At 36.6% G+C, this 120836-nt stretch overlaps 1 protein-coding gene and 1 pseudogene across 3 annotated transcripts; one reads left to right on the top strand and one right to left on the bottom strand.

Annotated features, from left to right (window-relative positions):
• The first annotated feature begins 16756 nt into the window (after positions 1-16756).
• RPRD1A (regulation of nuclear pre-mRNA domain containing 1A) lies at positions 16757-120393 on the top strand. 3 transcript variants are annotated; one of them, XM_036755169.1, is made up of 7 exons: positions 16757-17026; positions 55334-55463; positions 56939-57045; positions 57136-57233; positions 59436-59562; positions 59660-59835; positions 117027-120393. In XM_036755169.1, exons 1-7 carry the CDS (start codon positions 16876-16878, stop codon positions 117174-117176), a joined length of 939 nt encoding a protein of 312 aa, XP_036611064.1. In that variant the 5' UTR covers positions 16757-16875; the 3' UTR covers positions 117177-120393. The 3 variants fall into 3 exon arrangements, with proteins under 3 accessions (XP_036611064.1, XP_036611082.1, XP_036611074.1); XM_036755187.1 differs by lacking the exon at positions 117027-120393 and adding an exon at positions 61458-61540; XM_036755179.1 differs by lacking the exon at positions 117027-120393 and adding an exon at positions 60570-61528.
• On the bottom strand, positions 55874-56241 carry LOC118846532 (annotated as a pseudogene).
• Positions 120394-120836: the final 443 nt, after the last annotated feature.

Raw genomic sequence — 120836 nt, 5'->3', positions numbered from 1 at the left:
ATATTCTTGATTTCTGTTCTTCCAAATGAATATTGTTTTGTTTTAGGCAATCAGAGTTAAATGACTTACGTGGGTGGGGTCACACAGCTCATAAATGTCTGAGGCCAGATTTTTGATCTCAGGTCCTCCTGACTCCAGGACTGGTGCTTTTTACACTGCACCACCTAGCTGCCCCCCTGAATTAATTTTCTTATGTTTTTTCTAATTCAGTAAAATAGTTTTTGGTAATTTTAGTAATTTGATAAATGACAAATATTGGAAGGGATATGGAAAAATTGGGACACTAATTCGTTGTTGGTGGAATTGTGAAATGATCCAACCATTTTTGAGAGCTATCTAGAATTATTCCCAAAGAGTTATTAAATTGCCTATCTCCTTTGACCCAGCAATACCACTATTAGGTCTGTCTCCCAAGATGATAATGGAAAAAGGAGAAGAACCTATATGTTCTAAAATATTTATAGCAACTCTTTTTTTTTTTTTGTGGTGGCAAAGAACTGGAAATTGTGGAGATGCCCATCAACTGGGAAATGGCTGAACAAGTGGCATACGATTGTGATGGAATACTTTTGTGTTATAAGAAATTAAGAGCTCAATGATCTTAAAACTCATGGATAGACGTATGAAATAATGAAGAGAGAAATGAGCAGAACCAAGAGAATATCGCATATAGTAATAGCAATATTGTTTTAAAAACACTTTCGAGTGACTAAGTCATTTTAACTATTATAAATACCCAAATTAACTATAAAGGACATAGGGAGGAAGATGCTATCTGTATCCAAAGAAAGAACTGATAAATACAAGTGTGAATAGAATGGGCAAATGCTTGTTTTGTTTCTTAAGTTCAGAATTAAATAAAAAATACAATCCCCTCAAGCTATGTTCCTTCATCTCTCCTCCCTTCATCAGTCAAACTTTTAGAAAAGCTGACTGCCTCTCTTTCCTCTAAACTCATTCCTTGACCCTTGGCAATCTGGCTTCCCACTTCATCACTCAACTGAAACTACTCTCTTCAAAGTTACCAATGATCCCTTCATTGCCAGATCTGATGGTGTTTTTTAGCCCCCATCCCTCTTGGCCTATCTGCTCCATTTTACGATGAGGATCACCCAAGTCCTGCTGGTTATTATCTCCTCTCTAAGTTTTCATGACAATATTCTGTCCTGGTTTTCCTGTTTGAATGCTGCTCCTGAGTCTCCAAACTCCCTTTTATTTATCAACTTTGTATTAATTTCTATTAACTATATATTCATGGACTTTTTGTCTTTACCATTGGAATGAAAAATTCAAATTCTTTTTGCTTGATAGAAGATACAGTAACTGTAAGAAAGGGATTGAAATCACCTCTACTCCACTTAACCCTGATACATTTATCAAGTGATAACGCATTTTGATTATTCACTGGAAGTCTGTTAGCTGAGGGTAGGGTTGGCTGATTGCAGCTTGTGTCACACCAGTAAGCTAACTAAAAATGGGGAATTGGAATGAACGCTAAGCAGAGAAAAGCATTCCAGCTAACACCTGAGAAGGAACTTCAGGGGAAGGGAAAAGGGAAGAGAATTCCTTGGCTTCAGCCTCTGTCTGTCATCTCCCACACATAAAAATACACGAGAGAAGACATCATGAATTTTGAAGGATCAGAGTATTTAGACTTTTATTGATATCTTAGCAACATTCCTGGGACAGTAGTGACCAGCAGCAGTGCCTACGTGCAAGAGCCACTTGGCCAAGGATACATTTGATGTGATAAGGAACAAAAAGACTCAAGACTCTACATACAAACAGCCCAACTGAGAAAGTGTACCCTATCTAATTGGAACATCTTGAGAACGCTAGAAAAAAAGGATTTCTCCAAACTATGACTTTGTTCCATGTGTTCTATAAACTGGAGCTGTTTTTCCTTGGATTCTACATGTAAAATATGTGACTCTATATGTTAAGATAGAGTGTCACAGACTTTTGGGAAGATGTTTTGTATCAGTTATATTATCTTAGCAAATACCCCTTTCTAAAACCTAATTATAATTTAGCTTACTAATTAACATCAAATAATAACTTGATGAGAAGCCCATCTTGGGAGTAGATGAGCTTCAGTATTAGGAAAACTCCCAATGCCTCAGGGATAATCCCAGAGCCCAGGGTGCATTTAATAGCCATTGGAACTCTAGACTTGAACTTCTGATGGCTACTAGGTCTCTTCAGAGCTCTAGGGTTCTCCCTGAGGGATTGGGAGTTTTCCTAATACTGGAGTTGAATGGTGATTGGGATGGTAGCCTCAGTGCCTGTAATAATCATATGAACTACTATACAGAATCTTAGTGCTAGAAGGTACCTTAAGTGATCATATAATCCAATTTAATAGATGAGGATTCTTAGACCAGGATCTATGAAAGGAGATCACTTCACAGAAGCGATTTCAGTCATTTCGTAGATAGGGACAGGTGGGTAGCTCAGTGGATAGAAGATGTGAGTTCCAATTTGGCCTCAGACACTAGCTTTGTGACCCTGTGCAAGTCACTTAATTTGTGTTTGCCTCAGTTTTCTCATCTACAAAATAGGACTAATAAAAGCAACTATTTCCCAGAGTTGTTGTGAGGATCAAGTGAGGTAATAGTTGTGAAATGCTTAGCACAATGCCTGGCACACAGTATAAATACTAGCTACTATTATTTGCCAAAGGTCACACAGGCAATCTAGACTAGTTGCTGTTCAGTCATTTTCCAAGTCCAGACAGAACTCCTTGCACCATGTTATGTAAGCAGAGATGGCTTTTGAATGATTCAGATGCTGGTGATTCCAAAATCTACCTACTCTGCACCAGCCTGTCTGCTGATCTCCCATCTCCAACTACCTTTTAGATATATCAAACTGGGAGTCCAGTAGACATCTTAAACTCAATATGTCCTGGAAGAGAATTATGATTTTCATATTAATCAATATGATAAGTGTAATGAACATACTAATAATTTAGATTTTTCAGAATTGCCTCTTCTGTCTTGCAAGTCAGAAGCTAACAATGCAGCCTGAAATGATTAATCAAACCCTTGACAATGCTCTCAAAATTACTGCATTCTTGTGCTTGTTTACCTTAAGTGAAGCGAATCAAAGATTGTAGAACCTGTTCCAGTCACAGAACTCTGTTCCTATGACTCACCAAGTAAAGACCACCAAAGACCTGAAACAATACTGTTCCCACAGAACTCCAGAACATCTGTGTTTTGGACTTGTGGGCTTGTTGTGGGAAACTGCTCGGGCCCTGAGAAACAATTGTTTGTAATCCACCTTCCCTACTCCTTTCCCACTTGTGATTTATGTATATAATCTCTGTCTTCACTACAGCAAGGTGGAATTCTGAATCTGTTCCTCATAATGAAACTAATTAACTAAACCACTGCTTCATTACTGGCACTTTGTCTCTGGCCTGCTGTTTCATCATACCAAGGTTAGAGACTGGCTCAGTAAAATACTGTTAACAGTCCCAAAACTGAACTTTTCCCCAACATCTCCTTCCCCTCAACTTCCCTATTACTGTTGAAGGCAACACCATCCTCACAGTCCCTCAGGTTCACAAGCTAGGTATCATCCTGGACTTCTCACTATTTCTTACCCCACCCCCCATTTTCAATCTGTTGCCAAGCCTGTCAATTTCACCTTTGTAATGTCTCTTGAATATGCCCCCTTCTCTCCTCTGACACAGCCACCATCCTACCTTTGCAGTCTTCTTACCCTTTACTCCCCAACATATTCTCTTTGATCTAGTGACACTGGCCTCCTGGCTGTTCCTGAACAAAATACTCTATCTCTCAGCTCTGGTCATTTTCTCTGGCTACCCCCATGTTCGGAATGTTCTTCCTCATCTCTGGCTTTCCTGGCTTCCTTCAAGGCCCATAGGAAGCCTTTCCCAACCCTTCCTAATTCTAGTGCCTCTCTCCTGTTAATCATTTCCTTTTTATTCTGTATATAGCTTGTTTGTGTATATTTGTTTGCTGTCTTCCCCATTAGACTGTGTTAATTTGCCCTTTTTGTATCCCCAGTGCTTAGCACAGTGCCTGGCACTTAGTAGGCACTTAAAAAGTGTTTATTGATTGATGAGATGGTCAAGGAAGGTCTCCTAGAAGAGGTAGCATTTAATTTGGGCTTTGAGCAAAGGCAGAATTCGGATAGATGGGATCAGGGAAGATGGATGTAAGGGGTGAAAGACATTCCAGGTAGAGGGAATAGTGTAAACAAAGAAATGCAGAGAGATAAGAAGTTGTATTCAAGGAGCTATGTTTAGAAAAGGGGTGGGGAACCTTTAGCCTGGAGTCCACAAGTGGCCCACTTGGTTCTCAGATGTGGTCCTTTGACTGAATCCAAAGTTCCTAAAATTTGTTCTGTGAAGTTTGGATTCAGTCAAAGGGCCACACTTGAGGACCTAGAGGGCTAAATGTAGCCTCTAGGCTGCAGGTTCCCCATCCCTGGCTTAGAATATTTTAATTGGAGTGAAGAGTTTTTATAGCAGAGTTGTGGGAAATGAGGCTGGAAACCTGGGATGGGACAGATGGATAGAGAGTCTTGAACATTGTGAAGTTTGACTGGATCCTGTGAGTCATTGGGAAACTACAGAAATTTTTAGAGGAGGAAAGTACTAAGAAGAAAAATACAGAAGATGAGATCTGGTTCTAGGTGGAAGGCAATGAATTGTTAGCATGCCAGAGCATGAATCCTGCGTGCCCTTAGGCAGACTTAACCTCTCTAATCCTTAGAATCTTTATCTGTTAAATGAGGGAGTTGAACTGGGTGATCCCTGAAGTTCTCTCAAACTCTACATACAGGATCCATTTTAGAAGTTTGAATTGAGATAAAGGTGGAAAGATCCAACAGAGACTGTTGGAAAGGGAGCTAGAGCTAAGAAGAAAGGTCAAGGTTGGGAATCATTCATGCATGTGATATATAAAAAGTTCAAGGGACAGTTTGTGGGTAATTAATCATTTTATTAATCATGTTAATGGATTAATAAAAGAGGTCAGTGGTGTTCCTGAATGCCAAAGACCCCTCATGAAACCCATTCAATGCTTATATGCCCTTGGAAGAGTGGGTATTTCTGAGGGTGGCAATCAACTCTGATTGATTAGCAATTAATGAGAAGAATGAATATTATAATGAGAGGTGAAGCCATTCTACTGAGGACTGAGGGAAATGTGACTTTGAAAACTCTTGCTCCCAGACCACCCCCCACAGGCAATCTAGACTAGTGCTTCTTAAACTGTGGGTCATGACCCCATATGGGGTTGCAAAAAAATTGGCAAGAGTAAAAGGTTTTTGAATGCACCATGACCAAAAAACTAATTAAAAATCAAACACATAATGAATCTGAGATGTTTCTGGCAGCACTTGCCCATGTTTCATTGAGCAACTTCACTGCAACCTTAGTTCTGAACACAAAGCATGTGCACTTTGCACCAAACATGCCCTCGGGCCATGCAATAGCAACAAACTGCCTAACCACAAAAAGAGGTAGCAAGTGGAAGTTTAAGAAGCTCTGATCTAGACAAAGGATCTAACCACCCCCACCCCCCCCCCCACCCCAAGCCTGAGTAGAACATGGTGGGTTAGAATTTACCTTAAACTTCCTTGTAAGGCTCTCTGGTTGAGTGGGGTCTCCCACCCAGGTTGAAAAGTTCATACCCCAGGGGATTTGGGCAATCTCATCCATCAACAATGTCCTTCAGAGACTGAACAACCTACAGGTTTCTGAAAAAAATTCTGGTCCTAATTTAAGAATTGATTAAAAATATAAGAGAGAAATGTTTCTCTCATATGGAGATGATATTTGAAGCCATAGGAACAGATATTTCTGAAGAAGTGTGTCGAAACCATTCAACTGGCATACAACTATGGAATTGTAGTGTGATTATTTATCAGTCTCCATGTTGACAGTAAAGCTATTGTCCTGAGAAGTTATCTGTCTTGTGGGTGGGAGAAATTAAGAAAATTTCTGGTTTTTTTTAAAGCTAATATGGGAAGTTAGTAGCAAAATTAATCATATAAAATGTGGATGCCACAGAATGAAATAAAATAATTGGCAGGTAGGTCCCAGGGAGAGAGGAACCAGAAAAGGTAGCCAAGGTTCATTTTGCTGGGCAATAGAATAGAAAAAAAAACTTTAGGGGGTTTTATTTGTTTAAGGCATTTGGTACTCTGCAATAAGCAGGAATTTATAAAATATATAGATGAAGTTTTTTATTGATAAAAATTCATATTTTCTACTCTTTTGAAATCTTCCCTTCAATGAAGATTTGTCTTGATGATTGATCCCTGACTTCCTTTAATATTATGTAATTTAATATTGTGTAATTTTTTTTCCCATATGAATACAGTCACATCCAGATACTCTTTCTGACAACCTTTACTTAAGCATCCCTTGGCATTTAGAGTGTTAGGAATTGTGGGGATGTGGGAATTGAGTGAACCACACTGACTTCATCTTCTGACTCAATTCTGGATCTAGCTCAGTTCCCTTTCTATTCAATTATGGGTCTAATTTCTATCTTGTGAGAAAACTTAATTGCATTGTTTGAACTTAGCCCTGCATGGCTGGGAAGCTGGACTACCTCTATCAGAAACCCAGTCAGATCTGAAGATTGATGCAAGGAGTTGAAAGAAATTATTATTAATAACCAATTACTTGGGAAGGTTCTGATTTTCCCCTTTGCATGATCCTCGTGTCAATGATGAGGGCACAGTCTCTGGGAACCCCTTGAACCCTTGAACTCTCCTTGAATCTTGCCACTCGACCTGGCCTTGGCCTGAGGCTATAACCATTAAGCCCAAATGCCTACCTTGCCCAGTCCTCTATTGTCCAGCTGTTTCCCACCCTTAATCCTGTTTCCCATCCTTAATCCTGATCAAAATATCTATACCCTAGCTCTGTTACCCTAGCCCTTGATGGGTTGTCATTTCCATATAGCCTTCAGCTATTTTCCCCCACCCTGCAGTCTGACCTCATCCTTAAGTCCCTCCCTAGACCCCTCTTCTGGTCACCCCAGACCACCCCTCAATCCCTCCCACAACCTTTGTGTATATAATCTCCATCTTGCCTCCATGAGGTGGGTCAGAACCAATCTAGCTCAGATGGGTCTGGCCCTTTTTCCTTACAGGTGTCGCAAGGGGTGGGATCTCTCGGGGCAGGCTTATTTGGCTAACTCTTAATAAACTTTATCCCTTCCCTTGGCTGAGAAGGCTTGAGTCGAATTCTTTCGGCAGGACCCGGCGTGTCGGTACTTTGGGGTGTCGAGCACCTCTCACCCCAAACCCTCATCATCAAGACCTCAGTCTCTGAAGGTTGAGCTTCTCCTCTATCTAGACCCAGGTGGAGCAGCCAGTGTTCTGATTAGGCTTGGGTTCAGCATAAATTCTTTGAATAAATTGCCCAAGATTAGGGGTAAGAACTAAATGATATAATCAAAGTTCAGGTCCAGCCCCTCATTGTAATACTCATTTTCTCATTAATTTTTAACAAATCAGGGTAAGTTGTCACCCTAAGGCACACCTACTGTTCCAAGGGCATAAAAACTCTGAAGTCTACATGATTGTCTTTAGTCTAAGAGAGATAGAGAGAGAAAAATGACCATCCTTTTATTAAAATGTTGGCATTATTAGTAAAATGATTAAATTACCCAGAAAGTATGTCTGTCAAACCTTTTTAAACACCTTAAAGGTTTCTCACAATTAATCATTTTAGGGAACCCATGTCTTAATCTGAAAATTGGCCCTGTAATAGTCAATTAGATACTGTTTCCTTCTTCCTTTTCTTGAATACACCACTTAGGGGGAAGTGGGACACCTTTTTTTCTGATTTCAGAGAATTGCGCCTGTTTGTTCTCTCGCTCCCAACTCAGAAAGCCCTTAATCTTTCCTCCATCTAGAAATCAGATTACCTAATCTTGCATCTTGATTTATGTCCTGTTAATTTCTTTTTTAACGCATAAAGAGCTGTCCACAGGGGTCTATTGCCAAGCTGAGGAGGTCTGCTCCTGATTTGTTATGCAATTGGCACTCATTGCTTAATATATTGATATGCCCAGAAGGTCAAACCTTTATTTCCTCAAGTTATTTTGGATTTAACCTGTCCAAATGTTGTGGTTCTACTGTTGTCACTGATGAGAATAGTTCACTATCTCATCACTAGCAAATCCATTTCATTTTATTTCTGTTTGATGTCCACTTTTCAATTTTGTCTACAAATGTCCTTGGAAGGATCTGGGTTAGCTGTCTTACAAACTCTCTGCAGGCTCATTTTGCCTTCAACTGCCTTTCTTTCTTTTGTGAGATTGTATTATTTATAATATTTTGCCTCCCTCCCTGATGTTTTTTAAATGACCTTGGACTTTAAAACAGTGTTGCCTTTAGCAGCCACATCTCTAGCTTAGCTCAGAAATCAAGAATTTATTGGCTAAAGTATATTTTAGGGGCAGCTAGGTGGTGCAGTGAGTAAAGCACTTGCCCTGGAAAAAGGAGAACCTGAGTTCAAATCCAGCCCCAGACCCTTGACACACTAGCTGTGTGACCTTGGGCAAGTCACTTAACCTTGATTGCTTTGCCTTCCCCCCTCAAAAAAATTAATGTGTATTTTGGGTTCTTTTGGTATTTTCGTTGTAGTTATTGTCATAGATAGGTGACAATTCCCTGTGTGTGATTAAGTGTATGTGGTTTGGTAAAATGCTTGTGTGCTTTATTAAGTTTAAAACTGCAGTAAGATTTTTGGGACACCTTGTATATGTGTCAGCAAATGTAACAGACATGCATAAATAGTTGTTTAGGGTGTTGTAAGGCTTGGGAAGATATACTGGGAGAAAGAATAAGAGCATATTTGAATAGGTCATTTTTTAAGGTTTATTTATTATTATATTTCTTTTTAAAATAGTACTACAAATAAAATGTCCATGCTACCTTAACTTTGGCTAAAAATTAGTGTGATATATTCAAATCCATATTTATAAAAATTAGGGAATGTCAATTTTGGCAAAACTCAGGTTAATTTTTGTGTTTTTTGTTTCATTAATTTCCTTACAATAAATAGATGTGATATCTGTGAATTTATCTGTGAATGAGCTGATTTGACAAATGTCAGCATGCTTTATAATAGCTCCTATTTTGTGTAACTAGTGCATTTTTATATCTTTAATTTTTAGGTTTTAGATTTAATAAATCTGAATTATTTATATATTTGATTAAATATAGACTTAAATTACATACATTAAAAGTAGTTTTAAAGTTAATGTTACTTTAAAAAAAGTTATTTTAAAGAAACATGACATACTTCTGTGAACATTTTGAGGGCTATTAATGGATCTTATTGATGCCTTCTCTTTTCCCCATCAGAGTCAATTCTGGATATAATGTCCTCTCCATTTATACTTCATTACCTTCCAAAACAGAATCCTCCCCAGCAACAAAGAAAAACAAGCAATTAAAACAAGTGCATCTGACAACAAATGCAACACTCTACTCCTATACTCCTATACCTCTCTTTTGATTGGAAGGAGGTGTGTTTTATTATCTGTTCTTCCAGTATCAAGATTTGTTTCACAGTTAGAAAAATTGATCTACAGCTAGAAAGGTCTTCAGGAGATATTTGCTCATATTCCTGCTTTTTAAAGCTGAGGTAATTGAGGTTCAAGGAGCTTGCCCAAGACCACACAGGTGGTAAGCAGTGGAAGCAGAACTACGCAGGACCACTGACTCCAGAACGAGAGCTCTTTTCACTGTACCTCTGGAGTAAATTGATTCCTTTAATCAGAGTTTGGGTTCCTTTTAGTATATTATCATAGTCACTGAGATTAAGAGTACAGGATCTTCAGGGCCCTCTGTAACATCTCAGGACTTCTGAGCTCCTGGGTTTCTGGATTGTACAGATCCAAGTGTTGCCTCAGAGCTCTGGTCACTGCTGCTTTCTTGGGCTTCTAAGGTCCTCATGCTGGGGATTTCTGACCACCCTTGATCTTTCTAGGAGAGACCTCTGATCTTTTTGCCTCCTTATACAGAGCCTTGTAGGCTACTACAAGGGGTGGCATCAATAAAAGTCCGTAACAGCCCCCCCAAGTGTATGTCTCTAGCCCCTCCCTGCTTGCATCGGGAGGCAGAGATTCTTTGATATCCTTTGTGGTGGTTTACTGGTGGCCTTTTTTCCTAATGCCCGCAGGTTTTGGCTGTTTTTGCAGTTCCAGAGTGGATATGTCACTGTAGTTTGTCATTAGATTTCTTAATAGTCTGGATCAAATTTCAGGTTTTTGCCAGAATTTGTATGTGGGAACTGAGTGGTCTGCCTTCTCAAGCAGCCATCTTGCTTTGGTCATGGCCTATCCCTATCTTTCAAAGAAACCTTGATTCTTCCTGGTATCTTGAATTCCTCCATGCCTTTTACCTTCTCATCTAGAATAGAGCTCACCCTGCACTTTCTGTGTATAAACTGTTACTTGATCTTGGCAGAAATAAAAACGGCACAGCTTGTGCAAGTTATTGCAAAATTCTCCTGCCCTTTATCCTTGACAAAGCATTGTCATTCTTTTTGGAAGCTCCCACAGCTAACCTTGACAATCTAGTTGATAAACCCATTCCTCTAGGGCTCAGGCTTAATTCATTATGGCAGCCTTCTAATCTTTTCTCCCAGTATGAAGATGCTATCTGCTCAAATGCTTTTCAGGGGCAATTAGTACATTCCTGTCAAGCTCTAACACAAATAACAGTTGCTTCAGGTGTCTTTGGAAGATCAGCCATAGCCAATTACGTAATTACTCCAATTACCTACAATTAACAGGAAGGGTAATTCTAACTCTTCTAATTACCTACTTCTCTCTGCTCTTCTCTCTGGAGAGAACTCTGCTTTTCTTGGCTGTTTTGTTCACAAAGCAGACTCGGTAGCTTTTGATATTCCTGTCTCTATTTTTCCATATGAATTTTATTATTATTTTACTTAATTCTACAAACTACCCCATTGGTATTGTTTAAAATATTATATATACATTAATTTGGGAAATATTGATATTTCCTTTTTATTAGCTACGCTGTACAGATAGCAAAACCACCTCCAATTACTTAGTTCTTCCCTTTTGACAAAATTATTTTATAGTTGTTTTTATAACAAAAATAACTACTAACATTTACGTAGTGCCTAATTTGAACCAGGCACTGTGCTAAGCACTTTACAAATTTTATCTCATTAGAGCCTCACAACAATCCTGGGAGGTAGGTGCTGTTATTATCCCCACTTTTACAGATGTGGAAACAGGCAAACAGCCTAAGTGACTTGTCCGGCTAATAAGCCACTAGCTAGACAGCTGGTAAGTGTCTAATGCCAGGTTTGAACTCCAGTCTTTTCTACTTCAGGCCAAAAGCTCTATCCAATTGCACCACCTAGGTAACTTTAGCTACATTTCATATGTATTTTGTTAGGCTAAACTTCGTTACAATGATAAGTAAAGGCATTTCTTCTATAAACTTAGCCCAGAAGGCTCCTTGGAGGCAGGTATTACCTTTTTTACTTTTTTTTTTATCCTCAGCACTTAACAAACTTGCACTTATCAGCACTTGCCGCATAGTAATCTCTTAATGCATGTTTGTTGACTGATTGGTATATGAAAATGTTTATTTGGGGAAATTAATCTCAAATCCTATCTTCTTAATAGTCATTAATAACTCAATATTTTTTTTCATGTTTCTTGGCTTCTCTAAATGTTCTAGTATTTCATTTACAGAGAAATGTTATTCTTTAAAAAATTTTTTTCATCAGTGCTAATTCTCTTACCTTTTTTCTTTTAAAAAATCTTTTGTTGGGGCAGCTGGGTGGCTCAGTGAATAGAGCACTGGTCCTGGAATCAGGAGGACCTGAGTTTAAATCCGTCCTCAGACACTTGACACTTACTAGCTGTGTGATCCTGGGCAAGTCACTTAACCCCAATTGCCTTGCCTTCTCCCTTCAAAAACAAAAACAAAAAAAAACCAAAATAAAAAAAATCCTTTGTTAAAAAACATCTTTTGTTGACAGTATTTTCTTTTCGCATCATTGTTACTTCCGAAATAGAATCCTGCCTTGCAATGAAAATTAACAATGAACCCTTAACCTCCAAATCTAAAGGCACTATTGGGCACCCTCTTTTCCATGATATTTTCTATTCTCTCTAGGTTTTTTGTACTGAATCTCCTTCTGCTTGTTTGACTACTCCTTTTATGCTCTCTTTGCTGGCACTTTAGACAGGTTACTGTGCTTGTCATTGACCAGTAGATGCCAGTTACCTAGAAAGCTGGAAGCAGTGCAGTATAATGCATAAAGTACTGAACCTGGAGTCAGGAAAATTTGGATTTAAATCATGCATCTGATACTAAATAGCTATGTGACCTTGAGCAAGTCACATAACATCTCTAAGTTTTAGTAACATGAAGGGATTGGACTAGATGGCTTTAACCTCTAAATTTAAAAAGAGCAGATTCTATTGATAGGATAGGGTAGCAGCACCAGGAGAGCAGGGAAAGTTTATAGCAGAGATAGCCTATTTTCCAAATAAGTAGGTTCCTTTCACAAAAATGTGAAGGGAATGGGAAAAAAGTGACCATCTTTCTCCCCCAGAACAGGGACCTAGGTGCCTTATTCTTAGAATCATTGATTGCCCTCAGAACTCTTTATTTACTTTCAGTGGGTAAATGCTACTAAATGCAGAGAATTTTATTGGGAAAAAGAGATCAGAAATGAAATGTCCTGGTGCCAAAAGGAACCAACAGTAACTTAGGAATAATAAATTGACTAAAACAATGCTCTAAAAACAAAACAAACCTCCCCCTGTTATTGTTATTGAGATGTAATCATAAAGACACAACTAAACAAACAAGACCTATTTTTCAAAAGAGGTAATTAAAAATTTTTTTCCCCACTATTACCTAGTGAAATAAATACCTGGATAGATTCTAAAAAAATAAATTGGGACACCAATGCACTGTTTGTGGAGTTGTGAACTGATACAACCATTCTGGAGAGCAACGTGGAACTATACCCACAGGGCAACCAAACTGTGCATATCTTTTAATCCAGCAATACCACTAACTAGGTATGTATCCCAAAGTGATCATAAGAAAGGGAAAAGGACCTACATGTCCAAGAATATTTATAGCAGCCCTTTTTGTGCTGGCAAAATATTGGAAATTGAAGAGATGCCTATCAATTGGGGAGTGGCTGAACAAGTTGTGGTATATGAAAGTAAAAGAATACTATTGTAACAATAAGAAATGATGAGCAGGCAGGTTTCAGAAAAACTTGGAAAGACTTGTATGAACTGATACAAAGTGAAATGAGCAGAACCAGGAAAACATTGTTTACAGTAACAGCAACATTGTGTGATGATCAACTATGAATGACTTAGCTCTTCTCAGCAATACAATGATCCAAGACAATTACAAAGGACTCATGAGGGAAAGTGCTATTCACATCTAGATTGTTGTTGTTTGTCTTTAGGGAGATGATGCCATGACATGCAAGTGAATTGGATGTAAGTGAAGGAGGGCTGTGCAAAGTCACCAGCCTCACTTTCTCCTCTGGAGCCATGTGGTCCAGCAGCGAGATAAGATCAGGATGACTGTAGATGGCCCTGGATGCAGTGAGAGACCTCAGCCTTTTTAAACTAAGGTCTTTAGCAAGCTTTAACAGACTGTGACAATACCTATTCAGTGATTAAGGCTGGATAAGAAAGGAAGCAGAGAATGGCCTCTTTACCAAGTCAAAAAAAAAATCAATCTTGGGTGAAAAGACACTCAAGGTTTCTGGCCAAGAGAGAAACAATTGCTATTTACATTCACTCTGAGCCAATCAGGGCCCAAACAATGACCAAGTGGAGTTTGGCCTGGGACCTATTGTTGGCCAACCAATGACAGCCAGAGTGATTTGGGTTTAAAGCATGGTCCTTGAGAAAAAACAAAGGTTTCACTGATCAAAATTCATTTTCTTTGGTCAGAATCCCACAGGTAAGGGTATGATACCCCATGACATCCAGATAAAGGAATGATGGACCCTAAATGCAGAGTGAAGCATACTTTTTTCACTTTTTTGTGTTTTTTTTCCCCCTTTTGGTCGGTTTCTTCTTTCAGAACTGTGACTAATATGGAAAGATGTTTTACATGATTGCACACGTATAACCTATACTTGCCATTTTAGGAAGAAGGGAGGGGAGAGAGGGAGGGAGAAAAATTTGGAATTCAAATTGTTGTAAAAATGAATGCTAAAAATTGTCTTTACATATAATTGAGAAGAAAATACTATTAAAAAAAGATTCTGAAAAAAAAATTCCAAAAGTTATGTCACTGCTTCACATAGTACCAACCCTTAAAACTCCATGGATAAAATGAATTGTTTTGAAGAATAATTTGGGAGTACTTCCATTGGAATCATCTGAGAACTAGTTTTACTGGGGATCTGAGACAGTTCTTAAAGGTCAACCTTAGCAGAGTAACAAGCCTCACCAAACTAGAAAGTTTTTGATCATGAATGACCCTGTGGTGCTCAGAGCATCTTCACTGGGAAGTAGTAACCATACCCAAGAAATATTTTAAGAATTCTTTAAATAAAGTGTTATTGATGTAATATATAAATTTTTATTGATTATTGACAGCACCAAAATTTCTCCAGCTATAAGTACTTTGGTGTATTTCTACTTTTAATGGGGCTAAACTTATCCATACTAATTGACTCAAAGATTCCACTTCTAGGCTTACATTTCAAACCTTGATCATAACTTAAGTATTTAAGAAACATGATGATGAGGGCACAGTCTCTGGGAACCCCTTGACCCAGTCCTCTATTGTTCAGCTGTTTCCCACCCTTAATCCTGTTTCCCATCCTTAATCCTGATCAAAATATCTATACCCTAGCTCTGTTACCCCAGCCCTTTATGTTCTGTCATTTCCATATAGCCTTCAGCTATTTCCCCCATCCTGGAGTCTGACCTCATCCCAGTCCCTTCAAGCTCCTCCTTAGACTCCTCCTTAGGTCCCTTCCTAGACCCCTCCTCTGGTCACCCCAGACCACCCCTCAATCCCTCCCACAACCTTTGTGTATATAATCTCCATCTTGCCTCCATGAAGGTGGTCAGGTCCAATCTAGCTCAGATTGATCTGGCCCTCTTTCCTTACAGGCATCATAAGGGGTGGGATGTCTTGGGGCAGGCCTATTTGGCTAACTCTTAAAGTTTATTTATCTTTTCCCTTGGCTGAGAAAGCTTGAGTCGAATTCTTTCGGCAGAACCCGGTGTGTCGGTACTTTGGGGTGTCGAGCACCTCTCACCCCAAACCCTCATCATTTATGTGGTTCCCTGACCGGAAAACCTCACCCGGCCCGGACATGGAAAGGATTGACAGATTGATAGCTCTTTCTCGATTCTGTGGGTGGTGGTGCACGGCCATTCTTAGTTGGTAGAGCGATTTGTCTGGTTAATTCCGATAACGAACGAGACTCTGGCATGCTAACTAGTTACGCGACCCTCGAGTGGTCGGTGTCCCAACTTCTTAGAGGGACAAGTGGCGTTCAGCCACCCAAGATTGAGCAATAACAGGTCTGTGATGCCCTTAGATGTCCGGGGCTGCACGTGCGCTACACTGACTGGCTCAGCGTGTGCCTACCCTACGCCTGGTAACCCGTTGAACCCCATTTGTGATGGGGATCGGGGACTGCAATTTTCGAAGACGATCAGGTACCATCATAGTTCCGACTGACCATAAACGATGCCGACTAGCGATCTGGTGGCGTTATTCCCATGACCTGCCGGGCAGCTTCCGGGAAACCAAAGTCTTTGGGTTCTGGGGGGAGTATGGTTGCAAAGCTGAAGGCTATATGGAAATGACAGACCATAAAGGGCTAGGGTAACAGAGCTAGGGTACAGATATTTTGATCAGGATTAAGGATGGGAAACAGGATTAAGGGTGGGAAACAGCTGGACAAGAGAGGACTGGGCAAGGTAGGCATTTGGGCTTAATGGTTATAGCCTCAGGCCAAGGCCAGGTCCAGTGGGAAGATTCAAGGAGAGTTCAAGGGTTTAAGGGGTTTCCAGAGACTGTGCCCTCATCAATGAGACAGCAGTTCGGTTTTTTTTTTTTGGTAGGGCAATTGGGGTTAAGTGACTTGCCCAAGGTCACACAGCTAGTACTTGTCAAGTGTCTGAGGTTGAATTTGAACTCAGGTCCTCCTGACTTCATGGCAGATGCTTTACTCACTGTACCACCTAGCTGCCCCATCAGACACCATTTCATTCATATTTCATTGAAAGCTATACCATTCTGGTGGCCTTGTCAAATCGCTCACTAATTTTCCAGATTGTGTTAAAAAAAATTCAGAGCTCAGTCTTCTGTAAACTTTAGGTGCTTAATGGATGTGTGGTATCGAAGGGCTTACAAAATTTGGTCCCAGCCTACACCAATCCTAACTGTCTTGAAAATTTCCAGGGTTACAGCCTCACGCCAGGTTCAGCCACTGGAGTTGTACCCTCACGTACCGCCCACCTCGCCGCCTGGGGGAGTTTAGGCAGCGCCACGTGCTTCCCAGCTTTGCGCTCCGCGCACGCGCGCCCGCTGGTCCGGCCTTTTGGAGGGAGCACAGCCCCGCCCCTTCCGAGGGCCCCAGTGCATGCTGGGAAGAGGGTGGCCGCGACCCGCCCGCCTATGTCACTGCCGGTTGGGGCGCCATCTTGCTCTTGCTTGCGTCTGTGGTGGGGTTGGATGGGACTGTGGCGGCGGCGGCGGCGGTGGCGGTAAGGGGGCGGCGCGCTGGTGCCCGGGCCTGGCGAGCCCCTCCTCCCCGCGGGCTCCGCGGCGTGTTGGGCGCCGGACGCTGGGCGGCGGGGGCGCCGGGCTGGGGGGATGTCCGCCTTCTCGGAGGCGGCGCTGGAGAAGAAGCTGTCGGAGCTGAGCAACTCGCAGCAGAGCGTGCAGACGTTGTCGCTGTGGCTGATCCACCACCGCAAGCACTCGCGGCCCATCGTCACCGTTTGGGAGAGGGAGCTGCGCAAGGGTGAGTGAGGTCCAGCCGCCGGCCGGCCGCGACCAGGCCTTCTCCTCCTCCTCCCCCTTGCTTCGTTCCTTCTCTCTCCTCCTTCCTCTCCTTTTCCTCACTCCTCCTCTCCTCACTCCATCTCCTCCTCCTTTTCCTCTTCCTCCTCCCCTTTTTTCCTCCTTCTCCTCTCCCTTCCCTCTTTCCTTCTCTCTCTTCCTCCTTCCTCTAGCCTTTTCCCTCATCTTCCTCCCCATTTTCTTCATCCTTCCCCTCCTCCCTCTTCCCTTCTCTTCCTTTCTTTTTCCTCCTCCTCTTTATTCTTTTCCTCCTTCGCCTCCCCCCCCCCCCCTTCACCTTCGGCTGCTGTTGCCGCCGCCACCTCCTCCTTTCATCTTCCCTCCCTTCCCTGGCTCCTCCCGGGGTTCCTCGGGGTCCCCCAGAGAACTTGGAAAGTGTCCCCCTGACGCCTTCTGCCCGAGGATCCGGGAGCAGCGAAACCCCGAGGCCCTGAGGACCCGGTGTGGAGGAGCTGCCCATTGCACCGTCTTGCTCAGGCCCTTGTAAAATTGGGGCCGGTCGGATTAAATACTCGTGTGAGAAGCATCCCCAGCGTGCGGTTCTGGAAGCCGCATCCCGCCATGGGCGCTAGGACTTAGGCTGGATGAGGTCTGTTTTCCCGCAGCCCTCCTTCAGGGGAGAGGTCAAGCGAAGCTGGACTATAAGGTCTAAAAGGGAGAGAAGGTAGGGGGGCCAGTGCTGGAGTGGAGAAGGCTTGCGGTGCTCAGTTGTTTACATTGTATTTCCAGTTCTTTTAACATCACACTCAGCCTCATCTAGAGCTGGACAGGTATTTAGTCCAGCTCTCCTGTTTTACAAAACTGGTCCTAAAACGCTTTAGGTAAAGCAGCGGGGGTTTCTGTGGTCAGCACAAGGGTCAAAAGCTATGTTAGCTTTACAGAACGAAACTACCTCAATAGAATTAGTTGTGTATTCATTAAAGTATTCAAAGTTATCCCAGTATGATATTATTTTGGACCCTTATTCTTTATAGCTTTTTGTGTAGAGGAGTATGTTATGTCCTAAGGTTAAATTGGTTTCAGTAATTGTTTATTTCTGATAGACATTGACCAAAATGATGGCTACTTATTTCTTAACTCTAGAGTTTTAAGGGAACTTAGAGTCCGTTTGGTCCTGCCCCTCTCATTTTACAGATGAGGAAACTGAGGCCATATAGATTAATTTTCCACTTCACTTTAATAAATATTAAATACCTACTATGTGTCATGCAATGTATCAAGCAGTGGGGATACACAAAGTCCCTGCCCTCAAGGAGCTTACAGTCTAATGAGGGAGACAACAAGCAAACAAATATATACAAAGCAAAAATTAAGTGACTCCTCTAATGTCACACAATTAACAAGTTCCAGTCAGGACTTGGCCCTATCCTTTTCTGGTTTCCAAACCCCATGCGTGCTCTTTTCCACTGTACTATGCTGTCTTTAAGGTTAGAAGAAGCATCCTTTTAAAATTTGTTTTAAAAATTTGTTAAACTTTTAATAAAACTGATGAATTGAAATGAATGTTCATTTACTTACATGGAAGTTACATGATTTTATTATAATTATTACTTGACCTAAGATGGTCACAATGTACTAGGTGCCATGTGTGAGCTAAATAAGCTGTTTTGTTTCAAAACATTGTGCATTTTTCTTCTGTATTTGTTTCATACTTGGTTTTGATTGAAAAATAGGTGCATACACACACACACACACACACACACACGTCTGTTCCATACATTTGCATCCCTGGCTTTACCTATTTCACTGTGGATAATTTTGTTTTTGTATACTTTGGTTTATATTTTGTCTGGTGAGAATACATTTTTTTCATGCTTATGACTTGTAACCCTCAAAAGTTGCTTACGTTTATGCATAAAATATTCCAGGACTGTGGTTTTGCCTCAGAGATGTGTTTATTAATGAAATTAGACTAATTTTGAGACAGTGGAAATACAACACAGAATGCCAATATTTGCTTAGACCATATGCTAGAGAAATATGCTTGTCTGTGTAACTTTTCTTAATCGCTTTGGAATTTTCAGGTAAATGAGGGTTTGTTACTTGTTAGCTTCTTTTTCCCCCAGCAGAAACATATGTTACGTAATAGCAATACTAATAGGACCAGACTTAGGAAACAATCTAATGATAGTCAGACAAGTAGGTGTATTACAAAGGATAGAGTGCTGGATCTGAAGTTAGCAAGACCCAAGTTCAAATGTGGCCACAGACTACATTTTAATAGCTGTGTGACCCAGGGCAAATCTCCCTGGTATTCCTCAGTTTCCTCATCTGTTAGATGGAGATAATATAGCACCTACCTTCAGGGTTGTTGAGAGGTTCCAGTGAGATAGTATTTGTAAAATGCTTTGCAAAACTTAAAGTGGTGTATAAAATGCTAGCTTTTATTGATGATGATGTTCTGTTTGACATTTATAAAATTCTGTACATATTTCTCATTTGAACCTTAACAGCCCTCTAGGTTTCCTCAACAGATGAGGAAATAGAGGGAGACAGGGGTTAAGTAACTTGCCTACCTCGTGTCAGAGATGGCACTTAAAGTGAGGTTTTCCTGATCCAGCGCTCTTGTCTACTATACCATGCCGTCTTAGAGATTGGAGCTGTATAACTTGGTGAATTGGAGGAGGTCAGGAGGTTTGGCTTCCTCAGAGTTTGCTGTGTTCCCATATTGCCATACAGGTATTTTTTGTGTTTGTCCCTTCATTTTCAAAGAGGGGAAATGATGACATGACTTGCAACTGACTTTGATTTGAGTGAGGGAGGGCTGTGCGAGGTCACCAGCCTCACTTTCACCTCCTGAGCCACTTGGATCCAGTGACCATCAGGATGAATGGAGATGACCCAGGATGCAGTGGGAGACCCTAGCCCTTTTAGGCTAAGACCTCTTCATCTACTCACTTGAGTGAGGCCCATTCAGTGAATAGGCCTCTTTAAGAAGTGAGTCTAGGGATGGACCCGCAACCCTGAGGGTCTTCCCCCCCAGATAGGTAGTAGGCATTCAGTAAATGGACACTGAAAATGATCTTATTTGACCTTGTGTTACTGGGACCTGAAAGCACTAGTTTCACCATTTGTATTGGTAACTTGAATAATAGGATTACTTTTTTATTTGTTTTAGTCTGGTCTGTTAGTTACTGTAAAGCTATGACCTTAGTGAAATACAATTAAATTTCAATTATCTTTGTGTAGATTTTCCATATTAGAGGCAGATTATGCAACCAGAAACACTTTTGCCCCTATAATGGGGGAGTTTCTTGTTACCCACCTAAATTGGGACTCCTTTGGGTCCCTTGAGTTCCAATTTATTAGCAGTATGATCTCATAACCTGATGTAACAGCCTCAGTTTGCCATTTGTTAGATTAACATAATGGTTCCTGTTAATAAAGGGAAAAGACAATTTTAGTAACCTTTGCTTCTTTCCTCCTTTTAGAGCAGATTATCTCAAATTTAAAGGAAGATGCCTTCTGGGGGTTTGCAGCTCTTCTTGGTGTTTTGTCATCACATAGTTTACCTAGAGTACAGATAACAACTAAAATGGAAGCTGGAATTTCCTGAGAAATAAAGGTGGAAGTGTTTATTGGAGTTTCTGGGCAGACTGTGACTGTAGGGGATGGTAATTCATTTACATATTGCTTTAAGATTTTACAAGATGCATTCAAAATTACAAAATGGACTCATTTTGAATTGCATGACTAATTTACTGTATAATTTGTACACCTTCTTGGATTCTTCTGCTTGGTTCAATAAGCACATTATTGGGTTTATCTTTGGCTACTTTATCATTTTCATTTGTGCTCTGGTTAGTTTTTCAGCCTTGAAGTCATTCAGTTCAACAGGTTTCCATACCACCATCCCAGTGGAGAGCTCTCTGTTCCTCCAACCCCTGTTGAGTTTAATTGGCCCTCAAGTATTCCAACTAATGAACTTGGAATTGGATTTACTCTAAGAGAAAAAACTTTACCTAGGATGACCACTGCAGTAAGAATAATAAATTTTTTCATTTGAATCAAGTTACAGGGAAACTGGTGGCTTCTTGAGCAAAAGAGAAGATAAATTGGTATTGGTTTTTGTAGAGGAGAAAACCTTTTTATACAGCTTCTCTAATAGTGTAATATATGTGATATTTTAACTGAAACCTTGTCTTTAAGAGACAGTCATATCTACTGCTGCAGCTTTCTACCTGTACTTTCATCAACTGAAGATGGCAGTGAACTCCTTTCTGCATAACATTTAATATGTTGTTTCCTTGGAAATTGGGAAGGTTTCTTGAAATTCAAGTTTCACCACTTAAATTTTGTATGTTTTTGATTCGTTCTACCTCGTTATATCAATAGGCCTGTGATCTATGTGATGTGAATATTCATTCTGTGGGTATGGATCACAGTCTGTCTATACTTTATCTTTTGCAATTATTTCCCATATTCTTTCATAGGTTTTCAACAATGGATTCATCTGTTGTAGGCCTTCTAAAGATGATTTCCAGTATTTCAGCATTTAGTGATAGAAATAACTATTACCATTGTTTGGTGCTCTGAAGGAATGTCATTTTTGACATTAATGTAAAAGTTTATCTTCAGCCTTAACTTGGGAGTCACACTTATAAAAATATCTTGAGAGTTTTCACTAAAACCTTAAAACCAACTACTTTCGAAGTTTGTAATATTTTTCTTACATGTAAGTTTACAAAACTGCCTTATTCAGTTCAACAAACATTAAATATCTGCTTTGTATGAGGCACTGTTTTATGAAGTGAAGAAAAAAACTTTCCTATTCTGAAGGAATTCATATTTCCTCTGGGGGATTTGATATGTACACAGTTAAGTATAACAAAAAGTAGGAGGTAAAGAGGGAAAAGGAGAGGTCAGCATACTCTTGGAATGTTTGAGGAGGCTAGTGGAATAGCTGTGAAAGGACTTGTGGAAGTTAGATATATTTTATTTTAAGTGTTATTTGGTGAGGTTGACTATAGCAGGGAAGGCTGCAATGTAGATTCCTGTGTGGAAATTAGATGAGACAGGGCACTGGATACTGTAACAGCAATGTCTACTTCAGACATCCAAAGAAGCAGAAGTTGGGGCCATAACCATAACCTGTCTTAAGAAAAAATAATAGTAATTAACAAAAGCCTATTTTTTTCTCCTGCCTTACCCACATTGTGAGGGAGAACAACCAAAATGAAACAGATTTGTGTAATCAAGTTTCTTGCATTGGCCATTTCTAAAAATGTTGGCCATTTCTGCATCTTCTGTGATACTCTTTTAGGAGGTGGGGTAGTATGCTTCAGTCATCAGTTGTCTGCAATTCTGGTTGTTTATTGCATTGATCAGAATTGATCAGCTTGTCATTACTGATCTTTTTCATTGTAATAGATAAACAAAAGCATATTGCAAGATATTATACCAGTATATGGCTTGGTTAAAATGTACAAGATATGTCTTAAAGATTCTAAAAAATGACATCATTGTAGAGCAGTATGTTAGGTAGAGGGTATACAAAGTTTAGCTAAGGTGGGGAGGTCTCTACCCTCGTGGAACTTTTATTGAAAGATAAGATCTATCCACAAAAAAACTATAACATATAGTAATTTAGTAATATGTGTTAAGTACATCAGGAAGGTAGAAAACAGACTGTTGTGTGGAGGTGGAATGGAAGTAACATTTGCATTGGGAATTTTAAGGTTGGGAAAGATATTCAGCAGGCAAAGTGGGAAAAAAAGAGCATGCCAGGCATAGAAGTTATTGTGTGCAAAGGCATGAATGGAGTCAGGGAAATCCATCCTCCATTTAGTTGTCAGATCGAATTTCCTAAAGTAGAGCTGACCTTGTTACTTAACCTCAATCTATTCAATAAACTCCAGTGACTCCTTTATTACCCCCAGGACCAAATATAAATCCTTTTTGGCTTTTAAATCACTTCATACCTTTCCAGTCTTCTTATACCTTCCTCTCCATATTCTATAATCCTGTGTCACTTGGTCTCTTTTATTCCTTGAAAAAGACACTTTGTCTTCTGACTTTATGCATTTTGAGTGGCTCTCCCCCATGCCTGGGATTTTCTTGATCCTCATGTCTGCTTCTTGACTCCCCTTCTAGTCTCAACTAAAATCATGCCTCTGCAAGAACCTTTCTTGGCTCCCAGTAATGATAGTGCTTTCTTCTTGAGGGTACTTCCTGTTTATCTCATATATCTATGTCTGTCAGTCTGTCTATCTACATATCTTGTTTGTACATAATTGTTTTCATGTTGACTCCTCCATCACCTCCTTGAGAGCAGCTGTTCTTTGTGTTACTTGTGACTGACACATAGTCACTTAATAAACCCTGGTTGATTTGACTTGGAATTGCATCTTCTTTATAGATTCAGTTTTTTAATGCTGTTTTGTGAAAACATGGATTTTAAAAATTATTTTTGTATGTGTCTATCCCACTGAAAAATCTTAATCCATAACAGCATCATTCATAACAGGGAAGCTGTGACTTTAAAAAGTGTTTTTTGAAATTACACACTATAGACTTTTAAATCTAATATTTTGGTATAGATGGTTATAGGTAGAACTGGTTTAACATGTTGAATGTGTGTCAACTAATTTTCTATAACTTTAGGAATCACGAATTACCGTTTTAAATATTTTTATGTCTTTTGTTTAATCAAGTTGGTCCCCTATTGAACTTTCTTATAACAAAGAAAAACTGTCTTTCTCATGCTATCTTAATGATCTTATTAATTTTAATTAAAAGTTGATGGCCAGAGTGTAATAGAAATCAGTTATCTTGCAGGTTGCTTCTTTTGTTAGATTACTCAAATTAGTTTCTTTGAAAGTTTGGAAAGTTGCTTTTTCCTTTCCTAACTCAAATACTCCAGTGGATTTTTATTGCATCAAAATAATACAATAAACTCCTCTGTTTGAAATTTAAAGCCCTTCACAGTCTTACTCCAGCTTGCTTTTCCAGCCTTATTATATATACATCATTCCCCTAGATGTACTCTACCTCCAGGCAAACTGGCCTACTTTGCTGTTTCTTGTTTGTGCCATTCTATGTTTCACTTTTATGCTTTTTCATCCAGCCCAATCTGTACTTGGAATGCATTCTACTCACATCTGCCTCTTAAAATCCCTAACTTTCTTCAGATCTCATCTCAAATACTGTTTCTGCTTGCTACATGATAGAGGAGATCTTTTGGAGATCACTCTAGCTCAGGGCTGACCAAAATGCAGCCTGCCATTTATGTGGCCCCACCTACAAGCATAGAAATTTACATAAATGCAGAGCTCTCACTAAAATGGCAAATCAAATTATATTGTCTGTTGTTTCAGTAAAAACCTAAGGTTTATCAGCCCTGCTCTAGCTGATAGTGTCTTCTCTCCCCACCCCCACTTCCATATTTAAAGAAATTACCTTGCATTTGCTTTAAATATATTTACTTTTTATGTATACATGATCTCAGTAGAATGAAAGTCCTTGAGGTCCGGGCTGGATCTTTATCTAGGTCACTCCCACCTACAGGACTGCCCTGGGCCCTGTTCTTTTCTCCATCTGTATGGTTTCCCTTGGTGACCTCATGAACTCTTATAGATAAAATTATTGTCTCTGTGATGGTGATTCTCAAATATACTTACTTCTCCTTGCTGACCTCCACTCTAGAATCTGTAGCTGCGTGTTGGACATTTTGAATTCAGTGTCATGATCTTAAACTCAACATGTCCAAAAACTAAACTTGCCCTTCCCCCAAATCTTCACGTTTTCCTAAACTTTCTATTACTGTTGAGGACCCTGCCATTCTCCCAGTATCTCAGGCTTATACTCTTAAGTGTTATCCTTGACTTTTGTGTCCCTCTCCCCCTCTCTATACATCTTTCTCCTCCTCTCCTTGAATCCTTCTTCCCCTTTCCCTGCATCCTTCTCCCCCTCTCCTTGTCCCCCCTTTACTTTTATCCCTCCCCTTCCTCTCCCTTCCTCACATCCAATCTATTGCTAATGCTTGTTGATTTTACTTTTTTTTTTTTTTTGACAGTTTTTATTTTTAGTTTACAGCACTTGGTTCTACATAATTTTGAGTTCCAGGTTTTCTTCCCTGCCCCCCCCCCCCCCAATCCCTCCCCAAGATGGCATGGAATCCAACATATCTTCTATGTATTGATTTTACCTTTGTAACATCTCTCCATTGTGTGGCTTTGTCTCCTAGCACTGCCACTGCTGGTGCAGGCCTTCATTACCTCGTGGTAAATTATTGTAACAGCCTACTGGTTAGTCAGCCTGCTACAAGACTCCTTAATTCAGTTGGTCCTCCACTCACCTGTCAGAGTGACCTTCCTGACCATGTCATTCCCCTGCTGGATAATGCTATGTAGCTATTATTAATAAACTCTAGTGGCTCTATCACCCCTAGGATCAAATATAAAATCCTGTGTTTCATGTTCAAAGGGGAGAGTCTTCATAACCTGGCATACTTTTCCTTTCATGTTACCTTATACCCACCTTAATGTACTTTGATCCAGTGACACTGGCCTCCTTGCTTTTCTTCAGGCAAGACAATCCATGTCGTGACTTCAGGAACTTTTGCTAGCTTTTCCTGTACGTGGGATACTCTCCTTTTTCATCTCTGTCTCCTGTCTTCCATGACTTCCTTCAAGTCTCAGCTTAAATTACCATCTACAGGAAGCCTTTCCTAATCCCTCCTAATTTTAGTGCCACAGTCTATTGATTTTTTTCCCCCAATTTATCTTGTATATAATCTGTCTGCGTATAGTTACTTGCATGTTGTGGGCTCCTTGAGAACAGATGCTTTTTACCTATTTTTTTACCTTTTTTGTGTGTGCTCGTGCTTAGCACAGTGCCTGACACATATAATAATATTTTATTATCTGACCATCTCTTCAAACTGTCACGCTATAGATCTCTTTTCCATTTTATAGCCGAATTCCTAGGAAAACCTTTCTTTAAAAAAAAAAGAAAAAACCATCTATGCTGATTGCCTTCATTTCCCTCCCTTCTTACTTTTCAAGCCCCTTGGTGTCTGCACTCTGACCTCGTAATTTAGCTAAAACTGCTCTCTCCAAAGTTACAGTGATCTTTTAACTGTCAGATCCATTGGGTTTTTTGATCTGTGCAGCATTTGACACTTGACTGCCCTCTCTACTCCTAGATACTCTCACTTCTATGACTCCTAACTGTGGTTGTACACCAAGGGTCTGTTATAGCTACTCTTCTCTCTATGTGATTTCATTGGCTCCTATGGGTTCAGTTAACAAACTGAAAGGGACCTTATACGTTATCTAGTTTATCTTTATCTTTTTTAATAGATAGGAAAACAAATTTAGGGAAGTTATGACTTGTACAAGGTCACACAGATTCATTGAAACAGGCCCGGGATTAGACCTTGGGCAACAATAAAGTCAGAAGCATTTATTAAGTGTTTACTGCGTCCAGCACTGTGTTAAGCACTGGGGCTACAAATACAAGCAAAAAAGAAAGACTGTCTTTCCCCTTAAAGAACTTTTATATCCTAAGGGTGTGTGTAACATAAACACACAAAAGGGAGCTGAAAAGCAGTGGGGGTTGGGGATAATTTGTAGTCTGGAAAATCTTGGTGGGATAATTGAAAATTGGCTGGCCTGGGCACTTCCTCCAGTCGGTTTAAAACCAATTTCCTAACTCAGTTCTTTTCACTAAGCCTTTATTTACAAAGTAATGTGTGTAGCCAATTGGCTCTCATTTAGGCTTTTGGCCAATTGCTTTGGTCATTCTGTTCAACAGATATTTTATTAAGGGCCTACTATGCATTGCTGACATAAAGCCCTAAACAAATACAATCCTTTCCCTCAAGAATTTTCATTTTGTTTGGAGGACACAACATGATAATACATACATATATATACTGTATATGATAATTTGTAGAGGGAAAGAACACCAGCACCTGAGGAGGTTTTAAAAGGGTACATCAGGGAGATGTGTCCTGTGAGCTAGTCTTGAATGAAGTTAAGTGTGTATTTAAGAGGTACATTTCAAGAATGAGGAATAGCCTGTGCAAAGGCACAGTTAGAAGATGAAATGTTCAGTTTGGGAGCAGAAAGCACACCAATGTGACTGAAATATAAGTGTATATGATGGGGTGGGTGGTGGTTGTCTAGAATTTTTTTCTTGAGCTCTTTTGTAATTGCTACAACTGAGAAAATAAAGAAAGCCCTACTTCTTACTGGGCAGCTAGGTGGTACAGTAGGTAAGAGTGCTGGGCCTGGAATTCCAGGAAGTCTTCTTGAGTTTAAATCTGGCCTCAGACCTCCACCAACTGTGTGCCAGTGACTTAACTGTGTTTGTCTCAGATTCCTCATCTGTAAAATGAGCTGGAGAAGGACATGGTAATCTACTCCAGTATCTTTGCAAAGAAAATCCCAAAGGGTCTGGAAGAGTCAGACACTACTGAAAAATGACTAAATAACAACTACTTTTCACTAAAAGTGTTTTTAAAATGTAGAGTTTCTAGGGGTGGGGAACTTACGACCTCAAGGCCGCATGTGGCCCTCTCAGTCCTTAAGTGTGACCCTTTGACTGAATCCAAACTTCACAGAACAAATCCCGTTAATAAAAGGATTTGTTCTGTAAAACATGAACTCACTCAAAAGACTGTGCCTAAGGACCTAAGAAGGCCACGTGTGGCCTTGAGGCCGCAGATTCCCCACTCCTGCTTAGATCTTTAAGTCTTCATTATATATAGGCATACTTCGGAGAAATTGCAGATTTGGTTCCAGACCACTGCAGTAAAGCAAATATTACAATAGTGAGCCACACAAATTTTTGTTTCCCAGTGCATATATGTTATGCTTATACTATGCTATACTATACTGTAGTCTATTAAGTGTGTCATAGTATCCTGTCTTAAAAAGTGTGCATGTTAGTTTAAAAATGCTTTATTTGCCAAAAAAAAGTGCTAATCATCTGAGCCTTCAATTAGTCCTCTTTTTGCTGGTCAAGGTCTTGCCTCAATGTTGATGGCTGCTGATTGATCCAGGTTGATGGTTGCTGAAGGTTGTGGCAATTTCTTAAAATAAGATAGCAATGAAGTTTGCCACATATATTGACTCTTCCTTTCACTTGAACACTTAGAGGCTATGGTAGGGTTATTAATTGGCCTAATTTCAATATTGTTATGTCTTGTGGAATAGGGAGGCCTGCAGAAAGGGAGAGAGACCAGGAAAGCAGGTTCAATGGAGCAGTCAGACACACTTATAAGGGCCCCAAAACAATTATACAATAGTAACATCAGAGATCACTTATCACAGATATAAGATAACATAACATATATATAATATATATATAATATATATATAAAAAGATAACTATAACAGATATAAGTAAGAGTTTGAAATATTGTGAGAATTAGCTAAAATGTGATACAGACATGCTGTGAGCACATGCTATTGGAAAAATGGTGCGCATAGACTTGCAGGGTTGCCACAAATCTTCAATTTGTAAAAATTTGTAATTCAATTTGTAAAAAATGCAATATCTTCAAAGCTCAATGAAATGAAACACTATAAAACTCCTGTATATATATATATGTGGAATATGTATACACATATTAATATATCTGACATATTTGTGCATACATACAAAATTTTTTAAATGTCTTTTCCTGAAAAAATGTTTAAATGATCCTCAGTAACTAAAATGAGTCTAAGCATATCTGTAAAAACTCTGTTTCATCAACATGAATTACCAACTGTGTTGCTGAAATTAAGAGTGTTCCTCAGACTCAGTTGTGAGGGTTAAAAGTTTTTTTGTTTGACTTGGAACACATTTTGCTACTTATATTTGACTCTAGGGTCTGTCCTTCTGGGAAATCAGAGTACTTGAATAACGAACCCACATTATAAAAGTATGACTTTTAAAACAAAAGTTCTCCAACCGACTTCCCTGTTTTTGATACTTTGCTGGAAGTGAACTGTATCATTCCTTAGATAGACTGAAGACAACTGGCCTTTCTGTTTGCTGAGTGATGCCTAAGTTAGAAGCAGGATCAGAGTAATTATTTTGTTTTTAAAAATGCCTTGTTACAGATCTTGCTAGGCTGCACTAAACAACAGTCTTACTCATTTCATTAAACAGAATAAATTTTTTAAAAGCCAGGAATTGTGAAACCAAGATTTTCATAGGAGGTACCCACAAAGTATACATTTCTGTCAACTATTATGTAGTTTTATATTTGCAAATTAAGCAGCATGTGTTTACTGATATAATAGGCAGAATGAGTTTGTGCTATCAGTGATCTAATATTGAAAACAAGAAAAACATATAATGTGTATATTCTTAAGTATAAATTTCACATTTGGACTGTTTGCTTTAAAATGATGTGCTCCTGCCCTACCTTTCCAGTCATTTTTCACCATATTACTTACTCTGTGTATACTTGATGATCCTGTGACACTGGCTTTCTTGCTGTTCCTCCAAAATGGTACTTCATGCATTTTCACTGGCTATTCCTTGTATCTAGAATTCTCTCTGTCTTCAAGTCTCAGCTAAAATACTGCCTGCTACAGGAAGCCCTGCAACCCCCTTGATACCAGTGCCTTTCCCCTGAGATTATCTCCAATTTATCCTGTATGTCTTTTTTTAAATAGTTGTTCTAATGTTGTCTCCTCCATTAGATTATGAGGTTCTTGAGGGACTGTTTTTGCCTTTCTTTGTATCACTTGTGCTTAACACAATGACTGACATGTAGTCGACACTTGGAATGAAGAAAAGTGGTATAGTCAGCCTACAACTTACAAACAGAATGTGTTAGAAAAGTTTATAAACAGTTACTGATATCTTGTTGATATATATATATGTATGTGTATGTGAAAGCATATTTAAAATCACATTTTTAGTAAAACTTAAAATATTAACAAATATTTTCCTCCAAAGCCCTTTTTCAGACTTACAGGGAAAAGGCACTTTGGAAAGGTGGATGAATGATAGGTTAGAGATAAAAAGACTTTTCTTAGGGAATTGGGTTAAAGATGATCTTTAACCTTTTAATAAAGATTAACTCATCTTCTTAACTTCACTGCTTCCCTTGTCTTGAAAACAGTTAACTTTAGAACTTATCCAAGGGATAATATGCCCTCTATTTTGTTGAAAAGGAGGCACCCTTACAGCCTTATATCTATCTACAAAAGACTCTCCATGTTGATCTTCTTTGATCCCTCAACAGTAATGGTCTAGGAGGGAATGAATTGGGACTTGCTTACAGTTTTGGAATGTTAACTCAAGATTGTATTTTTACATACTGCAATTTTCTTCAGTGATTCCTATAAATATTACCTGAAATCATCTTGGGGCAGAGAGTCCTGTAGGAGTGCATGAGAGACTGTGCTAGTTTGAGCATCTCTCTCCAAGATAGAAATCCTTGGATCCTATATTAATGTTAAATCAAATAAAGTTGTTTCTGACAAACTTGACCTTAAGATGCAACACAATAGTAGTGCTTTTGTTCAAATAGATTTCCAAGTCAGTCCATAAATGCCTGCTTAATCCATAATATAATTTAATTATTGTATTAATTGAACTGATTTCTGTGGTCCCTTTCATCTCTACAGGCATAATGACAGCATTTTTAACAATGTTATGCTTTGATTTGTGGTAACAAAAGACCAGGATAATTTTGTGTGTAGTAATTGGGAAATTTATATAAATTTAATGGAACTCTTTCCGGGATATGACCTCTAAGGTCTGTTCCAGTCCTCAATTTATGATCTTGTAAGTGATGAGTATAAACAGTTCAAAGAAACATGGGAAGACTTATGAAGTGATGGAGAGTGAAAGAAACATAGCTAAAAGAGCAATATAGCAGTATAAAGGAGAAAAACATTAAGAGGCCACAGTAGTTGGGTTGATGGTGGTACTCTACCTTCAAGTTTAAGTATATGCATCCGTCCTTTCTGTCAGAAATGGGTAAACTTCAAAAGGGCAAGTGGAATTTTCTGCTAGTCTCAATAATATTTTGCTGTCTAGGGGACCAAATCATCGTTTTATAATATTTTTGTAGGAACACATGAATGGGAACACTGCCTCCTAACCCCCACCTGTCAGACATGTAATGAACAAAGAATACTACTTATTAACACTGTGTTTCAGACCATAAATTGAGCACTTACTGAGGCATGTAAATATATTGGTTCTGGCTCTACTTAAATAATGGAAATTTTATTTCCTTCTGTTTACCTGTGTTAGATACAAGTTCAGTAAGATGATACAGTATTGTCACTTCATATTTTTATTGTGTTTTGCATTTGAATGATTAAAGTGATAAATCCCTAAGTTAGTAACTGAGAAAACTTAAGTACTCTTGACATTAAACTTGATAATTGTCTATATAATATTATTCCTGATCTTTTATTTTTAACATTCTATGTTTAATTTTCTCCTCTTTCCAGGAAGAAGACATTTCCTCAGCTTTTTTACATCACAAATAACTTCTACAGCAACAGCAAGTGACAGCATTAGCTTGGGAGGGGAGAAAATGTTCAAACTTTCCAGTAGCAAGCTAATTTGGCTGTGAGGGTGGAAACTAATTTAGCAGGGAAAAGCAAGCCAAACTTTCAACAAGAACGTATGAAAAAACAGTGTGTTTTGATTTTTCAGCCCAATTTTAGGGCAGAAGCTACCCACAAATTAATGCATAGGGTTTTGAAGCACAGAAGCAGAAAAAAAAAAATTGGGGACAAATTAGAGGGGTCCTTTAACTGTCAGCAGAAGTGAGTATGTTTTCCCCTCTAACTCTATGTTGGAGGAGTACTGTGCTTTTTCTCTAGGTGTCCTTTGTGTGTAGTCAAGTGTTCAATTTTAGTTTCTCTCTTCCTGTAGCATCAATCTGCAGGCTAATTTGCCACTATTGCAGGAAGCAGCATCTATGCCATAGAAGGCATTTATGCCTGAAGGTATAGATTAGATAAAGATTGTAAAAACTATCAAAGTAATGAATTGAAAGTAGGATTTAATTATTTTATTTCATTTTTATCATGCATCCCATTTGGATGCATTGGAACATTATTTCTTATTTTTAGTTGCGAAATGGTTATATGAACTTGGAAACTAGAGACCACCCAGCAGATGTTGTTTAATCATCATATGTAGTGGTCATTTTTCCTATCCACATTATTTAACTGTATTTGGTAAAATTTAAACTAACTGGTCTATAATTATGATATTCCTTACCCTTTCTTGACAACAACTTGCAGTGTTTTTTGGTGGAAAACAACCTAAACCTCTTTACAGTAAACCTTCTCCACAGTAAAATTACCTAATTTCAAATAGCTGTAGCATCATTTCCCATCACTAGAATTAAAATCTGTATTTTCAGATTTACATTTAACCAGACAGTTTGACTTTACTCTTAATTCCTGAATCTTTAAGCCTTCTTGGCATCTGTATTCATTTAAGCCTCAAATACGGAGGAACACTTACGGTCATTGTAATTTTTAACGTGATATATTTGGAATTTGCGGCCCTTAAATGAGTAGAAAGAAATAATGACCTGCCATTCCCTAGGGTTTAGAGGGGAAAAGATTGTACCATGTAGATGATAGTTTGAAGGTAAACCTGAGTTTAACAGTGATTATTTCTGATTATAATGTTTCTTAATATGAGTTTATAAGCTAAGTTTATTAGCTATCATATCCTGCCTTCAGTATGTTTTGTCATGAGAATCTTAATCATGATTTTTTTTCATACCCTTAGGTAATATATGGTCTATTTTATTGCATAACCGCTTCCAGAATTGCATGGAAATCTATTAAGCATTTTTAAATGTTATGGTTGCCATAACATGTAACTGGGGATTGTGTGAGTAGAGCAAACAAGAACTGACTGGAATCCAAAGAGAAAACCACTAACCCCCAGATAGCCTAGGGAGGATTACTCTTTCATGAGAAGGGATTTGATTGAGTTAAGGAAGGGAGATCACTCAGGGCTAGTTGGCAGAGCCTTTTTCATTAAAAGAGAAAAAACTCCTGTTTCACAAAGAACAAGGAACTGAAGTGCCACCCACAGATACCTCCATCCTACATGCAACACCTGGCCTATATAGGATAATTCTGAGGAGGGATTTAAGAATAGGTGGCATGGTAGGGAAGTGTATTAGGATCAAGAAGGAAGAATAGCAGCTTGGAGTCTTTATAAGTTAGAAACCCAGAGAAAAGGGTGTGTGTAATTATTGAATACTATGGTACTACAAAATGCTTTGGCTACAATAGAAATTTAACTTTCTCTCACACTAATAAATATTTTTAAAGCTGCCAATATATGGTGGTATGGTTGTATTAACACTTATGAACAACAAAAAATAAAAAGTTATGACAACTGGATCATAGCAAAATACAGACAACCTTATTTAATAAATGGAATTCTGTAGAAGATTCTATCACATGCCCTGTCATACAGATTTTAGTTCTAGTAATGAGAAATAATGCTACAGCTATTTGAAATTAGGTAATTTTACTGTGGAGAAAGCTGTAAAGAGGTTTAGGTTGTTTTCCACCAAGAAAACGCTGCAAGTTGTTGTCAAGAAAGAGTAAGGAGTATCATAGTTACAGACCAGATTTGGTGAGAATAGGTTCCCCTCATAGTTCCCCTCAACCCAGTGACCTCTTTAATAGGATAAACTTGAGCATGTGTTGGATAGAAACAAAATCTTTCCTGCTTTATTCTGTAATAAGCTGTTCCGGGTATCTCCTCAAATCCTGTGGCATATCTCTTGATCAAGTAAATCAAGGAAGTTAACTCTTAGTTAACTGAAAGATCTGATTAATGAATCTGTTCTATGTAATCAGAATTGTGCATACCCTGGTCCAGTCATGGACTTTAACCTTGTCCAAAGCTACAAGAGACATTTTCTTTGCTCTATTTTTCTTTAAGACTTTCGCATCAATATTCATTAATGAAATTGGTCTATAATTTTCTTTCTCTGTTTTTGCTGTTCCTGGTTTAGCTATCAACCCCATATTTGTTTCATAAAAGGAGTTTGGTAGGATTTGTTTACCTATTATTCCAAATAATTTATTTAATATTAGAATTAGCTGAATGTAAATGTTCAGTAGAATTCACTTGTAAGTCCATCTAGTCCTGATGCTTTTTTTTTTACCTTAGGAAGCTCATTTCTGGCCTGTTTGATTTCTTTTTTCTAAAATAGGTTTACTTACATATTCTATTTCCTCTTCTGTTAATCTGGGGCAGTTTATGTTTTTGTAAGCATTCTTCCTTTTCATTTAAGTTGTTAAATTTCTTGCCATATAATTGGGCACAATAGCTCCTAGTAATTGCTTTAATTTCATCTTCATTGGTAGTGTATCCACTTTTTTTTTTAATACTAGTGATTTGGTTTTCTTCTCTCTTTTTAAATCATATTAACCAATTGTTTATATTTTTTTATTATTATTATTGTGTGTGTGTGTGTGTGTGTGTATGTGTATGTGTGTGTGTTTTATAATAAAACTGGCTCCTAGTTTTATTTATTAACTACGTGGTTTTCTTACATTCAATTTTATTAATCACCTTTAATTTTCATAATATCTAATTTCTAAGTTTCAGGATACTGGGGATTTTTATTTTATTCTTTTTCTAGTTTTTTTTTAGTTGCAAACCTAGTTCATTGATACGCCTTTTCTCTGTTTTATTAATGTAAGCATTTAGAGATATAAATTTTTCTTTGATTACTGCTTTGGTCTGCATTCTATAAGTTTTCATATGTTGTCTCATTTTATCATTCTCTTTAATAAAATTTATTGTTTCTATGATTTGTTCTTTGACATATTCTTTAAGATTAGGTTATTTAGTCTCTAATTTATTTCAATCTGTTTTCATGGTCCCTTATTGGATGTAATTTTTATTGTATTATGATCTGAAAAGAATACGTTTACTAGTTATGTTTTTATGCGTTTGACTATAAGATTTTTATGCCCTAATATGTGGTCAGTTTTTGTAAAGGTGCCATATACCACTGAGAAAAGGTGTATTCCTTTCTGTTCCCATTCAGTTCCCTCCTGATGTCTATATCTAGCTTATCTTAGTTTCTATTTGTCTCTGTGACTTCTTTCTTATTTATTTTTTTGGTTAGATTTATCTAATTCTGAAAAGGGAACATTGAAGTCCCCGACTATTATACTTTTGCGATTTCCACATGTAATTTATTTACCTTTTCTTTTGTAAATTTGAATGCTATAGCATTTGGTGCATATATGTTTACTACTGATATTACTTCATTATATATGGTAACTTTTAACCAAATGTAGTTTACCTGCTTTTAAAATTAAATGTTTTAGCTTTAGCTTTATCTGAGATCATGATTGCTGCCTCTGTTTTATTTACATCAACTGAAACATAATAAATTCTACTCCAGCCCTTTATTTTTACTCTGTGTGTCTATCATTTTTAAAAATGTGTTTTTTGTAAACAACATTTTATTGGGTTCTGATTTTTAATCCATTCTGCTATCTTTACATTTTTTGAGTGAGTTCATCCCCTTTACATTCAAAATTTTAATTACTAGTTGTGTATTTCCTTCCTTCTTATTTTCCCCCCCACTGTTTATCCTTCTCTCTCTTTTTACCCTATCCCTCCTTAGAAGCCTTAATTTACTTCTGACCACTGCCTTCCTAATTGGCATACCCTTCTAGGAGTCCATTTCTTATCCTAACCCCTTGCCCCCCTCTTTCTTTGCAAGTTAAGACTTTTATACCCAAGTGGATGTTTATGTTATTTCTTTAAATTCTGATGAGAATAAGATTCTGACGCTGTCTTTCCCCTCCACTGTAATGGTCCCTCGGGCTTCTTTTGTTTCAGATAATTTGCTCCATTTTACCTTACCCCACCCAGTTTTATTTTTTAGGATCATTCTATCATAATCAACTCAGACTCAAGGCCCCTATCTATTTATACTCTTTCCAACTACCCTAACAGTGATAACATTTTTAGGCATTACAAACATCATTTTCCCATATAACATAGAAAAAGTTGAACCTTATTAAATCCCTTATGATTAACCTTTCATGTTACCCTGATGTTTCTCCTGATTTTTGTATTTGAAAATCAAATTTGCTCTTCAGTTCTGTGGTCAGTTATGGTCAAGAATGCCTGAAAGTCCTTTAGTAGTTCAGTAAACAAATTTGTTTATGATGTGAACTTTTATGTCTAGGCATGTATCAATTTTGAGTTTATTTTCAGTATGTGGTGTGCTTGAACTACACTTTAATCCCTTGTCAATCTAAAGCACTTACATCATCTCAAGAGTTGGAAGGGATTAATAAAATGATATTGCTATTTGAAAGGGAAAGTTTATTAAAAAAATTATGGTGAGAAAGAGTTTCTAAAAACTTAAATTTAATTATTAGAAATTCTAATATCACAGAAGTTTTATACGATCAACAAAATTATTTAAAATGGAATATTATACCTGATCTAAGTTGATAGGTACAATTTTCAGTCTCCCTTAGTGTAACCCTTTGCATCTAGGTTTTCTTTATCCATGCTCATCTCCTTTGGGCCTATTTTTTCTCTTTGTAAAATGAAGTCATAATAGATAATCTCTAAAAATTGACCCTGCTTCAAAAATTATCATCTACACCACAGAAGAAATCTTCTGGACATGTGAAAAAAGAGGGTAGTCTCTGAATTTTTCTTGTTCCTGAAATAGAAAATACAAAAGTAAGCATGTAGTGCTACTGGCCTCTTACTTTGTAAAACAGCTAGGCAGGTTCTCCAGAATAACTTATATAGCAATGGTTAAATTGAATAATGAATAGAAGGGAATGGACAAACAGTTTGAATTATGTTCAGAATTATAAATATCTTTGCAAATATATTTTTGTAGTTTGGTTTAAGATTTTATTGGTCCTCCTAAGGTTGCAGATGCTTCATCTTTTTTGTTCTTTTATGTATCATTATTAACATAATTTTCTTATCTATTGAAGAGAGGGAAGAAATTCATATCTAGAAAAACAGGTTGGGATGGTATGGGTCACTGTTCAATTGTTTATATTTCTGATTGAAGTTGACAACATAGCTGACCTTATCGTTTGCACTCTGTAAAATCATTATATATCTGATCTACAAATGCTGAAATCCAGGTGTTTGTGGGATTTTTAACAATCCTATTTATGACAGATTCAGCAGTTACACTTTTTTTGCATTTTATAACCAAGCCTTTGACTTTTTCTAATTTGAAGACTATGTACTTTAAGCCTAAGCTAGTTATGGATAAACTTCCAAATTACAATAAATTCAGAAATACTTCCTTTCCGAAAACTATTTATTGAAATTCAGAACCTTTTGGCATCTTCTTCCCACCCCCCTCCACTTTATAAATGGGATCTAGTGATTTTTATATTTATTAATTACTAATTACTTTATGCTTATAGGAAGACTCAGAATTATAATGTAGCTATTTTAATTTGATTCTGGGGAGAGAGATTATACATTTTGGACAAATATATACTTAACTAGTATCTAATTGATTCTGACTTTGAAATTCTATTACCATCCTGTTTTTTAGCAATCAAGGGTAGTTAATTTTTATAATCTTATTTAAAACAGTCATTTATAGTTAGTTACTAACTTCAGAAATTTTATTTTGTTTTTTGACACTGTCATCCTTCCTACTGCTATGTACACTAGGTACTGTATATAAATTCTGTAGGGGTAAATAAGGGACAGTGAGTGAGATGGTTTGTGTGCAGTATTATCACAGTGAGAAAAAGTCTGGGTGTATTTTACGAAGGTGTTTTTTGGAAGGATGGTAATATAGAATGCAAGGATGGAAGGGTAGGAGTGTTTTGAACTTGATATTTAGAGAAATGTGAGGATGAATAGATTAGCAAAGTTAGTGCATCAAAAATAATCCACTTCTTTTGTCGTTTTAAGCTTTTCACAGCCTGATTCCTTCTTATGTATTTTTTAGAAACACAGTATTCTCTTCCATTAAATCTTATTGGTGGTATAATTGCTATTCTTCACATCTCGCATGTCTGCCTTTTCATCTTTACTTCTTGGAATCCCTGGTTTCCTTTAAGACTCATTTCACATACCACCTAATACATGTAGCTTTTCTGGAGTCCCCCCTGTGTAGTGCCTCCCTCCCAAAATTACTTTGTATTCCTTTTGTCAGTATTCCAAATGTCAATATATATGTATGTGTGTATGCACACATACACATCTCCCCATAAGAATGTGAACTCCTTGAGAGCAGGCACTTTCATTTTTGTTGCTTAGCATAGTGCGTACATATAGCAGATGCTTTATAAAGCTTGTTGATTATCACAATAGGTAATTTATTCAATGGCCAAGAAATATTTATCGAGGGCCTTTTTATATAGGGCACTTTCTAGGTTCTTTGTACTGTAGCAGCTATATTGTATTTAGTAAGTGCTGGATTTGGAGTCAAGACAGCATGTGTTCAATTCCTGTTTCTGACATTTGTGGCTATATGATTATAGGCAAGTTACTTACTCTTTCTGTGCCTCATTTTTGGATCTGTAAAATGGGGATCATAATAACAAATGAAAGATCATGAAATAAAGGTCATAGGAAGAAGATAAAAATAGTGGTAATTGGTGATTCTTTGTTGAGTACTTAGGTAGATATTTGTGGACATTATAAAAGTGTTAGAGAAGTCTGTTGTCCTTTTTGTCAATCATGTATCCAAGACATGACAGAAATTGAGATTTAGCAAAAATAGATAACTACCATTTTTGGCATTTTCATGTGGGTATAAATGACACTTTTAGAAGGAATCTTAAATATTGCTTATTATGAAATTTGGGACAAGAAATTGATTGATCTTAGGGGCACATTTCTGTGTTCAGAGTTGCCCATTGAAGGAAAGGGATGTACAAAAAAAAATAACTTGGAAAGTGAATAGCTCTGGCTAAGATGGGGATTTTGATTTCTGGACCGTGGCTTACAATTTAGGGATGACATTTCTTGGCCAGAGATGGAGTACCCCTAACAAATCTTGGAAGGTGTGTATTTGCCAGGTATTATGCAAAGCTAACCTAATGGGCTGTAAAAAGGATGGAGAAGAGAAAAGATGAGGAGGCGGCCTAAATATATCTCCCAGATCAGACCACCCAGAGCAGGGGTTCTTTACCATGGACCACCAAGGAAATCTGTGAACCTGAAAGGGGAGAAAAAATTACATCTTTATTTTTCACTCTTATAACTGAAAATTAGCATTTCTGTCAGTTACGACTGTAGGCAACATCAGCCTTCATGAACACTGATATGTCTTTAAAAAATAAAGTTTAACTTTAACTGTCTATATTTTGAATGAATTGTCTTATTTAGTGGGTTAATAAAGAAGCACATGTTACTATATCATTTTAAAAACATTTTGATAACTATTTTGATATAATTGGTTTTCTTTGTAATCCTGTGTATTATGTTTTATGTATTTAAAACTGTGTTTATTTTATGTATTTTAAAAAAAAACCTTTCTGAGAAGGGGCCTATATAGGCTTATTAACCAGACTACTAAAGGGGCTCCATTACACACAAAATGGTTAAGAACCTCTGCTCTAGGGAGCAGCAGTGAAGGAGAAAAATATCAGCTGAGATACCTGGAAATTCACAGGAGACAAAATTCCGGGAAGAAGCTAGTAGCAAAATCCCAGACTTCAGGTGTTTATACAGATGCTCTAAGTTAGTCAACAACCAAGAGGAACTAGAGGTCCTAATGCAAGGGGCAAATTTCACCTCTTAATCACTGTGACTTGATGAGGTGATGTACACAGCAGGTCCCTATCTCTGACCTTATTCAAAAGAAAGTAAGTAGATAAAAGGGGAAGGGTTAGGAAATTTGGGGGAAAGTGGAATATCTGGGTGATGATCAAAGGAGGGAGAAATAAGTAATTATGCCATTGAAGTATACTACAAACCACCTGGACCGAAAGAAGAAATAGATGAGTTTGAGAAATAGGTTACAAGCCTGGTTAGAAGAGGAACTTATTCAGACATCCGTTGGAACTCTCCTGCCAAAAGCTATCCACTAATTTGCTTGATGATAACTAGCATTTATGTAACACTTATTGGCTTGCAAAGCATTTTACCTAAATTCTCTCATTTGATCCTAACAGCATTTCTTTGAAGTAGGTGCTGTTACCTTAATTTTACATTTGACTTGACTTAGTGATAACTTCCTCCTTAAAAATGTAAAGGAAATAAAAAGGGGAAATACTACTTTAGATCTGATTATCATTAATAGAGAAGGGGAGGAACAGGTTGGGTGGAAATCATGGGAACTTTACGTTGAAGTGATTACCCCATCCTAGAGTTTGAGATTGAGGAGTGAAAATCTGGGTGTAGTCTGGTACAAATTGTAGATTTTGGGAAAGTAGATTTCAAAGGGATCAGAGGGTCAGGGGAAATATGTTTATTTTTTACCCTAAAATTTTAGCAAAGCTTTTTGATGAAGTATCTCATACTAAATTGGGGTAGTAAAGAGAAGTGGTCTCAACAATATTGCAGTCACTTAGATTCAGATGTTGGATAGACTTCAGAAATAGGATGTCTACAGTGAAGTACTCTAGGGATGTATAGTTCCATGCTATTTAATGTTTTCATTAGTGACTTGGATAAAGGCATTGAAGGTGTACTCATCAAATTTGCAGACAACACAAAGTTGGGAGAAATCTCAACAATGGATGACAGAATCCAGAAGAATCTTAGGCTCTTGGACCTAATTAGTTTTGGGCACCGGTAGTTTAAGAAGGACACTGATAATCAGACGACTGTTCAAAGGAGGTAGGATGGTGAAGGGCCTTAATTACATGTTATATAGAAGGATTTGTTGAGGAAAGTTGGAAGAGAAGAGAAGACAGGAAACAACTTGATATCTGCCTTCAAGTATGCCCTCTGAAGGGAGAGAAATTAGATTTGTTCACTTTGGACCTGAGGGCAGAATCAGGAGAAATAATGGGTACAGATTGCTGAGAGATGAATTTAGGTTTAATGTCAAGAAAAACTTAAAACAAAGCTGTCCGAAAGGGGAATGGGCTGTGTCCAGTTCTTAAATGTGATTCTCTGAGCACACCTTACAAGGCTGTTATGAACCTTAAATGAGATAAAAAGTGCTGAGTACTTGGTAAACTATAATGTGTATTGTAGATATCATTGTAGTGGATAAGTGCTGCACTTAGACCATAGACAAGTCACTTAGTTGCCTCATCTCTGTAATAAAAGAGTTGAATTAGATGGGCTCTCAAATTCCTTCTGTGAATAACTGTGATTCTGTGAACCTGGGTTCAAATCTCATCTGACATTTCCTAGCTAGTGATTATAGTCAAGTTACTTTATTTCTCTGAACTTCTGTTGTCTCTAAAACATGATATAATAATGCCTGTTCCGTGGGCTTATTTTGAAGTTTAGATGAGATAATGTTTGTAGCATACTTTGTAAATTTGTAAGTGCTATGTCAGTTGTTATGAATAAGAGGGGGCAGTTGTGGGTATATCATCAGTCAGTTGTGGGAGCTGCTGAGCACCTAAGTTTATGAATCCGCAAATGCTAAGCTTCTGGGAGCAGGAAGCTGGATAACATTCAAGTGTTAATTCCACTGGGAGGAGGGCAGGTGTCAAGAAACTTGACCTGAGAGAAGATAGAATGGGGAGGCTTTAGTAGTGGTGTGGGTTTTTGTGACTTAGGTTGGACAGCCCTGATCTAGATAAAAGTAAGTCACAAAGGTTATCTTAGAGCCACATTAAAATAAATAATTATTTGAGGGCCGCACCCATAATAAAACATACAGTAAGCTAGAGTGGGGGAACAAAAGCAAACACAAAACAACAAAGCAATATAACTGTATAAAGGTAGGTGCATACTGACTAATCTGCATCCTACAGATAGAAGGCATCCCACCGATTGATTGAAAATTCAGTGTGGTATGTTCTGTCTGTAATACTGCCTAAAAACACCAAAGAAAATTAACATCAACAAGATTATTTATTAGTGATGGAATTAAAAAATCTAATACACATTCCATGCAAATTATTATTTGCCGGCAGGCTGCATTTTGTACAGCCCTAGAGAGCAAAGGAAGCGCCATGCTTGATTTGTTCAAGGAAATAAATTGCTAAAATGTAGCTAATCTTTGGATGTACACTTTATTGGGGCTCCAATTGTGGTTCTTATTCTCTGTAACATACAAATTACTACCTTTAATAAGGTAGTAAAGGAAGAAATAATATATTTTACTAGTTAAGAGGAAAAGAAACACCTTTCTAAGATTGCATAGGTGACAGTTCATTTCTGGGAATGAATGAAAGAACTGAGCATAGGGGAGGATCAGGGCAGTTACATGAGTTTTTCATTCATTTTATTTCAAACTATGATTGCGGTTACCAAAATACAACTTTCCATCTCCATTTTAATACATATTGCACTATCCAGATTGAAAATCCAAATACTCTGAAGATGTTTCTATGCCTTTCCTCTTCATGGAAGGAAAGTGTGGTGGACTTTATGAGCAATCTTGTGGCATGCTTATAATTCTAAAGTGATTTAACACTTGATTTTTCTGTTAGAAGGGCTGGAGAATTGCCTCTTGATATAAGCTAATATCCAAGATTGCTTGGGGCTGGGAAGAGTCTAGTGATTGAGATTATGCTGTGTAGCTGATTGGAAGAGGAAAGGTCAAAAAAAAATTGGGCTTTTTTAGACATTTTGATTGTATGTGTCACATTCTGAAATACCTTCCATTGTGATTTCAGAGTCTTTTGCCCAGGACTTTATTTAAAGTAGGTAATTCCTTTTATTGTATTGTAGTTACTGTACTTTTTGGCACTACGTAATCTTTTTTGTATTGTTTAATTATTACATTTTGTATATATATCTTAATTCTCTGACTAGATTTCTTGAGTACAGGGACCTTCGTAGCATCTGCTACAAGAAATATTTTAGTTGCTGACTGTATTGGTATGTTGAATTCAACAGACATTTTATTAAATTAAATCACTGCCAAGGGCAAGGCATTGAAAGCATCCATCATCATTGTATCAAGATATGGCAGCTTAATAACAAAAAATTGTATTGCTTATTCTGGGTTTTAGTGAACATCTTATTTTATGAATAACTTAAAGTAGTTTTCTTTGCATGCTAATAATAGATTGGTTATCAAAGTTCTACTTCTATATACAGGGAGGGTTGTGTTTTTAAAATGTACTTTTGAGTTGATAACTTGTAACTCGGAATTCATTTCCTTATAGAAAGACATTGGGATTTAACATAGTCAAAATTATCCATTTTGCATTTTGTAACACTGTCTCTTGTTGGATCATGAATTCATCCCTTTCCCATAAATCTGACAGGTAATCTATTCCTTGATTTTCCAAATTGCTTGTAGTATAAGCCTTTATTCCTAAATCATGAACCCATTTTGACTTATATTGGTCTGTGTCCAGTTTCTGCCATACCATTTTCCAATTTTCCCAGTAGTTTTTGTGAAACAGTGAATTCTTAACCCAGAAGCTGGATTCTTTGGGTTTATCAAAGAGTAGATTACTGTAGTTGTTGACTATTGCATCTTGGGTACCTAACCTATTCCACTGATCCACCACTCTGTTTCTTAGCCAGTACCAAGTAGTTTTGATGACTTCTGCTTTATAGTACAGTTTAATATCTGATATGGCTAGGACACCTTCCCTAGCATTTATTTTCATAATAAGCCCAATCTATCACGGCAGGGTAGAATTCAATACACATTATTACAGCCGAGAACCACTCCATCCCATAACCTTTCCAACCCCACTGCTGGGGTCTTGCCACCAACAATCACTCACAGCACAACACACGTTTGTTCTTTCCCTCAGTTCCTTTTCTTTCTTTCTAATTTTAATTTAATTTATTTAATATATTTCGTTTTCAACATTGATCTTCACAGGAGTTTGAACTACGAATTCTCTCTCCACCCCCCCCCCCCACCCCCTGCCCACTCCAAGATGGCATACATTATGGCTGCCCCGCTCCCCAGTCAGCCCTCCCCTCCGTCACTCCACCCCCCCCCCTCCACCCTACTGCCCCCCCCCCCCAATCCACCTTTCCCTTCTTCTCTTGTAGGGCAAGATAAATTTCTATGCCCCATTGCCTGTGCATCCCACCTCCCAGTTGCATGCAAAAACATTTTTTTTGTTTTTGAACGTCTGTTTTTAAAATTTGAGTTCCAAACTCTCTCCCCTCCTCCTTCCCCACCCACCCTCCCCAAGAAGGCAAGCAATTCAACATAGGCCACATGCGCATCACCATGTAAAACTTTCTACAATACTCATGTTGTGAAAGACTAACTGTGTTTTGCTCCTTCCTAGTTCATCCCCCTTTATTGAATTTTCTTCCTTGACCCTGACCCTTTTCGAAAGTGTTTGTTCTTGATTACCTACTCCTCTTGTCTGCCCCCTCCATTGTCCCCCCTTTTTTATCTTCCTCCTTCTTTCCTGTGGGGCAAGATACCCAATTGAGTGTGTATGGTATTCCCTCCTCAGGTCAAATCTGATGAGAACGAGATTCACTCATTCCCACCTGCCTTCTCTTCTCTTCCTACAGAACTGCTTTTTCTTATCACTTCTATGTGAGATAATTTACCTCATTCTATCTCTCCCTTTCTCCCTCTCTCAATATATTCCTCTCTTATCCCTTAACTTGATTTTATTTTAGATATCATCCCTTCATATTCAACTCACCCTGTGCCCTCTGTCTGTCTATATATACCTACATATATACATGCGTACACACCCGTGTGTGTGTGTGTGTATACATATATATATACATATATATATGCATATTCTTTTCAGCTACTTTGATACTGAGGTCTCATGAATCATACACATCATCTTTCCATGTAGGAATGTAAACAAAACAGTTCAACTTTAAAGTCCCTTATGATTTCTCTTTCTTGTTTACCTTTTCATGCTTCTCTTGATTCTTGTGTTTGAAATTCAAATTTTCTATTCAGCTCTGGTCTTTTCACTGAGAAAACTTGAAAGTCCTCTATTTTATTGAAAGTCTATATTTTGCCTTGGGGCATGATACTCAGTTTTGCTGGGTAGGTGATTCTTGGTTTTAATCCTAGCTCCATTGACCTCTGGAATATCATATTCCAAGCCCTTTGATCCCTTAATGTGGAAGCTGCTAGATCCTGTGTTATCCTGATTGTTTTTCCACAATCCTCAAATTGTTTCTTTCTGGCTGCTTGCAGTATTTTCTCCTTGACCTGGGAGCTCTGGAATTTGGTGACAATATTCCTAGGTGTTTTCTTTTTGGGATCTTTTCGAAGAGGCAATCTGTGGATTCTTTCAATTTCTATTTTACCCTCTGGCTCTAGAATATCAGGGCAGTTCTCCTTGATAATTTCTTGAAAGATGATACCTAGGCTCTTTTTTTTTGATCCTGGCTTTCAGGTAGTCCAATAATTTTTAAATTACCTCTCCTGGATCTGTTTTCGAGGTCAGTGGTTTTTCCAATCAGATATCCAATCAGTCTTCCAGTTTTTCATTCCTTTGGTTCTGCTTTATAATCTCTTGATTTCTCATCAAGTCACTAGCTTCCACTTGCTCCAATCTGATTTTTAAGGGAGTATTTTCTTCAGTGGTCTTTTGGACCTCCTTTTCCATTTGACTAATGCATTCTTCTCATTGGCCTTTTGGAGCTCTTTTGCCATTTGAGTTAGTCTATTTTTTAAGGTGTTGTTTTCTTCAATATTTTTTTCAGTATTTTGGGGGGTCTCCTTTAGCAAGTCATTGACTTGTTTTTCATGGTTTTCTTGCGTCATTCTCATTTCTTTTCCCAATTTTTCCTCTACTTCTCTAACTTTCTTTTGAAATCCTTTTTGAGCTCTTCCATGGCCTGAGACCAGTTCATGTTTTTATTGGAGGCTTTTGATGTAGGCTCTTTGACTTTGTTGACTTCTTTTGGCTCTATGTTTTGGTCCTCCTTGTTGCCAAAGAAAGATTCCAAAGTCTGAGACTGAATCTGAGTGAGTTTTCACTGCCTGGCCATGTCCCAGCCAACTTACTTGACCCTTCAGTTTTTCAGCGGGGTATGACTGCTTGTAGAGTAAAAAGAGTACTTTGTTCCGAGCTTGAGGGGATGTGCTGTTGTTTTCAGAGCTATTTCTATACAGCCAGCTCTGCCACACCAGCACTCCTCCTTCCCCAAGAACCACCAGCCTGGACCTGACTCAGATCTTAAGCTGGCTCTGCACTCCTGCTCTCATCCGCCACTTAATTCCTCCCACCAGGTTGGCCTGGGGCCAGAAGCAACTGTAGCTGTAGTTCTGTAGCTGCTACTGTCCCAGTGGCGATGGCTGAACCATGAACTCTTTTCATTCTGTCCCTCGCAGCTTTTCCCACTAACCTTGTCTGTTGTCTTTGGTGTTTGTGGGTTGAGAAGTCTGGTAACTGCCACAGCTCACTGATTCAGGGCGCTACAGCCTGTTCCTCCTGGCTTCTGGTCTGGTTAGTCCTGCTGTTGCCCATGCTGGGCTCTGTTCACTCTGCTCCCAGCTCCGTGCACGATAGACCTCATCCAGCGACCATCCAGTCTCTCCTGGGCTGGATCCCTGCTTCCCTCTGCTATTTTGTGGGTTCTGCAGTTCTAGGATTTGTTCAGAGCCATTTTTTTTAGGTTTTTGGAGGGACCTGGCGGGGAGCTCACCCAAGTCCCTGCTTTCCAGCCGCCATCTTGCCTTTCCCTCAGTTCTAACTGGTTGGACCTTTTATTCTTTCAGATGAATTTTATTGTTATTTTATCCAGCTCTGTAAAATAAATTTTTGGTAGTTTGATTGATATGGCACTGAATAACTAAATAATTTAGGTAAAATTGTCATTTTTATTATATTAACTTGGCCTAACCATGAGCAGTTGATGTTTTTCCATTTATTTAGATCTGACTTTATTTGTGTGAAAAGCGTTTTGTAATTGTGTTTATATAGGCCCTGGGTTTGTCTTGGCAAGTAGACTCCCAAATATTTTATAGTGTCTGCAGTAACTTTAAATGGAACAAAGATTAGGAGAGAAGCAGATAATTGGGAGAAAATCTTTACAACCAGTGTCTCTGATAAGGGCTTCATATCTAAAATATACAGGGAACTGAACGAAATTTATAGGAATACAAGCCATTCCCCAGTTGAGAAATGGTCAAAGGATATGAACAGGCAGTTTTCAGAGGAAGAAATTAAAGATATCTGTAGTCTATATCATTAAGGCAAAATTCATGACCTCAAAGAGGACTGTGAGCATGCCTGAGTGATTCAGAATAGCAGAGTATAATGAATTCTCTAGGTCGAAGGCAGAGGAAGTATAACATTTATTTAGACTCCAAAGGATCAGACCCAAGAACCAATTCCCCCAATTTGATATCGTGGCAACAACATTCCAAAACCAGTAAGCCCACCTCACTATAGTAACAAGGAGGTTACAACAAAATGTTATAGCAGCAAGCCAGACCGTACTTGTGCTTCCCCTCAATGCTAGGGCCCTCCTATAAGAAGATCACTCACAAATCCTAACTCCCTGCTCAGTGCCCTGTCTCCTTCAGCTCCACTGACTCCAAGTTCTGAAACTCCCTCTTGTGTTCAGCACTCTCTGTTCTTCACACTCTGAAAGCTGGCCCTCAGCTCCTGAATCCTGTTGCTCTCTGTTTCTCAGTTTCTTCAGCTTCTCATTTCTAGTCCTCTGTTTCTCAGTTTCTGCTGTTTCCATGCTCTGTTCTTTCATTTTATATAGTCCTTAGACATCATCTGATTGACTAGAAAGGCATCTGATTGATCAGAACCCTTAGCAACTCTCCTTAGGGCCCTGAGGGCTGCCTCTCTCCAACTAGAGAACTAGTTTGCTAACCAGCCTGAGGCCTCACATCTAATTAGTGAAAGGGTGTGGGCCTCTCTCTAATCAGATCTCCCTTTGTTGGCCCTACCTGTAGCCTTTTCACTTACTGTAGATCTTTTCACTTACTGATTGGCTTTACAAGTCATATGAAAAAGTGCTCTAAGTCACTATTGATGAGAGAAATGCAAATCAAAACAACTCTTAGGTACCACATCTGTCCGGTCTGACTAACAAGACAAAACAGGAAAATGATAAATGCTGGAGAGGATGTGGGAAAATTATGTTTCTGGTGGAGTTGTGAACCGATCCAGCCATTTTTGAGTGCAATTTGGAACTATGCCCAAAGGGCCATAAAAATGTGCATAGCCTTTGACCCATCAATACCACTTCTGTCATACAAGTGGGAAATGGACCAGTATGTACAAAAATATTTATAGCAGCTCTTATTGTAGTGGCAAAGAATTGGAAATCAGGGGGATGCCCATCAATTGGGGAATGGCTAAACAAGTTGTGGTATATGAATGTAATGGAATACTATTGTGCTATAAGAAATGAGCAGATGGACTTCATTATAACCTGGAATGACTTATATGAAATAATGCTGTGTCAGAGGAGCAGAACCAGGACATCATTATACACACACAGTGTCTGTAAGGACTAACTTCGGTAGACTTGACTCCTCTCATCAATGCAAAGTTCAAAGACAGTTCCAAAAGACTTATGATGGAAGAAGAATTATGGAGTCTGGATTGGGATTGAGGCAAACTTTTTGTCTCTTTTTTCCCCCTTTTCTCATGATTTATTCCATTGGTTATAATTCTTCTTTACAATTGTTCTGTTATGTAAATAAGTTCAATGTGAAGGTATGTGTAGAACCTACACTGGATTACATGCAGTCTTGAGGGGGAGGGAGGAGGACAGGAAGGGGGAGAAAATTTGGAACCCAAAAACCTGTGGAACTGAGTGTTGTAAACTAAAAATAAAAATTTATTATTTAAGAATAAAATAAAATATAATTAAAAAAAGAAAGACAATGGGAAGAAATAGCAAGGAAACAGGTTTTAGCTCATTTACAAAGGAAGACATTTCTTAGTAATAACAGCTGTCCAGAATATACATTTGTCCTTGTCAGAGATTGGACAGTCATTTATGGGGAAGTTGTAGGGGAGATTAGATTTGTGCTTTAGGTAGTTATGGACAGTTTAGTGACTTTTCTTCTATAATTCCAAATTGTTATCCTATCACTTTGTTAAGCCATTTAATAGTGGTTGCATGAACTTTCTTTTGGGGGTCTTAAGTAGCCCAGGCTGTGGGTTAATTCTTAGGGTGATATCTGAGGGCATTTGGCTAGAAGCATTGCTATTCCCAGTGCTCTTGGATTTTTAGGATCCTGGACTTTCCTCATCAGAGTCCAAAGGGGGATAGTGGTCAAGGTTGGTAATGGTGGTCTGACATGTCTGGCACTTGCTACCTCTTCTCTCTCCCTTGTGGTGCTTTGCTCTTTCAGCTATGCTGGTTTGCCTGCCCTGTGCAAGGCATTCATGACTCCTTCTCCTTAGGAGTTGCTTCCCTGTGTTGTCTAATGACTCTTAGGACTGGACTAAAAGCAGGAGTGGTGGGGGTGAGGGGACGTGCTACTATTTCTGGGTCTTGCCTTTCTTGTTTAATTCCATTAATCTGCTTTTCTAGTTTTTAACCAATGCCTAACACTTTTTATGATTACTGCTTTATAATGTAGTTTGAGAATGGAAAATATTATTCCTCCTTCCTTCCTACTTTTTTTCATCATTTGCCTTAAGACACTAGAACTTTTGTTCCTCCTAGTGAATTTTATTGTTGTATAGTTGGTTGTCCCTGTCAGAAAATTCACATATATCATTTAGCACTTCTAGTCCAACATCTCACTACTAATGGCTTTATCTTTGAATTGACCAGTTTTTATTTTAAAACCTTTCAAATTTATTTTCCTCTGTATTACTACAGTCATATAAATTGTTCCTCTGTTACTTGTGCCGTTCTGTATTAGTTTTTGCTTCTCTGAATCTGTCATTTGTTACTTTGTGTGATATTTGTATATCATAATCCAGCTATTCCCCAATTTAGTGGGTACCTCTTTGTTTCTAGTTCTTTGTTCGAAAAAATGCACTTGTACTTTTTCAGGGGTGGTGGTGGTACTTTCTGTCTGTGACCTCTCTATAGTTCCAAAAACATTTTTTTGAATAGTTAAACCAATTTGCATCTCCAGCAGTACAGTAGCGTACTTACCCTCCCTACAGCCCAAGAAACTGTTCTCGTTTTCTTCGTTGTCTTTTCCTGTTTTGATTGCTGTGAGGTGAACTCTTAAAGTTGTCTTAATTTGTGTTTCTCTTACTATTAATGATTTGAAGTATTTTTTTCATTTAGAAGATGTAGCTTGTATTTCTTCTTTTGAAAAAACCTCTTCCTATCCTTTGACCAAATATTTATTTCTTATTTGTACTTTTAAAATTTATTATTTATATTACAATAATATAAGTAATTCATTTACTCTCATCACTTTCCCCTCTTTACTACTCATAAATAGAATCTCACACTATTTTACAATTTTACTATTTTACTATTTTACTTTGTTTTACAAAAAATTTTACAATTTACTATTTTACTATTTTACTTTGTTTTACAAAAAAAATTCCTAAAGTTTTCCCTTTTAGTATCTATTCTCTTTCTTATTCATAAAATGGAAAGATTTGAACTATACTTTGATACTTCTCCCCTGCAAAGTGCAGAGATTTGCATTTGATAGGAAAGTGTTTACATTTATGGTTTTCTTTCTTTTCTGATGTTGGGTTTGCTGTCTGGGAAAGAGAAGTCATTCTGGTGTTCCAGGCATAACTCGTTTTGAAGAGGTCCCCTTAAGATTTGAGAGAGATTTTTAGGGACTTTTCCCACCAGAGGAGAAATAATAGGTCCACAGCTAAGGAGGTCTGTATTTGGAATACTCTCTGGGCAAAAAGGGATTGGTAAATGGGAGTTGAAGTTCTTTTAAATGCAGATAATGGAGTTTTAGTAAATGTCTCTGGGGAGATTCGATTACAAGAGAAAGGGAAGGTACTTGTAGTTAAGGTACCATGCAAGTTAATTATTCTTTTTAAGGAGAATTGGAAAAAGGTAAGGACAAAATTTGTATGGAGCCTAGGGTCTTACACTGCTGTGCTTGCTGGATGTGTTATGCCTGGTAGTACCCTGAAGAGTAGCCTAGATGACTTTCACTTAATAAAGAATACTTTAAAAATAAAAAGCCTCTGGGAACGTTAATTAAGCTTTGTGAATTAGTGTGAATTTGACATCTTCCTCTTATCTAGCCAAGATCCTGGGTGGTGACTAGAATGAAAGAGGCTGGGAGACTGGAGGAAGTGATGATGAAAGTAATTGTGAATATTTTCCTGGGGAGGGCACATTTGGTGGGATGCTCCAGGTTGGATTTTAGGGCATAATAAAAGCCTGGGGGAGCCTAGGATGTATAAGGGGATTACCAAAAAGGATATGGGAGGCAAAAGCAGGCTGGCTGCTTTATAATTTTGTCTGGGACCTAATCTTCTCTCCAAGGGAAATGACTTTCTTCACATGTCCCTGCTCCTTAGGACCCCTCCAACTCCAGCTCATATTCTAGTTTAGGGACATTTTAGTTTAAATAGTCTTTTGTGGATTATTCCAGGAATTCAGCCAGTTGACATCAGCTTTTAGAACATGATAGATCTGTGATGTTCAGTGTGACTCTTTGTTCTACTCTCTAGATAACAGCCCCTTTCTTCTTGGTCTTTGTAATTCTTATTCATAAATACTGCATATTCAGCATGCTGCTACTGGTCTCATTTATGGTGAAGTGGGGAGGAGGCATCCTGTGCCAATTAGGCACAGTTTCAGTGGTAATGGTGGCAACCTGCTTATAGTCTCTACCATGCATACTAAACTTGCCTTTGGGATTGGTAATTTTAGTGCAGCAGCCACTGTTGTATTCTATAATTTGCAGCTGTATAGCACCAGCAGTAGAATGTTGGATTAGAGGCAGGCTTTTTCATTTGGAATTGTTGAAAGCACCTTGCAGTTTCTCGTTTCTCAAGTGCAATCCAGTCTATCCTATTTCTCTCTTCTATGCTGAACTGTATCTCTTTTATCTTTATCATTTGCTCAGTATGTACCAACTTGGTTCACTAGCCATTCATAGCTACAGGTGCTTTTTTGTCTTTTTTTCTTTTTCCAGGGAGGATTAGTTCAGTGTTAAAAATCACCATGGATTTCATTGATGAGGCTTAGCTGGGGATGGTTTTTTTTCTCTTGAGTTTTATCCCCAGTGAACAGAGTGCCTTACTTAACAAATATATGCTTAACATGTGATTGTTGATTTGATTTGATGCAGTTAGTGTAATGTTATCTGTTAATTTAGAGAACCCAGCTACCACAAAGATAACTTTTTGTTTGATTCTTTTAAAAAAAATTTTTTTTTTGGCAGCAGATCTATGACACAAGGGGATAATGCCTTGGTGAGCATCATCTCTTTGTTTAAAAATATAACAAAACAAAACATGTCAACACTTAGTGGATTGTTGAACAGAGTCATTTCTGTAGTCATGGCAATTGTCTAGTCTCATACAATTTTGAAGTACTTGTGAGAGTGACATTTGAGAAGATATAAAATTTTATTTTGCTTTATTCATTTATATGTTTTCTTAAAATTTATAAAAATATGCACAGTGGATTCTTAGCTTTGGCTGTCAGCATGCTGAAAGACTTGTGGTTATTTAGCCTGGAGATTCTTAATGGTTGCCTATGCCTAAAAAAGGGTTTGGGTTTTTTGCTAAAAATTATGTTTCACATTGACTACTGGCTGCATGGAAAATCTAGGTTGATTTTTTTTTGGACTTGTTAGTAAAACTGATTTTTAAAAAAAATTCAAATAAGTATGCTTCATTACTCTGCATAAAAGAGTGAATTTGTAATTATCCTTCTATAATTAATGGTATAGATTCTTGAATGCTATATTGCTTTTTTATTTAGGTATATACTAATTTTTAAGGGAGGATGAAAGATGTTATAAAAATAAGTCTTTGAAAAGGGTAGTTTAATCCATTAACATTCAGTGTTAAATTTTTAAGTTAAATTTCACTTTCCTTTGGATCTTAAGTTATTTTCCTTGTTGTATAGGAGTTCCAGCATTAATATTTTACTATTTATTCCATGCTGTTTTATTCTTCAAACTTAAAGCTTATTAAGTGTTAATCCTTTTTCACCTTAGTTTTATAGTATTATAACTCAATATTTTTTCCCTTGAACTTTGAGTGAGATGGTAAATTCTGCCCTTCATCATTGTTGTCCTAATATTAATTAGGGTTGTCAGGTTTCTTGGAATGATCATAAATATAGCTTAATTTCTGCTTATTTGTCTCAAATTATTTAAGTTAAAATTTCAGAATATCAGACTGAACAATACTTTAACAATATAGTCAAAAACTGTTTTATTTGTAGCTTTTTCTTTAAAGTTTTTCTGATCCAAAGAGAAATAATCCAGGAAGATGTTTTCATGTATATCTTTTCCAGTATATTTTTGGTAATTTTGTTTTATTATGCTATTTTTTAAAACATGTGGGAGTCAATAAATAAAGGAGGAGGTTTCATAGACTTTGGAAACATTTTTACATACTTTTATTACTCAATAATGCATGGGTATTCATGGTTCTCACATAAATAGTAGCCTTTTCATTCATGTTTCTGAAACAAAATATTTTGAAGATGTGCTTAAATTCTTCCCTTATTGACTCCTCTCTTAGGTGCAGAGATAGAACCCTAGCATAAATGGTCCTTTGTGACACTACTCTGAAAGTCAGCAAGATAGCATGTCATGTTGCCCGCTTCCCAGAGCACGCAGTGAAGTTTTCTACATAGTGAAAACAGACTAAATGATTTTGTAATCACTAGGACTTAAAACTGGCTGATAGAAAATTTTAATTGCCTTCTCTCCCTCCTTTTAATTCAAGTCTTTTAAATAATAATTTAAAAAAGAAAAATTAGAGAATAAGTAAAACTTTGCCTCTCAGTGATTGAACAGACTTGGATATTGCATATTTTAAAATGCAGGCAAATTGCAAGAGCTCTATGCAAATTAGAAAGGTTTGTGTAAATATAAGCTGGTGATACTTTTAAAAAATGTAATTACTGACCACATTGTAGCGTTTACATCAAGTTTTTTTTGTCTTTTATTTTTTAAATTAAATTTTATTTTCAGTTCCAAAAATTTTCTCCCTTTCTTCCCCATCCATTGAAAAGGCAAGAAAAATAAAACCCCTTATAAATATGTATAGACAAATAAAACAAATTTCCACATTAACCGTTTGCATGAAGATTAAATGGTACTTTAAAAAATGTTTTCTGTGATGTCTCTTTATGAAATGGCTTCATGGTTTCGTGTGAATCAATCAAATATTTATTAAATCCATACTGTGTATTAGGTTCCTAGAATCCAAAGCCAAACATTTCTTCCCTCAAAGAACTTACATTCTATTGGAGAAAACAACATGTATACACAAACATGTATACAAAGCTGCTTTGTCTCTGACTACCTTGGTGACATTAGGCAAGTTGATTAATCTCTCTGGGCCTCGTTTTCCTCATCTATAAAGGGAAGGGAGTTAGACCAGATGACCTCTACTATCCCTTCTAGTTTTCAATTGATGATCTTAGGATCTTTGTACAAGATTATTTTGGGGATTAGCATTAGCAGCTGGATGCTAGAAAGCTTCATATCAGAAGAGGCATTTCAGCCTCTGAGCATTTGAAGAAAAACAGTGATTCTAGGAGGTAGAGGTGAATAAGGAATGCATTCCAGCTATGGGGGACAGCCAATACAAAAGCAGGAGATGAGAAATGGAATTTTATATATGAGGAACAGTAAAAAAAGTCTGTATCCCTGGATCCTAGAGTATGTAGAAAGTAATTATGCATAAGGAGACTGGAAATGTTGGATAGGGCCAGGTTGTGAAGAGTTATAAATGCCAAACAGAAGTTTGTATTTAATTCTAGAACTGAGGTAGAACCGCTGGAGTTGGATTGAGTAGATCTGTGCTTTAGGAAAATGGCTGCCAGTTGTATGGAGGATGGATTGGAATTGGCAGAGACAAGTTATGGAGATCAGTTAGGAGGAAATTGCATTAATCCAGGCAAGAGGTAATGAAAGCCTTGAAAAAAAGTAGGGACCATTGCAGTAAGGAAATCTAGGACTAGCTGACCTCAGTTTTACTGTGGAGCAAAGCAAAGTGGGAAGAACCCAGGGCTTATATTGCTATTTCATTATTAAAGATATTCAGATGTTCTTGCTCTTTTATTAAACAATTTACTGTGGAGTTTAAACCTTTTCTTATTTTTCTTTATTTTTCAGCCAAACCAAACAGAAAACTGACATTTCTTTATCTTGCCAATGATGTCATCCAGAACAGCAAAAGGAAAGGGCCAGAATTCACAAAAGATTTTGCTCCAGTCATAGTTGAAGCCTTTAAGCATGTTTCCAGGTATAGTAAAATATTATTTTAAAATAAGACTTTTCCCCCTAAGATTTTCCCTTTGTTTATAAAAATAATAAATAAAAATGTATTTCTCTTAAAGCTTCCCTTTCAGTCAGTCAACCACCAAGCATTTTTAAAATACCAATTATATGCGAAGCATTATACCAGGTGTGGGAGATACTGTAATGAAGACATAATAATCCTTAACCCTCAAGAACCTATTGGGAGAGAGAACATGTATACCCATATATACAAGCTTATTTTAAAGAAAACACTAATTTGTATTTAAGGCCATTGATAAATATGTAAGGATACTTTATAGAGGAATCAGTTGAATATAAGTATTTTTATAAGTAGATTTTTTTTTAGTCCAATAAGTTTATTTTTGAAAATGTACACAAAAATGTTGAACCCTTTTATGCATCTTCAGCCGCTGGAGCATCTCCACCCTTGGTGTTCCTGGTATATATCACTTGTGCTCTGTGTTTGGATTAAGAATCCGACCTTTACTAAGCAGTTCCTGGAGGGCTACTTGGGGTAGAGAACCCCGGATCTTCAGTCTCTCTGAGACTATTGCAGGGGTAATAAGTTTATAGTTGGGGGTCTCCTTGCAGAGTTTGTCGTACATTGCTTTGTCAAACAGAACCAGATTGTTGAGCTTGTCTTGAACTTTTCCCTTGGACCACTTCTTCTTAGCTTTGCTCCCAGACTTGTTCACGGGATCTTTGTCCTTCTTGGCCGACTTGCCAGCATCTATCTTCTTCTTATTGTCCTTGGGCGGCATGGTGAGGCTTCAGGAACTCCTGGTGCTGCCACCTCCAAGCTAAGATGTCAGACAGAAAGCAATCTGTAGATTTTTAATAACCTCTTTTGAAAGGCCAAAAAGTATTGCCTTGCCTAATGATTTTTGGTATTTTCTTTAGTTTTTTCCTCTCCATTTATTTGCTTTTCAAAATATTGAATGTGATGGTATTGTGTTATGATGATTCTTAGTTTTCGCTGTGCCTCATGGTTTTCCACATATATGTTTTAAAATACGGAATTGTCTTAAAATGTTTATAAATCTTGAATAATTTTGTCACAGTTTAAGTATAGCCATTTCATAGCAACTATTAATTGCCTCTCTGTAAGTATATGTAAATTTATCATTATTTTATTCACAAAATAGCATTTTTTTCATGAAAATAATTACTCCAAATTGTAAAGCCCAGGAATGTATCTTGGTAAAGATAAGTCATATGAAACAAGGAAAGAAGACATCTTGTGCTCTAAAGGTTAAGAGTGTAGTGCAAACTCTTATGTTTTCATAGTTTGAGTAATACTCTTATTTGTATTGCTTTTTTAATCCTTCTGAATTACTGGTCAGTTCAGAAATTCTGTTAAAGACATTGCTGATTCTGTTTAAAACTAGCACTAAGCCTTTTCAAAGGCCCAGAGCATCAGGTTTTTAACTATTAATATTCTGTCTATTTTTCCTTCAGCGAGACTGATGAAAATTGTAAAAAGCATCTTGGAAGAGTGCTGTCTATTTGGGAAGAAAGGTCTGTTTATGAAAATGATGTGTTAGAACAACTCAGGCAAGCTCTCTGTAAGTATATGTAAATTTATCATTATTTTATTCACAAAATAGCATTTTTTTTCATGAAAATAATTACATTTTCCTTTAAATCTAAATCAGATGGCGATAAGAAGTCTAGAAAGCGTTCATATGAACAGATAAAGGTGGATGAGAATGAAAATTGTTCAGCACTAGGATCACCAAGTGAACCTCCACAGGTAGAAATGATCTCTTTCAAAAGAGAATCTCAGTATATAGGAGGTATCAAAAGTCTTAGTGAAGTTTTAAGCTTTATCAGTTTAAAGCTACAGCTTTTAAGACTTCTGATACTGCCTGTATATGGTTTTAAATTACTAGTGTTGTCACATTTTTGTTGTTAGTCAAACTCTTCATTGAATTTTACTGTGGTAAATTGATCTTATAAATGTAAGGGTAAGGAAAGATCCTCTGAACTAAATAAGTTTCATATACAAGTATTTGGATTTTTTTGTTTACCATATTGCTTATGTTTACTTGAAATAGGATTCCATTATCTTAATTGTTGAAACTCTCTTGGAAAAAATCAGATGTTCTGAGACAGCTTGTTCCTTCTAAGTAAATGACATTTCATTAAAATGCTGGGTTGTACCCTTGAGATTCCCAAACTCATATTTTTATTGATACATGTTGTTGCTTTTTATTTTTCTGGGTTTTTTTTTGAAAGCGATTTTAAGTGCTTTTACAGGGACTCCTAAAAATAAAATACTATAATGATAATTAAAGGATCATAGTGATGATCTCCGAGATCCCTTCCAGTTCTAAATTTCTAGTCCTCATGTTCTTCAAAGATGAATTAGTGTCATCTTTTACATTTTGTACATTATGGCATCTTTCTTGTCATATGGAGCTTTACAATATTTCTGTTTTCCTTGGTTCATATAGGATTCACTTAGTAGCTGTGCGACTCTGGGTAAATTACTTCTGGATGTCATTTTCCTCATTTGCAAAATGAAGGGATTGGACTTGATAACCTTTAAAAGTCTCTTCCAGCTTCAAATTTATGAACCTATGATTTAAATCAAGAGGAATGTTATCTCTTCCTCTTTAAAGAGACTAATTGTCTTGGGGTCTTTCTCCATTCTTTCAGCTTTCTAATTCTAGCTTGCCTACTTTTGAGTTGAGGTAAGTATTGTATGAAGGAGGGGAAGTAGTAGATCATATTCTACCCTACGGGCTCTGGATATACAGGGAATCTTACATGGGATATTTTGTTCTTAATTTATTCATCCTCTTCTCATTTTTCAAGTACTAACTCAGAGCCCTGAATGTTTATACCTTCAGGTATAGCCCTAAGTATATTCTCAAGGTTTATCTCCTTGTATCTGATATGAAAAAATTTAGGAAGCTCATTCTCAAATCAGAAATTAGACCCTACCCAGGTCTAAGAGTATGACATCTTATTTTGGGTCATCCTGCCAGAATGAACATGACTAAATTTCTTAGGACTCTCCCTTCATCATCAGTGTAGACCACTTGTTTTTCTCTGTATTTTCATAAAACATAGTCACTTGTATGAAACCTTGTATCAGAAAGCCTCATTTGTCTTTAGAGTGGGATAACATCAACTTGACATAATTTTTAACTAGTTGCTAGTTACTTAGCTAGCATTATAATTGGAAAAGTTATTTAAATTGGTGAATGAAAATCACTTTCTTTTATCAATACGTTTGTTTCTCTAAAGATAAATAATCCCTGTTATAAAGTCTTACTAGCAAACTTTAGATTAGACACATATATTGACTTTGTCTCCTTTCCAGTTGGATTGCTCCAGTGTGTGGGACTCAGTTGATCTCTGTATAGGATTTGGTAATAGTAACCCTCTTCCTGATTGGGCTGTGTCCTAATAAGACCCTCCAACCTCCATATTCTTTCCAGAATTCTGGAAAATCCTAGAATTGGTACAAGAAAGATGCCTTATTGTATACGTCAGCTGTCTGGGGCAAAACAAAGAAAAACTCACAACACCCTTAGTGTGTTTTGTTTAAGGCTTCCTTTGCAAACATGCAAGTGCTTTTTAATTTTAACTGTTATATTGGAAATATCTTACTAATTTAACCAAAATTCTGGTTGCTTTAAGTAAAATAATTGCTTTAAAATAGAGAACTACAAAGGACAAATCATCTGATTTTTTTTTCAGGTGTGCTTTGTGGGCTTGTGGGAGTAAGGGAACTGAGGGTGAGATTTTGTTTTTTAAGAATAAAACTAGTAAAAAATATTTTGGAGGTTATACATTTATGATCTTTTAATCTTACCTAGTGTACAAATGGAGCTTTACAAAGTGATTGACCTAGCAGACATACCATGAAGTTGCATGGCTATTAAATTAATTTTAACCCTAGTGGCCTTAATAAGTTTGATTCTGAAGTTGTCTGCTTTTTCAGACTATAGATCTCATTAGAGCCTTACAAGAACTTGAAAATGCAGCCTCTGGTGATGCAGCAGTTCATCAGAGAATAGCTTCTTTGCCTGTTGAAGTCCAAGATGTATCTCTGCTAGACAAAATAACAGGTAAGAAAGAATGATTCTGATTTTTGAATAAAATACAAGTCATAGGTTTGTTTTTAATGTATTACCTACTTGTTTATTACCTTTTCTTGTGTCTTAGATAAAGAATCGGGAGAACAGCTTTCCAAGATGGTAGATGATGCATGCATGCTGTTGGCAGATTACAATGGTCGATTGGCAGCAGAAATAGATGATAGGAAGCAACTAACTCGAATGTTATCAGATTTTCTTCGTTGTCAAAAAGAAGCCCTTGCAGAGAAAGAACATAAGTTGGAAGTGCGTAACTCTTTAATTATTTGGAATTTTTAAATTAATATATTTGCTTCTTGGATTTGTGCCTATTTAAGCTTTTAAGGCCTTAACTGTAGATCATGTGAATTTTTAATTTTTATTTGTATATAAATATTACAGGCCATGCCCTAAATTTGTCTCTTCCTCCACTAATTGGGTTCTCCCTACTTGGACCAAGCCAGTTAGCCTCAGGAATAATCAAAAACTTGGACTTGCAGCATTTTATTCACTTTTATAGGTAGCTATATGGAAGACCATGCATTGATAAAGTAACTTGTCAGCATTATCAGTTTAAAATAAGAGCATCTCCTTTTCTTTCCTGGAACAAAAAAGCAATAGAAAGACAGGGCTGAAGTTAATGTTTATTTTAATAGTAGTAATTTTAAAATTACTGCTTTTATCAACTGGTGGTCTTTTATGTAGTTCATTTAGAAATGAAAATAAATTATTAGCCATGAATTTTATTATGAGTTATACAGTTTGGCCTCATTCGTATTATCAGAACTCCCTGGAGTGTGAGAGGAAATTTTGGACTTGATCTGCCATCATTTAGTGTAATCATTTTTCTTAGGTAAAAAGTTTTCTGCTATAGCAACTGCATAGTTTATTAAATAAGGTTTTATCCAATGTCCAAAGTTCTAGATTTAGGAGCAGTTACTTGTAAATTTTTGAATTTCTCTTGATACTTTGTGAATTGTCAGTTTGATTTTATCTTCTAGATGAGGGCCAGCTGTTGGTATATATCTTCTCCAATTGCCAGTGAGAATAACTGATGTTTTCCTTCTTCAGTGACAATAGGAGGTGGGAACTTTCCTAATTGTCATCATCCAGATTAGAAATGAAAAGTATGCTAGTTGGTATAATAAACTTGCCAGTCTCACATAGGGTCAGAAACAAAGCATCATGCCCAGTCCAGCCCTCTGTATTCTTTGTCTATTGTTTAGTCTTCAGAGCAGCATGCATATGTGACCTAGAACCCACATAGACTACTAGTAAAATTCCATACTCACCACATTTAAGGCACAATGGATGAAAAATACGAAAATTTAAACACCAGACACAATTTAAACACACTATTCCATTGCTTCTCTTGACTTTGCTTGACCTCTATACTGATTTACTCTGTGTATTAGGAGCACTGTGCTCACAGACACATAGAGACCAGTGTGATCAATGACCACACCAACACTTTATACACTGGCCAATTGTAGAAACTCTGATATAAAAATTAAATGGAGCAGTCAGCCTATATTTTACTGTGGTTAGAATATATTGTGTCTCCCTTAATCATTTGGCCTTCCTCCAGTCACCTCTCTCCTGCCACTACCCATCCACCACGCCAAAAGGAGAGGAGTTGTGGTATTTTAGTACACCCCCTTTAAAAGTTTTACTTATCCATATATTATATGTAGAATTATGGTGTTTTAAAAAATAAAGATAAGTCTGATAATTTAACAGCTGTTGATAACATAATATGATTTAAACTATAAGCTAATTTTGCTCTTGCTTATTTTCTTCTTATTAACAGATTTGAGGGTAAGTAGTATCATGCACAGCTTTTGATTTTAAGTATGGTTTCTTTAACTTCTATCTAGCTTCTATTGCAGGTGTTGGACAAGGGCGTATCTTCTAATGATGTCGTCATCCATTAGCACACCCATCCTGCTAAAAATAAATATCAAACTCAAAATCCTGTATTGTCTCATGTTTTCAAAAAAAAATGGAAGAAGCTATTTTGATTTTTTTCCCCTGTTATCTTATACCGCTGTGTCACTCTTTATTCTTTCCACAGTAGCTAGTTACATCCCATGGTGGATTTCAACATTGGCAACATAAGGGAATTTCTTCAACACATTAAATCACTTTATTAGCATTGGCTTTGCTGCCTAACATAGAATTGTAATTGATTATGTTAGAGAAAAACCTTATATCCCTCAAACTTTATTTTATAACAAATGAAAACAGGATTTTTTTTAAGGATGAAAATAATCCTAGAAATTAATTAGAGATATTAGTTGCGTGAAGATTTATTTTTGTCCAGATTTTAGAGAAACAACGTTAAAATTTTAGCCTCTGGTTTAAATGTTTTAAAAATCAAGAGAAACTCAAATCTCTTTGTTCATGCTTATGTGGTCTAAAAAGTATCCTTTTTTGGATGGCTTATAATTTTAAAATACTTGAATCATATTAGATGTCGAAACTTGGATATCAAATTGTAGCATGTCAAGTCCCCCAAAAAACCTAGTATAAAAACTGTTATTTATTGTGGAAGAGAATTTAAACTATTGCTTAAATTTTACCAGCCAGTTGCCAACATTTTAAAAAAAATTCATGAGTAACAGTTTAGTTGTTATTGACATTCAGGTTATTGACATTAGTACAGGTGTTTCTAATAGTAGAATTATTGTTATGCAAAAGTTCTAGATAGTGCCTAAAGACATAAATCTAGACATAAATCTAGTTTAAGATTCTTTTGTGTCTGTTAGAAACTTATCAGAGCAATGTTTGTCAATTTTAGGTTAGAAAGTAGCTAGGGTATTAAAAAATTATTTTTTGAATTTTTGAGACGTGTTTGAAATTATAAGTGCTTTATTTTATTGTAGTACCATTTTACTTTTTTTACTTCAGGAAGATTTAGAGTTTTCCACTACTCTGTTTTAGGAAGGGAGAAGGTGGTTATTGAAATAAAGATACATCTCACACATATAAAAACTTTTTAAAATGAAAAGTCCGATTTATTTTAAATAGATACGCTTAAGAAACTGCCTTAAAAAAACCCCACCAAAATATAAATACATGGTTTAAAAAATTCCAGGTTTGGGTTGCTCACTTTTTCAGTATGTCATTTTGTGTACATGTAATTTTAGAAAATTAATGAAATGGCCAAAAGTAAGGCATACACTTAAAATGTACATATTCAGTAACTATAATTTATTAGTTGTTCAAAGAGGAAACCATAGTTCCAAGGTCAAAGAATCAGGACATTGAGAAAGAAATCTGAATCTATCTTTTGGGGCCATTCTTAATATCACATACCTGTACTTCTTCTAGATACCTCACATCATGAATCCTCTGCTCCTTCCATTCACCTGTTTATGGCCTAAAATTACTTTTCAGAATTAAAATATAAACTTAATCTTTGGCATAAATTTTAAAAACTCAAAGCTATAAAAAGTCAGAAATATTTACATAAAAATACCTATTTAAGAAAACAACTTGTTTATTGTATTCCCCTTTATTGTTTTCCATTTGAGTACATATAAATTTCTATTCTTTTATCATTTTTTCTGATTCTACTTCAATTTTTATACCATGCTCCTTTCAGTATTTCTTTATTGGTTACTCTTAATATCATAATGGGCCACTGCATTGTTATTTCACATTTTGTTCAGGTCTTTTTCACTATTGCAGTTCAAACAGCTATGTATATTTTAGTTTTTAGAGAGGCCTTTTCCCCCACACTTACATTTTTAAAGTATAGTACTATTAATAGGGTCACTTCATCAAAGGGTATACATGATTTTGTTTTGTGTTTTAAATTTAAGTACTATTTTCCCCCAATTACATGTTAAAATGATTTTTAATATTTTTAAAACTTTGTGTTCCAAATTCTATCCTTCCCTCCTAGCCCCCTCCTGCTACCCTTAGATGGTAAGCAGTCCAATATTGATTATAGAAACAATCACTATACATGAGTTTTTAACTCTTACTGTATATTCCTGGATTGTTATCCAAATGTATTGTACCACTTTATAGTTTTTCCTTAGCTTGAAATTAGAATTGTTCATTGACTACTTATGAACTGATGAAAATTTGCGACATATTACAATAAAATGAACAAAAAGATAATTCCCATTTTATGACAGGAGTTTTGGGAAAATACAGTTTAATTTATCTGAAAAGATGGTTAATGATTAAAATAGTGATTATTTGTCTATTCTGAAACCTTCAGAAAATTTAGAACCTGTCAAAGATTTTTATAATGAACATTTTAAAAAACAAGAGTTTAAAAATACAAATTTAAACTTTTATCTGTTAATATTTTGATGTAGTTCTGAACAGTTGAAATGTTGAAAAGTTTACTGTTACAAAGCATGTAGAAATCTGTTTTTGATATTCTTTAATTTTAATAGGAACAATTTACTGAATTAAATTCAGAAATTATCTTAGAAATTGGCTAACTTGGGTTCAAAAGGGAATAACTTCATTGAGTTTTCTCATTTTCTTCAGTTTACAAGGACTCAACAGCATAGGATTATAAATTTAGAGCTAGAACTGTTCTTAGAGGGCCTGGAGTACAGCCCTTTTTGTTTTACAGATAAACAGGCCAGAGAATTTGAGTCGTTTGAATCAGGGTCACAGCTAGCAAGTATCTGGGGCGAGACTCAAACTCTTATCTTCCCAACTTCAATTGCAGCATTTGACTTAGTGGGCTACTCTAGCAGTTCCTTAAATATATTTAAAGACTATATTGTTTAATGCCTAGAGTAGGAGACTGAACAAGGAAACCATGGACAGTATTATTATTCTCTTAGAGGATTCAGAAATTGTCTAACGAAATACGTTGTTGGTTTAGGTAAAGAAACCAAGGCCCAGAAATGTTAAATGATTTGCTGTAGGCCATGCAGTTAGTTAAAAAGTAGCAGAACCAAAATTTAAACCCAGATTGTCTTCCAACTTGTTTCCAATGCCCTTTCCACTAAAATGGCCTTGCCCATATTCTTCAGATTCCTCTTCTATAAAGTGTGTCCAAAACTTAGCACTGTATTCTTGAATAGCTATGAACTCAAAGAGATACATTTCTTTTTCTTATTTAAAAATTTAATCTTTCAGTAAAAATCCACCTTTTCTTGATTGAGAAAGTAAAGCAAAGCTTACAAACATGTATAGTTGAGCAAAACGGATTTCTGAATTAGCCATTTTAAAAAATATCTTATTTTGCACTCTGAAAGTTCTTTAACTTAACTATAATTATCATTTTATGAATTATCCTAGTTCTACTGATTTTACTGTGCCTCAGTTCATGCAAATCTTCCCAGGTTTCTCTGAAACCATTCGCTTTGTCATTTCTTATAGCACAGTGGTATTCTATCACATTTATATGCTATAATTTATTCAGCCGTTCCCCAATTGATGGGCACCCCCATAGTTTCCCATTCTTTGCTACTTCAAAGAGCTTGAGATATTTTTGTATTTACTTAGAACTAATCACTCCCTTAATCTGTTTCTGATTTCGACCTTTTCCTCTCTTCCTCTCATTTCCCTTTTGAGTGAAATATATTTCTGTACCCATTTGTGTGTTTATATTCACTCATTTGACCATTTCAGATGAGAGTAAGGTTCAAGTGTCATCCCTCTCCCACCCTTCCTCATTTATGTAGACCTTTTTCTTCACCCTGATTATGTAAGATAATTTTCTTTAACCTTCCTTTTCCTTCCACCTCATAATGTATTCCTCTTCTCTTCTTTTTCCATTCTTAAGATCTTTAAGACAAAACAGTCTACTCCCAGGCCTTGTCTAATTAGACTGTTCTGATGATGATAGCTTCTAGAGGGGACATGAGAATCATCTTCCTTTATTTGAATGAAAGTTTATCCTTATTTGTTGTGATTCTTTCATGTCTTTTTTTTAATGTTTCTCTTTACTCCTGTGTTTACACACAGAGATTACATTCAGAGATTCTATGCAGCTCTGATCTTTTCATCAGGAATGTTTGGAATTCTTCTGTTTCATTAAAAGTATAATTTTCTCCCCTTCCCTCTCCCCCCTGCAAAAGGCATGTAATCTGATATAGGTTTTACATGTACCTTCACATTAAACTTTTCTAATAATAAAATTTTAAAGAATTATAACCAATGAAATGAGCCATGGGAAAGATGTAACAAAACCAAAATAAAATTTAAAAAAAAGAGAGAGGAAATAATTTGCTTCAATCTGCATTCAGATTCCGTAAATCTTTCTGGATATGAATAGCCTTTTCCATCATGAGTCTTTTGGAGCTGTCTTAGAACTTTGTAATGTTGAGAAGAGCCAAGTCTATCAAAGTTCGTCATCACAGTAGCAATGTGTCTGTGGTTGTGTACAATGTTCTCCTGGTTCTGGTCCCTTCACTCATCATCAGATCATATAAGACTCTCCAGGTTCTTCTGAAGTCTATCTGCTCCTCATTTCTTATAGCACAATAGTATTCCATTATCTTCATATACCACAATTTGTTTAGCCATTCCCCAGTTGATGGGAATCTCCTTGATTTCCAATTCTTTGCCACCACAAAAAGGGCAGCTATAAATATTTTCAAACATATAAGTCCTTTTCCCCCTTGTGTGATCTCTTTGGGATACAGCCCTAGAAGTGGTATTTCTGGCTCAAAGGGTATGCACAAAGGGTAGCCCTTTGGGTGGAGGATTAAACTGTTTATTGGGGTAAGTTTTTTGAAATATTGTTTTCTAAGTTCTCTGCTCCTTTTTAGGATGAGTGATCCTAACTGTGTCTCCTTGGTACTTGAATTCAGTCTGACTGCTTGAAGCATTTTTTTTTTCTTTGATCTGGAAGCTCTGGATTTTGTCTAAGATGTTCCTGATGGTTTTCATTTTGGGTTTTCTTGCAGTAGGTGATAACCACTTTGTCCTGTGGTTCTAAAAGATCTGGTCATTTTTCTAAGATTTCTTAAAACATGATGTCTAGGTTCTTTTTTTTTTTTATAATGACTTTCAGTTACTCCAGTGATTCTTAAACTTTTTCAACTTGATCTGTGTTCCAGGTTAGTTGTTTTTGCTATGAGATACCTTACGTTTTCTAAATTTTTCATTCTTTTGACTTTTAAAAGATATCTTGTCATCCGCTGGAATAATTAACTTATATTTGGTTCATTCTGATTTTCAGAGAGTTTGTTCCTTGGGAGAGATTTTGTATCTCTTGTGTTAAGCTGAGGTAATATTTGTACAAGTACTTAGTATAGTGCTTAGCATACAGTATTTGCTTAATACATTTGTATTTCCTTCCCTCCCTTTCACCTTTTCTGTTCTTCTGTAGCTCATTTCTTTTTATTTTTTCCCCCTCCACAACTCTCATTTCTTCATTTAAAAAAACATTTTAAAAACTTGTTTCTTCTCCCAGGAATTCTGGTTAATTTTGTTTTCCAGCTGTGTTTTCCTTTGAGGCATTGCTTGTAGATCTTTTGTAGTCATTCCTTTTGGGTTTGTATCTTGATTGTCCCTGTTACCAAAATAGCCTTTTATGTTGGGATTTTTTTTTATGTTTATTACTTCTTACAGCTTGTTTTCTGACTTAAAATTTTTGTTACGGGTAGGCTGTGTGTACTTCCGGAGTGGTCCTGCTGTTGCTTTCTTCGGAGTGCTGAGTATTGTGTTATTCCATGGTCTCAGGTACAGCTCAGGCTTGGGACCTGTAAACTTTTAGTGGGCTCCAAATGTTCTGATCCAGGGCAAAGTCTCATTGCTGCCCCCATAGTCTAATCTCTGCAAGTTCCTCCTCTGGTTTGGGGTTTGATCAATAGGTCCATAGGCTTACCTCCTTTGGAGTTTTAGTAGATTGCTCCTGGACTTGGCCAGTATCAGATTGCTGGGAAACTGCTGACAGGGGACAGAACTGGAAGCTCCCTTTTGTTCTAGTATTCTTCCCCTTGTTATTCTGCTCCAGGCTTCAGGCTGAGCTGGAGCCTGAAACTCAGAACTGTCTTCTACTCCTGGGGTCCAAGGTACACAACTGCTGTTTGTTTCTTAATTTACCCCTCTCCATAGCCATATTTCTTCGCCATGATATGATACCACTAGGTCCCGAGCCGTTTTTGTGACACAGAACTGGTTAGTCAATGTCAGAATTGCCAGTTCTTACCTTTTCCTTCACCATGCATAAATTTAAAACCCTTCTATGCTGGATTTGAGACTGCTTGCCTCAGTGTATAGCCTCTCTCTGTTCTAAAATGATCTCCACAGCATGCTCCTGGCCAGATCACTTCTCCAGTGTCTACAAACCTCTCTGGCTCCATATATTGACCTGGACTGAAAAAATGACTTTCTCCCCCTACTTAAAAAAAAATCATAGTAAGTATTTGATCTGGTGCATTTTCTAGATCTTTTTGTAAAAGGAGTGTGTGTGTGTGTGTGTGTGTGTGTGTGTGTGTGTATTTATATATATGTATGTTGCACGTGTACATAGAAGAGAAGGAAGAGGGACTTTATTGCTTCACTGCCATCTTGGCTCCCAATTTATTCTTCATTGTAATCCCCAGAAAAGGTTTTTATTCATTTTTATGGAGAATAGGTAAGGAGTGTTGAATAAAATAAAAACAGATTGGCTAGATAGGATTATCCTGTGTCTAAGTTTGTTTGGTTTTCTGCCACTTCCCCAGGTTGAATTTTTATAGTAAAAGCAACATAAGTTGTAATTAAAGTAGACAGTTTTTTCCCACAGTATATAGTTGATAGAACTTATGTATCATTTCTTTACAACTATGATGTATGAAGGTATAATTTTTCAGGAGATGTATACTATACATACGTTTTAAAGAAGTTATTTCAGTTCAGAGTGATGTCATTAAAGGAAATATTAAACACAATCCATATATATGTGGTTTTATAGTATCTTTTGAAACTTGAAAGTATTGCCATATCAACAGGAATATGGTAGTAGTTTTAAAATAACATATATGACAGTTATTTAATATTTTTATCTTAGGTTTCTTAAATATGTTAAATTGTCAGTACAACTTATGCTCCTTTGCTGGTTCATCTTCTATATCATACCTGTTAAATGTAGAAGTTACAGAAGGTTCTGTCTTGATACAAAAGAGATGTAAGCTAGATTATAGAACTGGTGATGGATTCATAACTGTTTGAATAGTGGGACTCAAAGTAGTTAGTAGTGGGCCAACTTGGAAAGGAAGTATCTAGTTGCATATTCCAAGGATTTCTCCTTAGACCTATAATATCAAGTATTTTTATTAATAATTTAAGGGTATAGAAGATACGCTTATTTAATTTTCAGGTAGCATGGTGGTAGCTACCATTTTGCGTAAAAGTCATGTTCCAAAAATACCAATAGGCAGAATCTAATGATGAAATTAATTAGAGACAAATATAAAGTCATGTACATAAAGCACAGGATTTGAGAGGCATGGCTAGATAATTAAAAAGATGTTGAAATTTTGATGGACTGTTAGATAAGTATTCATCATCAGTCCCCCTTAAGCAGGGGTGGGGAACCTGTGGCCTTGAGTAGCCCTTTAGCTCCTCAAGTGCAGCCCTGAAGGACTGAATCCAAACTTCACAGAACAAATCCCCTTAATAAAAGGATGTGTTCTGAAAAACTTGGACTCAGTCAAAAAGCCACACCCAAGGACCTAGAAGGCCATATGTGGCCTTGAGGCTGCAGGTTCCCCACCCCTGCCCTAAAACTATTCCTTTTCTCAGTATTTCTCTTGAATGACTATCCTAGTCTCTCTGGTGAGAACTTTGAGCCCTCTTTTACTCTTTTTCTTTTCTTCCTATATCCAGTTAGACAATGAGTTTTCTAGTTTCTAGCATCCTTTGTTCCATTCCCTAGTTCAGAGGTTCATTGCCTCTTACTTGGACTCCTGTCCTAATGGATTTTTCTCTTAACAGCCATTCTCTTTAATTCTTTATTCACATTTTTTCCATACTGCCTTCCTGGCCAGGAATTTTAAGTGGCTGTGCATTTCGTCTATGATAGAGTATAAACTCTTTAAGTGGATGTTTAAAATTTTCCACAGTCTCCCTGAAGTCTGTATTCCTCATCTTCATTTTCTACCCTTTCACCTTTCTACAGCTTTCAGTTTGCATTCTTACCAAGCTGAACTATTGACTATTCCCTGAACTGAATGGACACTCCCAGAGCTCCCAGATGTGTATTTGCATAGGACTTCGTCCACACCTGGAATGTACTCCTTCCCTGTCTCTACCTCCTATTTGTAAAGTGTTGTTTTAGGTTCAACTTTTCTCAATTGAAAAGGCTTTTTGTTGGATCCAAGAATTGGTTTTCTCACAGTAACTTTTTTTTTTAAAAGGATAATGTCTAAGTAAGCATGTCAGTTAATGAAATTTTTAAACCAGCGCATAGGCTTTACATAACTGTGTGTCCATAAGTATCAGAGAGAAATAAGTACTGCATTTACAAAGTTTAATGTTAGGATGTTTAATATTAGTTTAAAAATATTTTAGCAATATTTTAATAGCAATATTTAGCAATATTTTAAAATATTTAATGAATTTAGAATTTGTGGCAATTCATATGGTGGCTAAGCTAAAGTTTACAATTTGTGAAGGCCTTTTACTAACAAAACTAACATATGAACTGAGCTTTTAACAGAAGTGCTTAAACTGCATTTCAAGGACTTAAAAATACTTCCATGGCATTTGCTTTGGACACAGTTTGCCATGCTTATTTAGGATAAATTGCTATGCTAATTACAAATCCTTTCCCATTTAGTAATCCTTAGTACTGAATGTCTCTTAACATTGTTAATCAATGCTTTTTTAGCATAATCAGAGTTTTGTATGTACTTAAAAGCAATAAAACTTCCTTTCTTTAAACATTATTAGTTTAAACTTTTTACTAATTGATCTTGGCTTTATTATTACAAAAATGATCACTGCCCAGAGTTTTTTAAAAATAGCTTTTAATAGCTGTTGAAAGAAAAAATACGTCTTGTAACCATTTTGGCCTTAAGTACTAATCAGATAGATTTTCACACATAAACATTCCTCCTCCTCCTCCTCTCCTAAGGAAAAGTAAAAAATTTGAATATTCATTTTGAAAATGTCAGTCTTATAAAGTGAATCTATTGTCAACTTTTACTTGCAACTTGCTGCTTGTTTAGCCTTAAAATTTGATTTCATGTTCTTTCTGAAATCACTTTTTTTTTTTAAGGAAAAAAAAAGATTTTTAAAAGATATCTAGTCTTAAGTCATTGGCATGTGGAAACCAAGGCTTGGTAAAATTTTTTCTTTGACATTAATGCTGCGACTGTTTTCTCTTGTTCACCTTGAGGTTTTGTAAATATCAAGCACTCATGTTTAATGTAATCAAAACAGTTTTTCTGTGGGAAATAATCTTTGAGTTATGTAGTAGTCAATGATATTCTCCATTGCTGTGAATAATTAATTGCAAGGTTATATTTGAATTTAAGAAACAGCTTCCAGAGTCTTATTTCTACCCAATATTTATTGTTCCTATGACTTTTTTCAATATAAGTAGCTTTACTATGTGTATTTCTTTATACTTCTGTTCGGCATTCTTAATGAAGGCAATACAGAATCTAAGTGTTTAGAAATTATAATTTTATTTTGCTTAATCTAAATTAATTTTCCTGACTCCAGGTCCAGTGCTGTATCCATTTTCCTTTTATACTATTGTATTTCAGAATTTAAGTTCTTTATGGGCAGGGACTGATTTTTCATTGTCTTTATATTATCTTGCATTGAAGAATATACTTTCATTTTTACATCTTAATGCATGTATATGGCTTTACAGTGCCTTTTGGGTTATTTGTAATTTTTATTGTGCCAAGAGTGTGGTTCATAGCATAAGGCATTAAGAATGCTGTTGTTAAAGGGATGGGCTTTTGGGGTAGGAAGGGATTATTGAAAACCTTGTGGAATATCCCAAATGTGATCCAATCCATTTCGTCTTTCCATTAGATCAGCTTCATTTTCCATCTGTAATGTCTCTAAAATACTGGTAGGCTGATACAGTGGATTGTCAAGTAGTACACTATAGTCTGGCCAGCCAGGGGGATGGCAGGGCAATTGGGGTTAAGTGACTTGCCCAAGGTCACACAGCTAGTAAGTGTGTCAAGTGTCTGAGGTCACATTTGAACTCAGGTCCTCCTGACTCCAGGGCCAGTGCTTTACTCACTGCGTCACCTAGCTGCCCCCAGCATGCATTTTTTTAATCTTTTGTTTTTTTAGTGTGGATATGAAATGAATATATTTGTCATTGTTCTGAATTTAACTGAGGAGTGTTCTGGAGCTGGGTGTAATCAGTATGTAGTGTCACCCGAAAATAGGCGCATTTGGAGAACTTTGTTTTCAGGCACTGAATAAATGCTTATCAACTTGAGTAGTGAAGCCTTTTGCATGTACTTTGTGTGATACCTCCCAGCAAACACTTTCTATTATCTTGATTCCTTATTCATTGGTGTCAGTTTGTTGTTGATATTTCCTCAGTTGCCTTTTTCAAATAACAGTTCTGCCCATGGTATCTTGTAATCTTTGGGAATCTTTTATTTTTCAAGTATTTTGAGGGAGGAAATATAGTGCAGCAGTTCCCAAAATGTGGTCTGAGGACCCTTTTAGGGCATCTATCAGATCATACCTATTTTCATAATAGTACTGAGACTTTTTTGGGGGGCCTATTAAAATACTCCTTTTTCTCACTACCTATCTGAGACTGTATTTTCTTCATCTATTTCAATCAAAACAGCATCACACTATAGTGAATGCAATTTTACATTGGCCATCACTTTTAATGAAATGAAAATCTGTGTAAATTTCTAATATGCTGTTAATAGCTATAACCCATGTTAACAAAAGCTCTTTAAGGTTCTCATTTTTTAGCAGATTAAAGTGATCCTAAGACCAAAAAAGTCCATTTTTCAGCCACAAAGTACTACTAGTACTCCAGTGAATCAGTGATTTCATCAATGTGGGTTTTTCTTCCACTAATTACTCATAATTCATCCATGCCTGCCTATATGTTCTGTGACTTTTCCATGTGCTCATGTAAATCCACCATTGGTGGTTCACCCAGTGTACATAAGCCTTTGTGTTCTCTACATAGTTCAGCTACCAGTGGATCATACAGGTTGCCCTTGTTCTTACTGTATGACTCATAATTTCTGTTTTATTTTAGAGCCTAGTCATACTCACAATACACCTCTCCATTGACATTTGGGTGATCTTCAACTTCATTTCTTTGGAGACTGGAATTACTTGCTGTATAGCTGACTGCAAGAACTTTTGTTTTAAGAAAAAAATAATGGACCTCTGGTTTGTTAAAAGAACTGTGCAGTTCTTTTGCTCAATTTTGAGCCCTCCTCTTTTTACATTTATTCTCTCCATCCAAGATACATATACTGATTGTTCTGTTCCTGGGCTGTCTACCCAGCTGTATATTATAATCTGGACAATAAGGATTCTTCATCTGCTTTGTCTCATCTGTGGTGGATTGGTATAATTTGAATGATTGTTCATCAAATTTAGGTGTCTCTGAAATGTTCTGGGGCTTGATAATAGTCTGGAACTATAGCATAATGTTATGTGCAATTAGGTATATATGGAGTATTTGACACAAAAAAGTCTCTAACTTAGATATTCTGCTGGATATCCATGGTAATGTAAACCTATGGTGACCTTATACAAAAACCTTTTTAGTGTTATTATTAGAGGGTTGTAAATTATCTTTGTTAGGAATTCTTTATCTGAAAATGGGGGTAATAATATCTTCAGTCTGTAGTCTCTCAATTCCAAATATTTCACTATTTCACTGGATCTTCAATATTATCAACATTAATGCTTCCTCCACTGATACCAATTATAACCTAGTTTACCTTTTTATTTATTTTATTCTTGTTCACATCTTCCCTAATTCTCCAGAGAGGTTGGAGGCCTTTGTTGAGGTCTTTGAACATTTCATGGGTTTTAGTGTAGCCTTCAGTTGTCTGCTTCTTCTATTTCTGGTGTGATGTGTGACTGGATCAGTTCTTTTCTTTTAATTGCTCCCAAATCATCTTGATAATATTTTATGTCCATATTCTTGTTTTGCATTTCTGCCTAATGTTGCTCTTTGGATCACATGCCTTTTTGATTCTTCACATGCTGGTTTTCCATGATTCTCAGCCATGTTGCAGAAGGGAAAAGATAGATATTGGAATTAGAAAGATGGTTTTTTACATGAAGAAGCATAATAAAATGATTGATAGCTTTGAACAATTAATTAATTGTAGTTCAGCCTACTCTCTTTTCAATTCTTGGTCTCCCTGTATAAGATGTAGCACATGCATGCACATACACATACATATGTGGACTAACTCAATGAATTATATAGATGTTCAACTTATTTTTCCTATATTGATTGTGAGTCTTCTCTCTTGAGCAATCCTATATTTAATTAAATAGGCCTTGTGCTATTCCCTGGATTGGTATAGTCAGTCCATGATAATCTGTAAATATGGCCATGTGATGGAGTCTGGTTTATATTTTAACAGTTCACAATAGTGCAAGCATCTCTTCTATGTTTTATTTGATGTTAATAATCAAAGGATTTTTGACAGAAGTTATTTTTGTGGTTGTATCTGTCAAGTATTTTATAATAACATATGCATGAGAAATGTGTTAGAAGAGAGATTTATCAAGAAATAAAAAATTGTGTTTTCCAACAAATTCACATGCTTATTTAAAATCACTAGGCAGTAAGCACATAGAAGTCATGTGTTCTCTGTACTTACTCTTTTCCCTCACTTTTTAAAAATAAAAATAAAATTTTTTTATTGATTTCATTTATGATGATTTCTTCCATTTACATTGTGATAGTTATTGTGTTTATTGTTTTCTTGACTCTGCTTACTTCATTCTACATCATATCATATAAAACCATGCTTTTCTGTATTCCGTATTCATTCTCATTCTGGAAATATCTTTATTTATTATTTCTTACAACACAGTAGTGTTCCATTACATTCATATGCCACAGTTTGATTTTGTTGTTGAGTCGTTTTCAGTCACATCCAATTCTTAGTGCCCCATTTAGTGTTTGCTTGGCAAAGAAACTGGAGGTTTTTTTTTGTTTGTTTTGTTTGTTTTTGCCATTTCCTTCTCCAGCTCATTTTACAAATGAGGAACTGAGCCAGATAGTTAAGTGACTTTTACAGGGTCACATAGCCGGTAAGTGTCTGAAGCTAGATTTGAACTCAGGAAGAGGAGTCTTTGTGACTCCAGCCCTGGTACTCTATTGTGCTACCCAGCTGCTTATACAGTTCGTTTAGCCATTTCTGGTGTACATGTGGACTTCTAATCAATGACTTCCTTAGAGTGGAGTGTTTGGTTCAGTGGGCATGGCGATTTTAGTTACTTCCTCTGCATAATTCCAAATTGTTTTCACTAATTCTTAACAATGCACAAAATGTGTTTGTCTTCTCATAACCCCTCTATTATTGACTATCGCTGTCTTTTGTCATCATTATCAGTTTTCACGGTCTGAGCTGAAACCTCAGGATTGTTTTGATCTGCATGTCTCATGATTAGTGATTTTGGAATTTCTGTGATTTTTAGTTAATCAGATAATTAGTCATTAATGATATGTTACACTGTAGAAAAGCATTTGTGAAAGCCTATTTGTTCCCTTTGCATTTTTGGTGAGGCTGCTCTTACTATCATTCCTGTAAACATTTCGTATGAGTGAGGAAGTTTTATGGCTCGGTAAATAAGATATCCTAATAATTGTCTTTTTTTGGTAATAATATCATTTGTGATTTTTCCCACCCTTTTCACTATCTTTTCTTTCAGGTATTTTAATAAATTACCCTCTAGTGCTTTCAAAAATTGTCACCTTTTATCTAATTTAAATTTATTTATTTAACATATTTGGTTTTCAGCATTGATTTTCACAACAGTTTGAATTACAAATTTTCTCCCCATTTCTACCCTCCCCCCCACTCCAAGATGGCTTATATTCTGGTTGCCCTGTTCCCCAGTCAACCCTCCCCTCTATCACCCCCCCCCCCCTCATCCCCTTTTCCCTTCCTTTCTTGTAGGGCAAGATAAACTTCTACGCCCCATTGCCTGTGTATCTTATTTTTTAGTTGCATGCAAAAACTTTTTTTTTTTTGAACATCTGATTTTAAAACTTTGAGTTGCAAATTCTCTCCCCTCTTCCCTTCCCTCCCACCCTCCCTAAGAAGTCGAGCAATTCAACCTAGGCCACACATGTATCATTATGTATAACCCTTCCACAATACTCATGTTGTGAAAGGCTAACTACATTTTGCTCCTTTTCAACCCATCCCGCTTTATTAAATTTTCTCCCTTGACCCTGTCCCCTTTCCAAAGTGTTTGTTTTGATTACCTGCACCCCCATCTGCCCTCCCCTCCATCATCCCCCCCTTTTATTTTTTATCTTCCTCCCTCTTCTTTCCTGTGGGGTGAGATACCCAACTGAGTATGTATGGTATTCCCCCTCAGGCAAGGTTCACTCATTCCCCCCCTCACCTGCCCTCTCCCCTCCTCCCACAGAACTGCTTCCTCTTGCCACCTTTATGCGAGATAATCCACCCCATTCTATATCTCCTTATCTCCCTCTCTCAGTATGTTGCTCTCTCATCCCTTAATTTCATTTTATTTCTTTTAGCTATCTTCCCTTCATCTTCAACTCACCCTGTGTCTGCTCTCTCTCTTTTACATATATATATATATATAAACAGACATATATATACACATACATACACATACATACATATACACATAGCTATATACATACATACGCATTCCCTTATATATATATATATATACATATATACATATTATATATGCATATTCCCTTCAACTACCCTAATATTGAGGTCTCATGACTCATACACATCATCTTTCAAAAATTGTCACCTTTTAAAGCTCAGATTTTTCTTTGCTTTTCTGGTACCTACTTTTTCATTAGAATCACAGAATGTCAGTGTATATGGTGACTTGGTTTTGGAAATCTTGCTAAGTTCTTCATAGACTCTACTTTTTTAATCTCAGCAATAAATATTTGTGCATAAAGTGCTATTATTTTAACGGATGTCTTTTTGCTCATGTTTATTATGCACTCGGAAAGCCAAAGATGTCCAAGATAATGAGCTAGATTCTGATTAGATAGCTACCCAAAGTAGGTAACATATATGTGTGGATAATACTATTGAGACGAATCTGTTGGTTCTTGCTTGAGATATTCATTTTATTTTTGGAGGGATTAAAAAAAGAAACCTTTTATACATACTAGCTACCAAATTTGTTAAAGTTGCTATTGCATAATTTTAATGATAACAGCAATGGGGTTTGAGCTATGCTATTTAAATTATTGCAGTTCTTTGATTTGATAGCAGTTTGCCTGTTTAATCACTGTCCATAGTAGCCTGTTACTTCTTCTCTCACTTGTTGCCTTAATCAGATTTCCAGTTTGTAAATCCAGCACAGCATGAGAATGGAGCATTGGATGTTTTAAAAATATTTACCTTTGTATTTTTATTTGATAGTGACCTTACCACTATGTCACTATGTGACGTTATTGATTTGAATTTTGGTTTTGCTCAAGACCGTATTCTGCTCAGTTTGATTTATTAAAGAGGAGATTATTTTTGTGTATTATGTGTAATATGACAAAATGGAAATGAAAAAATTTTTTTCTGACTAACGGAAAACAAAAATACATGGTCTCAGTTATTGTCTTGGTACCTTAAGTGTGAAAAGATTTCCTGGGTAGGCAGTTTTCTTAGTCACATGTTAATCCAGGAAAAATATTATAGCCCTCAGGGATTAAAATGATTCTTTACAGATACAGTTTTTTCCTGTTATTAGTTTTCTTTAACATTCAATAGGTTATCCTTTTTGGAAGAGAAACATTTCCCACTTGTTTTTTTACATAGTATAAACCATTACTACTGGTTATTATTGAACCACAAATTGTTATAAAAATATTTTTTGTACTTAAGTAAAATTAAAGTAGTCCAAGAAGTATCAGTTGGAGTATCATAGAATCTCAGAGTTGGAGAGGTCCTCAGAGACCACTCAAACAACTTGCACCTGAACAAAATTCCATCTTTAATATACCTAAAATTGGTTATCTCACCTTTGTTTAATGACCTTGAGTGAGGTGAAATAGTACCTAAGGCAGCCAATTCCAATTTTGGAGAGTTCTAATTGCCATTTTTATTTTTATGAAATTGTGGTGTTTCATGATTATGTGGTATCACCTGGAATATGATATTCTTTGATTTCCTCACTGTGTGGTTCTTTTTTCCACCAGTGAAGCTCACAACCAAGTATTCAAGTATTCAGTCATTAAGTATTTAAGTGCCCACTATGCGCCAGGCATTGTGCAAAGTGCTGGGCACAAAGAAAGGCAAAAAACAGTCCTAACTTTTTTTTTTTTTGGAATTTTTATTTTGGTTTTTTGGCAGGGCAATTGGGGTTAAGTGACTTGCCCAAGGTCACACAGCTAGTACATGTGTCAAATGTCTAAGTTGGGATTTGAACTCAGGTCCTCCTGGCTTCAGGGCTGGTGCTGTACTCACTGTGCCACCTAGCTGCCCCCAGCAATCCTAACTCTTAAGGATCTATGCTCTAAAGTGATCCTTTAGGATTCTTATGCAGGTTGTCCCATAAATTCTTCATAGAAGATCTATCTAGTGTGCTGGAGGCTCTCTGCTAGTTCTTGGAACAGTTTGTGGTTACCTTTATAGTACTTCTATTGCCCATCTGTTATTAGTTGCTCTTCTTATATAACTGCTGCATCTTTTTTTAACGTCATATATGTCCTTAATGTTCTTCGTGCTATTACTTGGACTCAGTCATTGATAGTCTGCTTTAGCATACTTACATCTATTTCATGAATTCCCATTGACCTGTGGATCTCTTGCAGCTTCAAAGATTATGGTGTAATGTGAAGTATATGCTTGCCAGTTATTTGTGACCGTAAAGATAAACTTTTTGAAAGATTGCTTGTATTCTCATATTTTCATTCACGATGCTTTGGATGCTCTTACAGACCATACTCATTAAGATGAAAAAAAGGAGGCATTTGAATTGGGATTGGCAATTGCAGTTGCATTTTTTAGTGAGCTTTTAAAAAATAATAACAATAGTCTTATGTAGTTTTTCATTCTTTGGGTGGGAAATTCCTCTTGGATATCTTGAAAATTGTGCCTTTGAAATTGTCACATTACAAAGATTTATTTTGTGTATATTTTGGTCAGCTTCATTCAGTTTTCCCATTTTTAAAAGACACTTTTATGTTATATAACAAGTTGAATATTAGGGTGTTATTCAGTTTCAGTCCTGTCTGACTCTCTGTGACCCCATTTGGGGTCCTTGGCAAAGATACTGGATCAGTTTTCCATTTCTTTACAACTCATTTTACAGATGAGGAAACTGAGGCAAACAGCGTTAGCTGAGTTGCCTAGGGTCACACAGCTAATACTTGTCTGAGGCCAGATTTGAACTCAGGAAGACATGTTTTTCTGACTTGAGGCCCCACACTTTATTCACTGAACTTCCTACCTGCCCTGAGCTAGTAGAATTTAAATTGAAAGATTCCATCTTCAATAAGAAAACACCTGGTGATGGCGAATCTGTTGTTTTTCATATCCATTTGTAGTTTTCTGTTTAGACGAACTGTCATTTTTTTTATTTTGTGTGAGGCACTACTGTTCATAATAGTTTATCATCTACCTCTATAAGGTTTTATAAATGAGCTTATTCTCTGTTTGTGATGTTAGTGTTAAGGCCAAAAGCTTTCCCATTGGACCCCTCATGCTGATTTCTCTGTTTATCATTGGTTAAAATTCTCCAAGAAATGGTCATAATCAGAATTGATATTTTTTAGCTTTATCTATTTGCCATTTTTCTGAAGCAATAATTTGTTCAAGTAATTTAAGTTGGAACTATTGCAATTATAATGTAGCATCTTTTACTCATCTTTATCCCTGATTTTGATCTTCACTCAGTTGGTAGTCTGATGGCATAGAGACAGCTTATTTTTAAATATCTCTCATGTTGGTATCCAGTTGTTTTTTTTTCTTAGGGTATAGTTCTTTTGATTTTTTTTTTTATGGTCTGTTTCTGTTGTCATCCTATCCAGTGTGTTCTGTTGCTCTTGAAGAAAATATTCATGATATGCAGCTGTGAGGCTTCTGAATTTTGTACAAGTCTTTGGTTCTTAATTCCTTTTCACAGTTTCCAGCCTGTTTTTGTTATCCTACTTTATGTTCAGCTTCACATTAAAGTTACTATTTATCAAAGTATATGTGTATTTGTATTGAAGGATCTTGACAATTTCTTTGTAGAATTTCTGTACTTGATCCTCTGTAGCAGAAGTTGATAAATAAACTGCATTTATCTTAGTGGTCTGTTGCTTATGCTCATCATAAGTTCTTCAAGGTAAAATGACTAAGTATTTCATGAAATGTTTCTTCTCTCCCTTCGACTACACGATCTACCAGATCTGACAAATGCTTTGCCATTTTTTTCAGGAAGACCTGTGAGCATTTAGACAGAGATATTTTCATTTATAGCAAGAATATCAATGTAGATGTGGTTCTGTGCCTAAATACTATTTTCAGTTCCTTGAAATTTGTTTTCTAAATCTGTATTTTTGTCATTTCGTGGTAAAAGCTCATTTAAAAATTTGAAGATTCACCTCTTTTACCTCCTCTATCCACCCTACCTGCTGCTGAGAAAAGAAAGAAAAACCCCGTTACATGTATAGTCAATCAAATCCTGCCAATTTGCTATGACCTGTTCCCCAAAAAACAATACATTTCAGTCTGCACTTTTTAGACCATTACTTCTTTGTCAGCATGTTTTATCATGAATTCTGGAATATGGTTTGTCATTGCCATTGATCAGAGTTTCTAAATAAAGCCCGTCAAAGTTGTGAAAATTTATTGTTATTACATATTCACCTAAGGTCATGGGAATATCTGTGAAAGTGTTAGGTCTTAGAAGAATTTAGGTAATAGTAGGAAACTATTTCAGTCCTACCATTTTTTTCAAACTTGATTGAGTGCCGTTGTTTATGAAACGACACTGAGGCAGACAGTAACCCTTCCTTACTGTCCCAGCTCTCAGAATGATAAATACTACCTCTCTTGGTAAAAGAAAAAACAAACAATAACTCCCCCCTTCCCCCAAACCTAAGTCTTATTCTTCTCCTAAAGTTGTAAGCAGTACCTTACTGGTGTAGAGGACATAATGGTTAGAAAGAGTGTACTTTAATATTTGGAGGTAGAGAAAGCAAGTTATCAGGGGCATGGAAAATAATATTTACTGAGCTTCCATCTTCTGGGTTCAACACTTGCTATAGGACATATAAAACTATAAGAGGTCCTTGGCTTGGAATACTTTTACATTGGAGCTGAGAAGATAACACATGGAACAATTAATACAGAGCAGTACATAATGCTGTCAAATTCTGGGGTAAACAATAAGAGGAAATCTTTTAGGACTAGAGTAGCCCAGTTCTTCACTTGATATATGAGACAGGTGGAAAGGAGAATTCTAGGCAAGGGGAATAAGAAGGATGTGAAGGCAGGAGTGAATATGGAATGGATTCATTAGAGTACAGAGCTCATTTTGGGGAAGAAACTTGAAAACTTTAGTAATATATATATATATATTTTTGCAATGTAGAGGTTGGATATTTTTAGAGTGCTTTATAAACAAATGCATAAATGATAATTTAAAAATTGAATGTAATTTGAATCATGTTAAGCTAGATTCCTAATCTTTCTTATGTCCTAGACTCTCTTAGAATTCTGGTGAAGCCTGTATACATCCTTTTATAAAATAATAATTTTAAATGCATGAAATAAAGTAATTACAAAATAAGCCAATTTGATTGAAAATAAAATTATCAACTTTTAAAAAAATTCCCCAAGTTCATGACCTCTAGCTTAGGAAGCTCTGCACTAAGGGGATATATTATTCAAAGGAATTTTATGAGGAAATTTTTTCCTCAAGCAAATTATAGCTCTCCCATTTATCAGTTTTTCCAAATAATTATTTTAGTAGACTAATTTTACTTAAGGAGTTGACACAAGTAACCATTTCCTTTGCAAGTAAAAACCTTTTACCTACGCTGCTACCATAAACCCTCCACCCCCCAATCTGAGCCAAAAGAGAGTAGGGCATATGAAGCCACTGAAAGTTTTTCAGCAGAGAAGTGATATAACTGAAATATTGTGTTTGTGAGGTAAGGAAGGAGAAGTGTTTGAGAAAAAAACTAAAATGAGAAGATAGAGGAGAGCAGCTGTTATTATTGCACTAGCCTGTTGAAAACTATCCTTGTACTTCCCACTCAAAGCCTATGTACCTAATAAATCTCATTTTCTCAGTCCATGGCCTGGTCTACTCTCAAACAGGACTCTATTTTCAGGGATCTATGAGGACTTTGGAAAAGGGGGAGGGTGTAAACTTAGCATCCTGGGGGCCAGGGATTGACCATGGCTTCCTTATTGGATATGTACCTGTTCACACTTTGGTCTTCTTACATATATCAGAGCAACATTACCTCTTGTGTTCCTCACTGCAGTTCTAATTCCTTCGATAAAATCAGCTTGTAACCCATGACAGAACAACATGATTTTCGTCCTTTGCAAGGTGGCCCACCTCTTCAGCCCGTAACAAGTTTGTATGAAAATCTAAGAATCCTTTAACTGGGCTCTCCTTTTTTTCTGAAAATTAGGATAGCTCAAAAACCCCACTATTATGTATACTCTTAGTGCAGTGATTATAGTGCTGGATTTGGAGTCAGGACAACCTGTAGTCCAGTATCACATCAAACACTAGCCATATGACCTTCAACAGGTCATTTAATATCCCTAGATCTCAGTCTTATCTGTAAAATTAGGGAGTTGAACTTTCATGGGCAAAATCAATGCTAGTCCCTCATGCTGCATGTTAAATCCACTTGTTCTTTCCTTTGCTAGAGCTCTTTTTTTGGTCTTTAAATTTATTTATTTAATATATTTAGTTTTCAGCATTGATTTTCATAAGAGTTTGAATTATAAATTTTCTCCCCATTTCTACCCTCCCCCGCACTCCAAGATGGCATATATTCTGGTTGCCCTTTTCCCCAGTCAGCCCTCCCTTCTGTCGCCCCACTGCCCTCCCATCCCCTTTTCCCTTCCTTTCTTGTAGGGCAAGATAAATTTCTATGTCCCATTGCCTGTGTATCTTATTTTCTAGTTGCATGCAAAAACTTTTTTTTTTTTGGTTTTTGAACATCTGTTTTTAAAACTTTGAGATCTTGTGTTATTCTGATTGTGTTTCCACAATACTCAAATTGTTTCTTTCTGGCTGCTTGCAGTATTTTCTCCTTGATCTGGGAGCTCTGGAATTTGGCGACAATATTCCTAGGAGATTTCTTTTTGGGATCTATTTGAGGAGGCGATCGATGGATTCTTTCAATTTCTATTTTGCCCTGTGGCTCTAGAATATCAGGGCAGTTCTCCTTGATAATTTCTTGAAAGATGATATCTAGGCTCTTTTTTTTGATTATTGCTTTCAGGTAGTCCAGTAGTTTTTAAATTCTCTCTCCTGGATCTGTTTTCCAGGTCAGTGGTTTTTCCAATGAGATATTTCACCTTGTCTTCCAGTTTTTCATTCCTTTGGTTCTGTTTGATAATCTCTTGATTTCTCATCAAGTGACTAGCTTCCACTTGCTCCAGTCTCATTTTTAAGGTGGTATTTTCTTCAGTGGTCTTTTGGACCTCCTTTTCCATTTGGCTAATTCTGTCTTTCTTTTTTTTTTATTTAATTTAAATTTATTTATTTAACATATTTGGTTTTCAGCATTGATTTTCACATCAGTTTGAATTACAAATTTTCTCCCCATTTCTACCCTCCCCCCCACTCCAAGATGGCATATATTCTGGTTGCCCTGTTCCCCAGTCAGCCCTCCCCTCTATCACCCCCCTCCCCTCTTATCCCCTTTTCCCTTCCTTTCTTGTAGGGCAAGATAAATTTCTATGTCCCATTGCCTGTGTATCTTATTTTTTAGTTGCATGCAAAAAACTTTTTTTTTTTGTTTTTGAACATCTGTTTTTAAAACTTTTGAGTTCCAAATTCTCTCCCCTCTTCCCTTCCCACCCACCTTCCCTAAGAAGTTGAGCAATTCAACCTAGGCCACACTTGTATCATTATGTATAACCCTTCCACAAAACTCATGTTGTGAAAGACTAATTACATTTTGCTCCTTCCCAACCCATCCCACTTTATTGAATTTTCTCCCTTGACCCTGTCCCCTTTCCAAAGTGTTTGTTTTGATTACCTCTACCCCCATCTGCTCTCCCCTCCATCATCCCCCCCCCTTTTATTTTTTTTTTTATCTTCCTCCCTCTTCTTTCCTGTGGGGTAAGATACCCAACTGAGTATGTATGGTATTCCCTCCTCAGACCAAATCTGATGAGGGCAAGGTTCACTCATTCCCCCCTCACCTGCCCTCTCCCCTCCTCCCACAGAACTGCTTCCTCTTGCCACCTTTATGCGAGATAATCCACCCCATTCTATCTCTCCCTATCTCCCTCTCTCAGTATGTTGCTCTCTCATCCCTTAATTTCATTTTATTTCTTTTAGATATCTTCCCTTCATCTTCAACTCACCCTGTGTTTGCTCTCTCTTTTACGCACACACACACACACACATATATATATACACACATATATATATACACATACATACACATACATACATATACACATAGATATATACATACATATATATATGCATATTCCCTTCAGCTACCCTAATACTGAGGTTTCATGAATCATACACATGTATGATTGTAGGAATGTAAACAAAACAGTTCAACTTTAGTAAGTCCCTTGCAATTTCAGTTTCTTGATTACCTTTTCATTCTTCTCTTGATTCTTGTGTTTGAAAGTCAGATTTTCTATTCAGTTCTGGTCTTTTCACTGAGAAAGCTTGAAAGTCCTCTATTTTATTGAAAGTCCATATTTTGCCTTGGAACATGATACTCAGTTTTGCTGGGTAGGTGATTCTAGGTTTTAATCCTAGCTCCATTGACCTCTGGAATATCGCATTCCAAGCCCTTCGATCTCTTAATGTAGAAGCTGCCAGATCTTGGGTTATTCTGATTGGGTTTCCACAATACTCAAATTGTTTCTTTCTGGCTGCTTGCAGTATTTTCTCCTTGATCTGGGAGCTCTGGAATTTGGCGACAATATTCCTAGGAGACTTATTTTTGGGATCTTTTTGAGGAGGCGATCTGTGGATTCTTTCAATTTCTATTTTACCCTCTGGCTCTAGAATATCAGGGCAGTTCTCCTTGATAATTTCTTGAAAGATGGTATCTAAGCTCTTTTTTTGATCATGGCTTTCAGGTAGTCCAATAATTTTTAAATTATCTCTCCTGGATCTATTTTCCAGGTCAGTGGTTTTTCCAAGGAGATATTTCACATTGTCTTCCATTTTTTTATTCCTTTGGTTCTGTTTTATAATATCCTGATTTCTCATAAATTCAGTAGCTTCCACTTGCTCCAATCTAATTTTTAAAGTAGTATTTTCTTCAGTGGTCTTTTGGACCTCCTTTTCCATTTGGCTAATTCTGCCTTTCAAGGCATTCTTCTCCTGATTGGCTTTTTGGAGCTCTTTTGCCATTTGAGTTAGTCTGTTTTTTAAGGTGTTGTTTTCTTCAGTGTGTTTTTCAGTATTTTTTTGGGTCTCCTTTAGCAAGTCATTGACTTGTTTTTCATGGTTTTCTCGCATCCTTCTCATTTCTCTTCCCAATCTTTCCTCTACTTCTTCTCTAACTGGCTTTTCCAAATCCTTTTTGACCTCTTCCATGGCCTGAGACCAGTTCATGCTTTTCTTGGAGGCTTTTGATGTAGGATTTTTGTCTTTGTTGACTTCTTCTGGGTGTATGTTTTGGTCTTCTTTGTCACGAAAGAAAGATGCCAAAGTCTGAGACTGAATCTGAGTGCATTTTTACTGCCTGGCCATGTTCTTGCTTGTAGAGTAGAGACTACTTTGTCCCAAGGTTGAGGGGCTGTGCTACTATTTTCAGAACTACTACTCTGCCACACCAGTGCTCTTTCTCCCCCAAGAACTGCCAACCAGGATTTCGGCCCAGATCAGGTGGGGTAAAGGAGTTTTTGCACTCTGGCTGTAATCTGCTGCTTCATTACTCCCGCCAGGTGTACCTGGGGCCAGAGGCAACTGCAACTGTTGCTCTGGAAGCAGCCTCAGAGCTGCACCAGCTCCACCGCGGTGACCAAATTGCAAACTCCTTTCACTCCGTGTCCCCCCCCCCCGACCCCAGCTTTTCCCACTAACCTTGTCTGTTGTCTTTGGCGTTTGTGGGTTGAGAAGTCTGGTAACTGCCACAGTTCACTGATTCAGAGTTTTATGCCTGTTCTGCTTTGCTCCTGGTCTGGTTGGTCCTGTTTCTGCCCAGGCTGGGCTCTGCTCCACTCTGCTCCCAGCTCCGGGCAATAGACCCTTCCCAGCCACCATCCAGGGTGTCCTGGGCTGGAGCCCTGCTTCCCTCTGCTATTTCATGGTTTCTGCAGCTCTAGAATTTGTTCAGAGCCATTTTTTATAGGTGTTTGGAGGGACCTGGGGTAGAGCTTAAGCAAATCCTTGCTTTCCAGCTGCTATCTTAATTTTGACCATTTTTCAATAGAAGTATTCTTTTTGGGAGGAAGAATAATCCTTATTAGTTGATCGGGTTAGTACATTTTCTACCAGGTTTTGCTAGACAATTTACTCAGAGTTTGATAACATGTTTACTTATACATGAAATGATATTCCGATAGTGAAAATTGAAGGTAGAGATGAACATGAGAAGTAGCAAACTATTTAAACTTAAGGTTATAAAGAAATCCAATTAAAATGCTCTAGAGTACATAGGTAAGAGAAGGAGGACTTGAGATAAGTAGAGATAAGTAGAGATGGAATTCAATTGACTAACCAAATGGATACGACTTTGGCTAGTATTATAAAATTTAGAAACTAACTGAAGTAGAGAGTAATGTGAAGTGAATACTCAAAACATAAAAAGTGATTTCATAATGGTAATTATGACAAGAGTTGCCTTAAATTGGAACTTTCTAGTATTATCTTCCCCCTTTTGAAGATGAAGTTAGGAAAAACACTTCCTCATCTGGCTATGGCTTGTTTTCCTTCCAGTGCTGCTGCTTTTCTCTTTTGAAAAGAAAGCATATTTAAGTATGTCAAATTACATACAGAGATTTGAGATTTCTTTGTATTAGATTAAGTAGAGCCATTTTTGTTACTGTGGTTTTGAATATAAAACTTTGAAAGTTTCCAGATATAGTTCATCCTGGAAGCTACATGCTTTCTTTATAATTTAGTCACCCTGTATTCCGGTTTTTTTTTTTTCTTGGTAAATCAAAGGTCATGGAGCTAGAGTATTTTTTAAAGTTGTTTTCATGTTAAAAAGTTAACTTGCCTGACTAAATTTTTTTTATCATAAAACATAAAAATTTAAGTACATGGAATTTTAAAATTCATTAAATATTATAATTTACAAGTATTCTTCAGTTTTGTGTTATGGACAGTCAAGTGAGAGAGAAAAGGAGAGAGAAAAAGGGCGACAGCAGGACAGGTCTGAATCACAGGCAAAAATATCTCTGTCCCAGTCCTCTGCGGGTGGCCTGAACCTAATCGATGAAGCTTCAAACCTATAGTCTCATAGTTGGAACAACATAGTGCTAGAAGACCCCTCATAGGAACCTTCATCCTTTTCATCTTAATTCTTTCAGGTATGCTTAATTGTGTTTATTGAGTTTTCTTCTGTATTTTAGATATGTAGGAAATATGGCATAAATTTGACTTTTACTAACAGAAGTAGAATAGGTATTTCTATTTTTCTCAATATAAATCAATGATCTAATAGCTGTGTCATTAATTTTAGTGTTAGTGTTTTTCAAAGAGGCCCAGCAAAAATATAAGTTTAAATTTGTTGACCAAAGTGTTTGCCAAAGTCTCTTCCAACTTTTAAATAATCTGTCATTCTATGACTAACTAAACAGAATAAACTCAGGGTGGAAGAAAAAAAATCTTTACCTAGAACTTAATGTACACAGAAAACAAAACTTGTGAAATGAATATTTTAAAATAAAAAGTTGCTTGAGACTTAAGAAGCTAAAAAAATCTTCAGAAATCAGAAAAAATTAACTGCTAATAAAGTTGTTGCCTATTAAAAGTTGCCTCTGATTAAATGTAACTTAAGTTTTTGGATAGGTTTGGGCATGATGTTTCCTATCCTTGACTTTATTTCTTTAATGGGTTATTGTGTTTAAAATATTTTCTTATTGTTTTATAGGCTAATCAGTGTTAGAGTTTTATCCAGTGAAATTAGAAATTAGAAATTCACTCTAGGTAGTATTAGAACATAGATTAAAAAAAAGAAAAGTTTCTTGAAGACCTGTATGTAGGGTAGTATACTGGACACTAAGATATATATTGTAGGTGATAGAGGGTATTTGCCAAGTTAGTTTAACATCAGCAAGAATGTTCAAAGTTTTGTGAAAGTTCCTTGTTGGCAGAGTTAGCTCTAAATTAGGGGTTTGTAGAAGTTGTGGTATATGACCTGAAAGTGTGATTGACCAGATTCATTGTGGGCAGTAGTTTGGAGGACTTTGAATAATAGGCTAAGAAGTAGGTACTTCTATTTGTTAAGCAGCAGAGGATCATCTTGTCAACATTACAGATAAGGAAAATTAAATATGCGAACAGTATGTAAATTAGATTGACTTAGGAGCATACATCCAATTGAAACAGCTATATAATAAAAGTAGCCTGTGTGAGGTGATGAGAACTTCAGCTAGCATGAATGTGGTGTAAATGAAGAGGAGAGAACTTAATTGAGAGAGACTGCAGAGGGAGATTAATAATAACATCTGATTAGATATTTTAAGAACAGGTGAGTAGTTAGATTAGTACATTGAATTTTTGTAAATGATAAATGTGTGGTACCATATGTAGAAATAGGAATCGACGAGAGCAGGTTTTTTTTTCCCAAGGGGGAAGATAACTATTTTCTATCTAGAAGTACAGAGGTGATAACCAGCAGACAGTTGGAAATGTGAGTAAGGAACTTGGGAGAAAAAACTGACATAGAGTTAGACATTTTTGAGCTGTACGTATGAAGCTGGTATTATAAGCCAAGAAGTCAGTAAATGGACAGAAGAAATAGAATGGAACTCTTGGCAATTCCAACACCTGGGGAATTGGAAAAGGAAGGAAAAACAGAAAAGGAAGCCAGGTAGAAGAAGTAATTGTATTGTAGGAACTGAGGAGGTGAGGTTTCAAAAGGGGGTGGTAGTGAACCATGTCAATACTATTGAGATATCATAAAAGGGTTACCAGGTGATGAATTGCACTGACCATTTAAATCAAGTATTTATATCAAGTTGTACTATATATCAGGCACTGCTAAGGACTGGGGATACAAATACAAAGACTGAAATAGTCCCTACTCAAGCTGACACACATACAAAATGACAGGATGGCCAAAAAGGAGATAAAGGGTGTTACAAATCACAGTTCTCAGATCATCTACAAATAGTCTCTTAACCAATGATACTTTTAATACATAATCTTTGTTTAGCTGTTAGTGAATTAACATATTAAGTGAACTGAACTACATGCATATTGGCTTGTGGTAAAGGAAACCGGAAGGTTTAAAGAATTCGGAAGTAATTGGGAGAATAGCTTGCAAAAACATCAAGGAGTTGACATGCATTGGTTCCATCTTGTGCCCAAAGGCATCAAATTACTAATTCACATTTATTTATTGGCTTAAGATTTACCAGTGTAGGTAATACCAGTATCTGCATTTTTCAAATGAGGACAATGAAACAGGTTGGGTCTTGCCCGTGGTGACATAATTTGTGTTGGGTTTCCTTACTTCAACTCCTATACTTTCTGCTATACCATACTGCTGCTCAAGAAAGTTATTTCAAGGTGCATTTCATAAACAAAGGGAATGACACAGTGATTATAGGACCTTCAGAGACCATTTAGTGTGATTCTTACTCTGCAGATGAAACTGAGACTCAGAAAGATTCTGATTTGCTTATAGTCACAGAGGTAGTAAACATTAGGCAAGATTTTAACCCAATTCCCTTGACTTCAAGAATTCATATTCTTTCTACTGCAGTGCATTTTTAATAATAGCAGATACATGTGTTATAGAGAATAAAGAGAAGTTTTACTAAGAACTTCAAAAGATATTCCTAATTGAGTTAAAATGTATTTTAATGTCCTTATTAGTTTGATGTGAAAGCAGGCATGGGGAAGTCCTTAAAACTGGAAAATATGGTTTGGGTTCAAGAAAAGGAAGAAGCCAAAGGTTTACTTATAAGCCTCATGTTGGCTTGTCACTAATACTTTATTCTAGAAGACAATTGAATAATCATGGAACTGGAGAGCACTGAATGATCTGATCAATCTAAAGAAGCTGTTGACTTTTTAAAAAATGGATCCTAGAAAACAATTAAAGCCTTGACTGAATCACCACCATTTTCTTGAGAAGTTTAAGGCACAATACTTGTCACAGTGAAGAAGCCGAAAGAATTGAGAAACCACCTTGGCTAATCAGCACTTCCTGACTTAACAGAGAAACATGGCAGGCAATGGCAAATTTGCTGGGAAAATACCACTGAGAAGGATACTTAAAGAACTTGAGTAAACAGTAGTGCATGGTAGGGGCCAGGGAACAGTGAGAACAGATTAAGGAGACAATCAGGCTTCAGGGGGCTTGCTCTGAACTTCAACTAAACTACACTATCTTCTCAGATTTTGTAGATTATACTGGAAAGAAGACAACAAACTGAGGGCCAAACAGATTATCTGCTGTTTTGTAGGGATTTGTTCTCATGACTAAAAATATTGGAAGTAAGGTAGCCAGCGTGATATTATAGAAGGAATGGTGGATTTGGGGTTAGAAAATTTGAGCTTGAGTTGGGGCTCACCAGAACTGAATGTCATTGGACAAGGCAGTGCATCTCTTCAGACTGATTCTTTATAAGTAAAATTAAGGGGTTGTACTAGATGATTTTTAAGATTTCTTATAGCTTCAACACTGTGTTCTGTAATTACACATTAAGATTGAAAAGAAAGATAAAAATGAACCACAGAATATTAAAGACGGAAGGGACCTTAGAAGTTATCTAACCTAAATTCTGTATTTTATGGATGAGAAAACTGAGTCCTAGAAGGGTGAAGTTTCTTGCCAAAAGTTCACACGGCAGTAGAACAAAGATTTTACACAGATCTTCTGACTTAAAGTGCAGTACGTTTTCCAGCACACCTTGAAATACATATAGAAGAAATTCTTCCTGGAAATGACACAATTTTAAAGGCATGTGAGGAAAGATTCTTAATGTGTCTCAAAAAGAATGCAAAAGAATGGAAAAGATCAGTGAGCAATCAGAAAAGGTACTGGTTTGTATTTGTTTATGGAGTGGAGGTGTGTGGAACATGCAGGATAAGAGGGTTATGTTTGTAAATAAGAGCAATTGAGAAGACATCAATAAATACTTATAAGCCTGCTTTCTCATCTCAATAAAATCTCTGAGAACAGCCTGTTTATTTCTTGAGGATATCCTTGATGGAAATATAAAGAAAAAGGGAAGGTTGTGCAAATTTTTTTTTACTCAAACTACATATTTATGATCATGTAACTGACCGAGTGATTTAGATCCCTTTTATCTTCAAAAGGCAGTTGATAGAAAATGTTGCTTTAAAGGTACTTCTCAGACAAAGTATCTCCTGTTTGTACATTTAGATCGTATAAGATTGTAATGTGATTGCAATTTTTGTTTAGGGAAGAGAGTATTGTAATCAAATGAGGTGTTAATATGCGAGATATGTAGTAATCAATGGCATGGTTTTGCCTGGAAGATGGTTCCCAAAACAAAAGGATTCCCTATTTGGCAAAGTTCTCCAAATGTCTTTCTTAGATGTCATTATCTTAATTGCGTTGGAGCCCGGAACACTCCCTTCAACAAAACCTACAACAATGAAGTCATATGACCACAGAAAAACAGTGATTGAAAAATACATACAAGATTGAAATACTGCTGAATTGATTGGCCCATTTAATTATCAGTACTGTGTCTTGGATTTTTGCTCCAAATATATGATGAGTTATGTCTGGAGTTGAATAGTAGAAAATAAGACTACATCTAACTTTGAGAATCACACAGTGCTTTCAGTAGTCCCTATTTACTACCTTCTGCTGTTCCCTTTCTCCCCCTTCAAAAAAAAACCATCTCTTTAATGCCATTTTTTTCCTACCGATGATGTATCTGTGAAGTATGAAATACTCTGTGAAACGTTGTTTGTGGCACTACTTACCAGAATCCAATTGGATATCATCATTGATTTTTCACAAATTTCTAGCAAAAAATCAAGATATTTTCTACTTGTTATGACTAAATTTGAGGTACTATGCTAGTTATTCAGTCCCAAGTTTCTTAGTTGGATAACAAATTTTCAGAGATTCAAAAGGAATATTTAGGTGATTTGAGGTCTTTAGTTCTGAAAATTAGATCAGACTTAATAGCTAAGATTTCAAAATCAAAAGCTAAGGGCAACTCTCATTTGAATTGGGTCTTCAGAAGGAAAATTCTAATCACAAATAGAATGTAGCTGAGCAAGTTATGTTCTTGAGAAATCCTAGGACAGATAAGCAAAATAGGAAAGCCTTCTATGAATTCTCCTCAGGGGCCAGTGGGAACAGAAGACACTGAGAATGAAGAGGCAAGACTAGAGTAGAATATGACAAGTTTGACCATTGAAGGAAAAAGGAGGCAAGAAATGACTGGAAATTGGTTTACTACTAAGGACCTCACAGAGAAGAGCTGAGGGTAATTGGATAATTATCGATAACTGTTGGCCCCAAGGATTACACTTTGTCTCTTTTCCAGCAAGTATGGAAAGGAAGGAGACTTTACAGGGACCTGCAGAGATAATGCTATTTGTGCTTCTAACAGTGTTAAGTAGTTACTATCAGTGTATATAGTATGAGTTGGTCTTTTAGCAAGGAAAAAATAAAGGACTGGAGGGACAATTTTCAGTTCTGAGGACTACAAGCAGAATTTTTCTTTTTAATTGGACAAATTTTTCAAAGGAAAAATAAAGATGAAAACATTTGAGACAAAGGACAATTATAGCCTGTGTCTAGAGGTTGGAGGATAGAAGGAAAGAAGTGAAGAAAAGAATTTCCAATGAAACTGTGCAGGTAGGCAATAGATCTGGAATTTGCCCCATCAAGGGTAGACCCTGGATCCTTTGATGAGGAGCAACTTTTTTTTTTGGTTGCTTTTTTGGCAGGGCAGTTGGGGTTAAGTGACTTGCCCAAGGTCACACAGCTAGTACATGTGTCAAGTGCCTGAGGCCGGATTTGAACTCAGGTCCTCCTGACTCCAGGGCTGGTGCTCTACTCACTGTACCACCTAGCTGCCCCTAGGAGCAACTTCTTAAGTCAATCAAAACAACCAAGAAGCATCCAAGTTTCCTATTTCTGAGGTTCTCTGTAACTTGTAATTATAATCTAGGTCCACAGGTGCCATGAGGAGAGAGGCCATCAAGTTCTGACTAGAGGAAGAAGAGACAAATAATGGGTGGTCACTTCCCAATGAGTACCACAACTGCCCTCTGTGGACCTTACTTGAATAGTTGGGAGATAGTCTGTCTTCTTTCAACATTTAGCTGAGATTTGGCAGGTCTAACAACCACTGACCTACAATCACTGGTAATTCAAATGGGAACAAGTTATATGATAGTGAATCCCATCAGAAGATACCTGGAATGGATTATGGAATATGCAAGTCGCGGAAAAGAAATTGAAACCCTAGGAGCACTGGTTTTTATCACTTCTGCTTAGTGCAGGAAAGGCTGATATGGGAAATAGAGCAGTTGGTTAAGAAGGTGATGTCTCAGAATTCGAATTTCTAGATCACAACCTAAAGTATTGGAATGAGGAGTATGGACTGCACCTAATGAGGAATGGCTAAAGTATATTTCTGGAGTCTTGCAAATCTACCCAACTGGCCCTTAAACTGAAACTGATAATTCAGGGGAAGGGCAAAAACTATCCACATATATTTGCTAAGACAGATACCACAGATATTAACAGGTACAGCATAGCTAGAAGCCAATCAATGAAGAGGACCATTAATTTTTAGAATACAGTTTCCAAAAAGAGAGGCAATAAAATACATGGTATCTATAACACTCAGATACCTATAAACAAATTTTAAAAGTGAGCACAAAAGATGAATTTTAAATTTTAATTCAGGGAAGGAAGTTAAACATTGAGGTGATAGTGGATTTTAGAATGAATTGAGACTGGCAATAAATATTAATGACAATTTTTTTTTTAATCTTGTAGAGGCAAAAGGAAGGTCAAAGAATGGATAGGTCTATTGGGTTAGATGGAATGTTACAGAGAGCAGAATGGAGCTATTCAATTCTTGTTTTGCTTCTGTTATTTTTCCAAGGAGAGTGATTTTCAGTTTGGGGCAGGGGGTGGGGGGGGCGGTGAGGATTAGACAAAAAAATGGTTAGATAGTAATTGAAACTCCAGATAAATATTTAGATGGATGCCACTTGAGCTCAAGTCACCTAGTCTGCACCCTCTCTGTCCCAAGATGCTGAAAGACTTGAAAGATGAAATATTTTAGTCATCAGTATTTGAAAATTGTGAGGTATGAAAAAAATGCTATAGGTACTGGACATGGACAAATTTCCCTGTTTCCAAATAAACTGAAGAATTTTGAGGTTTCTTTCTATAGGCTTATATTCGTAGCAAAACTCTTGAATCCATTATAAATGGAATGATTTGTTACAATTTTAATGGTCATTAAGAGCCAAGCATGCGTTCATAAAGTACAGATTAAAACAAATTTTTTTTTTTTTTTGGACAGGCCAACTAGTCTGATAGATCAGAATGTGAGACATAGTATATGTGGATGTCGGGAAATGATTTTACAATCTCAGGTCACTGTTGTAGACAGTGAAGAGATGTGTGACTCTTTATGATAGTACAGTTATACAGATTTAGAACTAGCTGACTGAACTCAAATAGTCACTGTTGGATTGATGACTGGTAGTAAATATTTTGTAGTGCCTCGGGATCTGTGCTTGGCCATGTTCTGTTCAGCATTTTTTTTTAAATTTCTTCACATTTTTATTTAAAATTTTGAGTTCCCAATTCTGTCACTCCCCTTCGCCTTCCCTGAGGCTGTAAGCAATCAGATATAGGTTATGCATGTTGCAGTTATGTAAAACATTTCCATATTAGTCATTTTGTACAAGAATAAAAGAAAAATGGTATACTTCAGTCAGTATCAGTTCTTTCTCTGGAGGCAGATAGTATGCTTCATCATTAGTTCTTTGGGATTGTCTGGGATCATTGAATTGCTGAGTCATGCGCAGTTCTTCATCAAACAATATTGCTGTTACTGTGTACAACATTCTCTTGGTTCTGTTTACTTCATAAGCCTAGGTTTTTATGAAATCCTTCTTCTTGCCATTTCTTATAGCACAATATTTCCTTACAATCATATGCCACAGCTTGTTTAGCCATTCCCCGATTGATGGGGATCCCTTTGATTTCTAATTCTTAACCACCACAAAAAAGGCAGTATTTTTATAAATGATTTGAATCTATGTAGGTAGCATACTTACAAGATTTTTGGATGACACAAAGATGAAAGGGATCATATATGCTCTGTATGATTGATTAAAAAACAGCTAGAAAAACCATTCACATTTAATAGAGTGAAGTTTAATATAGATAAATATGAATTCCTATTTGGGTTCAAAAATTATATTTACATGCACAGAATAGGGTTGTGGCTAGATTACCCTGTGTGAAAAAGAACTAAAGTTTTAATGGGCTATAGGATCAGTGTGAATAATGTATGGCAGGCAAAACAGTAACTTACTCTTGTTCCAGAACAACATATGGACATAATGGAAAAAGCACTGGATTTGGAGTCAGGATCTGAGTTAAGTCCAGGCTCTGTCACTTACTACCTGAGTGACCTTGTTCAAATCATTTAATTTCTCATGTAAAACTTCTTTATCTATGAAAGATGAATATGATGACATTAGAAGTTTCTTCTAGTTCTGTGTCTGTCAGCTTATAATAATCCTGCTTCAGTCTTCCCTGGCACATTTGGCATGGCATCTTCAGCTCTGGACAGCCTATTTTAGGATGTGGAAAACAACCAGTGAAAGATCACCAAGATACTGAGGGGACTGGTAGAAGGAACTGGGCATAATTAGCCTGGTGAAAAATATGTAGACAGGTAAATGATGCTTTTTTTTTTCAAGTATTTGAGGGCTTGGCGCATGGAAGAAGAAGGGATTAGATTTATTCTGATTGACCCCAGAGAGTAAACTAGGATAAAGGAGTGGAAGCTGCAGAGGGGCAGATTTCATTTTGGCATAAGGAAAAATTGTTTAATGTTATAGTTGTCCAATGGAATGGGTTACCTTGGAGGATAACAAGTTCCTTATTAGTAGTTTTTTTAGTCAAGGCAGTGTCAGACTTGTTAAAGGTATTAATGTAGGGGATTCCTATTCGTGTAGTGGACTGATTGATCCTCAGGTCCATTCGAGCTCTGAGAGTCTATTTTCCTTTTTCATTAATGAGGTGAGGAGTATTAGCTTGTATGATACACTTATATATGGAAGAGTACCACTTATTCAAGGAGTTTATTTAATGGTAAGGTTAGGTGGTGTTAGTGATTTTGTTGATGTAAAGACACAACAACAGATAAAATTCAGGCAAATAAGTTTAAAGTAATATTAGTGGAAAATCTTTTAGCTAGTGACCAAGGCCAAATGGCTGATAGGTCAATTATAGAACCTTACAATTAAAAGGTTATCTTTAAGGTCAAATCTATGTTGAGTATGTAGCACTCAAGTGAATTTCATGGCATAATTTGCACTAAAAAGACATTTTCCTATTTTGGACTTTGCTTATTTTTCTCAGGAGTAGCTTATAGTAGTATGCAATGTGGATGGAGAACATAATGACAAGACAATGAATTTTTTTCTCTGTCTTAAGCTGTGTCCCCTTTAGTGGTACCTGAAATATCACTACTCTCCACAAGTCCAACCCCTTAAGAAATTTTTCTGCAACCTGATTGCTTGGGAATTCCTTAACCCTCCTGAGAGGAGAGACTCTGATCTTGATTGTTTTTCCATGTGGATTTAACTGTGGTCCTTCTACCTAACAGTGATTAAGAAAAAATAGGAAAAATTTATATAGCACAGATAAAATGTCAAGCAGAATCAGAAGAATGAGCGCCAATAATTCACAATGGTTATGTTACAGCATTGAGGCATTGTGGAACAGTGGAAGGCATGCTAGATTTAAAACTAAAGGACTGGGTTCAAATTCTGTCCTTGCTATTTACTACCTATGTGACCCTAAGTAAATCCCTTACCATTTTGGGACCTTAATTTCTTTACCTATAAAATTAAAGAGTTAGATTAGATGACCTCTGAGTTCTCTTCCAACTCTGTGTCTGTGATCTCTGTTAAAGAAAATGGCTTATGAACAATGTCTGTCATTTATACATCTATACAGAACTAGCTATTATAATCTGTTCTCTAGTATCACAGCTGAGTACTATGAAAAAAATCTGACATATTTCTGTAGAGCTCACTTTGAAGAAGTCAGCATTGAAAAATGATAGACTTGAGACCTAATGAATATATGGTTTGAATTAGATAAGTAGGTTATGCTAGATTTACATAGGTTCAACATGTAGAATACTGTGGAAATAAGTCTTTGAAGGTAATGTCATTGAGGAAAAAAATGTGAAAAATAGTCTTTAATAAATACTGTTTAACAACTACAGCGTCAATCTATTTCAAACTGATAAGACCTGAACAGGCTTATTTGATTAACTAATGCAGAGAACAACCAGCCACACACTACTGTAGTTACCATAAGACATGAGATAGTGATACGATATAAAGGACATGGTGTTTTAATATGAAAATGATAGTGTAGACAAGGTTCACTGAAAACAGCACTTGTAGCTGAAAAGCAAAAGACAATTTTCATCCTGTGTGATAAAGACTTTTTTAAATATGATGAGGTCGTCAGTCATTACCCCACACAAAATGAGGAGGGGAAAATTGTCAACAGTATCAGTTACTACATGTGTGGTGTTCAACAAGTCTCCTTTTCTAAATCTCAGTTATCTAAATTGAAAAATGAAAGAGTTAAGCTTGAATAATCTCTTAAAATTCCAGTTGTAAAAGTGAGGGCAGACATAAATATAAATTACTTAAAATAATCTAAATAGAACATGTGATAGCAGTTTTTCAAAATTCAATTTAAATCTATTCTTAAAGGCCTGAAAAATTGGTACAGGATTCTGTTGTTGCAAACCAACCAGAAATAAATGAGTACCTTTTATATGTCCCAAAATGTAAATGTACTGGGTGATATAAAGAAGCATGAGCCAGGTGGGTAGGGGCACCAAAGGAGGAATATGAAGACTTCAGAGTTTTAATCTGAAGATTCACAATTTTAATAGTAACTCTCCCACCTTCTAGATTTGTTGCTATAGATAGAGAAGAGAATCTTAGACTGTTGGGGCTAGAGAGGGCTTTGAAAATCACCTGCTCCCAAAACCCTAATTTGAAGAGAGAAAACTAATTCAGGAACAAGTGGACAGTGAACTTCATCCATTCAGATTTGTTTTATCATCAAGTTTTAACTATGGCTGAGAAGTGTAGTGGGTTTCCCTGTGCTCAAAGCAAATGCTGTCAAGGATGATTTGGATGGGATTCTTGGTCAGATGTGGATTGAATACAATGGTGTCTGAAGTCCCTTTCAATTGTGACATTCTGTGATACAGAATGTTAGCCTACTCAAATCTTGGGCTTGCAGAATTTATGAATGTCCTTTGAAAACCATCAAATATTTTATAAAAGTGGTCATGTTAATAATAAGACACAGAACCAGCTGTGGTATGGAAAATAGAGCTGGTCTTGGAGCCAAAAGACTCAGCTTCAAGTCTTGACTCTGACTCATACTACCTTTGTGACCCTGGGCAAGTCACTTAATCTCAGTTCATGAGGCAGCCTTTTAAGCCATTACATTTCAGAGAAACTGCCAACCTGCATTGGGAGGGGGAGTTTCCTTATCCAGGAGTTCCCTAAAACAAATCACAGGTCTAGTCCCTTTCCTCTAATAAGCAATCCCAGCATTCATCAGACTTAAATCTATTTGGAAAGACATGGCTAGCATGAAACAATGAATTATTCATTGCATTGAGTGTAATAGGAATTCAGAGTAGGGAGAATTGTTGGGGCTTAGGTATGCAGGGAAAGTTTCATGGTGATGATGATGATGTGTTTTTTGGAGTATTGCTAGAATTTGGATAGATTGTGAAAATTAGGATAAATGAACATTCCAAGCAGGCATAATAATATGAGCAAAGATATGGGTGAAATCATGTTTGGCATATTGAAGAGAACCCAGGACTGAAAAATCAGTTTGGTTCTAGTCCTTTGGAACCTTTTCCAATTTACTTAACCTTTCACCCTCAACTTGCCTAATCTATAGAATGAGTACTTGGATGCTCCCTAAGATCTCTTTAAAATTTAAATTTAAATAACTTTGGAGTAGTACTAGGAAAAATGCAATATCATAGAGTTAAAAGGACTTTGAGAAGGAATTGATACTCAACAATGACATGCCATAGAAAAGTTGAAACTGTTTTTCAGGAGAACAGTTAAAGTGTAGTAGTGGGAGTAAAAATCTAGTAGTTTGAGAAAATATGGCATGAAAACAGGGCAGCAGACAACTCACTTTGAAAATTAGTTAGGAAATTGGATAGTAAGTAGACTTTATTGTACCTGAAGTTAAGACTTTTTCTAATTGAGAGAGTTGAATAGAAGGAAGGATCTCAGGAAAGAGAGAATGGAGGCAATAGTTTTGAGATCAAGGTCTAAGAGAAAAACATACCTTTCTGTTACTATTGTCAGCACCCTAATGCATGCGTGTTAATATGATTCACCTGGTTTGTCATAATAATTTGTTTAGCAGATCTTGCACCCTCTAATCTAGGGTTCTGTACTTGGGATCCGTGGACTTTTAAAAAATTATTTTGATAACTTTCAGTATAATTTGTTTCTTTTGTAATCACATATTTTATGCATAAAAACATTCTGAAAAGATGTCTTTGTGGCTTGCTAGACTGCCAAAGGTGTCAATGACAAAAAAAAAGGTTAGGAACCCTTGCTTGAACTTTCCTCTCCAATCCATTTTTCACACTTCTTGTTTACTCTTCCATATGCACAGATCTGATGACGTTTATGTCTTCAAGACATTTTATATGGCACTCTTTTGCCCCCTACTAAAGTCCAAAGTCCTTAGTTGAATTAAAGGTACTCCACAACAGCACATGATCTTGCTTTTTCCAGCCTTATATCTCTCCTCTCCAGATGTCAAGCTGAACTTCCCTAGTCTTCTCATTTGGAAATGATCTCTCCTTCCTGGGTTGTATGATATTTTCTCTATACCTCTTGTGCACTTATATTTAATACTTTTAGTTATTTTTTTAAATTTTTAAAATATTTTTTCTTTTTATTTTTAGTTTGCAACACACGGTTCTACATAATTTTGAGTTCCAGATTTTCTTCCCTCCCTCCCCCACCTCCCCAAGACAGCATGGAATCCCATGTAACTTCTATGTATAACTTTGCATTGAATTAATTTACATACTAGTCAAGTTGTGGAGAAGAATTATGACCAATACTTTTAGTTATTTATATATGTATTGTTTCCCCCAACTAGATTGTAAGCTCCAAGTAGGGAGAGACATTGTTTTATTTAAACCTTCCCCCAGCCTAGTTGTACTCTGGACAAAGTATACTTAATAAATGTTGAATTGTTGAGGCTTGGAAGTCGGAACCACATTACAGATGGAGATGAAAGGAATATCAAAGAATCACAGAACTTCAAGGTGGAAGGGACCTCAGAAGTCATCTTGTTTAACCTGGCCATTTCAATGTCAAGGCAATAAGCATTGAGTGCCTGCTGTGCGCCAGGTACTATGGTAAGCACTGGGGACACAAAAAAAGGTAAAAGAAAGCCCTTGCTTTAACAGACTAATGGGAGAGAAAGCATGCAAACCGCTAGGTGCAAACAAGATGGATACAGAATAAATCTTAGAGGGAAGGTGCTAGCATTCAAGGCAATCAGTAACTTGAAGACCAAAGATATTAGCTACGTGTTGCAAAAAATCTTGTGAAAAGAAGCAACTATCTTTGGTAATGTGTAACAGTATCTTATAAAGCCATTTGTAGACACAGAGGTTTTTCCTTCTCCCAAAAGGCATTCCCTTTTAGTCCTGTTCTCAGTGAAAATTGAAGCAGCCCAAGCACATTCCCTCAAATCCTTTGCCAGTCTTTATAGATCATATATGTCTTTAGTCATTTTAAGTTCTTCGGACCTTTAATTTCTATTTCTCCCAACTCCGTATCTGTTAAAGAACTCAAAATTGCATAATCAATCCTTTTGAGAATGAGCGTCATCTTTCATTTGCTTTGTGCGAACATTCCTCTTGAGCAATCTTTGGAATCATAATTTCTCTTTAAATTGCAGCATATTTTGCTAATAAAAAATTGCCACATAATCAGATAAAAAATTCTCTGATAAGATTTCTTCTCTCTTTGATTATATTTCTTGCATATTTACCAAAGGAGAAATTATGTAGTATAGTGAAATTAGGACTGCAAATTGAGGCAGTCAGGTAGCTACCACATGAAGCAGTATGTAGTATCCTGGATCTGGAACTAGGAGAACCTTACTAGTCAACTGACCTTGGGCAAATCACTTAATTCTGTACCTCAGTTTTCTTGACTATCTAGTAGGGATAATGTATCCATCTTCCAGGGTTGTTGTGAGGATCAAATGAGATAAAATGTAAAGCCTTTTGCAAATTTCTAAGCTGTTATCTAAATGCTAACTATTATTACGGCTAGCAGTATTATTGGCTCTCTCATTACCTTGTCTATGGACCTATTTCTTCACCTGTACCAGAAGTCAGGTTGATTCTTTTGTTGTTGTTTTTTGTTTTGTTTTATAGTTCTTGTCTGTCAAATTTTATGGCATTCTATATTGTTGGTTTTACTAGAGTCAGATTCAGTTTTAGACCTAGGATTTGAAGCCATAGAGATAAAACTTCATAGATTTCGTATCTACAGAGTTTAATTGATAGTATATGAGTATTTAATGGACGTATTCACATAAAGAAGATTTGCATTCTATATCACTACTGTGCACTGGATTCCAGCCTTGATTCAGGGAAAAGAAAGCACAGCCAGAATTGTCACTAGAATTCAGCTTTTTCAGACATAGCCCAGTCACCAGATTGCAGATGTTGGGAGTTAAGGGGGTTTATACAGAAATAGACAAAAACCAGAAGTCATTTATAAATGTACCCATCAAGTAGAAAGAAACCCTAGGTAACTTTGAATATAGTTTTCAAGAGTAGATAAGGCTAAATACAGGAGTTAATATGTTTCCTTCCCACCTCTTTTAACTGACCATAATTGTGTGTGTATGTGTATGTATGTATGTATGTATATATGTGTGTATATATATAAATATTGTAGTGTTGAATAAAGTATATCATCTATTCTTAATGTAAAAAGTAGTTGTATTAAGTATTCTTATTCCAAAACAAAACCACTAATTGTTTTTACATGTATGTGGTTCTCAGGTTTTTTGGGTTTTGGGTTTGGTTTGATTTGGCTTTCTGTGATTCTGGCCTATTGTAAAAAGAAAAAAAAGGAACATCATGAATTATAGCTTGGAAGTTGCTGTAACACCCATTTTGGAACATAGTCAAGAATATTTAGTTTTCAGGAGGACTTGGTTACAACATTGTCTCAGGAGTTACTGAAGCATAATAGAGAGCTGGCTTCTGATTGAGGAAGACCTACTTGGGTTCAAGTCCAACCTCTGACATAAAATGGCATTTTGACCCAGGTTAAATCATTTAATCTCTCATTGCCCCTGGCAACTGGATAAGGTGTTCTGAAACTGCAAAGCATATGCAGATCTGCATTGTTAGAGGAAGTTCTTCACCAAAGCTCCCTGTACTTTCTGGTAAATCGGGTTTGGTAAAAACAAAACAAACAAATTAAAAAACCCCCAAATTTTCAAGCTGTAATGCAATACCATTGAATGGACTTTGGGAGGATTGTAGGTATTAGCCCCACAGAAAAGTAATTTTTCCCCCCTAAAATGAGTTATTCAGACTGTAAGAGAATCCTGAGAGATACATTATTCTGCAGTTTTTTTCTTGCAATACAAACACTTTTTTTTTGATATTTTTTTATTTAATATATTTAGTTTTCAGCATTGATTTTCACAAGAGTTTGAATTACAAATTTTCTCCCCATTTCTACCCTCCCCCCCACTTCAAGATGGCGTGTATTCTGGTTGCCCTGTTCCCCAGTCAGCCCTCCCTTCTGTCACCCCACTCCCCTCCCATCCCCTTTTCCCTTCCTTTCTCGTAGGGCAAGATAAATTTCTATGCCCCATTGCTTGTGTATCTTATTTTCTAGTTGCAAGCAAAAACTTTTTTTTGGTTGTTTTTGAACATCTGTTTTTAAAACTTTGAGTTCCAAGTTCTCTCCCCTCTTCCCTTCCCTCCCACCCTCCCTAAGAAGTCAAGCAATTCAACATAGGCCACATGTGTATCATTATAACCCTTCCACAATACTCATGTTGTGAAAGACTCACTATATTTTGTTTGTTTTTGATTACCTCCACCCCCATCTGCCCTCCCTTCTGTCATCCCCCCCCCCTTTTTTATCTTCTCTTATCTTCTTTTATCTCTTTCCTTGGGGTAAGATATCCAATTGAGTATGTATGGTATTCCCTCCTCAGCTCAAATCTGATGAGAGCAAGATTTACTCATTCCCCCTGTCACCTGCCTTCTCTTCTCTTCCCGCAGAACTCCTTTTTCTTGCCACTTTTATGTGAGATAATTTACTCCATTCTATCTCTCCCTATCTCCCTCTCTCAATATATTCCTCTCTTATCCCTTAATTTGATTTTATTTCTTTTAGATATCTTCCCTTCATCTTCACCTCACCCTGTGCCCACTCTTTCTCTATATATACATATATATGTACATACACATTCACTTATACATATATATACATAAATATATATATATATATATATATATATATATATATATATATATATATATATATATATATATATATATGCATATTCCCTTCAGCTACCCTAATACTGAGATCTCATGTATCATACACATCATCTTTCCATGTAGGAATGTAAATAAAAGAGTTCAACTTTAGTAAGTCCCTTGCAGTTTCTTTTTCTTGTTCTTTTTCTTGATTACCTTTTCATGCTTCTCTTGATTCTTGTGTTTGAAAGTCAAATTTTCTATTGAGCTCTGGTCTTTTCACTGAGAAAGCTTGAAAGTCCTCTATTTTATTGAAAGTTCATATTTTGCCTTGGAGCATGATACTCAGTTTTGCTGGGTAGGTGATTCTTGGTTTTAATCCTAGCTCCATTGACCTCTGGAATATCGTATTCCAAGCCCTTCCATCTCTTAATGTAGAAGCTGCCAGATCTTGGGTTATTCTGATTGTGTTTCCACAATACTCGAATTGTTTCTTTCTGGCTGCTTGCAGTATTTTCTCCTTGATCTGGGAGCTCTGGAATTTGGTGACAATATTCCTAGGTGTTTTCTTTTTGGGATCTATTTGAGGAGGCGATCAATGGATTCTTTCAATTTCTATTTTGCCCTGTGGCTCTAGAATATCAGGGCAGTTCTCCTTGATAATTTCTTGAAAGATGATATCTAGGCTCTTTTTTTTGATCATGGCTTTCAGGTAGTCCAATAATTTTTAAATTCTCTCTCCTGGATGTATTTTCTGGGTCAGTGGTTTTTCCAATGAGATATTTCATTTTGTCTTACATTTTTTCATTCCTTTGGTTCTGTTTTGTAATATCTTGATTTCTCATCAAGTCACTAGCTTCCACTTGCTCCAGTCTCATTTTTAAGATAGTATTTTCTTCAGTGGTCTTTTGGACCTCCTTTTCCATTGGCTAATTCTGCCTTTCAAGGCATTCTTCTCCTCATTGGCTTTTTGGAGCTCTTTTGCCATTTGAGTCAGTCTATTTTTTAAGATGTTGTTTTCTTCAGTATATTTTTCAGTATTTTTTGGGTCTCCTTTAGCAAGTCATTGACTTGTTTTTCATGGTTTTCTTGCATCCTTCTCATTTCTCTTCCCAATTTTTCCTCTACTTCTCTAACTTGCTTTTCCAAATCCCTTTTGAGCTCTTCCATGGCCTGGGACCAGTTCATGTTTTTCTTGGAGGCTTTTGTTGTAGGCTCTTTGACTTTGTTAACTTCTTCTGTCTGTGTGTTTTGGTCTTCTTTGTCACTAAAGAAAGAATCCAAAGTCTAAGACTGAATCTGTGTGCGTTTTCACTGCCTGACCATATTCCCAGCCAACTAACTTGACACTTGAGTTTTTCAGTGGGGTATGACTGCTTGTAGAATTTAGAGAACTATGTTCCAAGCTTGGGGGGATGCGCCAGCTCTGCCACACCAGCACTCCTCCTTCCCCAAGAATCCCCAACCTGGACTGGACTTAAATCTTCAGCAGGCTCTTCACTCCTGCTCTGATCTGCCACTTAATTCCTCCCACCAGGTGGGCCTGGGGCCAGAAGCAACTGCAGCTGTACTTCTGTAGCTGCCCCACCTCTGCTGCCCCTGGGGCAGTAGCTGAACTGCAAACTCCTTCCACTCCTGTAGCTTTTCCCACTAACCTTCTCTGTTGTCTTTGGTGTTTGTGGGTTGAGAAGTCTGGTAACTGCTGCAGCTCACTGATTCAGGGTGCTAGGGCACGCTTCGCCCGGCTCTTGGTCTGGTTGGTCCGCGCCACTCTGCTTCAGCTCCGTGCAGGATAGACCTCACCCAGAGACCATCCAGGTTGTCCTGGGCTGGAGCCCTGCTTCCCTCTGCTGTTTTGTGGGTTCTGCAGTTCTAGAATTGTTTCAGAGCCATTTTTTATAGGTTTTTGGAGGGACTCGGCAGGGAGCTCACCCTAGTCCCTGCTTTCCAGCCGCCATCTTGGCTCCGCCCCCACCAAGCTCCTTTCTGACTTGACATAGCTCCAACATCTAAGTTCAGCCCAGGAGCTCATAACAATGGCTGGCCCAGAGTCATGCACGCCACCACGGCTGTGGGTCACAGCGCCAGAACACTTTATTTTTTAAAATTAATTTCTTTAAAACTTAAATACACAATAAGAAAAGAAATAGAAACATTATAAACAAATACTAACACAAATACAAAATAAGAAAATTTAAAAAAAAGCATTGCCATGTGGACAGCAGAATGTAAGAGAGGATTCAAAATATACAGCAATAAATTTCCCTTTCAAGGAAACCTCTATCATGAATACTACACATTGTGTTCAGAGCTGTCCATCTTTACTTCCTTGTAAGTTTTATTTTGTTCTCTGCTGTACATTTTTTATTTTGTTCTTTTCCCCTCCTCCCATCCAAGAAGGCTACAATTAAGCCTTATTTAATAATAATATATGTATTATACATACACATATGCATACATATACTCACATGTAGACATAGACATTCATTTGCTTCTTTGTAAGACTGTAACATACTTGTTTATCCTCTGTTTCTCTGAGAGTGGATAACATTTTCCTTTGTAAGTCCAAGTCTTTCCATATTTTTCTATGTCTACAAACTCATTTCCTATACCACAACAATATTCTAACCTTCTACTGTCTCTAGTTATTTTAGTCTAAAACAATATTCATTAATATAGCTGACATATAATATAGTTTCTCTATTTTTCTCTTTTGATTAAATCTATTTTAACTTTAACTTTGTCTGAGATTGTGATTACTACCCCAGCTTTTTTTCCTAATAAAGCTGGGGTAGTAATCATGATCGCAGACAAAGTTAAATATTTCCTATACCTCCTGACTCTTCCACTTTACTTCTATGTACTACCTTGCCCTCCTATTACTTAGCCCCCCTTGACAGATCTTTCCCTTATCTTCTCCCCTTCACCCTTTCCCTTTACCTTCTTATTTCTATCTGAATTTGGAAGACTTTTATAGCCTTCCAGATACACACATTATTCCCTCTTTATTCCATTCCCATGAATTCCAACTCTTCTCTACCACCTTCTTTATAAATTTTGAATACTTTCCCCTTCTAAATGTGTATATTGTTCTCTAACCCAGATTTGATGTTAGTAGTGTTCCTCTAAAATTCCCTCCCTTAGTCTCTCCCCCTCCATTCCCTTAGCCTTTATTTCTTTCTGAATTTAGAAGACTTAGATAGATAGATAGATAGATAGATAGATAGAGTTCCCTCTTTAACCCATTCCCTATGAGAGTAGGGTTCCAGAACTACCAGTCCTCCTCCTCGATCCAATTCCTCTGTGTATGTTCTTCCTCTTGTACCTTATTTGTATAGGGTAATTACTCTTTTTATCTTTTCCTAAACAGCATACTCAAGGCTACCACAGTGTTTCTTTTTGAACTATGATATTCCTGTAGGTTTTCCTTGTAAGGATCTCTTTCAGTTAGTGATTGGTGGATTTTTTTCTATTTCTACTTTCCCTTCTTGTTCTAATCATTCAAGACAGTTTTATTTGTTTCTTGTATTACTGTATCAAGATTCTTTTTTTGATCATAGCTTTCAGGCAGTTTGATTATTCTTATGTTTTCTCTTCTTGATCTGTTCTCCAGATCAGCTGTTTTTCTTGTGAGATGTTTCACATTCTCTTCTGTTTTTTTCATTCTTCATATTTTGTTTTATTTCTTGGTTGCTTATAAGTTTGCTGGCTTCCCCTCACCTGATTCTAATTTTCAAAGAGCTGTTTTCTTCCTTAACATTCTCGATCTCCTTTTCATAATCTTGTTTTTCTTGGATTGTTCTTTTTTTTTTTTAGACTTTTTCTTCTATCTCATTTGATTTTTAAAATCTTAAGTTCTTCTATGAATTTGTTTGGGCAGGTGACCATTTGATGTTACTCTTTGTGGTAGGAGAGGCTTTTTTTACTTCGTTATCCTCCTCTGAAGATGAACCCTAATCTTCTGTATTCCCACAGTAACTTTCTATAGTTGGATTCTTTCTACTTTGCCTGTTCATTTTTTTATTTGTAGCAACTTATCATTGTAATCACTTCTAGTCCTGAGGTGTGGGGGATGGTGCCTCTGGCCTCAGATCCTCCTTCATTTCTCCCTTCTGGCCTGGAACTTCAAGAACTCTGTCTTCCTGTAAGTGCCTACAGCCAGTGGCATCCTACCTCACTGCTTCTATACTCACCGGGTTCCTGCTGGTTCCTTCTCACCTAGTGATGCATCTTGGCAGCACAGCGGAACCTTGTATCCCTTATCAGCAGAGGTTCCCTCAATCTTCCCCTGCCCAGATGCTTGACTTCCCACACTGGCCAGGAGGTAAAAATTCCTGTGGCTGGTGTTGAGGCTACCTCCTAACCCAGGGCTCACTGCTTGCTATTTCAGTAGAACTAACCTGGAGGTGTTTACACTTCACAGAAACCAAACCTCAGTCCTGGGATTTTTCTTCAGATTTTCTGCAGTTGTCCCAGGAGTACCACTGTTCTCCCCCAGTTTTTGTTATTTTTACCACTCTGTGTTTGCTCTGAGACACTATTTTTTTTTTTGTGGGGGGAAATCTGGAGAGCTTGGAATTTTCTGACTTACTCTGCCATCTTCCCAGAATCCTCTCCCAAACACACTTTAAAAGGTCACATCAAACTATACTGACAACATTTTAATTAACTGTTCTTTTAATCAGTTTCCATACACATTTTTCTTGATTAAGCAACCAATTATCAGGTATGAGGCTAGCACTATGAGAGATAAGGCAAGGATTCTCTCTCTCTCTGTATGTACATATACACACATACCAAACCCTCAAGGAATTTGCAGTCATACTAAGAAAACAAGGCTAATATACTTTAAATAATTAGAGAATAATGCAAAATGTAAATTCTCAACCATGGTAGTAAATATAGTGGAGATTGGAGAAAGGGAAAGTTCCTTGTGGAGTACAGTGAAATCTTCCTAAAGAAAGATATTTGAGTTGGAACTTGAAGATTTTTCAGAGGATTTGGGAGTGGGATGAGATGACAAAAATAGAAGCCAGAAGCCACATTGTCTTTGGGGTTGATAAACTGGTTTGGCTGGAGCAGAGGAAGTATTTTGTCACATAAAAGGTTTTACAGACATCTCATTTGATCTCCATAAGGTATTTTAAGGGTAGAGTAGTGCCTGTAAAATTATGGGGGACTTGCAGTGCAGACCAGATTAGAGAAGAGGAAATCATAAGAGCTCTTGGAGGTTCTTATTCTTGGGTCCATGAACTTGTGTTTTAAAAAAAAAATTGGTGATTTTCAATATATTTGGTTTTCTTTGAAAGCCTCTGTATTTTATTTGATGCATTTAAAAACATTTTGAGAAGGGGTCCATAGGCTTTACTAAATTGACATGGGTCTAACAAAAAAAAGTCAAGATAATCCCTGATCTAGAGCAAGGAATATCTGCAAAGGTATTGAGAACCTGGAGCGGGAATAGAGAATAAAGGGTGACTTTGGAAGGCATTTTGGAGACAGGAACTTGATGACTGATTGGAGACAGAATCAAGGACAAGAAAAGAGCCAAGATTATGCCTGTGTTTCTAGCTCGGAAACTAAAAAGCAGAAATGGAGAGATTTAAAAAGGGAACCATTTTGGAGGTGAAAATGGTAACTGAAAGATTTGACATTTGAAAAATTCTTGTTTTTACTTGCTTTTTGTAGATTTGTATCCCTGGCACCTCGCACAGTGCCAGATACACCGGACAGGCACTTCTCTGGTTGTTGAATTAGTACATATTGGAAAATTTATTAGAACTGGCTTTTGAGAATCCCTTTCTTTCCCCCATTTGTGATCCCTTTTTTCCCCCATTGATATGATCAGGAATCAAATTGTTGTTTTTCATATTCAGACGCTATTTTGAATTAATTTTCATATGGGACCAAAATCATCATAAGGGTTTGGTTTTTTGAAGTGTCATGTAAGTCCCTTAAGGAACTTGAAATCTAATTGGAGGAACAATACATACACACTTGAAAAATTAGACAAAAATACAAAGCAACAATAGAGAAGATACCACTTTTGTCTTAAAAGTTTAGGGAATTCTTCATGGAGTTCAAATTTGAGCTAGTCTATGTAAGTTTGAGAAAATTTCCACACTTAGGACTTGGCAATAGCATTATGGTGGTATTATAACAATCAAGCATTTCAGTAATACCCTCTTTTCTGTTCTTATTTGGCCTTCCACCTTTATTGCCTTGGCAATTCTCAAAAGTCACTCCTAGCATAAGTAACCCTCTCCTCTACTCTTAATCCTAAGCACCCAAATGCTCCTGGAAGAAATCACAGAAGTACTCCAAGTCCCTCAAACATACCATCTAAGTTGGACCCTTGTTGCTACACAATATTAATTTTGATCTTTTAATCTCTAATCTTCTATTCACTATCTCATTCTATACAATGGCTGATACAAAAGTATCCATTCTTTAATGACCAGTTCAAATACCACCTCTTTTAGGAACCATTCCCTGAGATTACCCTGTCATGATTTCCTCCTTTGAACCTCATCTAGAACTTTATACTTCTATTATTCCCTTGCCATGTGTAATAATAGTTCTTTCCATACATATATATGTGTTTACATATATATGTCACATCCTTTTAATAGACTGTAAGCTTCACAGGGGCAGGGACTATTTCTCCTGTAAACTACCTGCTCTTTCAGAGCCTATCGTATGTGATAAACTCTTATTGCAAGTTTAATTGTTGAAGTTAATCACCAATACTTTTTGTTATTGGAAATATCAAGTACCTTGGAAATCTTTCTTACTATGCCTCTTCATAAATTATTTACTCTACATTGTCTAGGAACTCTTTATCCTATTTTGTCCTCAATCAACTAAACAATATGGGATGGAGGTACATGGGATCAGAGAGCAATTATGTGGAAAACGACCAGGAGGCTGTAATAGACTAAAAGTTCTGTATGACTCTCCAATATGCTGTGGTAGCCAAAAAGCCTGATATGTCCCTATATTGCACAAATGGAACACAATATTCATAATGAGTGAGGCAGTAGTTGTTATCTACTCTTCAATTTTTAGATCACATCAGAAATACTGTGTCTAAGATGGTGATGTAATTTAAATCATGCCAAAGACTGATTAAAGCATATGGAGATGTTTTTCCTAGAGAAGGGAAGGCTAACAGAATAGCTAGCGTTCATACAATATTTTCAGGTTTGCAAAGCACTGTACAGATGTTATCTCATATGATCCTTAGAACAACCCTATGAGAAAGGTGTTATTATCTCTATTTTACAGATGAAGAACCTTAAACAAGAAGAGGTTAAGCAACTTGCCCAGGGTCACACAGCTAGTAAGTGTCTAAATCAGAATTCAAACTGAGGTTTTCCTGACTTCCAAGTTCAATTTTCTTCCTATCAGACCACCTAGCAGTCTAGAGCTGTTTACAGTTATTGAAAGAGTTATTCTATGAGAAAGTAGGATTAAACCTTTCTGCTTGACCTTTTTAGGGCAGCATGGCATGGTGATAGACTGCTGGACCTGGAGTCAGAGAAGATCTGGGTTCAAAGCCCTTCTCAGACATTTAACTTAGCAGTGTAACTCAATGCTAGTCACTTACCATCTTTAGGCTTCAGTTCCTCTTCAAAAAGGAGGAGGTTGGACTATATGACCTCAGGTCCCTTGGAGCTCTAAATGTATAGGATAGGAATAGAAGTAATGTTTGGAAGTCATAAGAATACACAGCTTAGCTTAATATTAATGAAACAATTGCTAACCATTAGACTTGTCCAAAAAGAGATAGGTTTCCAGTGACTGGAGGTCTTCACATAAAAGCTGTATGAACGCATCAAGAATGTTGTAGATAAGATTAAAACTTTGAATAAGTGATGAGCAAGATGATCTGTGAGGTCTATTCCCACTCTAGGATTCTACCATTCCCTTAAAGATAGAAGTCTTAGAATGATTAGATGGAAGGGGCCTTCGAGATCATTGAGTCCAACTCCCTTCTTTCGCAGACTTGAAAACCAAAGCACAGAAAGGATATGCACAGCATAAACCATGCAGGTCTCTGAAACCATTAAATATTTATGCTTGGATCAACAAAATATAGTCCTTTGTAACTACTTCTGGAAACTAGCAGGGATATTGTATCTACACTCATTCAAAGGTGATCCTGACAGTTTTTATGCCCATTTAGCCCTGCCCTTTCTTAACTTGGTCTGAACTGTCAATAATTAATGAAGTATCAATTACTTCTCTAGTTTATATTCTCACAGCATCCAATAAAATCTTTAGCCTCACAGGCAACCAATCCATATGGTAACATGTAATTCCTTATACTTAATTTATGTCTTGCTCATCAACAATACTCCAGTATTCCGTTGTATCTGTGTTTTCATGTCTGTCCTATCTTATGTCACTTTTGTCCGTATTCCTCTATAAATTCACCACAGAGAGGCTTAATGTCTTAGGGACCTTCCTGACATTCTCTTGATGGAGTGACTACCAATGGAAGATATGGGCTATCTTTTATACATTCCTCACTCCTGTTATGAGACCAGGCCATCTGCTTTGATGATATATTTATTTCATGACATCCTTGACACTGCTTCTGCCCAGTTACTGTTTCTTAAATGTTGCAACCTACCTATATGTACAGTTTCCTTTTCCATTTCCCTTTGGGTTATCCTCAAATTAAATTCTTCGCAGATATTAGAATCCCATGATCCATAGCCATCATACAATGTCACTGGAAAGATTTTCGTGTTAAAGGATGGACATTTGTTTCAGGAGTCATTAAAAGACTTTGCTGTTTTCCTAAAGCAATCTAGCCTTCTCTCCTTCTATGATTCAATAATGGGCCGAGGTCATTATCCATTTACTCTTGGGGAATTAAAAGGAAGGCCTTGAAAAAATCATACTTTTGGAAAAGAAGTACATATTCTTTACTTGTTACTATCATACTTGCTTTCAGCTGTTTTTAATATCTAATTGAATGACTTACTGATTGCTATTCTAAAATTTTAGTTAATAGTTTACTTTGTGCTAGTTTTAGTAAATGAACTAGAATGTCTGATACTTATCTTTGATTTTTAGGGTCATGATCTTAGATACCAAGTTCTCAGTCCTTCAGTTTGGTCTTTGAATCTTTTAAGTTTAGTGGACTCAATTTTTCCCTATCTTTGGAGAACTTGTCTTACCCTTGCCAGGATTAGGAGTCAGCAACTTCTTTAATCCTAAATTACACTAGTGGAAGATAGGTAGTTTCTAACTTTAAAAAAATAAGTTATGTTCATAAGTTCATTTGTAATTTAGTCCTTTAGGACTCATTATCCATTTTCCTGAGATATATGAAGAAATTATCATAAATATTTGTATAATATGTACTTAATATAATATAAACCTTATTATAAATGGTGGTTAGAATATTAAAATATCACACAAAAGTCTATTCATAAAGTGACTGAAAATGGTATTTTTAAAATAAAAATCATAGGAAACTTTTCAAATACATGTAATACAATGGAAAAGAGAAAACTGAATATAAAAGTTTTAAAAATTTACTTTGAATTCTGGTACTTGAAGAAAAGCAGGTTCAGTTAGTAAGGCAGGAGGCAAATAAATATCCTTGAATATTCTAAGAAGGATCTGAGAATGCTTTCAAAGATTTAATTATGTTTTAATTTTACTTGAACATTTATGTCTTATGACTTAATAAAGATAAATCAGTATATACCAATACCATCAGAAATCATTAGGTGAAATTTTTGGTTCACAAATTAAAGGCAAGGAAATAAGGAAATTTTCCAGAGATATTGGGCAAGAGTTAGAAGGGAAGGAAAAGGACAAAAGAGTGTGTGTGTGTGTGTGCACGCGTGCGTGCGTGCGTGCACACACACGCCCCTGAGTGCACACACACACACACACACACACACACACACACATGCTTGGGCTGGCAGATTCACAACCTGGGAGCTACAGAGGTTGGGAACCTGCAGGCTTGAGGCCACATGTGGCTCTCAAGGTCCTCAAGTGCAGTCCTTTGACTAAATCCAAACTTCACAGAACAAATCCTTTTATTAAGGGCATTTATCCCTGGTAGAACCTCCAATTTCTACCCCTTCTCCCTTGACATGACTCCTTAGGCAGGGCAAAAGAGATTGGCAAAGTTTGTGATGGGAAGGGCTTCACTTTTTATCTACCCATTTCTCATCTCCTCCCAAGGGTTTAATACCCTTGACCTGGCCAAAGCACCTCATACCAGCATCATATTTGGCCTATACTCTACTGTTCTTTTAGTGTACCTCATTTCAACTGAATTTTATGAAGAAAGTAGCCACATCAAATTGATACACTAACCCTTTACCACCATCTAGAGATATACGCATTTTAATACATGATATGTATGAGCTTAAACTTAACTCTTAATTGATAGAATTTCAGGCAGTGTGAGATAAATGAAAATTTTCAAGTAGTGTAGAGCTAGAGATTTGGGGGAAGGGAACTTTCCTAAGGTCATATTACTTATGTCCTCAACCTAGGGGAAAGTCTGATCCTGGAGCAAGGGAGCATAAAGACTCGTGACTTCCTTTCTTCCTTTGCACTTGAAAAGACCTAGCTAATATTGGTCTGATTCACCCTCCCCACCTACCCTTTGGTTGAAGTCTGAAGCCTAGTTTCTTTATGAAGAGGAGAAAACGTGCCATTGAGAAGACATAGACTAAGCTGTCTTACCTCTAATCGTTAAGCATATCTGTCAAGTACAGGGTCCTGTGCAATGGAAGAAAATGCTAAATTTCAGTTAAAGGTAGTGAAAATAAAGTGTAATTTTTTTTCCCATTCATATTCAAGGACCCCTTGAAATCTATCCACAGAACCCTTGGGGAATTTGTAGGTGGCAGTTTATGAACTTTTGATCTGGTCTACAGGCAGTCCTTTAGCTTTTTGAAGACAGTTATCTTGTTCATCCTCAAGTTTTTCCTTTCCTGGGTAAAATACACAAAGTTATTTAACTTAATTAACTTCTTAATCATTTTCAAAATAGAAAAACACAAGTATGGGAAGACATGGAGAAGTTCATGTGGAAACAAAATTAAACCTAGGGGTTTTAGTTGAACAGAAATATAAACCACCAGGGTAAATGGCAGCCAATCCCCATTTCTTTCCCCTCCTCAGACTCCTAATTTGATATCAAATTTGTTCGAAACTTATAGGCCATCAACTTTTGAATATTGACTTGTCTAGTGTGTGAAGCATTTCTCCCAGGTTTGTGTCCTAAGCAAATTTGATATGTATTCCATTTATGCCTTATTAACCATGTCACTGATAAAAATGTTAAACAGCTAATCACAGATTCCCAGGACTCTGTAATTGTAGGCCTTTCAAGTGAACATTGAACCATTAATTTTATTCATAGTATTTGTTAATAACTATTCTTTGGATCTATCCATTCAACCAGTTTCCTATCTACCTAATTGTATTTTCATTTAGCTCATTTTTCCATCATGTTCACAAGGATAAATTTATGAGACTATTAGCAACACTTTGTAGAAGTCTCAGTAAGCTGTGTTTTGTGACATCCCTTGATCTAGTAATCTAATAACTTTGTCAGAAGAGGAAATACATTCCCATCATTTCTAGTCCAAGGTGCAACAATGACCAGTTGCACCTTCTTGGACCAAAATAATTGAAAAATAGTTTCTCTTGATGCTTCCACCACCTTGTGGAGGATGAAATTCTCATGAATAGCTATTAAATGACATTTATATAGCACTTTAAGGTTTGCAAAGCATTTCACATACCTTCCCTCATCTGATTAAGCCAAGACATTATTAGTTGCTCTGCTGTTGGTAGAGAACTCTAATAGATGTCTTGGTAATTGAAGGTCTCTGTTACTTTTAATTTCATCTATTTGTGTAAGGCTTATGATTTGTTTTCTAAATTTCTCATCTATTTTCTCCTTTCCAGGTCATTTAGAGTATATATCCATCAAAATATCCTTTGTTTCTCTTTCCTCTGAAATGTTCTCCAACTTCCTATTTCTGACTCTTGGACTTTTCTTCTATGACTAAATCTTTTTTTTTTTTTTACTTTTTATTTTTATTTTTTTTGATTAAATCTTTTTAATAGGCCCCTACTCTGTTTATTCAGTGCTTTTTAAATAACATATCTTTCCAGAACCATCTTCCAGTCATGAGATTATCCCGCAAAGTCTCTGTGACAATTTATAAAGTCAAATTTGCCTCCTTGCATTACAATCTCTAGTTGACTGTAATTACTTCTCATGCTTTGTGCATTTCTGTATAGACATCTGAGGCTGTGAATTTTTTTTTGTCTCCTATGAATTACTTTTTGCTGTTTTTGCTATTCTTCCTGCATTGCAGCTACCCTGTGTTATCTAGCTTGGTAATATAATATAGAGATGTTGCCTTATATACTGACATAGATACTACAAATCCAAAGGTTTTTATAAAGCTACTGCCTGGTTCATTCCTCATTCCATTCCATAAAGTCCACAAAAATTACCTCCCAACTCTATAATCTCTGCACTTCCCCTTTAAACTCAGACCTGGTTTCTTGTTTTATCTAGAGGTTGGGCCATGACTGGGTTACTTGGACCCAGGCCTATCTTTGTTATTTATAATTGGGTGAAGCCACAACTCTCTTTCAGGACCCAGTCCCACCCTCCATAGGTTCTATAAGAAAGGAGGTGCACTGTAAGGTTGCTTAGCTCACCCCTTTCCTAAGTAGTAACTAAACTACTTCATAGGTTGGTTATGAGGCAAGTATCGTATTAAAAAAAATGAGCATCTATTTTATATATATCAGTATAGTTTGTTGCTCAAGAAATATGGTCATCTGCTCACAGCTTTAAAAACAGGGGAAATACAATAAATACTTTATCCATCTTATCTATCTGATAAGGGTACCTTATAACAATTTTAATTTCTAATAGCATTCTTCCTTCCTCCCTAAATCAGTAGGAATACTGATTTAATTGCACCAAAATTTATCTGGTTAATCATGTTTCCAAAGCTCTGCTTTTCCTTATGGTCCTAACTGGGCATTCTGAAAAACCAAATTGCATTATTACTGTTCGTTCATTTCGTAAGCTTCATGAGGTGGTCGACTTTTTAGCTAAGTAGCCATTCTTGGTGTAACTTCGGCAAATGCTAATACAAAATTGTTTCATTACAGGAATACAAGCGCAAATTAGCCAGAGTATCCCAGGTTCGAAAAGAACTCAGGTCTCGAATCCAGAACCTACCAGATTTGTCTCGGTTGCCCAATGTCACAGGCAGCCATGTGCACCTGCCATTTGCTGGAGACATCTACAGTGAGGATTGATGACAGTACCTTTTTCCAGGGCCTCAGGACTTTGCAAGAGCTGGAGATAGGTTAAGTGAATAGTCTCGTAGTATTATTTTTGTACATTGTTGAAAAAAGTGAAACAAACACAGATATCCCCAACAAAATTCAAAAAAAAAATTAAAAAATATTTAAAGTGTTGGGTTTTTTCCTATTTTATTGGTAAGTTGAAATTACAATTCAAAAATTGACATCTATGTGTTGATATGTTCACAAAGAAGTGATTATTTTAAAAAGATCCTTTTATATATTTTTTGATCCAGGGCCCTGTGATAAACTAAAACCTTTCTATTTTTCTTTATGTAATTTTGAAGGTTCCTCTTTATGTTTCTGCATTAATATGTGAATGTAACTTCGATATCTAATCACTGTATAATATGTAATTTCTTCAGGAAAAGAACTAATCAGGAGGTTGGGACATTATTCTCATGTATTTTAGGGATTTGATGGTAAAGAGGACATAAAGTTGACAGATTAAGGCTAAGCTTACTTAAGTCTATCAACCCCAATGTCTCCTTGTTTGTGCCTCTCAGTGCTTTTGACTCAGCACACATGAAAATGGAAATCACTTTGTGAGTCAAACTGAGGACATTCACATTCTGAGGGGAATATTTAAAACAACAAGAGAGTATTTTTTCTGAACTTACTGGAAACTTGTTTAATATTACAAGAATATGGAAACAAGTCAGAGTATCCCAGAACAGACTTCAGTTATCACCCCAACTCACTTTGTCCCTGAGCACATCAACATTCCATTTATATGTAGTCAGTGGGACAGTAGAAGAGTCTAAATCGCTTATTGCCTATTAAAAGCATAACCTTGTTTATCTTAATTCACCATCTCTCAATGTAGGAAAAACAGCATGCTTAATTGGGTATATACATTGAGTGTGCCACTTGAATAAACAAACTTGGAAATGCTTTGTAGGAATTTGTCTATTCAAAGAGTTGATCCCTCAAGATATTCTAGATTCTGAAGCTAATTTCATAAGGTATAAATTTTTGTCTCCTACCCATGGAGATGAATCTAAGCTTTATCTTAAGTATAGTTGATCTCATTAATGTGAAGAAATCTATAAAATCAATTGGTCTATAAAAACACGTTTTATGACTTCTCCCAACTATAAAACCTTAAAAGCTTTAGTGTCATTTTTAGCTCCAATATGCCGACAACACTACAAATAGAACATTGTGGATGAGTTGTAGTGTTCTTTGTAGTTGCCTGAAACACTTTTAATGTCCCCTCAAAGTTTTTGAATAAAAAGCAGTGCTACATATATCCAGAGTTACCAAAACAAGTATGGTTTTTTCTTTTATTTGTAACACTGTGTTAGAGCTATTGGATCCCATGCTTTCTTTTTAAAGTGCGTTTTTAGCAATGGGTTTGTGCCAGGTAATAGCCATTTTAGTATAATTGTTCATGACATTGTCAATAAATGATGGAAATTTTTCATTTTGTGCATTGCTTTGCAGATTAGACATTTTCATTTCCGTTGTAAGTATATATGACCTAGAATAGAAAATAAATTACCATCTCTTTTTACATCTTAGAAACCAGAAAGTCTCCATAGTCTCAGTGTCTTCAGTGTAAATATTTCTTTTTCAGTATTAGTCATATTCATAGATAGTGTGCATGTATAATAGAAGGGGAATATTTATTTTCTAAGATAACTATGGAAAAATATCATAATAGTGAGGAAAATTCATAAAGTGCATTTTTATAAAACCTGTGAAGGAATTTAGAATAATTTCATCTTTCATGCAGTAAATGTGTGACTAGAAATTGTACTGGTATAATCTGAGCTCTCCCCAGCACATAAATGAATATGGGAAGCTCCTCAGTTACCAATGACCTGTGTTACAAAAGTCTGAAGATTGGCTTGTTTAGGTCTTCTTTTCCAATCCTGGCATTTATAAATGCCATATAAAGGCCATGGAGCTATAAAGACAAAAGAGAGAACAGTCCCTGCCTTCCAGGAACTTATATTCTGTTGGTGGGGTGGGCGGGAGATACTACATTCAAACATAAACATTTAAAGAGGAGGAGAAAATTATATCAAGTGGGAACTTCAGAAAATGCTTCCCATAGGACATGGCCCATGGATTGGGCCTTGATGAAACCAAGGGAGGTAAACACGCCAGTGAGGAATGAGTACATTCCAAATTTTGAGGACTATCTTTGCAAAATCGTGGAAACGGGAAATAGAATGTTAGAGTTAGGGAATAGCAAATAGGCCGGCTTGACTGAAACGCAGAGTGCATGAAGGGGACTATGAAAGAAACCTAGAAAGGTTGGCTGGAAGCCACTATGTGCGTGCCTTTAAATGCCAAGATGAGAAGTTTGTATTTTATCTAGAGGTATTGCTTTTGAAGGTTTTTTAGCAGGGGACTGGTGTGGTCACATGCGATTTAGGAAGATTATTTTGGCAACTATATGATGGCTAAAAGAAGAGAAATCTGGAATCTGGAATCCAGTTCTGTTGATGACTACCTGAACTATGTGACTTGGTATACATTTTCTCATAGAAATGATGCTATAAATATTTAGGTTCTCAGGCTAGCCCACAAAAACCTGCCTGGAAATCTCATGTATTTAACCCTAGCGTATCTATACCTGTAGTACTACAAACGCTAACCAGAGAACTTTGGCAGAGGAAGACTCTTTAAAAAGAGGATATAGCAGTAATTTGTACGGTTTAGGCACTGGGCCTCACTTTTGGAATCAAGCTTCTGTAAGGAGCCTCTGTGGAGGAGGAAAAAAAACTCAGAGGCTCTAATGGCCTGATTCTTTTAAAATAATACACCATCCTTCTGGATTTTCTGGTCCAAAAATACCATTAGAATGAAAGAACATACTGGGAAGGGTAAAAACTAAATATTTTCACCAAAATTTGGGTTATGCAGAGGATTGAAAAGTATTCTAGGCAAATCTTTTGAAAGGAACTTCTTAGAGCAGTCTTGGAAAGAATAAAAGAGATTGATGTACTTTCACAATCCTTACTTACACAATATTCTTGTGTAAACAACAAAGTTTGTATCTTATTGTATTTTCAACTTTTTAGCTTCCTTTGTATTTACTAAAAAAGTGATTTTGTTCAGAAAAAAATGTTTTCCTCTTAAAACTATTGTGTACAAAAATACTCCATTGTTTAGTCTGTTATTTATTAAGAGAGTTCAGTAAAATGTTTTCATCTGGCATCTGCTTTCTTGTATTTTAACAATAGTGATCTGATATTTTTTTAGGAAGAAAAAAGAAAAAGTAAGAACTTGTGATTAGCAATAGTACTAGGGAATCAAGGGTATCTCCGCATTCTCCTTGCCTTTCCCCAACTTTCCTAGTCCTTATTGTGTAGTCATACTAATGGTATATCCACAGACTGAGGTTTGAGGCTTGAAATCCCGCTGCTCAGGGGAAAGCAACTGTATGTGAGAAGGCAGAAAGGACTCCTTTTTGGAGACACTGCTAGGGCTGTGGACTATGGGTTATCACATGGGCAGTGCTCAAGAAGTGGTAAGGTCTGCTACAGAAACTCAATTCCAAGTCACTAATAACTAGTAGTCTTCTTAGTATTTGCCTAAATAGAATTTTTAGAGAGTGGACATTGATTCCAGGTCCTGATCATTTTTCTTCCTGCCCTA

The sequence above is a fragment of the Trichosurus vulpecula genome, chromosome 1 (assembly GCF_011100635.1).
Source record: "Trichosurus vulpecula isolate mTriVul1 chromosome 1, mTriVul1.pri, whole genome shotgun sequence".
In the NCBI taxonomy this organism is placed as follows: domain Eukaryota; kingdom Metazoa; phylum Chordata; class Mammalia; order Diprotodontia; family Phalangeridae; genus Trichosurus; species Trichosurus vulpecula.
Note: the sequence above shows the minus strand (reverse complement) of the source record. Positions and strands in the feature narration are given on the sequence as shown.

Bases quoted from the DNA above. Each gene is read 5' to 3' on its own strand.
- RPRD1A (XM_036755169.1), top strand. From the start codon at position 16,876: ATGTCCGCCTTCTCGGAGGCGGCGCTGGAGAAGAAGCTGTCGGAGCTG. The intron at 57,046-57,135 runs GTAAGTATATGT...AATCTAAATCAG, and splicing joins ACAACTCAGGCAAGCTCTCT to ATGGCGATAAGAAGTCTAGA. The intron at 57,234-59,435 runs GTAGAAATGATC...CTGCTTTTTCAG, and splicing joins CACCAAGTGAACCTCCACAG to ACTATAGATCTCATTAGAGC.